Source organism: Helicoverpa zea, chromosome 4 (genome assembly GCF_022581195.2).
Source record: "Helicoverpa zea isolate HzStark_Cry1AcR chromosome 4, ilHelZeax1.1, whole genome shotgun sequence".
Lineage (NCBI taxonomy): Eukaryota > Metazoa > Arthropoda > Insecta > Lepidoptera > Noctuidae > Helicoverpa > Helicoverpa zea.
Window position 1 is genome coordinate 8,848,693 of NC_061455.1, and position 123,272 is coordinate 8,971,964.

The following is a 123,272-nucleotide window of genomic DNA, read 5'->3' on the forward strand; positions in this document are numbered from 1 at the left end:
TTTATTCTCACTCCTCGCCACTCTCTCAAATACATTAATTTCAAGGGAAAATCTCCCAATTCCCCTTAACTTGCTGTTTAATCCGCTATGCATATAAAGTATCGGTGTATAAAATACTAATTATTTGACTATTTTTGAGATTAATTTTAATATTAAAATGGCCATCTTCACGACGCATACTTATTCACATGTGAAAATAATAGCTATGTGTAAGTCCGTTCAACCATTTAATTATAGAATGTTTTTCTTGAAAAAAAAATATGTTTAATTTTGGGGTTGATGACATGTCGCCAATTAAAAGTTTTAGATTTTAAAACAATTCACAGTCACAGACTTAAAATTAATGACTTTATGAAATCTAATTTTTATACCAATTAAACGCTACTTCAAAATTATTCCCTAAAACTTTCATAATACTGCCAGTTATTTTAAAACCTGTCAGTCAACTAAACACGCGATCCTTTACTTAAAATTGTTTATGAATACGAAAATAAAAGCTTGAATGAACTGAATAAAGTAATAAGTTATCAAGACTTAGTTGCGTGCTCGTCTGAGTCCAATCTAATCAGCGCTACGAGGCGTAGGCGCTGTAGACTTTCGTAGCAATAGTACGTGTGGTGTGGTCTATGATCACGTAGTGATTAGTTAGTATTGATAATGTTAAGATAAGTAGACGATAGGAATGCCTCGTACAGAATAAGATATTTAATAAGATAATAATTAGTTAAGATAAGCACGTAGCTTTTCCTTTGTATAAATAGCGTAGTATACTCAATAAAGGTGTGCACTTCTTAGTAGGTATTGGTTGCCTTGACTATAACTAGACATGTAGTTCTGTTGTTTTATTAACACGTCTATCCTCATCAACACCTAAGGACCCTGCCTGTCGGAAGGTTGGCAAGCCCAACATCACATGGCGACCCTGCCATTCGAACGGACCCTGCCATTCGAACGGACCCTGCCATTCGAACGGACCCTGCCATTTGAACGGACCCTGCCATTCGAACGGATCTTGTGATTCGAGCAGACCCTGCGAGACCCTGCGAGAGCGGTTGGACAATATCGAAACGCCATGGGAAGCACGACGTCCAAAGAAGAAGTAATAGTAGCCCAGACGGCAGCAGGAGGATCAAATGTCGCGACGGTGACGAAGGAACAATTAGCAACGACCAACACGGTGCTGTTTTTTATAGCCACTTGTTTTGCGCTTATGATCATTGGCGTGGTATTCTGGTTACGAGAGAAGATGTCACCAGAACTGGATTGAAGAGAAAATACGACAGAGGGAGATGCAAAAAGTAGTGCAGACGGCCTAAGGAGCATACGGAGCGACAGGAAGATCTGAAGTAAGTGTTTAAATATGTACTAAGTGTTGTGACAATGTTGTGGTTTATTGTGAATTAGAGACAATAAGTTTTTGTTCAAATGGAAGTAGAGTTAACAACGTTATTTTTACAGTTAAAATTATTAAGAGAAGCTATTGTTAAATTAGGTCCCAGTAGGCGACAGGGACAAAACTTTGATAAAAAGATAAATGAAGCAAAAGCCCTTTATAGTAAATTTAAATGTATAATTGAAGGAACGAGCAAAGAAAAATGTTCAGAGGAATTAGTGGAATTAGTGAGTAACATAGAAAGTTTGTACAAAAATACTATTAAGTTTGAGAGCGAGGTCAGTAACGAACAGAAAATGGCGGCAGAAAAGTTTTCGTTGAAAACGGCGGTTAGCTTACTACCGAAAATGAATGGAGATGAACAAGTTACTCAAGATTTAATTGATGCTATAGGATTATATAGTTCTATGTTAGAAGGGACCGATAGTGTTCTTTTGATTAAGTTTGTGCTAACTACACGGCTTACCCAGGGTGCTAGGATTCGGTTGTCACCTACTTACGCGTCGGTAGACAGTCTTTTGGCAGATATGAAGAAACATCTTCTTACGGTAAAATCTGACGTTGCAATACAAGCTAAGTTAACACGCACTAGGCAAGATAATAAATCAATTGCAGACTTTGGAGCAGAAATAGAAAGGCTGATGACTGATTTGACTATTTCTCAGGCGGGAGAAGATTCGGAAGCTTATAAAATATTACAACCATTTAACGAAAAATATGCAATTAGGAAGTTTGCAGACGGCCTTCGTAATCAACGTCTTGGTACGATCATTACGGCACGGAATTTAACATCCTTAAAAGATGCTATTAGGGTAGCAGAGGACGAGAATTGTGCTTCATCGTCACAAGTCATGACGTACCAACGCTGGCCCTCAAGGAGTAGTTTTTCTACATTCAATAGAGGTCGTGGAGATAGTGTTAGGAGACATTCTGTAAAAAATTCGTACACGCAGAGTACGCGCAAAAATGTCAACATGGGGCATAACGGTGGAATGCGCGGTCGCAGCAATAATGCTTATCGAGGACGGCAGACTCAGCAAGGTAGAAGGCGTGTAGCATACTTTTCGCACGTGCGGAGCGATAATGATTCATTGTCAATGTCACGAAGTAGCGAAGGTGGACAGTTGAATGAAACGCAGTTTTTTCGAGTCTAAGCATATTTTAGCTTACGATAGTATTAACTGGGTTAATTTAGTGATAAATAGTATACATAGCGAATGGTTAATAGATACGGGTGCGTCGATATCAGCCGTAAAAAATATTTTTTTAAGGGATAACGCTTTGAACTGTAAGATAGTTAAGGATGAGTTAGTGATTAATGGTGTAGGAGGTAGTTTACGAGCTATAGGTTATGTACATTTAAAGTTGGAACACAGACAGTGTTTATTCGTGCATAAGTTTTATATATTTGATGATTTGCCTTGTAAGTCAGTTGGCATATTGGGACAGGATTTCTTGCAGAAGTATGGAGGTATTATAGATTTTTCGACGAACAGATTGACTCTTAAAAATCATGCTAGACAGTTAGTTTCGATGCCGCTAAGGACCTATGATTTCTTATTAACTATACCTCCGCGTTGTGAAGTAGTAAGGTATTTTCCTGTTAATAGAGCAGAAGATTGTGTAGTGATTAGGAAAGAATTACGCAAAGGAGTTTTTTTAGCTAGTGTGATGGCTAGGCCTAGGAATGGGATGATACCCATTAGAATTTTAAATACAACCTCGGAGGAAGTTATGTGTAGCATGTCGAATGTAGAAGTTTTCCCATTAAGTAATTTCGATTGTTGTAATTTTGTAAAACCTGAAAAGGACGTTGAGCGTGTAAAGAAAATATTTTCTTTACTTAAACTTGACTATTTGAGGTCCGAGGAGAGGTTGTCAGTTGAGCAAATATGCGCGAAATATCCAGATATTTTCCATATTCCAGGAGATAAGTTAGCTATCACGAATGTATATAAGCAGTCGATACGATTAAAAGACAATGTTACTCCAGTTTATAGGAAACAGTATAGGATACCGTATATGCAGAAAAAGGAAGTTGATAGACAGGTACAGGAGATGCTAGAGAATGGTATTATTGAAGAATCAGTTAGTGAGTGGTCTAGTCCTGTATTGATAGTTCCTAAAAAAGCGGATCGTAGTGGTGAGAAAAAATGGCGTGTAGTGATAGATTACAGACAGTTGAATGAAAAAATTCAGGACGATAAATTTCCATTACCGAATATAAATGAAATCTTGGATTCAATGTCAGGAGCTGTTTACTTTAGTCATTGTGATTTATCTCAATCGTATTATCAGTGTAGTTTAGATGAAGATAGTCGGAAGTATACGGCTTTTACTACGGATAAAGGTCAGTATCAAATGTGCAGGTTACCTATGGGATTAAAAATAAGTCCAAGTGCGTTTAGCAGGTTAATGACTGTAGCCATGTCTGGATTGAATTATGACAAATGTCTAGTATATTTGGATGACCTTGTAGTGTTCGGAAGGAATTTAGAAGAGCATAATCGGAATCTTATGTCAGTTTTTTCTCGACTAAGAGAAGTAAATCTTAAACTTAATCCAACAAAGTGTGAATTTTTGAAAAAACAAATACTTTATTTAGGGCACGTAATTTCAGCAGAAGGTATTTCACCAGACCCAGAAAAGGTCATAGTAATTAAAAATTATCCGCGTCCAACAAATAGTGAGGAAGTTAAGCGTTTTGTAGCATTTGCAAATTATTATAGGAAATTCATTCCTAACTTTGCTAGAATAGTTATTCCAATGACTAAGTTGTGTAAAAAGAATATGGTGTTTCAGTGGACCGAACAATGTGAGGAATCATTTTTATTATTAAAACAAGCATTGATGAATCCTCCAGTATTAGATTATCCAAATTTTTCTGGTAAAAATACTTTTATATTGCAGACAGACAGTTCAGGTTTTGCTATAGGTAGTGTCTTGTGCAATGGGAATGGAAAACCTGTTGCATATGCTAGTAGATCTTTGAATAAGAGTGAGTTAAACTATCCTATAATAGAGAAAGAATTGCTGGCTATAGTTTGGTCAGTTAAGTATTTTAGACCATATTTATATGGGAGAAAGTTCGTTGTAAAAACTGATCACAAACCACTTTTGTATTTGTTTAACATGACAGATCCTTCCAGTAGGTTGACTAAATTTCGATTGTGTTTAGAAGAATACGACTTTGAGGTCGAATATGTGAAAGGAAAGGAAAATGTATTAGCCGATGCTTTATCCAGAATAGTTATTTCGAGTGAAGAGTTAAAGAGCATGCATGAAAAAACTATATCTGTAATGACCAGAGCACAGTGCAAACAGTTAAAAAACTCGGATATTCGTAAGACAGACTCTGCGGTTGATAGGACTGATCACCCTAGGATCGTAGAAGTTCTTAAAAAACAAGGGAATGATATAGAAGTACTTCAGGTAGGTGTAGATAAGTGGGAAAAGTTGTTACGTAACAAGAAGAATGATTGTAAAACGATATTTGCAAAGTCGCGTAATTTAATGTATATGCCAGAAAACTCGAGTATTTATATAAACTATGAATCTTTATCGGCATCATCGCGAGACGAGTTGTCGAAAGACATAGTCACATTTTGTGTGGAAAATGGAATAAAAGAAGTAGTTATTTTAAAAAATTGTTATAACAAAGAGATGATAGAAAAACTGGCAAAATATTTTAAAGAGAATAGTAAATCGATATGTGGAGATTTTAAAGTTTGTGTAGTAACGGGTGTACGAAGAGTGGAAGATATAGATGAAAGAAAGATCGTTATGAATGATTTTCATATTTTACCCACGAGTGGACATGCTGGAATACGTAGGATGGTGAACAATATAAAAAAGTATTGTTATTGGCCATATATAGAAAAAGATATCGGAGAGTATGTGCGGAAATGTGATAAATGTCAGAAACAGAAGTATCAGAAAAATATTAGGGAACCAATGACCATAACAACCACAGCATCATCAGCTTTTGAAAAGATTTATTTAGATGTAGTAGGACCTTTTGATAGGGACGAATATGGGAATGTGTACATATTGACGTTGCAGTGTGAACTTACTAAGTTCGTTGAAGCCTATCCATTAAAAAACAAGTCGGCAAATGAGGTAGCAAGAGTTTTAGCAGAAAATTTTATTTTAAGATATGGAATACCAGAAGGCATTGCGACAGATAGGGGTTCTGAATTTATTTCAAAAGTTATGGTAGAATTATGTAGTATCTTGGGAATCAGGAAAACAACATCAACAGCGTATCATCACGAAAGTATAGGATCGTTAGAAAACGTTCATAAAACTTTAGGTGCATATTTGAGAATACAAACAAATAACAGTACAACATCATGGAGTTCTTGGATTCCGTATTGGTGTTTTTCATATAATACAACAGTTAATACCGTAACCAAGTATACACCTTATGAATTAGTTTTCGGAAAGATATGCAGATTACCAAGTAATCTACAAGGAGCAAGTGTTGAACCATTGTATAATTTTGATAATTACCCTTTAGAATTTAAGTATCGATTACAAAGAGCTCAAGCTGATGCTAAACAAAATTTAGTAGCTAGTAAAATATTGAGGAAAGAGTGTTATGATAGAAATATAAATCCAATAACTTATAAAGAAGGTGATTTGGTGTTAATTAAAAATGAAACGGGTACCAAATTAGATTGTGTATATGACGGACCGTTTGTGGTTGTCAAGGATGAATCACCAAATGTTGTAATTAAGGATAAGTCGAATGTAGATAAAGTAGTGCATAAAAATAGGACTAAGTTGTATTGTAAAAGGTAAAAAAAAAAAAAAAAAAAAGTATGCATTTATTTTTTTTTTTTTCCTTTGGAAGGGTGATGTGGTGTGGTCTATGATCACGTAGTGATTAGTTAGTATTGATAATGTTAAGATAAGTAGACGATAGGAATGCCTCGTACAGAATAAGATATTTAATAAGATAATAATTAGTTAAGATAAGCACGTAGCTTTTCCTTTGTATAAATAGCGTAGTATACTCAATAAAGGTGTGCACTTCTTAGTAGGTATTGGTTGCCTTGACTATAACTAGACATGTAGTTCTGTTGTTTTATTAACACGTCTATCCTCATCAACACCTAAGGACCCTGCCTGTCGGAAGGTTGGCAAGCCCAACATCACAAGGCACGTAGTCCCATACTATGAATACATTTATGAAACTACTTGAGACGTCCCGCGGTGTTTCCTGCAATTTCAGTCCTTACAGCATTGTGATTTATAATATTATTATGACATTTTTAGAACCAAGAAATGGGCGCGAGTTCTGAGAAAATTTTGGTCGAACAGCGATTCTTTAAAAAATGATGTCATGAATGTGGGGTAGGGGATATTTGGGCCGAATTAAACAGCTGATTCTTGAATAAAAATGTAGTTTTAATTTTATTTTCAACCTCAACGTCTTAGCTTAGCTCGTCTTCCATACGTCCTTCCGTTCTCTCGTCCTTGTTCCCAATCCTTTCATCCTACAATCTTTTACATTACAGTCTTGTCTCTTTCACACCCAATACGTCATCCCTTTCACTCTTACTTTATAAGCTTCACATCTATCATTCATCATTACACATTCCGTTTCACTCATCTTCCTATTACGTTCCTACATGAATATTATATTAATTCTCGTAAAAACCACCGTCGAAATCATTGAAATAACTGGTATCATATTTACAGCTTGTATGGCGGTTACTCAAGTATTTAGTCCAACAATACTGTGGACAAAAATCGGATTTCTGTTTGGTTAGTTATAAAACACAATTGGATTCCATTGAAAAAATCTGCATCGGCTTTAAAAAGTGTTATTCAAATGAAAACGTATTCATATATATCGGTTATATCGGGAACTTCAATTAATACAAAAAAACTGTACGTACTCTTTCTACAAACCTAAAAATATCGGTCACAATTTAAAAAAACCACGACCATTTTCAAAAGAACTTTGTACATATATATTCCGAAATAACAGTTATATTAGTGTTCCGACAGATATGAAGATTGTAATCGAATCACAAGTTTTGCCAATTACACGAATCACTTGCAACGGTACAAACAATATAACTCGATAACTTTTGTTCGAGCACTTACAGCTAACATTGGTTCTTTCTAGGACGTTGATCTTGAGACAATTGTTTACTAGTTCGGTATATTGTTTATGTTTAAAAAAAGATAAATTGTTAACAATATTTAATGTGTTAAAATTGGGTACAAAAAACAACAGCACTAAGATGGAAACAATACCCTGAAAATTACTTTAAAGTAAGAAAAAAATTATCTGCTCCTATAACATTGTTTGCAATTTTTGTTAATTATATTTGATGACGTTAATTAAATTTAATCGCTTGAAAAATTTTGTTCCGTAAACAAAAAGGGATCAGCGTTGTGTGAAATATTAAATTAACGCCATGGAGGGATCAATCCAATGTTGTCGAGTTACACATAGCTTTTGTTACATGCTTACATAAATAAATAAATAAGAGTCACATATAATAACATCTCCTTGTTAGCTTTACGACATATATTTTGCTAGATATGTGACGGTATCAACTCTAGTACTTCTGAAAATATCGGAAAACGTAAAAGTTGCAAAGCTGACGATTTTTCTTGAAACAGATATCGTCTTTCAAAAGTACTAGAGACGACCTTGTGACGTTGTTTTTTTTACATTTTGATTTCTTCTTTTAAATAATAAAAATAGCAGCCAATGCTTTTTTTTTTCATTTTCAGGACTTCAGTTTTTGAAATAGCCAATGCGTTTTTGAAATTCGAAATGCAAAGCCTATTTATTTCTCAGAAAGTCAAAGCCACATTATTTCCTAGTATGTGCGTTAACTTTCTAAAAAGAAAATGTAGATAAGCGTCAAAATCCAATACAGACTTCTCATTTCGCATTTATTATGTAAACAAAGAAGCTAACGATGTTTGTAAATTAACGTGAGAAAAGTTTATTGGTATTAAGATAAGAACTTGATCAATAGATATTTACAACACAAAAAGAAAACTATCCTAGTAGAACAATAAAAAAACTAAAATATATACACTATATCTAAAAGGCGTCAAAAAATTCATCCCCATCGCTGTCAACTGGGAGCGTACCCAAGAGGCTGGCAGCATTACCTCGTTGGATGGCCATGCTGATCCTTTGTCCGAGGTAATAGCCAGCCTTTTGGTCACGAGAAGCGTCAACCAGCCGCCTAGACAGGTCTTTAAATAGGGTATGCGCATTCGGACCCCACGACCCGAGGGTTTCAACCCCAAACGGTTCGAAAATATAGTTGCCGACAAGGCCACTATATTTCCGCCGCTTGAGGTTCTCCGCGGCCGCAGCGGCAGCAGCGGCACAGCACGCAGAACTTGGAAGATGGGATGGCGCAAGAGTATCGACGCAGGTTGCGTCCCATACTAAAGGCCTACCCATCTTCCAAGGGAATAAAGACATGCCGTCTGGTCTCTTACCGTCGTCGCGTGCCAGGCCATTTGGTTCCAGTACAGCTGGCACCCCGACGGTAACAAGAGCCCGACGAATAATGTCGTTGATATTTGCGTGCCGCGCAATACGGCCCGCACTACGGCTGCACGACAGGCCGTGGTGTCCGAGGCTGGTGACAGCCTCACCACAGTGGCAGCGATGAGGGGAGCAGCACGGTGCTCCTATACGTAAACAAGTAGCGAGGCGGAAAGTTGTATCGTCAAACATGGTGCCAATGTTTGACGACGGTAGTGCCTGAAGCCAAAGCCCCGACTCCCATCTACCCACAGCCAGTAGGCGCGCTCGCTCAGCAGGAGTAATTGCCGTTTCTATCAAACTATTCCGGGTTACTCTGCAGAGCGGCTCATCCCACTGTCTTTGGGAAGACGGGTTGCTGGGTAAATTTTCGTTCGGGCAAGTAATTTTCCATGCATCCATAGCCTCGGCTAAATGCGGCACCTCGAAATCAGCCAGTGTTGGAGTAAGAATATTCCTGGTTAATTTCTCAGTGCCGTGAACCGAGGATATGAATGCCGGTAAACTAATACTGGTAATTTTGCGGACGCCGAGACCTCCCATCCGGATGGGCAATGTGGCTTGTTGCCAGGCTCGGTCGTCCAGGGCCACATTGAGAATGGAGCTGAGGGTATGGCGGATAATTTTATCAATTGGGTCTAAAAGGTGGCTATGTTTAAAGAGATGAGAAGAACGGAGGTAATATGTAAATTTAGGACCAAAACAGCAGTGTCGAATAATTGTGATGGCCGAATGCATTGTAATTTTCTGTAGGCGTTCCGAAATATCGTTGAAATTATCAATTTTTTCCGAAATAAATGTAGAAAAAGATTGGTCTAGGATGGGAGCCCCAAGGAGGCGGAGAGACTGTTTATCTATAATTTTAATCTGTGGTGCTAATGATTGAAATTTGGATATTGTCATTTGTCTGTCAGTCGTGTCAGTAATAAATAATTCACATTTTGTACAATTTAGTTCTAAACCAATGGAATGAAATTTATGTTTTAAATGAATGAAATCCTGAAATACGGTCTCTACATCGCCTCCCAGGGTCCCATCATCTAGATACCAAACGTTGAATTTGGAATTTAGCTCTCGAATGATCGGGTGAATGGCTAGGCTGAAAATTACTGGCCCGAGGGGATCACCTTGTTGGCATCCGACTGCAGATTTCAATAGGTTGTCCTTATAAAGTAATTTTGATGGGTGCCTGTAACACTGATAGAGAAAACTATAAATTTTGGGTACTTCTTTTTGTGCTTCAGCCAACAGGGTGTCCCGGTTTACGGAATTGAAAGCATTTTTGATGTCAACCTTCAGGATGACCTCTCCTTTGCCACAATTTAGGTAGGCCGACAAAGCGTGTACGGCAGCCTCGCAGCCCCCTTTGGAACCGTATCCCAACTGTAGGGGCTGGAATTTGTTCAAAAGTTCCTCACTGTAAAATTTGCAACCGATTTTGGCTGCTATACGACGATATGTTGTTCCCACGGCAATGGGACGAATGCCGCCGTCCTTTTTCTTAAGGGCGCACAGATTAGCGCCATATAAGACGTCGAGGACAGCATCGTGCACACTGCCGGAGAGCATCACATTGGTTAGGGCTGTAAGCTCCTTAAGAAGCTCCGCACCGGCGTCCCCGGCGCCCGAGCTCGTTAAATCTTTAAGATGTTGCGGAGTCAGGCCGTCGAGGCCACCGGCGGTTCCGCTTCGAAAAGAATTTACAGCCTCAACCACTTGTCGACCTGTAACTGTGAGGGTGTTTGTATCAGGAAGGGGAGGGTCGGGAAAGGAAAGACCATCAGCGGGGGCCGGGTGTTTGCTCTCCAGGGCTGTAAGAGTATCCGGAGAGCATGACGCCACAACATCACTGCTGAAGAGTATTCTGGCTGCACCTCTGATATCACCTTCGCCTAGCTTTGTTTCAATTAAATTGCTTATACACCTTGGGGAGGTAAAACATTGTGCCGGTAATTTAGAGTCAAAATTTTGAGTCGAAATATTACAATTTTCTTTTACTTTTGATGTCAAAGATTTTTTGCTAGCTAAATTTTTTTGGATGTGGTGAATTCTGTAGGGGAAGGTGAGTAACAGTTCCCAGGCACGTGGCGAGTTCTCCCGTGCTGCAAGGCGCATGCACTGCGCTAAGGATTGCGCTACTAATGGCCTCGCACCACGGGGAACCCGCTTTAAAATGGGAACAGAGTTTTTTAATTTGGAAAGCTTTTGCCAAATGGGAACATCATTGGGTACTGTATGTGGGCCAGGTTGGGGGGTGTTGACATTTGGAGGTAAATAATAAAATATTCGATGAAATTTTCTCCGTAAAGGACTTCGAGTTACACAGACTTACATAAAATTGGAACTGAAAAATGTATCTTATACAAAAGCACTCATATTATTAAGTAAGAGTTGACCTTGAAGCCAATGTTTTCGTTGTTTACTAAAACACATATTATTTGCATACCCCAAAAATTGGTATGTTCGCTATTGTCAGATGATATGGTAATACCTTATATTCTTCCGAAATGTGAGGATTTGTGGAAGCTTCCCAATCTCACTTATACGTAGAAGGCTTCATTTCGTTCGTCGTCAACGTACCCGTAATCCAACAATTTGCTTTGCGTATCTGAACTACCATTTTGTTCCCACAATGCGAGTTTGCGAGAAATTTATTGCTACCATACGAACATTTATTCCGAAGCTAAGTGATTAATTGTCTTCTGGTTGTTTAGTTGAGAAACAAATGGAATATAGTACGTATGTTATCTACTTAATCTGTCTGCCTCGGTATCATGTAGTAATTAGAGGGTATAAATAAAGACTTATTTTATTAGCACTGTTTGTTATCTTCCTGACTAATTTGGGAACGGGGAAAGCTACGCTAAGCAGTGGAATTATTTTGGGTAACTATTAGACTGAGGATCGATAGATAAACAATTTACTGATATAACAACATGTCTGAGTTATTTCCTGCAACATAATTTGACGAGCTTTGTTTACCTACCTTTATGTATAGTTGTATACCTACCTAACAGGACATTCTAATTAAATTGAACCGCTTTTAACTAACCCATTAGAAAATATGCTGAAAACAACCATCCAGATACATAACTAAAAATGTTTTTTTACGTGATATGATAAAATATTTTTTGCAAACTATTAGATTTTAGGATATTTTATTTTTTTAGCGCACGTGCCTAATAACTTTATCAGTCTGGTTTGATAACCGGCTGATAAATATTTTTGTGGAACCCTCGGGCTACGTCAGTAAATTGGAAACATGGTTACTATGCCAGTTAGAGACCAACAAGGTTACTGAAGTTAGGTCCCTATTTAGAAATTTGCGACGTATTTTGCACTAGCTCAGTGAAAGATAGTTAAACTCACCCACGGACTGTCCATTCACTTGAAAGTTATATACGTCTGTAAGTCTGTATGAGAGCAAGTCAGCATGGAAGTTTTAATTCCTTGTCACAGTTTCAACATGAGCTGCAGATTTCTAAAAATATACTTCCAGCTATGTAAGTACATACAAAATACACGTATTTGTTTTTCACAGCTGATTTCATACGCCCACGGTTATCCCAGGAAATGTAATAGTAGATGAAAGGCAAAAAAATACGTTAGTAAACTATTTATATCAAAAAGGAGTTTGTGACTTCTCAGAATTAGTTTTACGGCTCTTTAGGCACAGTGTTGGAAATATTTCGCACTGGTTACTTACTTGGTTACGCGTGTCCCGAAAATTTCCGTTTCCCGTATCTAGCAGAAATAGATCTTAACAGGTCTTATACAATAACATAAATAAATAATAAATAAAAACCAACTTTAAATAAAAGACTTTAAGGATATCCTTCACCTCACTGTAACGTTAACTAGGCTATGCGTCAAATATATTTGTCACAATTGTACTCCAAACCAATAAAAACTCCATACCATCGATCGCTCCATATGTCCTGAGTAAGCCGCAGTCTCAAATGGCCTTCTATGGTAATTTTCAATTCTCCATACATTACGAGATGAAATGGGTTATGATAAATGTTCGTGTATAATAAATATTTTTTTGGAATAACCTAATTTCGATAGAGATGAGTGATTATTTCGTGTGGAGTTAAATATGTTGTCGTCCTAAGATTAAGGAATAAAGTTACTAACAAATTATTTCTACGTCATAGATCTCTGTTTGTTATCATCTGCCTAGCCTTTTTCCAACTAAACTGGCACCAAATTTTTGTCCTATATAATGCTATAAGCACCAAAAACATTCACAATCCATTCACTCTGCATAACCACTACATACCCCCATAACCTTGTTTAGTTATTTAATAGATAAAACCACTAAGTATGCTGAATCTTCTTATTTAAGGCAGATTGTCAGACTTTCAACACTCAAACCGAAAATAGCTATTGTTACAAAATAATATAATATCGACATGTTGATATGATAGAGTTGGGATTACAGCATAAGTTCATTATAAGCTTGCTGGCGTTAATTAGTGGGCGTTCAGCGTGACTGGCCGTATTTCCACTTTGTATGAATATGCAGCAGCATACTGGCTATTCATTTTCACTTCGCGACTGCGTTTGTGTCGGAACGCAACTTCTAATAGTTGGAACTGAGTCTGAGATTTATTATATTTCTGTGAGAACTTGTGGGGAGTTGGTGAAGAGTAATATTAGGTATATATTTTCTTTTATTTATATAAACTCTTTCTGTTACTAAGATTATTATGATGAACTTAAATTCATGTTGAATTACAAAACAAGAACTAGGTACTCAAATTACTTTTGAAATGGGCTGCAACGTTGAAAATACAGAAGATTTGAATGCAGCTTGCATTTAGAACTTTTTTCAATAATAAAACCTGTCTATAGCATAAATACAGGTTTGTTAAACAAACAAAAAGTAAATAAAAACGATATATTTTTCCGCAGAAGTCATTTCGGCGCCTTTGTTAAAATTTCGGTGACCGTACGTGGTCCCCACTGTGGTTGCGTGTCGTAATTACGCGAAACGTATTTTCAGCTACAAAATAATATTTTTGTTGGCACTCACAATTTCTCTTTTAATTTAAATCAGTATTTAATTGGTGTAATGTACCTGCAAATTAATTCATTTGATTAAATTGTCATGTGCATAATTGGCTTTGGTTTGAACATTATTACTCGCATTTTCACCTTAATATCATAATTTTTAAATATGATGCTGTGGTTATGTGGCTCTACGAAAAGTTTTGCTGAAATTCATTTGACAGATTGAACATTTAAATAATAATTTTATGATAGTACTGAAGCAATTTTCACAACGCAACTTGATTGGAACATGACTTCACGAAGTAAATTGATGCTTCTTTGTATAAATGAAAAAAGATCTTGTAGTAGTGTGGTGTTACAAGTATTAAAAATCGACACTTCCACAAACATACTGCAATTTTTAAGAAAACTTCTACGTTATTAATCTTTGACTATACTGCAAAATATACAAAACATTCGTGTAAAATATAAATGAATAAACGAAGCGCTCTTCATCCCAGTAACATGCATGGAATAGGCAGAGATGGACCGACGCCAATAATCTCCTTTGTCCTATGATTAATTTGAAACTGACCCCGATAATCGGCGACCCTATTCCATTAATCGAGAGTAAATCGAATACCAGCTGTATCGGTATAATTGAAGGTTTTATATTCGATATTAATCCAAACCTTTTACCATATCGATTTGCAGTGGACTTGTAGGTATCGAATCGGCTCTGACTTTTTGTTAATAAATAACACTTCATGACTATAATGTCGCGTTGCTTTTAATAAGTTGTGGTGCTCCTTTAGTTGCATAGAGAATACTACCCACTAAGTACATCAAAACTTAATGTTCCTTCATAACATTAGTGTGGGACCACTATAGTTTAATGAAAATCCACCTACACGATAATATGTGCATCCTACGCCAATATTCATTTTATGCATAGCTTTACTCATTTATGCACGCGCCATTTGTTTGTATAGACTAAATTACTATGCACGTCACAAATCAAAGTTGCAAATGGATATTCACGTACACTATAACAATTCACGCGCAATTTTAATAAATGTTAAAATTATCTGGAGCTCTGCACAACAGAGATGGGACCCCCATTTTTCTCACAGCTTACCGAAATACAGCCCTTAGATGACCTCCAATATTTCATCTGTGTAGCCATGGTCCCTAATCTACTCTTGCAGTGAAGATAACCTGGCTTACCCCACCATCTACTGGGAAGCACAGGATAATCTAGTAATATTCTTGAAATAATTATCTTATGTATTACTTTACTTAAACTTCTTCTTACGACTGAGCTTCATATCTGATCACCTAATAAAGCCAAGTGTCAAAGTTTTCTCAAATCTGCATGGCGACTGTTGACATGGAGCTTTGTACTTTTACGTTCTTACTTACCTACAGGATTACGCATTCCTTAGAAAACATCGTTGCCGCTTTGTAATTGCCGCTTCCCGGCGTTCCGCACCCCTATACGAAGTTTTGCAGCTTACATTTAAATTGAATTTGATTTTGCTCGGATATAATGTAGCATTATTCCAATTTCTGCGCTGCGTACCTACAAATTGTCGAACTCATTCTGTTACCAAATGCGTAATTTCGAAATTCACAATTAGGTACCTATAACCACTATGTTATATTGCATTTCCTCCTAATCTATTTTGAACACGGTAAAATTGCGGTGATTGACAACTTACCATTCCATTTTCAGAGCAGTTCGTTCTATTTCGAAAATAGTTGCCACTCGAAGGTCAGTATGAATCAAAGAACAGCAATAAATGCTTGGAGAATCAAAAACAATAAAATTCTCCTTCTTGCAAGCAATCACTCACGATAACAAAAGAAACAAATGTATCTATTCCTATATTCAAACTCATTTGTTTTATCAAAACTACGGCTATTATTTCTTAGTAAGTTATCAAGTAAGTATCGGTAGAACGTGCCATTAAAAGTTGTGCACAGTCACTATTGGAGATGCAAACCAATGAACCGCTCCGAGTGTTTTCAACTACATTTTCTTGCTCAAACTAATATCAGCGAAGAAATATAATAAGGCTTGTTGAGTTGAATATTGTTTGTTTTCTCCGAAGGGAGGAAGTTCACCGGTGTCTGATTCTCGCAGGACCTGTGTTATGGGCTCCTATCATTCCCCCTTGCCGGTCGAATGGTCACGTAGCTCATTTGTACAACTAAGTGATCACCTGGATAAGTATCTAACTTGATAGACAGTAGTTTCATTTCGTGCAACAGTGATTTTGTACCATTTCCTTTGTGTTCCGAAATATTTATGTTCAGAATATATTGGCTGTTAATTTTGTATGTTGAATGATTATTTAGAAATATTTCTTTTTCTTTTTCTTCTTCTACACCAATTTATTTTTTTTATAGAAACACTCGCGTTTTCTTCGACAGTAAATTCCGTTCACCGTTTTGTTATACCTTAACCTATACATAATAACATTCAATTTGTCCTAGTATTTTGTTCAACTTGTAGTTCTTTATAAATGGCACAAATCCCTAGATTATTCCTTGTTCCTTCATAGCAGCGAAGTTTACCGAACTAATCCCACAATGCCGACGCGTATAGAACGCATTATACGTATAAAAGCAGCCGCGACTTCGAAACATCTGTAACAGTGACCTTTGACCTAACGCGTTTTACTTTCAAACAAGCTTTTTGTTTATAAACTCTTTGGAAAACTATGTAGATTGCTTCTGAAAAAGTTGTGAGGCTCAATTAGGAAAAGGATATAGGACCAAAAACATGAGCTTTTTAATGTAAGCAATTCTAAAAGGTAGGATAATTTTGCCACTTTATGAGATTCATACACTACCTACAATAAACACAGTAAATTCAGAATAGTATGGTCGATATCAATACACGGACTCCCAATTACATTCGACTAAAACTCGATCCGTTATATCACAGGATACCTTGCCTCAAACTAAGTTCAATTCCAGGTGAAGTATCATGTTTATTATGTGTATATGCATAGACATTTTACTGAGAAAATGGATAGGTGCGACTCAGATTAATTAAATTTTCTGGGAATCAACTATTTATGGCACGTATACCTACTAATAAGATTGACCAAACTCTATAATTTGTGACAATACAACCCTTCGCCTTTTGATAGTAAACGCTTCTCCGTAATAAAAAGCTTAAAACAGCCTCTAGATTCCTATCTATATCCAAAATCAACTAAATCTGCTCAGATATTACACAGTGAAAACTTAACTATCAAACACATAGAAATCTTTTCGTACCAACAGTACCTACATCACCTTACCGAAAAAAACAAATGTACACAAAATTCAGGTAGCAGGTACCTACCCGTATATTCCAAGCTTTACGTTACTGGCTGTAGTTAACCATACTAGACAACTCAATTGACGAGCCGGTGGAGAATCGTCTGCCTTTTGTGTTCGACTGTATCAAATATTTACATCTTGTATAAAATGCCCGCATTGGGAATATTTTCCTCCCTAACTGGTTTTAAGTGGTTGCTTGAAGGTTTTTATTTTATCAATCATATCTGTATCTTTTCAAAGTTACAAAAGGTAGCAAATTAAATTAACTTTGAAAGGGCAGTTAATTAGTCATAGATGGTATTTCTCACGAAAAAGGGTGAGGCACAGGCCCGCCGTAAGCGGGCGTGCAGCGCGTGCACAGCACGCGGGCGGCACGTCCTAGGGGGCGGCAAATCCAGCGAGTTATCACGTAATATTTAAAAAATACAATATCTTTTTACTTATGATTTGATTTCAATATTTCCGAACACAGCAATAGCGCTAAGAACTTACTTACACTGCCAGTTTCAGTTAGGTACATCTGTTAAAAGGACATTTTCAAAATAAAAGATTCTTAACCAGTGGCGTAGCGCGCGGCAAATGCTATTTAGGGGGCGGCAAAATTAAACCAATAAAATTTCGGAAAAAGCCGCCCTAGCTTTGGTCGTCTCCTATCAATTTTGACTGTTTCACCCTTTGCATCCCCAAAAAAATTCGCGCTCGCTGCGCTCGCGGCTCCATGTCAGATTTCGCATTTTATCTTAGTTTAATTGTTGAGGCATTCAATTCCGAAAAAATATTTTTCGCGCACGTCCGTTATGGCTTTTTATGATATGTTTACTTCAAGAAAACTCTAAGGAAAAAATTGCGCTCGCTTCGCTCGCGGCTTTTGCACTTCACTTCTGTGCATGTCTTACTTTTTGACTTTGCTTTGTTAATTTACAGTGGTTTTTATTTGTTTTGTTCTTAGACTAAAAAATTTTCGTTACATAATTCTTCCTTACATATGGCATGTGTCTTATAAGTTGACTTTTCAACGGGAAACCCACCAAATAGCATATTTTACTGAATTTAAACATTGTTATAGATATTTAAGTGCGTTAGTTTAAGTTAATCACAATCTTTCAATACATAGAGGCCACTTGGGTAATGATTGCACTGCATTGATGCCCTAAGCAATTGCTTAGTTTACTTATGGGCTAACCCAGGACTGCTTAGGTTACCTACTCTGAACATTTCAAGTACTTAAATAAAAAGTTATGTGTAATGTATGTTATGTATTGCAATAGTTATTTATCCAAAAGTAGGTGGGTTTTCTGCAATCAGAGCGGTGCATGTACAAATTTTTTTCTGTTGGACTGTAACATGGATATGAATGGGCGGAGGGGGGGGGGGGGTCCGGACCCCCTGTATCCGCCATATTTTTTGACAAAACGTATGTAGTCGTAGGGCGGCATAATCAGTTTTGCACGCGGGCGAACAAACAGCTAGCGGCGGGCCTGGTGAGGCATACTTGTGTATGTAAACGCATATACATATTGTCTTTGTATGCGTAAGCTCAGGAGCGCTTTGTAGAAACCAACTCGCCGAGTAGCATACTAAGACTATGTGCATGTGCTCGCAAGTAGAGCTGATCAGTTTTTGTGAAATAATACATCTCTAATTATTGAAGCTCGTAGTAAAATCTACACATATATAGATTTTAGCAATAAGTTCCACTTTTTTCTGCTTCAACTACAATTGTCATTTATAGTTATTTCCTAATGTAAAATGAATCTCAAGTATTTATCAATCCTACATAGTTAGTAAGGCAATATATATAAAACATTTAAATGTAAAGACCCAGAACACATTGCCTACACCTGGTAATATCTCGGTAACATATTTCTAAACCAAATGAGGCACACGATTCAACCATTTATCATGAGACCTATCATTTTATGAAGACATTTTTATTTTTTGTGCCCCTTTGAAAGTTTCAAAGTGGAATCTTGTTATAAAGTACTTTTTTCTTCGAACGATGACTGAGATTAGATATAAAATAAGTTTATGCATTAGCATAATATACTTTAAAATAAAAGGGGTACTTGTTATTTACATTTCACTTTGTAATACTGATAAATCGAACACCATCAGGAAGTAGATATCATGGGTACCTATGTTCTAACTAGAGTAATCATAAACAATAGTTGGAACTTAGAAGAAAAGAATCCCAAGAATGTATAGCTCCTCAAATAAATAAACAAATGAACTGAACTGACAGGCTGAATGAATGCTGCTGAAATTAATCCAACTCCTTACAGGTTTTCCATCCATCCTCTTTATCCATCACCGATTTTATATAAAAGCTGAATAAGCCCAAGGATAAACATAGATGAAATTAGTTCTATGGCGAACGGAACTTCTGCGTGGTGGTACACTAGAGCGCCTACACAGAATATAGTAGCAATCTATCAGCGTCCCGTGATTGTGTGTAGTGATAAACGGTGATCGATATGAGCTTAATAAACCGCATGCCGACGTCTGCGCACTAAATCTAGGAACAGCTAACTATCTTAATTCCGAAGACATATATGCCACTATATATTTAGTTTGGGACAGATGCAACTTGCGGAACACTATTTGTAGTGTTCTGTGTAACATTGTTAGCAATAATAGGAGCATTGCTTGAACAAGCTTATATAACGTTCTAATCCCTTTTCGGGTAGAAACCCTAGAAACTACTAGTTCGTCGGGGCATTATCATATTAAAAATACAGCGGAAGAATTTTTACGATATTTAAGGATCGATTCAGTGTTGTACTGAAAGAGTTTTATATCAGTAGTCTTATACAGGTGGGTGGATAATGCCAAGGTGTATTTTCCATTCAACAAGGGTGGGAATCTATCCTATACATATTTCTTTAGGTCTTCCACTGTTTAACAAACAGATTCATTTTGTAAGAATATCGCAGTAATTGCGTTATTTCGGTTTTTATACAAAGTAATATACGACGGACTCCAAAATTCCAACCCGACCTTGCGACTTTGTTTATGTTCAAAAATATACCGGAGACTGGTTTGTGTTCAGACAGCTATCAAATCCTTATTATTTTGTTTTTTCTGGTGAATTATATTATTGAAGTTAATTTTTGGTTTTACCCCTGAGTCAGCGCTTAATTTAAACCTGATATTGCTGTTCTTTTTTGCTTTTGGGTTCACTGATCCCATACACGACCAAAGAGTTTTTAGTACAGAATTCTACCTGAAACAGGTTTTTAGGTATTTTTTTACAATTAAGTATAATCTTAAAACCTATGGACGTGGATCACACCAGACAAACAAACAAGAAACCAAATAGATTATATTATGAGTACCTACCCAAAGCTTTTCCAAAATATAGAAATCTTAAATAACAACACTTTTGCAAGCGATCATCGACTTGTAAGAGCCACAATACAAATTAATATAAAGCAAAAGAAATGCAGAACAAATTTTGGTAGAGCCACATCCTACTTATCAAACCTACAAAACCAAACAAAGTACTTATCAAATCTAACGAATAAAATAGAAAATGTATATTGGGAAGATGTTGACAATATAGAGACATTCTACTCAAAATTAGAAACTTGTATACACCAAAGTTACAACGAAATTACTACAGAAAAACCGAAACAACATATAATATCAAACGAAACGAAAGAACTTATCAAAAAACGCTCAGAACTACTACATGTATCACGTAAGACACAGAAACAAAGAAAGGAACTATCTACACTCTTTAAAACTACAAATAAACAATTGAAACAAGATTACCAGGATTATAAGCTAAAAATAATAGAGAAAAACCTCCTAAAAACAGGAAGTCAGAAGAAAGCACACAAACAGTTAAACCAAGATAAAAAGTGGATATCAAGCCTACAGTCAAATAAAACTACAAAACCTTTACAAACACGTGAGGATCTAGTTAAAATAGCCTCCGATTTCTACAAAAACTTGTACCACGATAAAAACTACAACCACGAACAAGCATTGTTGCAAGAAGAGAGCCAGAGTTATAACTGGGAAATAAATAGTCCTATTCAACTTTTTAACGCTACTGAAATAATAAAAACTATTGACAAATTAAAGAACGAGAAAAGCCCAGGATTCGACAATATTCCTAACGAAGCCTTAAAAATTGGAAAACATATATTAACTCCGCACCTAATCATATTGTTCAATAAAATATTGGAAGCACAAAAGATCCCCCAAAAATGGGCGGAATCAAGAATAACTCTATTATACAAGAAAGGTGATCCAACGGATATTGGCAACTACCGCCCAATAAGTCTACTCCCAACAATGTATAAATTATTCGCAATGTGTCTAGAAAAAAGGATAGAAGTAGATATAGAGAAACACCAAACGAAAGAACAGGCAGGATTCAGACCAGGGTTCTCAACTATTGACCATATCCATACGCTAGAGCAAATAGTGGAAAAATATCAAGAATTTAAGACCCCGCTCTACCTAGCGTATGTAGATTATGCGAAAGCATTTGACTCCATATCACACGAGAGCATTTGGCAGGCACTGAAACATCAAAACATTCCGAATATATACATAAATATAATCAAAAACATATATGCAAAAAGCACAAGTCGTGTGAAGCTCGATAGACTAGGACCAACAATTTATATACGCAGAGGTGTGAAACAAGGAGATCCACTCTCACCCAAACTGTTTATTGCAGTCCTACAAAATATAATGAAGGGTTTACAGTGGGAAGGAAAAGGAATAGATATAAACGGCAAGTTCCTCAGCAACTTAAGATTTGCCGACGATATAGTCCTTTTCTCGACGTCATCAAAACAACTTGAAAAAATGCTTACAGATTTAAGTGACTCTAGCAATACCATTGGTCTACAACTAAACACCTCTAAGACTAAAGTAGCTACAAACAGTATACAAACCCCCATTATAGTAAACCAAACACCAATCGAATATGTCGATAGCTATATATATCTAGGAAAGCTCATTTCATTTAAAAACACACGGCATAAAGATGAACTAGACAGAAGAATTAATATGGCTTGGAAAAAGTTCTGGAGCCTGAAAGAAACATTAAAATCAAAACTTCCATTATATCTTAAGAAAAAAGTCATGGACTCATGTATACTACCATGCCTGACATACGGAGCACAGACCTGGATCTACAATAAATACACGAAAACAAAAATACGCACATGCCAGCGCTCTATGGAGAGAAGCATTCTAGGCCTAAAGCTCAAAGATAAACAAAGAAGCAGCGTTATAAGGCGCAAAACCAAAGTTATAAATGCGGTAACGCATGCAATGCGGTTGAAGTGGAAATGGGCTGGCCACATGATACGAACGAAGGGTGAACGATGGACGAAACTCGTCACAATATGGAAAGGTCCAACAGGCAAGAGAGCTAGAGGCAGACCTATAGACCGTTGGACTGATGATCTACGAAAGGTAGCAGGAGACAACTGGATGGATACAGCAAGAGATAGAGTACATTGGAAACAGTTGGAGGAGGCCTATACCCGAGAGGGGCCATGACTTAATATTAAATTTAGCATTATTACTTTTTTTTAACTTTTTATATTACGCATAAGTCAAACTTTTTTTTTTTTTATATATTTTAAAATACTTATGTAATAGGATTAAGTCAAGGAAACAAATAAAGGCTTATTATTATTATCTTATTGGTATTCTCTTTTTGTCTCCCTTTGAAGGGGTAATGAAAATCTAACCACACGGGCCGTGGCCAAGCGTGATTAGGGGATTAAGTTATTGAATATGTAGATGAAACGGAAGATGTAGTTAAAAATTTTCTTGTTATTCGGCAGGTGTTTAGTAGGACAGCTTTCTGTATGGTTTGGGATACGTGTTGTGGGATCTGTAAAATGTCAAGACTGCGTTTTAGGCTTTTTGGCACAACCCCCGTTGATGAAATGACTATTGGGACAATGTGGATGGTTAGCGCTTGCCATTGGCGTTTTAATTCTATTGCTAGATCTTGGTATTTGGTCAGTTTATCAGATATTGTGGATTGTACGTTATGTGTATTTGGGATGGCTATGTCGATAAGGTAGGCAATTCTATTGATTTTATCATATAATGTGATGTCAGGTCTATTAAAATGTATGGTTTTGTCAGTGATGATGGTTCTGTCCCAATAAAGTCTGTGGTTATTGTTCTCGAATATTGTGTTTGGTTTGTACTTGTAATAGGCTATTTTTTTTTGTCAATGAATTTAAGTTTATGAGCGAGATGCTGGTGGACTATTGATGCTACTTGATCATGACGGTGTTTATAATCTGTTTGCGCCAGAGATCTGCAGGCAGACGTAATGTGTTGAATGGTTTCAGGGGATGAGTGGCAGTGTCGGCATGCATCTGTGGGGAGGTTACGGACTCGCATTATGTGTTTTTGGTAATTGCGGGTATCGATGACCTGGTCTTGAATTGCCATCATGAAGGCTTCCGTCTCAGGGAACAGCTCACCACGCTGCAGCCAGGCGTTCGACGCATTCTTGTCGACATGGGGTTGCTGCAGGTCGTGGTAGTGCCGCCCGTGTAGAGACTTCTGCCTCCATGTGGCGATCTTCTCCTTTGCATCGGTAATTTTCTCATTCTTCTGCGGGTTTCGATCGGCTAGATTCAAGGGAGTTAGGTGGGTATCAGCGAGGGTTACAGTTTCGTGTAGTGTTGAGTGTTCTGAATGATGGTAGAAATATTGTCTAAGATTGGTGATCTGTCTATTGTGTAGATTAACAACGTCTATGATTCCCCTTCCGCCTTCACGTCTTGGGAGAGTCATCCTTTGCACACAAGATCTTGGATGGTGCTTCCGGTGAGCTGTGAGAGTGGTGTTTATGACTCTTTGCAGGTTAAGTAGGTCGCCTTGGGACCAGTTGATTATCCCAAACGAGTAGGTGAGGACGGGGATAGCGAAGCTATTAATGGCTTTAGATGAGTTGCGTGAATTTAATTGAGATCTGCTTATGGTATTTAGGCGGTGCTTAAATTTCTTTTTCAGGTTGTCTTTTGTTTCTTTTTGGTTGATCTGTCTAGCTTGTTGGAAGCCTAAATATTTGTATGTTGTGTGTGGTTCTAACGGTTCGATTATGTTGCCTGAATCTAGAGTGTAACTGTTTTCGGTTATTTTGCCGCTGCTGACAGAGAAGGTCTTGCATTTATCGATTCCGAATTCCATGTGTATATCGTTGGAGAAAGATTGAGTGATGTCTGCAAGGCGATGTAGCGAGTGTGTTGAGTCACTGTATAGTTTTATGTCGTCCATGTACATGAGGTGAGTAAGATTGGTGTGTTTTTGTGGTGTCTTAATGGTGTAACCGATTTGAGATTTATTCAGCATATGGGAGAGCGGATTTAGTGCAAGGCAAAACCACAGGGGGCTCAGGGCATCCCCTTGGAAAATGCCCCTACGTATCGGAATGTCGTTTGTAGCCGTAGTGTTAGGTCCTAATGTTTTTAAGGTCGTGGTCCAATGTTTCATGGAGTTCTCAAGGAAGTTGGTTATTTGTGGGTGTATTTTATAGCGATGAAGGATGTTTAAAAGCCAGCTATGCGGAACGGAATCAAAAGCTTTCTTGTAATCAATATACATTGTGTTTATATTCTTCTTCTTGCTGAAGGCAGTTTTCATGGCAACGGAATCTATTATTAACTGTTCTTTACAACCCTGGCTACTCTTGCGGCAGCCTTTTTGCTCCTCTGCGAGAATGTTATTATCTATAGTGATATGTTGGTGTAAAAGTTCTGCAATGCATCCTGTAAGTATTTTATATATTGTTTGTAGGCAGGTTATGGGACGATATTTTGCTGGATTTTGGTAGTCGCTATCCTTTGGTATCAGGTAAGTTAAGCCTTGCGTGACAAAGTGGGGCATAGAATTTGGAGTCTGAACGAAATTATTTATGTGGTTGTGGAGTAAAGGGTGTAGGATTGTAAGTTTCTTATACCAATAGTTGTGTATTCGATCACTACCAGGTGCTTTCCAGTTATGAGCTTTACAAAGAACTGTCACGAATACATCTATTGGTATATGATCAAATTGCATCGGTGTAATTTTATCAACTATGTCAGCATCTGCGTCTAACCATTCAGCGTCTGCATTATGTTGTACTGGCTCTGCCCAGATCCCTGACCAAAACCTATGAAGTTCCTCTGCGGGTGGTGTTAGTATCTCTTGTGCCTCTGTGCTTGTGTTATTCTGTGTGTTTGATGCGAGTGTTCTATAGAATTGCTTTTCATTATTAACAAATCGGGAGTTTTGTTTCTTTCGTAAAGTACAGGTAACATATCTTTTTAATCTACTACAAGCTGCATTAAGTTTTTGTTTGAGTGTGTCGAGATAATCATCATTGCTTAAGTTGGGTTCTTCATGTTGGGAGTGTATACGATATTTGTTTTTTATTATCTCTATTAGTAAGATTAGTCTATTGCTTCTAGTTCCCCTTGCATATTCAGACAGCCTAGCAATATCTCTTCTCAGAGACTCTATCTTTTTCTCTAGTCTCTTCTGCCACGCGGGTTTTCTTGTTTGTGTGGGCTGGGTAGGTAGAACAGATTCTCTGATTTTAGCTCCGTTACAGATAGCAGCTGTGTAGGCTGCACAATAGGTGATTGTATGTGTTGTTTCGAAATCTTGATCTCTTGCAATGTATTGAGGAAGTATTTTGGTGTTTATTACATCTACAATAACAGCTAGTCTTCGAGAGGTTTTTTGCTTTGGAATATAAGGTCGGTCGGTAGGACTAGTGTTACGAAACCTATCAAAAGTGTTTTTGAATTGATCTTTAATTTTCTCTAAATCATCGGTATCAGGTAATTGATTTTGATGAAGTTCTGGGTTCTGACTATCTGTTGGGAGGGAATGTGACTGCGTGTGTATTGATAGATTCAATTCATGTGAAGGTATATTTTGTAACAAGTGCATTTGTGTTTCTTGGGTGTCTTCTGACTGAGATGTGTGTGTTCCGTTTTGCGTTGTTGGCAGCGTGATATTTTCGTTATTGTAAGAGTTAATTTCCTGGGCAATCTCACTTCGTATTTCGTCGAGCCTCTGGTCGGTTATCATTTTGTTATTCAATATTACCCGTAGTTGGTCTGAGATTCTCTGTTCTGTTACACCACTTAGTTCTGGATGTTCTGTTATGACTGCCTGATGGAGAGGTTGACGATAAGCTGATCTATTTTGTTCCATCGCTGTTATTTTGTAGTAGTGTCTAATAATTGATTCATTTTGTTCAGTAGTCCATCTTCGTCTCTGTCCACCCACTTGCTGAGTGTTTGTGTGTATTTGTGTGTTTGTTTCTGTGTGAGATTGTAGTGTGCTGTTTGTTTGTAGATGAGTTGTGACTTCTTCCCTTATTTGGTCAAGTGTTTCCTGTGGCAGTAATTTATTTCTTACTATGGCCCTACATTGATCACCGAGTCTTTGTCTAGATGCTTGCATATCAGGGAATTTTAACGAGAATTCGGTATGGAGTTGTTGGAGATAAATTTTATTTGTATTCAGTTTTGTAGCTATTAGGTACGTGCGCCAGATGAATTTATTCATTTCTTCTGACCATCGTTTGCGCGCACGACTTGTGCCTGGGGCGGGTGCAAGCTCAGTGGCGAGTGCCTCCTGCACAACATCCTCAGGCGTGGGCGTATCAGATGATACATGTTGATGAAAAACTATACTTTCGGCATTTAAACTAACTGTGGAGGGGGATGATGATAGTGACGGGACATAAGAAGCAGTGCTTGGACTGAATGGTTCTAATGGGCTATTTATCCTATCTACTTCTTCGTCGGCTGTAGCATATTGCATGGTGGGAGCCCGCCTGCTCAACTCCTCACCACTGACGGATCGCATGCTGAGACACCCAGCGTCAGCTCCAGGTGTGCCCCGGCGATCGCCCCCGGGCAGCGGCCCTATACGTTTCTTTCTAGATCTGGTTTCCATATTGGAGGGGTTGGTTTGGGACCGTTAGTTGGAAGGGTGTGTCAAGGTGTTAGTGACTGATTTCGTACCTCCTGGCTATATTCCAGGGTTGGGTCTAGTTGTTAGGACCTCTATATTAATTGCTCATGCCTCCTCTAAGCCCCCCCACCGCGGCAAGGTGGTCCCTTGGGGGGGTTATTATTATTATTATTATAATCTTAAAAATCCACTAAAACGATCAGATGGAGCCTGTCAATTACAAAGTTTATATCTCAATTGTTCCTTATCAGTGAACTTACGAGTTCGCAAATCTTAAAAGATTAGAAGTTGAATTTCTTTCTGTCACCGGTAACCTACGCATTCAACATACAGAAAAAACAAAAGAGCTTCTACTTTGGACGCAAGACGTTCCCGGAATGACTAAATGTCTCGCCGTTCACTGTCGTCCCCTGACGTAGGTAAGAAAATTCGCAGATGACGTCAGATAAGAACAAATAATCCGGTCAACCCTTCCCGCAGTCTACAAGTGGTACTTTAGTGATATAACCATGGTAATGTAGACGAAAGTGGCGCGATACGAAACGAGGAAAAAAAATAATGCCGTTTTGTGTTTTTAGGCGGTCCCCGTAATGAGCTTCCCCCCAACCCTATTTATTTTATGAGTATTACAGACTTGAGGCTGAAAAATAGATCTTCTTGTTCTTTTTTTATTATTTATAGCTTTTTATTCAATTTTTGAAATGGTTACTTAAAAGCCTGACTTATTTAAAAGGTAAATTACATTGCCAGGTCGGTTGGAAGGATACACAGCAACTGTAAAAATCGTAATTTAAATATGTTACTGCATAAACATAGAAAACTCGTGATAGATAGTTATGCAGTAGCTTTAATCCAATTTACTTAATAAGTGTAGGTACTGATGAAATGTTTATTATCCTACATCATTACTAACATAAGTTCTACCCTCTTTAGTTTATTCTCCTCTCTCATTATTGTTAAGAAGTCAAACACGGCATTTTCCTAATGATCGTAGGAGTTTTCCTATCTATCCACCGTCAGAGTTCATCGTCGTGAACTATTGCAATCGTAGGTCGTTCAGCGCCGTTTGAGAATAGACCTCATATTGATATTGATCGTGCAAGTCGGCCGCATAATGAGAAACTTCTGTTGATGAGAACCCTCCCACTCTGGGAATATAATGAAAATGCTTTTCTTCTTTTTAAAGATGATATTGCCTGATGTTTTTCTTTTTTTTTTAATATCTAATACAATGCGTTAGTCTAAGGTAGGACAGTGTATAAAAGTATATATCTATTGAGCAGAGTAAATACCATCTACGAACTAAATTAACATATTCTGCCGTCCGCGGCCCATAGTAACTTTGTGGCATTATAATTTTAGTATAGAAAAGCAAATAAAGTCCATCCTCGAATTTACAATCGAAATCTCAGAGGATACCCGAATTCCTGATTCTAATGAAATCACAGAAATTAACACGACCGTTTGTGTTAGAGTCAGCTTGTGTACCATAAAATGGATATTTATAGGAAACGCACACGTTCTACATCAAAATATAACTATCTAATACAAAACTAATTCGTTCGTAGCTATAGTAGTAAAGGATACAATTACTACGCTATTACTGTACGCCCTTACACGCCCTTACGCTACGCTGTATGCCCTAGCTGCTTTAATACTAAACTACCCTTATATACACGGACGTATATTAAGCTAAAAAAGTTTTCAGTCACACTCTGGTTACAGGAACGAATCGAATATACGTCGCGTAGTGTAAAGTCAGTCAAGTGTTCCTCAGCGGGGTTATCAAGCGGAACGCTCTAGTTTCGATTCCCAAATCGATGCTATATCGATAAATCGAGTGGGTATCCCTGTTAGTTACATTCTCAAATGGTTTGTAAATGTCGCTTCAGTATATAAATAGTGGTGTAATCGTCATCAAAACACTTCGCTCAGCAAGAACTTCTAAAATCTCTCTTCTAAGGCCCAAAGTAGATACCACAATCACTGGTTAGCACTGTTTTCAGTTCAAACTATTTTGTCATTTAACAGCATATCCACTTATCCGTTAGCGTCAGGACCGCCGTCACAATTCTCCGATCCTCTCGAAATACATATAGAGAGTTGCTACCTAATTGCTACCAGCTACCATTAGTTGCTACCAATTGCTACCCTCGTGGTTTTGAAGATATTCAGCATCCAAAGGTGACAGCCATTCTGATATCAGGATGGCTGTCACTTTTCCCAGTGTGAAGAAACGGCGCAAAAGTATTGAGTTTTTTTTTCACCCAGAGTTGCTACCTAATTGCTACCCTCCGGAATTAAATTTTGGGCCACAACGATTCCCTGGATAAAAAGATATTTAAAAAATTAGTTTTTACGCCCTGCCAAATTAAATTAGCAAGCAGTTAGTTAATACAAATGAGTACTTTTGACGTAGGCGCTATCTATTATAATCCGACAGCTGATATAAATGCGGCCGAAAAGTGAACTAAAGCAAGCCGCCATCTTTGAACATCATTTTTGATTAGGTGTATTTATAAATGTTACCTGTTGAATGAAATTTCCCGAAATGCATGAAAAAGTATTTATTATAATTACCTCAGCCTTCGATTGTTAACACGAAATAATTCAAAATTTATTAAATCATGTCAGGGTATGATATACACTCTTTTGCAAAAAAAGCGGGCACCTATGCGATATCTTAGTTTTAAGGACTTTATGTGTGTTTCAAAGGGTTTTAATGATTGTAGTATGTTTCTAGCATCAAAAAGGTTAGCCAAGCATGCGTGAGAGTGTATTCTAAATTTGAATATTTTAAAATTGCTAAAAAATTGGTAAACCTTGTTTTGGACTAATCGCTGGCAGAATGTTCGTCGGTGTTTTGAAAATTTTTTAGTCCTTAAAACTAAGATTTCGCATAGGTGCCCGCTTTTTTTGCAAAAGAGTCTATTTTAAGTCAGTGACTGAAATAAAAATATTTTTTAATAAAATCAATATTGTTTTACTGTGACCAAATCAGTTCATGTTTTACGTAGAGTTGGGTATGATTTTTACACGACTGGCCTTACTGGATGTTTTCGTGTTATAGTTCGGCCATTCAGAGAATGCGTTCCTGACACGTCGCGATTGAACTGACGACGTAACTTTGCAATGGCGTTGCAGTTACGATAAAAATATTTTTGCTGGTTGTTTACCGTTTTAACAATTGAGGAGCATTAAAACAACATTATTATATCAATAATCAATGAATGTAGTTACGTCGTCAGTTCAATCGCGACGTGTCAGGAACGCATTCTCTGAATGGCCGAACTATAACAATCGAAGGCTGAGGTAATTATAATAAATACTTTTTTCATGCATTTCGGGAAATTTCATTTAACAGGTAACATTTAAATGTTCAAAGATGGCGGCTTGCTTTAGTTCACTTTTCGGCCGCATTTATATCAGCTGTCGGATTATAATAGATAGCGCCTACGTCAAAAGTACTCATTTGTATTAACTGACAGCTTGCTAATTTAATTTGGCAGGGCGTAAAAACTCATTTTTTTAATATCTTTTTATCCAGGAAATCTTTGTGGCCCAAAATTTAATTCTGGAGGGTAGCAATTAGGTAGCAACTCTGGGTGAAAAAAAAACTCAATACTTTTGCGCCGTTTCTTCACACTGGGAAAAGTGACAGCCATCCTGATATCAGAATGGCTGTCACCTTTGGATGCTGAATATCTTCAAAACCACGAGGGTAGCAATTGGTAGCAACTAATGGTAGCTGGTAGCAATTAGGTAGCAACTCTCTATATGTATCTCGAGAGGATCGGAGAATTGTGACGGCGCTCCTGACGCTAACACTTATCCGCTATCCAGTTGCATCAACACTATAATATTAAAAAGTATGTTCCTACTAAATTACAGTTAAACTCCGCTTTGGGGCCCCTAACCCCCTGACCAGTCACCATGATAGACGTTCACTACGGACCCGCCAGACATTATACCTACCGTACAAATTGGTCCAGCAATCGGTTCAATTGCATGAACATTGTTACAAGTGTCAAAGTGTCACGGCACTAATTGAAACCGCATTGAACGGAACGCATGCTGTTGTGACATATAATTGAACCAAACTCTGCAAAACGTGAGGTGAGTACCTACAGCTTATGGCTTCACAATGTACCCTTACTTCTAAAATACCCACAATGTTGTAGTTTGTGGTCACCATACCCTTTTCACTTTTATGTCGGTCGCTAGTTACTGCGTTTTCAGTTGGGCAATAAACTGCAGCTACACTTTTAATGGGTCACTTGTTAGTTGCGTTTTAAGTAAAAATATATGCTTAACTTTGAGCTTTGTCTAAGTTAAAACTTCACTCACCGCTGTCGATGTAGTTTTTACGTAAACAGTTATTTCGTTTATATCCGTATTGTACGTCATTCTCGTTTGATTACAGATGTCCTGAAGTTTACTACCCCTATCGCTACTGAAACAGTGCTGTTGCAAGTTGTGAAAATTCTTAAGTTGAATTATTTAACTAACGTCAGAATGGATTTTTACAAATCATAATCTCTATTTATCTGACAAATCAAATAATACTTATTATCGACAATACAAGCTGTTGATCTGCATCCGTGCCATAGTCAAGGAGGTTAAAATTAAATACGTAAATAATCGATTTGAATTACGGTAGGTGGGAAAAAGCTAATATGCGCTGCTTTTTTTGATGTTGTAATTTCATGGTATTTCAGAATTTAGCCCACGGTTAAACACAAATCATAACAGAATTGCCCCGCGGCCACAGTGTGTGCGTGATGGCAGCTATGTGTGCGTAGACAGAGAAAACTAATGTCTACGTGTGTGCGTGAGTGTCGATGTGTGAGTGTCTTATCTACGACATGACAGCGCGAGCGCGCGAGCGAGCGAGACCGAGTGATACGCGATAGCAATCATTTTACCTAAAGTTTCGAAAATCACCTTCATTATTGTCATTAACTTCGATTTACTTTACTTACTAATTTTTGAGCATAAATTTAACACAGATATCTTATTAACTACAGTAATAAGCAATACTAGTGCGCGAAAGAAAGTTCACTAACATGTTAACAGCTGATTGATAAAATGTTCGTTTTGCTTTATCTTTCAGCATAAAGTTTTCGCAGTGATTTAGTTTTTATTTTTGAATTAAATTGGTTAATAATTAGAAATTTTGCTTCCTTCTTAACGGTCTTAGGACCTTGGAACACGGAAATCTTATTAATGACGTAATACTAGTGCGCTAAAGGAAAGTTCACTGACCTGTTAACAGCTGATTGATAACATTTTCGGTTTGCTTTAACATTCAGCGTAAAGATTTCGTAGTAATTTTGTTTTTACTTTTCGATTAAATTACTGAAAGATGTGTTAGTTAAGTGTAGGCACGAGGTGATTCTTTCGGCTCGTAGGTATTATTGGCGTGGTTAAGAAATCAACTTATTTACACTAATAAAATTGATTAAGCTGACTACGTATTTACAAAATGTACAAATAAATAAATTACCTAGTTTAGTTACCCGGAGGTACTGTTCAAAGCTGTCACCTTCACACTCTTGGCACAATCGAGCACGACGAAGTAGCTGGTTGTCCTTCAGCTAACATAACACTATCACATTCGTTTTTAATGTGTCGAAAGCACTAAGTTAACGGTCCTAGCACATAAGTCTGTCACATGACCAGCATGACCCTCCGTGATGAGGGTTCCCGGTCGGTAAACATTTCCCGGAACATAGGTATGTACGGCTGTCATTGCACATCCTTGGCAGTCGTAACGGGTAGTCAGAAGCCAGTAAGTCTGACACCAGTCTAACCAAGGGGTATCGGGTTGCCCGGGTAACTGGGTTGAGGAGGTCAGATAGGCAGTCGCTTCTTGTAAAGCACTGGTACTCAGCTGAATCCGGTTAGACTGGAAGCCGACCCCAACATGATTGGGAAAAGGCTCGGAGGATGGATGGCTGTTAGTACACTGTTGTCACTGATGGCATACAGGCGGACCATCGCCACCAACTCGTGTTCGTGTAGTTTTCCGTCATCTCGCACTTTGTACCTACACGTCGCGGAATTCAAAGCGCACGTACGCAGCAGCGGCGGCGACATCAAACACACTGCTTGCCGTCGGCGCTTGTTTGTTCCGGCTTCAAGGGCACGCGGGGAGCGGCGAGGCGAGTGTGTGGGAGTACTCGCACTGTGATTGGGTGAATTTGGGTAGGCTGGATGATCTACGATTTTTATTGAACGATCGTTGCGTATGCTTTGTGCATGTATCGTTTGCGTTTGTGTGAGTGCGCAGCGCGGTAGTAAGGCTAGTAACACACGCGCCGAATTAAAGTACGGCTGGGTTACACTGACGGATATACGTAAATAAGAAAAAAACATGAAAAAATTACCTACCCATTTTTTCGTTGATTTGGGTCGAGAATCATTAGCATATTTACGTCCTTGACTATGGCACGGATGCAAATCAACAGCTTGTATAAACACCAGACATCCATGTATTTTGGTATTGTTGTTCCATTACGTTAAACAGAAAGCTCTAAAGCTTCTTCAATGTAAGTACCTCAGTAGTTCAAAATGTTCAAGTGCTGTATTTGATACTCGGTATAATAACATTACTGAAACAATATTATAATAGAATACCTACCTCATTATTGTGGAACTACTTAGTAGTCGCTCCAGTTGCTATCTTTTAAGTGGAAAATATCTAGTTGTTAGCACACTTGTTGTTAAAAGCTCTTTAAGTGGCACAATATCAATTTATATTTTGCAGCATGTATTTTTTCAAAAAGAGGGGCTAGCTACTAAGTAGGTACAGCCTTTTAATCCGAACCACTTTAATTAAACAAAATATTAAGATTTCTCCTAATTGTTTATTTTAATGTATTTAGTTTTAACCTCGTGGAAGTCGTGGTGGCCTAGTGGGCAAAGAACCAACCTCTCGAGTAAGAGGGCGCGGGTTCGATTCCAGGTCAGGCAAGTACCAATGCAACTTTTCTAAGTTTGTACGTACTTTCTAAGTATATCTTAGACACCAATGACTGTGTTTCGGATGGCACGTTAAACTGTAGGTCCCGGCTGTCATTGAACATCCTTGGCAGTTGTTACGGGTAGTCAGAAGCCAGTAAGTCTGACACCAGTCTAACCAAGGGGTATTGGGTGGCCTGGGTAACTGGGTTGAGGAGGTCAGATAGGCAGTCGCTTCTTGTAAAGCACTGGTACTCAGCTACATCTGGTTAGACTGGAAGCCAACCCCAACATAGTTGGGAAAAGACTCGGAGGATGATGATTTAGTTTTAAACTAAAATTATCCTTGGTTTTCAATTCCACTATCATAAAATTAAAGTTTCTCAATCGCTTCTGTGCCTGTCATTAGTCATTATTCCAAAACTTCGCAGGTGTTACACAAAGTTTTATTTTTGTTACAATCTCTAATGAGGAAGCTCGTTTTGGTAAAGTTTTGGGTTGAGTTATCCATCACACAAAATTTTGAAGACAGCCTTTCTTAAACTAATTTCTTTGAAATCTATTTATAATGAAACTTGTGGCCCTCCATACTAATTTTATAAAACTATCATTAAAAAGAACAAAAGTTAATGGTAAGGAAGTAGTATAATCTTATGATATTTTTGTGTATTAAGTACTTATTCAGAAATGGAATACTTACCATAAAAGAGTTTGGCGACGCAGACAATTTGTTTGCCCTTTCGCCCAGTATTTATGACGTCCATAAGTATAAATGAACTTACCATATAACCTTCAGTCGGGATATAGGACAACAATGATTTCATACATCTTTATGCAAATACAAAATCTTTTCCAAAAGTTCATTGATGTTTTGTTTATCTTCAGATGCAGGATGTAAAGCGAAGGATCAAACATCTTCTGTAGTTTATAGGCCCCCATGACACTATGGATGTCATCAAACCTAAACATATGACTTTAACCTTGAGCAATAGCCTTGAGCAATATTATATATATAATAATAATATAATATGTTTTGATCTTTACCACTTTATACTTTACGGCCGATATGTAAATAAGTTTGAGATAAACAAATACATGGACACCAGTTCTGCAATTAAATAAAAAATAAGAATTGAATCGGATTCCTATCTAATTCGGTCATTCATTATGATGTTGTGGTTCTAATTAAATCGTCATTTGTTTATTTAGGCTCTGTCTGATAAAGTTACACAGCCGTCTAGTTAACCAAAAATAACAATTTTACTCAGCAAACCCCCCCAAACATCTATTTTTATCATCCGTAACTCGAAAAGCGAGCCTGTTTACAAGCAGAAACTGTTTTATGACTTCTAAAGTTCCTTCCAACTTCACAACTTCATATTGTAATAGAATTAGCATAAAAAAACCCTTATTTTTCCTTCAAAGTTTATGCACACGGATATGAGAAAAGTTTCTTAAGTGGAAAATAGCGTTAGTTCTTTTTAGTACCATTCAAGGACAATCTTACTTGCGTTCGTAGTCTACTTGTATGCAAGAGCCGTACGAGCATGTTGCAAGCAAATGTTTGTTCTCTAAAGCGAATTTCTTTTTGCATAGCGTACCTGTGCAGAAAAAATACAAAGAAATAAAGTTAGATATGTATGTTAATGGAACTTGATAGGGTGGCGTTGTATTTGTGTTTTGCATAAAGCCCACAAGATACGCTAAAGCTACCTGCCTTTTTGGAGTAGAGGGTTATATTGATTAGGACCTGGTACACGTTTTTTCTTTGTTTGTAGACACGCAGCAGCATTTAATTAAATAAAAACAGTCTTACGAAAACTAAGTTTTTTCGTTGTATTTGCTTGGAGAATTTCTTCCGTAACCATTTAAATACATCCTGAATTCTCGCACGTGGGTTCTAGAAATCTAAATGGGAAAAACAGAATTTCTATGTTCTTTGCTTAGGTATTAGTACTATACAGGTACTTCTACTGTTTGTACTTTGTATTATTTGTTCTATGTAGCTCACTATTTGTATTTGTATTACAACAGGAAGAACTTTGTTGTTAGCTTACTAGAAAGGACCTGTTTACAACATGTTCATGTTATACCTACGGATATTATTATCTCTTAACGTTAGCAAACTTCATTCACAAAACAGTATCGTGACCAATTACCAACTTGAACGACAGACAAATGAAACTGCTGAATTCGTCTTACAATAACATGTAACTTCAATCAAGAAACCGACTAAGAGTACCTAACTATAGTTCGGCCGTTCAGAGAATGCGTTCCTGACACTTCGTGATTGAACTGACGACGTAACTTTGTAATGGCGTTGCAGTTACGATAAAAATATTTTTGCTGGTTGTTTACCGTTTTTTCAATTGATGAGCATTAAAACAACATTATTATATCAATAATCAATGAATGTTATAATTTTGTGCCAAACTGAGTGTCAAATAACTTGGTAAACAATATTTTTCTAAATGTATACTGCGCTATTACAAGGTTATGTCAGCGCTTTATATTTTGTAGTGCTGTGCTAAAAATAACAGGCAAGTATCGTAATCTGTTCTTATACAGTTATACTTACTTACTTAATAATACATTTTGTTTTTCTTTTTAAGAATTTGAAAATAAAGGACTATAAATAACTTTCATGAAATATAAAAATAAAACTATGACCAAACCGAACGCGCGAAAGAAAATAGCATTTTTATATTTAGGTTGAAAATGGTAACCCCAATGGCGTTATGGGCCGCCAAATCGATGAACTGGCTCTGGAGTACGGTCATCGCGTTCTAAGAATTCTACCGTATCATTGCCAATATAACGCGATCGGGCTAATCTGGGCTCAAATAAAAGGTTACGCCGCCCGCCACAATACTTCCCTGCCATTCAGGACGAAAAAGATGATGACCCTATTAAAAGAAGCCTGCGGGGAAGTTACAAGAGATGACTGGGCAAAGGTTGTTGGGAAGACTAAAAACCTGATTTTGGAACATTTTGACCGAGATATCAGGATTGATTCTGTTATTGGTAATAATATAATTATACATGTAGGCGAAGATGATGATGAGACACCACCTCCTCAAGCGAATCGGAGTCTGATTAATATTCTGTACGCACATTCAATTCAATGTACTTACTTTATTGCATAGAAATACAGATTGTAACTTTGTAACAGAGAATAATTAAAACAATTTTATTATATGAATATTACCTTTCTTTTGGTTTCCACTTAAATAACTAAAATATAAATTTTATATGATTCCGCCAATTTAAAACGAAAATAATCTTAAAATAATGCGGCGGTTCATTTTGGAGGAACGGTAACGAACTTAGTGTTATGTTGTGCCCATCACTATATAGTCGTGACTAACTGATAGGTGTCAGGAACGCATTCTCTGAACGGCCGAAGTATACCTAGTTTCCTTACTTTATTGTATGTGTACAGTTGTCAACACAAGTCAAGAATTATTATTTTTATTCTCGAATTAAGTTTATTGCTGACTTATTTGGCTAGGTGTACCCAAACACTATCTATAGATAACTGGATGGTGACTGGGTACATCTGGGAGATTTATGAATCTTACCACGAAACTTATAAGTGTGGTCGTATTTATCAAAGTTAGTTCATTTTGAGGGCTTATTGCTGGTGAAATATTTTCATTCAAAGTGTAGTGGGAATAAAATTGAATGTCAATATTTGTACCGAAAATTGCTTTGCTACTTTCGTTAAGAGTTAAATAAAGGAGGTCCTGCGTATTTTAGTGTTGGTTTACAAAGTTTACCATGCTAAGTTTAGTGGAAGAGCTACTTAAACTTGATGTACTTAGTTGAACTTTATAATTTAATAGTAAGTAAAAGTTGTTAGCAGTGTCAGGCGCAATATATCTATATGTCTTCTAAAAGTTTCATTAATTGTGTTTTTCTTATAAGAACCTTCAATAACTCCTGTCGAGCAGCATAAATCCCACCAGTATATTCTTAACAGTTTCAGCCTCATGACTGTTCTTCTCTAATCAAATAAAAAACTGATACTTAGACACTAACCGCCTTACCACAAAAACTTTTAAACGTCAGTTTATGCCTTGTCTAAAAAAATGTCAAATTATGACGTTGACATATGGTTCATTTTGCAGCCAAAATGTTATTAGACAAGTGTAAAACAGGGTTTAAAGTTTTTGTAGTAAGGCCATGATTTATTTACTTAACTCATTTTCGCCACCGGTTTCAACCGCGTCCCGAGGGAACTACTGCCCGTACCCCTATAAGAATAAAATGTTTTTCCCCGTTTCTAAGCTACTTTCCGACCAATTTTCAATCGCTCTTGACAAGTAGTATAGATTACTATCACTACTCTCTTTTATACAAGCTGTTGATTTGCATCTGTGCCATATTCAAGGAGGTAATTATGCTAATGATTCTCGACCCAAATCAATAAAAAAATTGGTACGTAATTTTTATTTTTTCGGAATTCCGTAAATGTCATCTAGCCTTATTTAAACCTGTGCGCGTGTGTTCCTGGCCTTAAAACCGTGCTGCACCCTCACACAAACGCAAACACAAAGCATACGCAACGATTAATCATAAATTTAATTCATAAAATTGGATGACTTCTGAAATACTACGACATTACAATGACAAAAAAAGCAGTGCATATTAGTTATTTCCCATCTACTGTAATTCCAATCGATTATTTACGTATTGTATGTCCTCCTCCTGAACTATGGCACAAATGCAAATCAACACCTTGTATATGTTTACATGTAGGTACCTATATCTGTTGCATAGGTACACAGATAACAATGATGTAACAACACATACGCAATAAACGTATGCGAAGGCGTTGTTTACTATTACTACGAGTATTACGAGCTTTCCGTTGTACTATACATCATATCAGTGTAGCGTAACTCCGGAAATTGTTTCCTTATCGGTCCGTACGACCCGATACAATATCTATTCATCAGACTCAATAACAAATCTTGGATTTCAGGTGTTTTTTTCCTGTTGCATCTTTTATTTATTCGTACTTACTTTACGTATTCAGATGAGATATCGCATGTAGATTTTTGAAATTCATAAAGTTATACCTTCAGTGTCCTTGCCTTGTATTTTGGTAATGATGTTTTTCATGTCTCATGAATGCAGGCGAGATATACTTGCGAGGGTAAATGTAGCAATTGCAGTTACAACTCCATGTGAAAGACCGACAAGTCCGTAAAAACTATATAACTATAAATCTTATTAGGTCAATACAACATCACATAAACTAAAGAAGCCCTCTGGAGATTTTGAAATTACTCCGTGGCAGGCACTAGATAATAATATTTATACCTAGTCTTGGTAAATTAGGTTCGCACTTTCTTACTCTTGACTTCATATATCTAAAACTATGAAATGTGTGCTCTCGCGTAGTGATCATAATATTTTGGTATTTTATTAGACGCTTCATAACATTTGTAGCCAAACGTGTCACATGGCCATGCATCACGTGAAATAAGTCATAAAATGAAATTATTTTCTTAAGAACCTTTTCATGATCCCAACTATAAAAGTGTCTTCATAATGTCTGGTATTAGACAACTTATATTCTGGACAGTTATTTTCCTAGCTACAAAACCATTTATCATCTAAGCACAATCTTTAGGCACAGAGATATAGGGACCTAAACACATTTCATGAGACATAAAACTTTAAAAATAATAAATTATCAAAACTTTATTAGGTACACTTCTGAACAGCTTAATGTTGCATTTATTTACAACAACAGTCAATTACTCAAGTAAATAAACAACAAGTTTGAAATCGACACGTAAGTCACTCAAATTGAAAACCAATTAATTACGTTTTTGATTGAAGGACATCCAATTTATTTACGAAATCAGTCAAGTTCATTAACACATCACAAACAAATGAATAACATTGACACTCAGAAATGTTCATTCAATTTATTATAAATGCCAAAAACGATTCTTATTTGGGACTTAAGCATTTTGTAATTTTAAAAGAAAAGAAATCGAGAATGTTCAAGTACTGTACTTTCTTTTTATTGTAAATATATTCCGGCTTAAACAACTGAATTTATACTATAGTTGGGCTTCGTTCCGAGTTTTATTGAAAAAAAGATTGGTGGTAAAATAAACGTATAATCCGTACACACAAAACACAATATAAACTATTTAATACTAGGGAGCTTAAGCACCGGCACGCGAGCGACGCGGGCGTCCGTCAACAACGGAGCGCATGCGTCGTGCTTCGCGGTTAGTCGTGCTCTGTCGGCTCTCCGCGCGCGCCGCAAAAGCTGCGCGGCTGTTCCACTTTTAATTTCGGTAGCGAGCCGGCGCGCGTCTTAACCTAGAGGGGCGCGGAGGGGCAATAGACAAGGTCCGCGCTACATCCTCCCCCTCCAAGTCAGCGGAAACTTGTGCAGCTGGCTTGGGAACCGACTTTTTTGGTCTACCCCTACTCCTAACTTGAGCTAGATCAGATTCACCTATGTAAGGTGACAGGAGGCTAGCATGGCACTTGCCGCGAGGTTTATTATTCTTGTCCACGATTTCGTACGTGGTTGGAGATACTATTTTCACTATACGAAACGGGCCTTCGCGACGCGGTGCGAACTTACTAGTACAGCCTTTTTCGGCCTGACTAAGGCGATGGCTATCCACGAGGACGAGGTCACCCTCACGATAATCGGGTCCGGGTCTACGGCTTTTATCCGCAGCTTCCTTACGGATGTCCTGCTGTCGCTCGATTCGCCACTTCACTTCTTGCAGGCGACTTGCAAATTCTTTGAGATACGGCGTAATTTGAGGTACATAATTCTCTTGGTCTATGACCGTCCTTAAGTCGTGGGCTACGTCCACCGGGGACCTAAACTGGCGTGCGAATGTCAGAAAGGCAGCTGTATGACCAGTACCCTGATTAGGTGCTGTATTCAACGCGAATCGAACAGCTGGCAATGCCTCAGGCCAACGTCGATGTTCTGGGTCTATTAGGATAGCCAGCATCTCTTTCATTTCCCGATTTTTCCTTTCTGCGGGATTGGCCTGGGGATGGTAAATTGGCGTCAGATTCTGATTCACTCCGAGGACGTACATAGCCTTCTGCATTACGGCCGAGACAAATTGGGTACCATTGTCGGAGATCACCCGACGGGGAAAACCATATCTTAGGAAAACTTCTTCAATTAGTATTTTAGCGCAATTTTCTGCGTTGGCTACGGCTAACGGGAACAACTCCACCCATCTGCTCGCAGTATCCTCGATCAGAAAGATCCATTTCTCGCCCTTACTACCCTCAGGAAGAGGTCCAAACAGATCCATAGCGAGAACTTCAAATCGCTGTTGCGGGACAGGCGTTTGCAGTAGGCCGGCCGGTTTAAAATTGGTTGCCTTAAATTTCTGGCATAGATCACAAGCCTTAAGATACCTTGCTACGTATTGACGCATATTGGGGAAGTAAAACCGTTCCTTAATCTTCTTAAGGGTGCGTTCCAAGCCCAAATGTCCAGCTGTGGGAGCGTCATGGAGTTCTTTCATGATCTCCTCGCGCATCGACTCGGGCACCACCAGCTGGGGCTCTTCGGATTCACCATCCGGATCGAAGCGGAACAAAACACCTTGTGAAAGATAGTACCCACGATCCGTCCATCTGTTGTATGCATCGTTCTCTTCGAAATCCGTGAGTATTTTCTTGATTTCAGGATCTTCGAGTTGAGCTACTCGCAACTCTTCGGAGCTTTTGTGAGGTAAGTCTACTGAGATGGGACACAGATCACAGGTATTGACATCGACCTCTGATGCCTGGCACACCGGACGGCTAAGAGTGTCAGCGACTACGTTGACCTTACCTGGAGTATATTCTATGTCCAGGTTATAAGATTGAATTTTCAGGGCCCATCGAGCTAAGCGGCCACTTGGTGTCTTCAGTGACAGCAACCACTTCAGTGGCTGATGGTCGGTGGCGACGCGAACTTCGGCACCTTCCAGGTAACCCCGAAACTTTTCTAGAGCCCATACCACAGCTAACGCTTCCCGCTCCGTTGTGGAGTAATTTTGCTCTGCTGACGTTAACAGTCTACTGGCATACTCAATAGGCTTCTCAGACTTTGGATCCGGGCCCTGCATTAACACTGCACCTAGTGCATAAGCACTGGCATCTGTGCGTAGAATAAATGGCTGGTCAAAGTCTGGCTGTCGCAGGATGGGACTAGTGGTAAGTCTTCGCTTGAGCTCGTTGTAGGCATAGTCTTCCTCTTCAGTCCATTTCCAAGGTTTATTCTTCTTGGTGAGGTCGGTCAAGGGTTGCGCAATTTCAGAGAACTGACTAATAAATTTGCAAAACCATGAACAAGTTTGTAAAAACGTTTTAAGTTGTATTAAATTAGTCGGTGGGGCCATATCCACCACGGCTTGTACCTTCTTTGGATCGGGTTCGATTCCTTTAGCGGTAATGACGTGTCCAAGGTAGGCTACTCTCTCTCTCGAGCAAATACGCATTTTTCTCTATTTGCCTGGAGATTAAATTGACGTAGACGATCAAATACCTGGTGTAGGTCTTGCAGATGCGCATCCAGGTCTGCTGAGATAACCAGAATATCGTCTAAATAAGCCACGACAGTCACATCCTTCAATCCAGTACGAAAACGATCCATCAATCGCTGAAATGTTGAAGGTGCATTCTTTAATCCGAACGGCATGCGTTTAAATTGAAACGTTCCGAAAGGGGAAACGAACGCCGTCTTATGTCTGTCTTCCGGGGCCACTTCAACCTGCCAGTAGCCTGATTTTAAATCTATGGTGGACATCACACAATTACTCTTTGTGGAAAACAGAATGTCATCGATCAGGGGTAGCGGGTATTTATCTGTACGTGTCACCGCATTTAATTTCCTGTAATCAACGCAAAATCTTATTTCACCATTCTTCTTAGGAACCAGGACAATCGGGGAAGTCCATTCTGACTCGGCTTCCTCAATGACTTCGAGTTCCAACATCTTATCAATTTCGGTCTTAATAATTTCCTTCTTGGCCGGATTCATACGATAAGGCGGTGTAGAAATAGGCGCGGCGTTACCTGTATCGATCCTGTGTAGGGCAAAGGGCGTCGGCCCTCCCCCTGCACTGAAGACATCGCTGTTCTTTTCTAGCAGTGCAGCCAATTTCGACCTATCCGCTGATGACAGGAGAACGCCCTCGGACTCGCGGAGACCCATCGCAGAACTAGTTACTACACGATCCTCGCATTCATATTGTAAATCGCATGAGCCCACATCGCGTAAAGTGAACCGATTCTTAACGAAATCGAGTACCATGCCAGCGTCCTGTATAAAATTCATTCCTAACAATGACTCAGTTGCGCCAGGCAGGACCATGAAGAGTGTTTCAATTGCCACTCCCTGCACCTTTACAATGGTTGAGGCTACTTCTACGATTTGAACGCGCAGCGTTCCATCCGCGAATTTAAGTTCCGTTTCTACACTTTGAAACAATTGGCCATTGGCCCGCATATGTTTAGCTAAACTTTCACTGGCAACGGATTGTTTCGCACCAGTGTCTAATAAAGCGGTACCGTTAGCACCAAACACTTCTATATTTAATAGGGGACGCACACGCGGTTTAAATACAGTATTACACGCCGACAACGACTGAAATGTAGATGTCGACGGCGCAGAACGTCTTTCCTTGCACACGCTGCAGTTTGACCTCGTAACACCGGGCGCACCGCATCCGAAACATGTTAGGGAAGGGCGCAGCTCCGGTTGTGCAACTGCAGCTGGTTCGTTCTTAACTGGCTCCTGCGCGGGTTTCCTTTTTTTTAGTAATTTACGGCACTCTTCCTTTAGGTGGCCGAACATTTTACAAAATGAGCACCTCGGTCTGACCCTGACTTGAGGGGCTTGGTCCACAGTTCTGATCGCAGGAGCATATGAAGACGTCGACGGGTGGACGAGTGGAGGCATCGGGGCGGCTGACGCAGGTTGTGCCCTTCTCGCAGGTGCAGGAGCGCGCACTTCCTCGAGCACATCCTCCACTGACCGGGCGTGCTGTAGTAGCTCGGAAAACGTGGAAAAAGAGTTTCTCGCTACTCGCTCGCGTATCCTTCTATTAAGGAGCCCGTACACCATATCCAGTTGTACTGGGTTTTCAGGTAGGGTGCGCGGCGGTAACTGGGCAATAAGTGCTCTTACTCTGCACACGAAAACGTCCGTGCGCTCCTCAGTTTGCTCTCGACTAAAGATCTCTCTGTAGACTCTGTGAGGCGGAAGTCGTGGACCAAAAGTCTGCTGAAGTAACAGAATGGCTTCCTGCCAAGTCGCGACTGAGTGACGAACTCCTTGCCACCAGGTAGCTGCAAAATCAGTCAGCAGCATTGGCAGGCCTCTTAGTGCAATCTCGTCACTAACACCAACACAGTCCTTGTAAATCTGTACGGCGTCGGTAAAGGCACGTACATCGCCGGACCCATTGTATCTCGCCGAGCAATTTGACAAGTTTGCACTTACAGATGGGAGCGGCGCGCCTTGTGCAGGCTGCGACCGTAACGCTTGTAGCAAGGATAGCAGTTGGTGTTCCGTCATGACCACGGGAGTTGGCATAGGTTGTTGCGGTGAGGCGACGGGCGGAGCATTCCCGTGCTGTGGCATAGCGCAGTAGCCATGCAGCTCACGCCCGTACAGCGGCGGTGGTGATGAGGCCGGGGCGCCGGCGGACGCAGGGCGTCCTGCCAGCGGTGGCGTTGCCGATCGCACGTCGACGAAAAACGCACCTCCCTCCGTATTCATCGCACCGTCCAGCTGCTCACTAGGCGCGGGGTACTGTTCTGCTGGCTGCTGTGTTAGGCGCGAAGCACTATTCGCGCGTGACCGCGTAAGCACCATGGCTAGTATTTTTGTAACAAATTTTACAATAAAAAATCCAGAACTCGTACGAACGTCACTGTCACTGATTTTGTTTTTTTCAGTGAAGTTTGTACTCGAAAACGGCCTCGACGTTGGGCGCCACGTATAGTTGGGCTTCGTTCCGAGTTTTATTGAAAAAAAGATTGGTGGTAAAATAAACGTATAATCCGTACACACAAAACACAATATAAACTATTTAATACTAGGGAGCTTAAGCACCGGCACGCGAGCGACGCGGGCGTCCGTCAACAACGGAGCGCATGCGTCGTGCTTCGCGGTTAGTCGTGCTCTGTCGGCTCTCCGCGCGCGCCGCAAAAGCTGCGCGGCTGTTCCACTTTTAATTTCGGTAGCGAGCCGGCGCGCGTCTTAACCTAGAGGGGCGCGGAGGGGCAATAGACAAGGTCCGCGCTACAATACTTAAATTATCTATCTTACACGTACGAAAACATAATTATGCAATTTAGGCATAGACAAGCATTACTTAAAAACAAAAAAAACATTTGATTACTGTTTTCAAATTATACAAAGGAACTATATCTACGGAGCTAATCGGACTTAGGTACCGAGTGTTTGTCGAAACTTATCCGTGACCAGACAGACTAAACACCAATAAAAAAAAGAAATTTCAGCTTCTCTGCTAGACCAGTTTCAGACTCACTTCAGTAGAATTTCGTTCATGTAACTTAGAATTCAACGAAATGTTATCAAAAATCACTCTTTTTAATTTTAATATCTAATTGGTTTCAGTATTTATTTTAAGTAAATACCTAGCGACTTGTTCGGCTTTCACCAACAATAGAAGCAATGTTTTTTTCCAAAAAATAGGTAATGTTCATTATTCCTGAATTAATTGGCGTCGAATAGGTTTTCAGTACATTATCATTCTACATAGGTCGTTTCGTGTAAACTAAATGACGTCATTACACTCATGCGTAAAATGTACCTAATTTGCATTGTTTTTCAATAGAATTTCGGAAAATTTCATTTCGATTTTGCTTAATGAATAATTTATTGTATAGAGAACATTTACTTTTCCATAATGTAATAAATATAATTTTGAAGTTTCAATATGAGCAGGCCAAAACAAATCGATATCATATTTGAGTGAAATTCGTAATAGAAAACCCAAATGATTCTTCACGATCCTTGAATGAGGGTTTGAACCCTCAATGCGCCCACTAGACCAACCGCAGTGTTGTTATACACAACATCTCCCTACTTTCCTCGAAGGGCTAAGCAGAATGAATATTTACTTATTTAACCGCATTCATGCATTTATCTTCAACAATGTGGCATCTAGAATAATCAAACAGGTGCTATTGAGAAACAGGTGCTCCAGCTGCTTAGAATTTTCTAATGAGAAAGTCTAATAATACTTAAATATCAAATCTAGAATTAGGCGTGTGGTATAAACGGCCCCTCTACCAAAGAACTAATTATCTCTGTTTTATAAAAAAAAAATCCACTTGATAACATTGAGGCATAAATTACACTAAGTGTAACTATAAAACTTCCGTCATGCATTTTAAGTGAATGTCAAAAATAAACATAAACAAATTACTACAGAGAACTGGAATCAATTGAAAGATAAACAACTTGTAACTTATTTGTTCATACGTAGTACGTGCAAGCCCCCTTCGCGCATTCACTTAATAAATGCGCCGCCAAGACAATGTAGCGGACAACAAGTCACTAAAATATGTAGATAGTAAACAACAATTTCACTAGAATTCACTACTTGCGTATAACTTGTTATCTTTCTCGTCACGGTCTGCTAAAAGAATGCAGTACATTTGGATGCGAAACAATTTGTAGATAAGAGACATTTGCAAGTATTTTCTATAGTTCGTAGTTAAATGCCGTAAATTGTTCTTTATATGACTCGTTGTTTGGATGTTTACGTACATAGTTTCTTATAAAAGTTACTTACGTGATTAGATATAAGCTGTGCCGTCCGCGCCCAAGTTATTATGGCGCCCAAGATTGGAGGATTAGGTAGCAATTGAAATATACTTATTGTGCTCGTAGATATTTTTCTCGGACATTGGTACTTACCTTGGTATCCATCGGTTGCACAATGAAAGGACACATTTAGAGATATGAAATTACTCATGAGTATTGACATAATATTTGGGATGTAACTAAGTAAACGCAGCCCAAATAATGTTTGCTGTACCTTAGTTGTTTGATTAATGAATCTCCTGTAATTTTCCACAATGTTATATTATATATAGTTTTGTGTAGTTTATAACTATGTAGAAGTTATGATGGCGCTTCGCAACGTTTCCACAGTTAATCAAGGAGCTGTCGGTTTTACAAGGTGGCATACTGTGCCTCGTTAAACATATATTGAAGCTAAGATTGACGTGTGTATGTACGAGCTGTCAGCTGAGATGAAATGCAACTGGTGCTCATAAAACTGAAAACATATTAGATGCAATGAATCTGATGAAGAAAAAATCCATTTAAAGCAATGTTTTTCTGCCATCTCCACTGATTTGAATAAACCATGTTTATTTAGTAGCACAAAAACTCCATCAATTTGCTTTTATGTTTGACTGGTTGCGAAGAAAAAGGATATTTAAATAAAATTAGGAATATATTAAAGTCTAGAGACAGGAAATAAAATACAAATGTCATGTTGGGGCAAATTCCTTTTAATTCATTGACATTACAATAATCAAAATAGATCACTCGTTATGATATTTTACAACAACAATTTATTTATCTACCTTTAACAATGATAATAATTACTATAACACATTAATGTGACATGCGTACGATGAAACACCTGAAATGGAACTACGAAAAATTAACATTGAACAAAAACATAGAAGAATATAACAAATAAATCATATTACTTTATGCAATTCTTTTGAAGGGGTAATGCAGTCTTTGGAATATAATTTATATAAATATCTTACGAACAAAGAAAAATCTTTTATGAAGTTTACCCCGTAATCGCATTACAGATGTTTCACAATTTCATTCGATAAAAAATCACATTTGACCAAACGTAATGGAATAACATCGTTGCACAATTTACAATCAGTTATACACTCTTTTCACTACCTTTAGTATCTAACGAAATACACAGCCAAAGCCTTTTCTTTTTTTTATTTAATAACTATCGCCACATACTAGTACAAAATCCAATAAAAAATAATTGTATAAAAAGGCAACTCATCGTACACAAAGTCGCTTTTCAAAATATTGTCAAAAATAAAAACATCACTTCGCTTTTCACACTATTTTAGTCTCTACCTAATCCAAGTCACTTAGGCTTTTCTTTTTATTGACATAAGTATACCTTATTTACAGTCTGTTTTTTTTTATACATTTACGGCAAATTATTTTTATGTATACCTACTGTTGTTCCACCCGATTGACAATGTTTAATGCATTTTTATCTCATAAGGAAGTACAGACATAAGATATACAATTATATTTACACAGAATTTATAAAAAATGTTTTCAATATACTCTCCGTCGATTACAGTCTCATCAATATGGACACTAGTGTCCCATTAATTATATGACGGTCGGCTCACACTCGCCGAACTAAATCAGAGACATACATATATCGCAATACAGCTGTCACGAACATGAATAAAGTTGTCCTTGATAGCTCCGTGATGTATAGCTCGACCCTTACAGATTTGGGCGGGAAACAACGGTACATTTAACATTCGGAATTCTCACTTTCCTTAGCTCAACACAAACAAAATTTATTGGAGTACTTTCTCAACTAAACACCGATTTCAATCAACTGCTCACTTCACACTCAACGTTTTTTTAATAGGTATATTAAATTGTGCTTAGCACATACTTTTTACAACCACCGTACCTTAAAACTATCAGTAGAGTATTATAGTCTAAAGTTACTTATTTATACACCTATCTATGCAGACATTTAATTTATAGTCCATACATCACTTTGTTCGAAAAATTAAATAAAAACGCTTTGTATAAATCACTGACAGTTTTGATCGATACTTTACATATACGTGAGTTATTAACAATGATTTTACGTGAAAACAATGTCCAACCTTTGGATATTGACTGTAGATTTATGCGGCTAACTATTATTTAAGGTAAAGTGTCACCCTAACGTAATTAATAGATTCTTGGATGAATAATGGGCAGTGCGTGCCAAAGATTACAGCTTTATGACACAGTGGGCAAGTCTCAGGGATTTTGTAAATCTATAGGTAGGTATTAACCCTTAATCACGGCACATATCCAAGAGTAAGCTTTAACGGCTACTCCATCCATTACATAAATTCTCAAGGACACATATTTTCGTTATTTTCCCATCATCTTTCCACCTAACACAGATTAGCACTTAACATCAAAATGGACGTTCGAGTGCACGTAAACCTTGAAATATTAACAAAGCCGTTACTAACAATGGACAACAATGGATTATATACAATTTTAAAATCGCTTAAAAACGTCTATAAAATAGATCACACTGTTAGGCCGTACTACCTTCACTGTAGTTCTGCTCGGGAGAGCGTAGCGTGGTCACTGTCGCTTACACGGACGTGTCTCAGGTGAGTCCGCCGATGTTACAGTTCACGTGGTACATGTAGGTGGCCAGCTCCTCGCCGGTGAGCTCGTCGTCAACCTCGCGAAGACTGGAGTTGGAGATGCTGCGAGGGGAGTCGACGGAGTCGGAGGGGTCGTGGATGCGTAGCCGCCACGCTCGGCCCCAGTGCCCGTTCCCGCTAGGGGACTCGTTAACGGTTGGTAGATCGCGCCCGTTGTAGCACTGCGCACACAAACGTTACTATGTTAAAATACTACGAAATATCAGCACTCTGGACAAAACTAACGTTGCATGTTACATTTATATTCCTGCATTTAAAAAAAAAACAGACTTAAGTTTTACGAATGATGTGAAAAGGTGAGTATCTAAAGTTCGGTATCTAAAGATCTCCTAATTGAGACATTTCCATTTCATGAATGTATAAGTAATCAGGCGCCAAAATCGCTATTATCATTATATTTTTACATTTTTAGGGTTCCGTACCTCAAAAGGAAAAAACGGAACCCTTATAGGATCACTTTGTTGTCCGTCTGTCTGTCTGTCTGTCTGTCTGTCTGTCTGTCTGTCTGTCTGTCTGTCAAGACCCTTTATCTCAAGAACGCGTGGACGTATCAAGATGAAATTCACATGAAATGCTCAGGTCTGTTGTCCCTTTAAGCTGTGAAAATATCAAGCTTCTAAGCCAAGCCAATCAAAAGATACAACCGATTATGTCGATATTTTCAACAAATTCTCGACACTCGCAAAGGAATCAAAACCTACAGGGTACTTCCCGTAAACTCAGAGTCTTGAAATTTGGCATGAAGTATTGTCATATAATGCAAATATAGGAAAAATTACGAAAATCTCATTTTTTTAGTTATATAATATAAAAAAATATATTTTAATAAAATGAAACTTACTACCTTATTTCTCACGAACGAATAAAGGTATCAAATTGAAATTTATACCAAATACCTAAGTCTATTGTCCCTTTAGGCAGTGAAAAAAACAAACTTCTAAGTTAACGCGATCAAAAGATACAGCAGTTATACCGACACCTTAGACGAATTTCTGTCACACGCTAGGGAATCAAAACCTACAAGGTACTTCCCGTGAACTCAGAATCTTGAAATTCGCCACGAAGCAGCGTTATATAGTACAGATAAAGGAAAAATTGCGAAAATGATAAATTTGAAGTTACATAAAATATTAAAATATTATTTTTGCTTACACGACATAAAATATTTTTTTAATAATTATAAACTTACTAACTACCCTTTTTTACATGAACGCGTAGAGATATTAAAGTTGAAATTCATATCAAACACTTCTTAAATATAATTGCCACTAAACTATGAAAAATTTTAAATCATTCAAAGGTCATTGGGCACCTTAGTATGAAAACCATACCCACGGCGGATACGAACGAAATATAGCACAGTATAATGATAAAGGCTCTGATTTACTATGGCATTAGTCGCATCTATGTGAACCGTGAGAATCTAGAGAAAATCAGGTGTAAACATCAAATATTTTCCTCATTTCAATGGGGAATTTAAACGACCAAATTTGACGGATTTGAGAAATCATTTCTTTGTAGTGAAAGAGTATACTCGCCGTTTATTTCCATTGTCATCAGGTCAGGATCTGATGATGGAAATCCTGAGAAATCGAGGGCAACTATAAAAAATTGTAGGCATGCATAGGATTAAAACTTGATTCTCAGATGTATGTCTGGTGATACTATCAAACAGTGAAAGTTTAGAGCTTACCTGATGATGGAGAAGTGAGAAAGTCGAGAGAACTCTATGCATGTTTAAAAAAATAATAGATCCCATTAGTAGTGAATTCTCATCACCTAAAATAAAATAAGCTCCAACACAAGGTTACGTTATAAATTGTAAAGGAGTTCCCATAACTATATCTGATCTTTGCTATCGATCCCACAATGGCAGTTAAACCTATCTATGTGGAAAGTCTTCGCCAATACGAATAAAATAAGCCCAAACACGTGGTAGTTGCAACATACCGTTCAGGAGTTCCCTCGACTCTCTGTAGTCTCCATAATCAAATCAGCTCCAAACCTTCACTGTTTACAAGTACCCTCAAAAATACACTCACATGTCTGGTTTTGACTCGATGCGTGACTACAATATTCAAGAGTTGCCCTCGATTACTCAGGGTTTCCAGATCCTTTCTTTATGAAAAGTCTTTAACAATAAAAACTAGCATTGCAACCTGTAAAATCCTCTGAAACTGCTTGTCTATTATATTTTTCAAACGATCCTGGACATTCAAAGAAACGTCATACCATTCTCCACGATTTAAAACTACTTTGATTCATGTCCGCCACTTTTTACAAAGCGGGTCAGATATGCCCAATGACCTTTAAGACATAATTAGTTATTTTCAATCAGATTTCTGAATGATGACTATAAAATTTTGTATATAAATAACTTTAATAAAATAACTTTTACAAGGTACTGGCCTACTATTTTAGTTATATTATAAAATAAAAAATATTAGCTATTTTGACTCTCACGAAATTACCATAACTATGATTGTTCTAAACTGAACGGTTGGCGCGAGACTCACTTTTTATCTAACCAGGATTTGTACGGAACCCTCGGTGCGCGAGTCCGACTCGCACTTGGCCGGTTTATTATCTAGGTCGTTTATTTTTAGATGACGAAATCATGCAAATTATCAATTTAATTTACTTATCATAAAAATAAAACGGATACACAAGGATAATAAAAACCGGCCAAGTGCGAGTAGCATTCGCTCATGAAGGCTTCCGTATCATTATCTAATACCAGACAATAAATCATACTTAATTGTTTTATCGGAAAATATTTAATGCATTCTAGTTTTCTTGTTACAGCAGCAAAACCTAACTAAACTATCCTTGTTCATCCTGATGACAGACGAACGAACAAACGGACTGCGAAATAATAAGGCGCCGTTTTTCCCTTTGGCTACGGATCCCTAAAATGGAAGGATTTTTCTCAATATTTTGTTCCTATTGTGATTTAATCAAGCGGAATTGAGTTTTTATTCAGCACAATACGCTATCAGGAAATACAGAAATATGTCATTGTTCAGCCCCATGCACGTCACCTCATATGAAAGTTAAGCTTTACTACAGACAGAAAAAAAAGTCAGATTTAAAATACAGTTCCTTCAAAAGGCACACCGAAGAACTCGAGGCACTTATTTAATATTCTTTAATTATTAAAAAAATGTTGAAAAAATTAACTATGATTTTAATAATCATAGTTTAAATTTTGATGGAAATGTCTTTGGAAGAAAATTACAATAAAACATGAAAACCTCGCTTTAGTTGTGAAGTATTCTCATTTTGTTAACATAAATTCAAAATACAAAGTAACTTCACTTCTGTATGATATAAACTTCGAGTTTAATAATTTTCAAATCTTAACTTTTAGTTTTACAACGCCCACCTATGTATGTTGTAGAAATAAAGAAGCAGTAACAGAATTAACAGAGTCCAAACTTAAACTAACAAACAATGTTTTTATTTCTGCTCAGAAAACAAAAACAAATAATACAAAAGTGATCACGTTTTCTTTGTGAATTAAAAAGTCAACTCAAAATCGATTTCATACCTATATCTCACTTGCAAAACCTCTTTAAGTTACCTTCAAAAATACCTTTAGATAATAGTCAATCTTGCAATATCTCCTTTGAAATCAGAATCCTATTTCTTCACTACAAAGAAGAAGAATGAAGGTAATAAAAATACTTTGACACGCTTTTCAACGAAAGATTTAAAGCGCCAATTCAGTTGATCCGTTTAGATTAAATGCCTTCCTTGATAATAAATTCTTTTACGGATATAAACATTGAAGCTAGGCTTTAAATCGAGAGCAGACTTGGGTGTTCTAAGTAGCCGATAAGGTTTTGTTGGACCACTACAAAGTAACGATAAACTGCAAAACTAATTCTGCACTAACAGTCAGCTTAACTCCCGGTACCAGGAAATCGATTCACAATGTGATGATTACTTTGTACTAAGTATTACATTATAATGGTATTTTCTGTGAGCTAGTTTAAGGCATTTCTTTACAGATTCTATATTATCTCCAAGTTCAGTAGAACAGAATTGTTATATTACCATAAACATCACTTCAGCCATTATGTTCACAAAACTGACATCACTATAAGAAGGCCAGAACACATTTGCACTTAATTGAATGTCATTGCTCGCATTTCACATGGTATTTTCATGATTATTAAGAGACAACCCCTGCACGTTTTGGCATATAAAATGGCCTTGCTTTAGAGACCTTTTTCGGAGAACCCATTAACAGGTTGTTACATTAAGAATGACATAAACAGGATGTTTATGATAGTGTCCCCGGAATGGCATGACACAGAATGTTAGCCTCGGGAAACAGGTATAGGACTATAGGACCTACATTATTAAGCCTTAATGAGACTTATGATTATGAGATTAAATCATCGACTCAAGCAGTCGACGTAAACTGCGCCGGCCAATTACGAAAAAATATAATCAAATTGACATCATTCTCTATGCAGCACTGATATTATTTGCATCAGTGAGTCTCATCACCTATGCAATGCAGTCAAAGAAATAGAATATGTTGATATCAAAATTTTGGAAATTCATCCGTTGTATAAATGGGCACATTCTTGCTGTTGTTTTCTTAAAAACAGTACGTTCCGCTAATGATTTAAGTTCACGACCATTTATGAATTAAGCGTACGAAAACGAAAATCTAAGCAGTGTTGGGAAAATTTGGATGAAAAACGGCTTGCCATAAGCAATCCAGAGCTAAGCTATATTTCGGAGGTACCCGCAATAAATTCAGGAGCATTATTATCACGTTAACCCAAGGAATGTTTAAGATGCTGGCGTAAAATATTAAAAGAGGTTATATTTAGAAAATTGCTCTCGAAGATTCCTCAATAAAATCGGTATTAAATGTAATAAAATGGACATTATAGCCGGTCAAGGGCGGGTCGGCCCTAATACGAGTTTTTTTAGATACATACCAATAAACTTAACCTTGTTTTTACTCTTGGTCGTAACTGAGTTTATATCTGATAACATATAAAAATACAAACAAAACTATACGATTCAATCGGCTTTGTTAGGACAATATTAGATATACCTCGGTAAATTGAGGATTTCATTGAATATCAACAGTAATAAAGGAGTTAGACAATTTATCTTTTTAAAATTATTAATTACTTATAACAATTATTAATTTTAAAAATTTGCAAGTTTTACGTATACTTTATTATATTATTTCAATTTTGTGCGACTATTTGTTTCGTATTTGCCTATCCCATTGCGACAACATAACACACAAAATACGGTTTCTTAAGGGATAACACTTATTTTGTCTATTTTAGCTGTATTCGCAGAACGATGAAATTAATCCAACGATTTAAACAACTGCCATGGTAACACTACTAGGATTATATAACTTCCGAACTAACCAATTAATTGATGTGCACATAAATTATTTTCTTGTGGGAGACGCTTTCATCGAATTGGACTATAGTTTGAGGTTATATTATACGTTTCGATGTGTTCCTCATCCTCTTAGTTAAAATGTGATATTTTAATAATTGGCCAATTTTCAAATCAGAGATATCCTCTTTTTTTTTATTGCCCTTCTTTTAAGTGCATTTGTGGCAGTGTCTTGTAACCTAATAATAATCGTTGGTAAACGTATGTAGACATAGTAGATTTTGGCAGTTTCTAATTAACTTCAAAGCCGACTCAATAGTATTTTAACTGTCACAGTATATCGCTAAACCAAATATTAAAATTGCATAATCTCTTTAGGCATTTTAATTTGAATCACTGTGTAGGTATTATTTAAATCGTATGTAGGTGATATTGGCAATCGTTATCAACTTCCTTGCAATAAATTCTAATTAGTATCGCTAAATTCCGTTTTATTAGCGAAATCAATACGAAACAGATATTGGTGTTTTTAAAACTATGACATAAGATATAAACAAACACACGACAGGTCAACTTACACGTGCCACTGTTGGTTATAATCAATTTATATGTATAATAATATGATAAAGGATAACACTCGAAATATTGATATCAATATAAATAACTCTTATGACATTAACGACATAATGTCATTTAGAAACATGATTTTATTCTGTGACGAGATTTTAACATTCTAGTGCACATTTAACCAAGAGAAAATATTTATACCTACTTATAATAAATCTGTAGAGAGGTAAATTCTGTACATTGAATATATTTCCAAAATAACTATTAGGGCGTGATTAGTGATCGATACTGATGCCAAAAATGCAATCAGTAAAATTTTTGTCTGTCTGTCTGTATGTTCGTTATGGAAACGAAAACTACTTGACGGATTTCAACGAAACTTGGTACAATGATTCTTCGTACTCCTGGGCAGGTTATACTTTTCATCACGCTACGATCAATAGGAGCAGAGCAGTGAAGGTAAATGTTGGGAAAACGTGAGAAGTTACTCCATTTTTTATGCTTCCGTCGCGTATGCAGCCTTAATGGTTAAAGCTACACTGAAACAATGTATGACGGAAATGTTCTCCTTAAAATTATGTAAAAAATATACCTTGACAGCCTCTCTTTCCACAAAGTCCAAATCTAACGCGGACGAAGTCGCTGGCAGAAGCTAGTATTAAATAAAAATACAGACAGAATCGATCTAGTACTGACCGATCGTCAGTAAATCAAATGACTAACAAGGAACATAATTTAACTAAATGATTCCTTTCTAGACAAATGGTGCATTAATTAGCAATTACTATTATTGCAGTCTAGAGATTCTTATCAGATGACTTTTATAACTTATCTAATACGGTTACAAACTCAACCAATTAACATAATCAATGCAATTTTGAAGAAAAAAAATATTAATCTGAACCCATGATCACCAATTGACGTCAGTAGGTACTTGGGTAATTGGTCTAGTTTCGTAATATTCATTTCTTTTGAAATCAAACTTCCTGCACCCAATGCCAAAATGGATTTATTTGAAAAAAAAAAAGAATTTAACCACCTTCGTTTGATATTGGTTACAAATCGTGATAAATAGCCACCTATCTATTAACAAATAGATAATGTATCTTCAAAATCACAAATCAAATAGAAATACCTAATAATTAATGCATGCAAATTTCAATCCAATTATAATAAATTCATATATTATATTCTCTTTTGCATATGAATACTGACTTCTACATAGAATGCATGTCCTCATTTATGTGATAAAAAATATGAAGAACTTTTCCGTAGAAATCTTTCAATCAACACATCATTTTTCAAATATCTTGTATGGTGACCCCATATGTTTTCCACACTCTTTTGAATGAGCAAAAATAAATTCTTAAAATAAAAATGTATCAAAGATGGCGGAAATGTTGATTGGCCATCAATCAACGTGAGCTGTTTTTAATATTGCATGAAAATGGAAGTTGAATCAACAACGAAATTAATTTTGCTGTGTGATGCTATAAGTATTTTGCCATGACAACGCGCATATTTAAAAAAAATGCATCCTATCATACATGGAACGTGCCGAAGCTGATTTTTAAAGTGACTGTAGCGTATAGTGTTGATACTTAGATGACAACAAGACGTCGCGACTAATTGATTTATTATAAATTATTTTTAATACGACCTCTAAAGTTCAAGGACCTCGTTTGGCGAGGTAACCCCAATACGAGATTGAATCATATTGAATTGTAGATACGAATGTGACATGTGGGTTTAATATATCTAACATTCTAGTTTATAATGAGTGCATTATTTAAGCACCAGCAACTGTAATTAAAACTCTGACATTGAAGAGTTGACCCATGATTTGAATTAATTCAAGGTGATCTTCAATTCTTTTATTTATTTATAATACCATTAAGGTTGTTTATGTTTTCTCATTATCAGTATAAAGGTAGATGTTACCTACTGATGATTACCGGCTACTGACATTTCAAGATCTTTATTTAATAACAAAAACCCAAATATCCCAAGATCCGTTAAGATAATCATCAGTTAAAATAAATATGAATATTTTGTCAAATGAAATAAATAAATTATGACTTATGTCAGTTGCAATAAAATTCTATCTTTTTATTATTTCAACTGCACATCCTGAACATTGGTTGAAGTTTTCTGTTATTCCAATTGGCGACAGCAACATATCTATCGTGAACAGTTAAATAGTCAAAAGTGAAGTTAATGCAACTGACAGAAAAGTCAACTTAATAACAAGTGTTAATGAAGCGTTAGTTACCGTAGCCCATTGTTCCCATTTAGTATTTGATTGTGGGCCTGACCTCACCTGCGCTCGGGGCGGCGCATCATATAATTGTGTGGTGGCAGTGGAGAGCCTGCGCAGACGCCGTGGGCCCCGCACACTGGCGCACGCACCCGGGCCGCCGGCCCTCAGCCGCTGCGACGCTAGCAAAGCACTGTAAGTACGGCCCATTCGGGGCCCGCCTCGACCGCACCATGTCGCCAGCGTCACCTGCAACAACAACCATCATTGTAGTCCAAGAAAATCTCTAAAAAGTAAAAAACAAATGTTACGCCATAGCCTTATCTAAAATCACAACATTTGAAGTCACCTTCAAGTCTAGCCGAATGTAAATGAATGGCTAACAGTGTTGAAGTAAACGTTTATCTCACGTCTACCACCCAGTCTAGGTACAGTAACACGATACTACTGGTGAACCAACTTTCGGCCTGAAGCGAATAGTCACATTAATCATCATGCACTTCGATGCTTTCATTATAAAGCAATAACGATTTATTTCACTTGGCCACATACATTCAATTACATAATTTAATTCCTATGTTTGGAGCAAGTCTTATTGATAGACGTGTTATTATACTACGAAAGCAATGTTTATTTTAAAACGGGCAATTATGAAAGATTTGAAGAAAAGGTATGTAACTTTGCTCCGTAATTATGCAGCTGGACTTACTTATTATGAACGGTACTATTTAATATACGTACTTCCCCACTATTATCATACTTACCAAATAAACTTTAAATATTTAATTTGTTTTGAATTTCTTTTTACTTGCGGCGTAATAGATACAATTTCAGGTAAACATATTTTAAAACTAATTAATTAGTATTTAGTAGTCAAATTATTTAGACAGTGGTCGCACAAGCTGACCAAATACTAATTAGACATAAATTATAATTAATTAACGACTGAATGGCTACACACGATTAAGTTGACAAAATATGGACGAATTAATTTTGGAAACTCATGCTGATGTCTATCTAGTGAATTTTAAACTATCAACTATGCATAATTGTGTTATTTTGGTACGTATTGAAATGGTGACAGCCATCGCGAAAATAAACGACGCACAAAAATTGTAAAGGAAGCAAAGTGCGCTGTAAGAAGTCAAAAATTATACCTAAAAAAAAACTAAGTAGCAGGAATGAATGTGTTTTTAAAATCCGGTTTCAGAGTTGCCAAAATTTAATTGACAAAATACACAATCATTACACTTACCTACAGTAATTTATTAAAAGTTGGAGCATCTTGAATCGATCCCAAACCGTCAGATCACCTTTTACCCACAGATTTATAATTAATAGTCAGCGTGATCTTTCAAAGTTTCAGTCAAATTAACTTACGCAATCCATAACCTTCTATGTCATATTCATAGCTCACTAAACTTAGCAACATGAACACAGGACATAACACTTAAATATTTAAAAGATTAGAAACAAGGACAAGACCATCCACGAAGTTGGATAGGAACTTAGGAACATAATTATTAAAACGCTAGCGGTTTGTTTACTAAGATTATCATCTTGAAATATAAGTCATACTTGATTGTTAGATATCTAAAGCACAATAAAATTGAAATAAATATCGGTGATGTAAAACAGTTTTGTTACTATAAGCACTAGCAAAACATTAATACTTATTAACCAACCATGTAATTACTCAATTCAGAAACTTGAAAATAGCTTCGATATCATATCTATCAATAATATCAATAGCATGTTCCTGTTTCCAAGATAAAATGAACCTATTTGTCTATTTCTGTTTACAAACAACCTCCGACATTATATAACTTTAAATCTTCGTGAACTACTGACCCAATGCTCCAATCCTTATTGGGAATCGAAACAAAGCCCCATAAAGTTCAGCCGCAAGTATCGTACCATCCCTTTCTGAAAGGGAAGTGTGAGAGAAGTTTGTTTATCCTTCTTGTAAGTACTCATAGTGTGTCGAAAGTAAGTGACAACGTTATCTGCATCTACATACCTACGTAGCCTTTTCCCGTAGGGGTCGGCTTCCAGTCTAGATTACAAAATAATGTTTTATAACGAGGAATAGGCCCTAATCCGGACTACTCGATACCTGTAAGGCTGGTTGTCCGAATTCCTAGCTTCTAACTACTCATAACGACTGCAAAAGATAGTCGGGATTAATTAATTTAACGTGCCTTCCGAAACACGGAGTAACTTGTCATGATGGTCACCCATCCACGGCCCGACCGCTCCAAGGAAAGTTAGAGAGAACATTTATATAAAATATTGTGGGTCTGGGTACTAAGCAACCTCTGACCAACGCTCGACGTCTCGAAAGGTCTTTATAACCCACACATTTTCAGTCTACGAAATCCAAAGAATTAATTCGATCAAGATAAGGATACCAACTTGGCGAGAAATTTTTAATATCACTTTTCTAACTAAAAGAATAATTTAATTAAAGTTTTTTTTATTTCGTAACATTGAGACGCCACTGATTTCATTTACCAACTATTTGCGAACTAGAAATATATTTTAATATGCATTTGTTTCTTCAGGGCCATTCGCTTTTAGTTCATGAATATCTTGCCAATCTTATTTAATCATTTGGAATAGTTCACTGAAAATATTGATGTAAAGCTTTATGTTAAAGCTACGACGGAAACAATTATTGTAACTCATTTATGTCGGCTACTGTTACGAATACTTAGCACACAAGTCATATTTTATAATCTTCTAAACCGGTTCCGAGTAATCTGAATATTTAATATTTCATACAAATCTGCTCAGCTGTTTTTAATGGTGACAATAAAACACCTGATATTTAGATACATTTATGACGGTTTATGGCCACATAAAGTGTATATGTTACCTTCTCTTTATGACACGTATATGTGTATCACTATAAGAAGTAATTATAAATATACCTACTGAATTCCTATCTATGAGACGTTTATGGGGCAGTAAATAATAATACCCACGTCGCGTGACAGTAGTAACCATAAAGTCTTCAAAGACAAATTTCACTTGTTTGTTTACACTAAATTACAGAACAATTGTGTGCCAAAATAAATTATGTACTAACATAAAATCACTGTCAACTTGGTCTACAAGTGGATTTAATTTGCTAATTTATTGTTTGTCGACAAAAGATATATAAATATACGCCTCAAACTAAGAACTCAAGAATTTTACGATAGAAAAATAGATAGACTAGGAATTAACGTAGACAGGCGTCAAAATGTTGCGGAGACGACATTTGTAACTCAATTTACACGCTTTGATAGCTCAGTGAAAATTCCACGGCCGAATAAAATCACGACGCTTGAAAAAAAACATAAATTACATAACATCGTCTTACGTCTCAGTTTATTTCAAAATTGTTCTTGATGTAAATAAATGTGTGAATGGATTCCTCGAGTCATGTAAAATAAATATCACAATTCACTGAAAAACAAAAGCGCTTTTATGATTGGTTTCTATTTTAAAATCTCATTTCGAGATTCTATATCCTAATAGAAATAATACCGTTCAAAAATATATTTGCCTAGCTGAGTTTTTGCAATAACTCCAAAAGGTAATTTTGCATCATTGATTTGGCATCAATTTTAATGCTTGTTTCGGGAACTAAAACCTCAAACATAATCTACTGTGTTATTAGAAACCATGGTTTAACTAATATTCACAGTCAATCTTCATATAAAAAGTGGTAAAACTGGTCTATGATGGTAAAAAACTTCGAGGTTATTCTAACTGTACTTCAAATTAAACTACAAACTTTAAAACAAGGATTTTTTCGAACCATAGATTTCGTTGCGGACTATTATTATAGCATGTTTTAGTCGATGGTTCGACGGTTAATCGACTCTGTTCTGCGTTTAAGGTTGGATTATTGTGATTCCAGTTTACAAGTATCGCATGAATGAAATATGATAGCCAGATATAATTGCTTTTATTAAATGTACTGATTTGTTAGTCTATAAATTGAGGAAAAATCTTCCTTACAATACTTGTATTTTGCTCCAAGCTTTTTGATAATTGGTGCAAGTGTTGTGTTTAACAAGCGTTTTTCTCATGTTTTGTGGGATAATTTCATGCATGCTTCGTTATTTGGAACTAAACAATTTGGAGGAATATTACTCGTACACATGTGAACTATTTGATCGAGCTCTGAACTCGTGTTAGGGGTCCCATTCAAATGTTCAAGTATTCCGTAGAACTCAACAACGTTCTCAACTTTCTTGCACACCCAGCTCTAGAGCTTCTAATATAATAATAATAATAAATGTATTTATTACCACAAGAATTTAGGTACATTGCACATGTTTACAAATAAAGTTCTTAATAATAATTAGTTCTTAATAATAATAATATCTTAGGGGGCAGTATCCGGCTATACAGGTACGTTTATAAAATAAATGTATTGCTGTAGGAGTGCAAGTGGACTGTGTCAAAAGAGTGAAGTTTCAAGTTCTAATAGGAGCTGTCTAATTCTTTTTCTAATTTTAAAATCTGTAAATATAAGTTTATTACGAAATTTTGTATAAAAGTATGACGTTTTGAAAGTTTTGCGTTTCAATATTGACATTATCTAATTGTAGTCGACCCCACCAAGACCTTTGCACATGCATTAGACTGACAGCCAAGCTTGTCACATTTGTTTACACGAGCCGTATGTCTGAAGGTGACCTGCAAAGGTAGTGCCAGACTAACATCTGAACTGTTTGGCTTTCAGTTAAATTTAGTAACTCGAGCCCCGTCTTTTGACGTCAAAATATAACTCGCCCAGTTAAATTTACTAATCTGTATTATTCCATTGTCATTTCTAATGAGAACAGATTCAGTTACAGCGTTACACTTTTGTTAAATGACGGTTGACGTTAGCCAAAATATTACAGTTAATTTAAATAACAAATGATTGATTGTAATTTAAATCATATTTTTTTTTACTTCGCTTATTTATTAACATTCTAAGTAATCAAAACAGATTATGTAAAATATATGTCAGATTATAAAATAATAAAAAAGTTAATTTAAGAAATTAACTATTGGTGATGTAATCAATATTAAAACAGGACATGATTTACTAGCTTATACCTGTTTGATCTACAGAGCTAGGCTCATGCATAATAATAGGTATGTATGTTACATGTTTACTAAGAGATGTCCTAAATATTAAAATGCGTTCAGTGCTTACGTCATCAGCATAGCAACTTTCACAATTGCAGTAAAACAAATTATATGTTATATTTAGATCTAAGAAAAAAAGCAGTAATTTCCTTTGCCTAGCTTTTTCCAAACTATGTTGGGGTCGCCTTCCAGTCTAACCGGATGCAGCCTGAGTACTAGTGTTTTACAAGGAGCGACTGCCTATCTGACCTTCTCAACCCAGTTAGTTGCCCGGGCAACCCAATACCCCTAGATAAGATTGGTTGTCTTTAAAAAAAGTTTAGTACTAGCTTTTTCTCTCGACTTCACCAGCAAAAAATGGAGAAGAATCGTAGGTTAAGTTTTTTCGATGGCATTTTTAATTAACAGCTCCAAACATCCTAACTTACGAGCTTTCATATTTAACACTATTTTCAATAACATTCTTCTTTAGATCACCGCTTGACTTACGTCATCAAAACATATTTAGTCCGTTGTCGGCGTCACAACAAAATACCAAAATACGCATCAATTGAACCACTCATTGACGGTACTATTTCATTTTTGCAAAGAAACCGGTTTTAACGTCCGCATCACGTAAATAACGATCTAAATCGTTTAATAAAATTAATCGTTTCTAAGATATCATTATCTAGTACAAGTTTTTTTCAATAGACGAATACCTGCTAATAACAATTTATCATAATCCATGTCTATACCTCATATTTTTGTAGACAAATTGACACGACATTGGTAAAAACTGTTCTCACTCATCAAATGATTGTGATTAACGTAATCGTTTCAATTGTATCTTTTTATAAGATATTTATGCATACATTTTACAAGAAAAAACATGATCATCATATTTTTAGTGTATGAGTAAGATGAGTAGGTATCTTGCTTGTCTTGTATGTCCAAGTAGGACTGTATTTCGAAGATCCAAATTCCACAAAACATCCTCGTTTAGATCGACACTCTGGGTAAATCTTCATTCCTTCTCCTAAATCTACCTAAATCCCTCTCCCATACGGGTATTCCTTGAATATTTATGCCTATTACTACCAATGTGGAAATGTGACTCCAATCGGGTATATATCGAAGACCATCGAGTAATACCACGTGCAGAGCCTAGTCAAGTATATAAGCTTTAAGAGTTATTGGAAAATCTATTTTCGTGTCACGAAAGCTGTTCTAACGTCATAAACGCGTAGTATTTACTGACCTACGTCAGCTGAGCTAAAACGAAGTCATTGTGTAACTCCAACTACTGGGTCGTTACGATACAAACCGTTTCAGCTGCTAACAGCATATAGAATTACAAAACACACAACGGGATCATGTGTCTCGAAGATGTCTACTAAAATTGTAATGTGTAATATTCTTTTTATAGTTTTATATCTGGAACTGCAATTTCTTGAAAGACTAGACGTGAAATGGAGGAACGGAATAAGTGTGTGTGGGAATCACTTTGGGTATACAATTTTCATAATAATAATTTATTACTGTAAATTATTCAAAACAGGAGTAATTGAGCATTGGTAAAAAAACCTCTCAACAGGAAAATATACCGATACGTGGATCCTTTACAACTGCGGTTTGATCATAAAATCATAATTAAGTATAACTCATAGAGAAAATTAGAGGTATTCAAATAGCGATGATTGGTTAACTGCACGTCAATTTTGGTTTTGCCATATCATCCGTATTGATGTGCTTTATTGTGTTAATTTGCATGCTATCCATCAAAGAATTCAGTAAGTATGAAAGAGAATTCTGAGCATCCGCGCCATGTCTTTGGGGAGAGATAGTCGTTTGATGCTACTTGGAAACTAGCGTCGAGGGAACGTCAGTTTCAAAGACACGGGAGGTAATTTGAATGTCATTTTCTTTGCATACTGAGATTTACAGTTTATGCACTTTGTACTGATAGAAACCTATTTCCTATGCTTATATAGGTAATGGGGAAATATTCTTTCATTTACTTGTTTGTTAGAATCCTAAAGGCTGCGTAACTACAGAACATTTGAAGACATATTACACTGTTGTGGCAGCTACACCACCTTCAAGTAACACAAAGAAATTTTCTGGAAACGCGGGCGAAACTGCGGGAAACATCTAGTCTTCAATTGAAGTTTCTTTTAACGACTCAACTGATATGATATTTTATACTAAGTAACGTAGATAAGCCTGGTGTTTTATACTAAGATACGAAGGTAATTGATAGCTTCTAGCTCTTAATGAGCAATTTCCGACTGAAGTCGACCGGAAAGTTAATACATGCTCTTGTAAAAGAAAAGCTTTTGTTTTAACTCACCTATATAGTACATAATATACGTAAATAAATATTGATAGGCATCAACTATGGGACATTTATAACATTATATTCTGTAGTATTTAAAATTATTTTCTGAAGATTGACAGTTTGATTCTAAGCATAAAACTAAAATGATCTAAGTCTGAAGTAAAATAATAATTCAATGAATAAATAATTATTGTTATTATGGTATTGCCATTTATTTTAGACTCATTTTATTTTTAATTTGACTTTTAAATAAAAAGTCAAATTAAGATTGTTTACCTTGGTTTTAATGCCTACTCAAATGCAATATATACCTATGTGGAACGATTTTGCTTGAATTCTATAGGTATCTATTTAAAAGGCGTATATACGTGGGTACACTAAACTTAATTTTATAGCGCTTTGTCCTCCTCTGAAACACAGTATTTCACCCCCGAGGCTAATAAACAACGCGAATAGTCTTTGAATAAGTATTGAGCTATCCAGCCTTCCATTTTTAATTATAAACTTGTTATGGTACTCTTCTTTAATACACACATTATTCAAATATTATTTAAAGCGTGTAAAATAGGGTAAAATTCGAGTTACTATACTAACAACAAGCTAAGTAGAATTTAAACAAGTTTCTACTCAATTATACGGAATGTTACAGTTTCACAATATGCTAAGACGCATAAAGTTTCCGAGTCTTTAGTTTGAATGAGCAATTTGTCAGTTATTATTGCAGTAGAATAATTCAAAGTAATATGGCAGCTCTGATGTGCAATGTTAGACACATTTACACACAAAGTGCTAGACAGTCGTTGCGTTGGACACTACGATTATTTTTATTTCAAGTGCAGTCGTTTGAAGTCAAGTACCCAACTAGTACTAGCATTCATAGCAACAAAAACAAATGGCCATTTTAAGATTCTCCTCACAAGTTTTCTCGCGGCGGCATGACCCTGCCCGATACGATTAAAAGCCATAAATCTCTCGCACACTTCTATTATACTGGGAAAACAACAAGTGTTCGCTCAGAAAGAAAAGTACGAACAAATAAAAAACACAACGATGTTTATAACTTAAAGACAGATCAGACAGATAACAGAGTCTAATGTTTAATTAAAGTTCAAAGTCAAAAGGAAAAGACGATGGCCTCTAACCGCAAAGCTACGTCTAAACTCAAGGACTACAGGCGATATTTTCCCATTCATCTTCAATTCCTAAACCGATAAACTTTTAATCCGTTTGTAACTAACCTGGGGAGCTATAAAGCCGCTTATTGGAATACAAAACAGGTCTATTTGTTTCAATCTAACGCTCGATAATAAAACCTAAAAGATAATTGAAAGACATCAAATCATAAAGCGAGTCATTTATGCAAAGTTGTACGAGCTAACAGATTAACGTCCTCTATGAAGTTATCGGTTATTTGTCAGGTTTTTTTAAACTAATATTAATTGACTTGCGAAAAAAGAACCAACTACCTACACTAAAGCTTGATTAGTGGAATGTTACTTGATTTTATGCATAACTCTCAAGATCAGAATAACTTATATCCTTTAAGATTGCCTAACATAATAATTACAAAGTAAATATCGATTACACTCAAATTAAATAGAAATGACATTAAATTATTAACAATGTTAATGTAGAAGTCTACGTATCAAAACAAAGAACAAAAACAATGTAAACAGTCTCTTCAATTATATTCGGTTCTGTGTTTCGTGTGATTGTCACAAACAAAGGAATTATATGAAAAGCGGGTAGTTGTTTATTTACGCTCTATCTTTGATTCCCTGAATTCGGTAACTACTATATTTACCCATTGGATCCCGAATACGAGGATAATCGGCGATTGACCGATAGCCCGATTATCTATATATCTATCTCCGATCACTCTGATTAAACTAATATAAGACTCTAGCTTTAGCCAGCGGTTTCACCCGTATCCCGAGGGAACTACTCAGCTCCGTCAGATAAAAAATAGCTCTATAAATTGGCTATCTAACACAGATTTTTCTTTTCGAATCGTATAGTCGTTTCTGAGATTTGAGCGTAATACTGTTATAGAATCGCTTAGGTCGGCTTCGTCACTCACAGTCTAAGAGATTTCACGCATCTAGTCAGCTATTTCGCATCAATTCTTCACAATCAATTTAGGTCGGTTGTTGAAAGTGCAACTAAATCAGTGTATGACACAATTTTTAAACTTTTACTAACCGTAGCAAACATTTCACAAAAAAAATATTCAACGTAATAAATAAATCTGCTATTCCTGGAATGCGTTTGCGAACAGATTGATTTTTAACTGAAAAAACTTTTTTTCTGATTGTATATTACAATTAACATTCAAACATAAAACCAACCCCCGTTATTTTGCTGAATTTTAATTAAGTTTTCCTAGATTGATTGATCTCATTCATTGTAAAAATTGCCTTCAACGGTTAAACAAATTAAAGCGGAGCATTTATTGCTTTATTATTGTTTTCTTGTCCCAATTTGAGTTGTGGCATTAATTTAAGTTCCAACAAAATTTGTTACGGGAAATTGACTGACTTGTTTGAGGAAAAAACAATTGGAAAAACTAATAAAAACAAATGAGGTGACACTCTTCTAGTTTTTTGTTTATGTGGCTGTTGACTATTGAAACAAAGGATTGCGCTTTTATGCTAATTTTGTTAATATTTTCCGACATGGTTATTTATCCTATCCGATAAATACTGTGACAAGTTGTAAAGTGGCCTCACTGACTGCTACTTCTGTTTTTTACCTTGATTTACGTACATATTTACAACAGCAATAAAAAGTCATTATGAGCTGATAATTAATTTGCATGTTTTTGTGCAAATTCTTGGAATTTACTATTATTGAAAGTTCAAAGTCAATCCGTACATACGCGAACCATCATGATCCCTATGTGGAATTATCTACTTTACGCATTAAGTAACATTGTAAGCACTCATGGTTTTTTGACACAAAAATCAACGTGAGTCGCATACTTAAATAAATTATGTTTTGAATATAAAAGGGTCTCGCTGTGCCTATCCAACTATGTAGAATACATAATAAAGATATGCGAGACCTAGCATAAGGGTCGACTGTCACTCTATTAACTCCACTAAATGAGAAGGGACAGGCTTGGGATTTCAGGATAGAGTAATTTGGTATAATTCTCTTTCCAGTGCTCGAATGACTAACCTAGACACACTTTCTTTGAGTCTTCAGTTTAGTTAACAGTGCTAGTGATAAAAATACTAAAATATTTTTGTCATTTTCTAATTTTTCGTTAGGGTTGTGGTTAGGGACGTCTAGGGATATCTCATATTTTCAGAAGACAACTACTGACCATTCGAAACACACATTATCAAAGCCACAGTCTAAATTAATATCATTTACAGACTCCTTAGAGCAAGATATCTCATGCTCCATTAACTACTAGGAGTGCATGGATGCGCCAGAGCTTCATGGAATAAGACATCATTACCGTAAACTGTGGTGGTTGCACAACGCCTAACTGAAGCTCACAGCACTGGCTAACTATGTGAGGTCTTTGTTCAGAGCTAATTTACGGACAGTAGGGGTAAACAAAGCCTACAAGAGTGACGATAGTGGCCGATGTGGGCAGCCTCCGGCCGTACAATGCGCTTTGGTGACTGCACATGGAGTAAATTGTACTAGTAATTTGCTAGCTGCAGTTGCGATAAATAGTGAAGAAAATTATGTCAAACATATTTTAAAAACCTTGGCCACAATTTTCGTCTATGGAAGTTGTAACACCAAAATAAACGATCAGACTAGAATTGTACATACGATAGTAAATATTTATCATGAAATGTTTGCATTGTGTTAGCAATATAAACATTTCCAGTTCAATTAGCAAAACAATCAGTAAAGTATACAATCTGTGGCTCTCTTGTCAAAATTTAAGACAGATCAGCTCGATCTTCACCCAACTAGTTTTAGTTCCTGGACGCGACTGAAACCAAAATAAATAAGTATGATGTTGTAAATATACACTGCACTATAATTAAATTCTGAAGTTTCTAATTTACCTTCATCACTATTCCTGAACATTTCCTTCTAAAACCACAGCATCATGAACGAATGAACATTTAACTGTCAAAGTGACATCTCGACGGTGAATAATGTCTGGTTTACGTGTTAGAGGGCATTGACACCCGGCTTAGTGAACACTTAACGATGAGGAATTACTGCAGACCTGAATATAATGATGATATAATTGATCACATACATGGAACTGGTCAGTTAGTTACAGTTAATATGAGTAGGTACAGTATTTGCAACAAAGCATACTAGGTTTTCATACTGTCACAAAAGCGTCAGGTATGACCTGTTAGGAAACAATAGAATGTGCAAAATTAATCGAATTGTTTGACGTAATGACAGAGCGTCAGTATGCCAGCTTATAGCGTATATGCAGCTAAATCCTTTCCTTTGTTACATCGTCACAATGAATTCCAATCATTGATTTTGATTTCCCGGAATATTTTCTGTGTATGATCGATTCTTTTTGAGAGTGATTTCAGTTTAATTACAATACAACATTTTAGATATTTTGCAACATTAGGGTTGCAAATATCTAAAAACAACGCAACATTCCCAGAATAATAAGCCGATTTTTTGCACACTATTCTATTACCTTCGTATATCAACTATTCGTGATTGCTAGACTTTCTTGCGAAGAGAAACCTGAAAACCGTCCCCAAAAATACTCCTGAGCTAATTAAACTACGACTATTACAGAAGCACAGCCACCACCATTATTTCTAACTCTTGCCCACCAACTATCATAAACTACATGAAACGGAACAAGACATTAAAACATCATACTTAAAACAGTAATAAAAATTATATTGCTGGTCCCTAATGAGAAATCGAACAGAGCTGCATTTTGTGACGTCATACATTTAATATGAAATACGCAGTTGGTTCCAGGTCCCATCCCTACCTCCCACTGGCCTCGACAGACAACGGCCGACCTTAATTATAACCCTCTCCTTCAAATGGTACTGAATAATAACTAGCTAATACATTTTGCTTTCATTCCAGTTCTATACGGAAAGCGTCTAAAATCAGGATAAATTATGCTTCAGCTTCAGCCTTTTAGGAACTTATTTAGATATCAAAATATTAAGGTTACTTTATCAGGGATGTCTTTATGTATTTATTTTCCCTGTAAGTTTGGTACGTTGTTTCCTTAATCAACATAATTTTCCAGAAAATCAGTGGTAATTAGAAAATAATCATAGCTTATTAACGCGAACTAATCCAAGCCTAACAAGTTATAATTGTTTAATTTTCCGTAACAGTTATTACTGTATACAAATTGCTATTGTCTGGTTGTTACTGCCCCATTAAATTTACACTTTCTTAAGCCCAACCAAGAACTGTTATGTTTATTTAGCGAGTTAATTTCCCAAAGCTGCTTATCGCCCCGCGCAAGTTGTAGGGTCAACTTGCGAAATGGGTCAATGTGGGAAATATAAGCACAGGAGTGTTCGTTATCTTCAGATCTGTAGCCTATTGGTAAGGCTTTCATACTGAACGATCATCTGCCAGACCCTTGAAAGCTATGTAAGAAATAGCTAATCTCTTAGGATCCTAATATGATCACAGACATAATTTTCAAAGGGTTAAAAGGTTCGTACACAGAATCCCTCCTATCCAAATAAATCCGGACATTCCACTTGATTTTATATTGCTATAATTTCACGGATGAACGAACTAGTCAAACAAGGACAACTCTGATTCTTTTCAGCCATATGCATCTTCAATTTAACGTATCGTTGTTATGGTTTTTGTTAACAATAATTAATGCCACTAGCTCGTGAAAATATTATTTCTAATACAAATAAAAGACACTGACAATGATGACACATCCAATTATCGGCAATGTTTACGTACTGTCAACTCCCTGTTATTTCATAATACGAGCAAGCCGTGGTCCGAAGGGACCCGATATCGAAACCCACCAAATTACCACGCGAACCGAAAACACGAACCAAAAATAAAACGGATTCAGTTGATTTGTTTACGCTTGACACCGGGTATGTAATATCGTACGCACCTAAGACGTACAATAAAAACAGCGAAATCATGTACCGGATTTTATTACTTTGGAAAGAAATAGGAATGAATGCGATTATATTAGTGTTGTGGTATGCGTGCTCTACGCTATACGTTGCTACCGTTTTTTTTTGTTTGTGCTCGACCAGCCGGCTGCTGGTCTGAATACTGCAGATAAAACCATAAAATGCTGTAAATTTTCGACTTTTATGCAACGGCCTTTAAATTACGGAGCTTTTTCGAATTTTACGTGATCAAGCTGTTGTTTTAAACTGCGAACAAGTGTAAAAAGGTCGGTTCACTTCATCATTATGATGTAATATTAAACCCTTGACAATACTTTTAAAACAAAATACAATGAACTTATAAATAACAAAGGCTGTTGTTTAAAATAAAAAATGGGGTCGTGAGATGTAAGACAACAAGGAGATTAATCATAGACTCTTACCTTAAAGGCGTTTCTGAACTTGTTCGACATAATGTTGTATAGGAAGGGGTTGATGGCGGTCGACAGGAAATATAGTACCCCCGATAAAAACGTCAGTACGATGTAGACCTGCATGCAAAACAAACAATCTATAAATATCAATATCATAAACAAGTCAGCGTGAGACAAATCGAAAACAAATGCTCTCGACAGCTTATTTACATACACACTTTTTTACGAACGTTAAAAACACGAAAACTACGAGCAAGTGAGCTTTTTCGGCAGAAACAGTAACATAAGTCCAGTGTATATTAATAAGAAGTTAAAGTTTGGTTCCATAATAGTTAGGTACAACAGACTGGGAGTGTATTTCCGTGTTGGTAGTTATATTTTATGGTCTTGTATTAGTACTTCACACTTCGTAGTTTGTGAGTATACAACATCCTTAAAATTATTCATTTACTACCTTCTGACAGCGGTTTTATTCACGTCCTATGGGATTTTTTAATTAAACTCGCATAAAAGATTTTTTATCAGTTCAGTAGTTTCTGCCATTAACTCGTTCAAGCAAACCGACAAACAAACTCTTTAGCTTTATAATATCGGTATCTATGGATTCACAAGAAAAAAAATCAAAACCAAATAAATGATTAATTTATATATTAAAATAACATTAATTTACCAAGTAGAAGGTATCTGATGGGTGCTCCAAGCTTTTCCCGTAGATAGCCAGCAGTCTCTGTACGTGGAAAGGCGCCCAGCAAATGAAGAATGATAGCGCCACTGCAACTGTTGGAAAAACGTATATAAGTAATTCATATTCAAATGCTTTTAAACTTTCGCCACTTCACACACACATTTACCTCTATACACAATTGGGACTTATAAATATAAGTTGGTAATGCCAGTCTTCAAACTCTCTGCCAGTGATCCAAATACAATGAACATTATGATAAAATTGCAATAATTTTTATCTACATAACATAATATCCATATTAAAGCGTCATTAGGACTTATAGGTACCTACTATGTTTATTCTGCGTTTGGTTCCAGGTACAAGGAAGAGTAATTGCTTATTGCCAGGTCAGACATCTACAGAACTTTGGGAAAGCACAATGGTCTCCTATTATTTGGTTTAGTTATAATCTAGTTAATGTACTGCGTTATCGATAAACAAACATACAAAACATTCCCCCTTCTACAAAGTAGGAGTAGAATAATATTGTTCTAAGAATCTCGATGCACTAATTCAAGGCCTGGGTCAAGACGAGAGAGATTAAAAAAATGATGAGATTGCGTCCGACGGCGAAGTTATTTTCTCAATATTCTTCGTATCGAGAAAATAAATGCAGCATGAAAATTCATGATCATCGCCCTACGCCTTACTACGTTTTATTGTTTACCAAGCGATCTTTTGAAATGTCTCTAGAAAATTAATATCGACTGACTGATGAAACTAGATAAGGATTAACGGTAAAATATGAAATTATTAATGTACCGTTTTCTCAAGCTAAATACCGTTTTGTTATATTATTGGTTTCGAAACTGTTTCTTTATATTCTTCTCCCGTTTGAAATTCACAGATTCATTCAGGAGAAAATTGTTCTTTTACATATAAATTAAACTTTACAGACGAGACAACGGAAACACGCAGATAAAACGAAGAGCTGCAATAGGTAGTATTAATCCATACAAGCATAATAGACGTTATAAAAACTTATACAACTTTTATAAACGAATGAGCTCTTACAAATGTTCATGGTTCTTAAAAAAACCTTCTTGAAAAAATCACATTAACAATCACTGAGTAATTGGCACATAATTATAAAATATTTAGTATTCAACAATTTCGAGAAAAAAGGTTAGGTTCGCACTTGTCTGAATGAACATGTCGGCATCGATTAATATAAAGCTGTTATTTATCGATAGAGCTTTTATAAATGGTGGAGTGGTAATATTGTATTTTTTTTAATACCTAAATAATTGTGTTTCTGTTGGTCCAGTGTTTAGTGTCTATAAGTGCAAATTAGTTAAAGATTTATACCACATACTGTGCGAATAGCAGAGTTTTTTGAATATTTTCACTATAAATAAAATCTTTAATATTCTGCAAATAGTTCAGAATTTCTATTACATACCTACATACAGGATGTGTCGTTCACAATCACATTAAATCCTATCGCATATACTTTATGATATTCTATGGCGAATTGTAGAAAAAATAACTTAATCCATTCAGTGGTTTAACCACAGGAGTCATTTTTAGTTTTTATAATTTACAACATCATGTGTAAAGCAGAGATAAAGTTAGGACTATCGAATGATTTGAACAGTTGACAGCTGTCAGTTTTCAAGGGTGAATTTCAGTTGTTTGTGATGACTGACTTTTATATGGTGTTCTAATTTTCGCACATTTTTATTCTATTTACTTTGTTTGAAAATTTTTTATTTTTTATTTTTACGTATTTTTCTTCTTTGTTTGTGTTAATCGACATATATTAACTAGTATTTAAACGCATTTCATTTAATGTGATTATGAACGACACACCCGATATAATCACAAAAATCTATGTTTATTTATTTCAGGAAATATGGGTAATTTGAGGCATAAAGCCTCGCACTCTCGTATTTTCATGTGAAAACGGAATCATTCTTAAAAATAGATAAAAACACGAATAACATAATACTTGATCTTGTTATTGGACTTTTATCTACATACTTAGACACGAGCCAAAGAAAAAAAATATGTTTGCAGCTATTTATAAATGCAGCAAAAAATCCCTATGATAATTTTACAATTTTTTTATTGTTGCCTGCTTCACGTGTCTATAATCATGAAAACTAAAAGTCATTGTAAGTCATCAAAATTAGCTGCCAAGTGCGAGTTGAGCTGTGGTGGGTTCAAAACTGTGAAAATTATTTATTTTTTTGCAATTTTTCAATCGTGTTCATATTTCAAAATCAAACAGTGGTCTATAACATGTCTCCTTCATTCATAAATCGCCACTCTACTTTTCTGCCTAAGAAGTCGTTCCATTTTATTCCACTTGCTTTATATGACAACGAAATTCAATTATCTTTTCTGACAGATTTAATAGACTACATGAGTATGTATTGTGTATTTACACTGCATGTGTCGGAACTCTAAAAACAAAAATACCATGACTACGTGTCTCGGATAGCTTAAATATTAAATTATATCTAACATAAAATCTAAACCAGTACCTACAGGAAATTATGGGCTCTTAAAACTAGTTTTCTAGAATTGTTTTGTAACAAAAAACTTGATGTAAATCCAATCATTTAAAAGATACATAGATGAACTGTTGATTAGACCTGTTCTTATTACTTTTCAAATAAACTGTTTGTGACTGATAATGCACAGTCTAATGAGCACAAAACAAGTTTAGGAATTAAAGGTGTTTATCTAATATACTTATAGAACTTTGTACTTTGGACATTTGATCTGTTTATACGTACTGCTGTTGAGTAGAATCTACTATAGTACGCGCCAAATAAACTTGCAATAAATGTCATTCAACCGCCCTGCCGTCAGGGGCGCATCACCTGTCCGCCATTTTGTAATAATGTCCTTCCGTCATTTCGAATTTGGAATGCGCTTGGGATAGACTACTCAACTTGTGTAGGTACTCTACTCGGAAAGTTTTACCGACTGATCATACTTTTGACCAAAGGTTTGTAATCCTTTGCGACAAGGACGCCTCTTACAACGATACACTTGTTTTGATCGTGTTACCGACACTGCCCATACATTTTTTTCGTATCGTTTTGGAATATTGGGATACATTAGTAGAAGGAGGTGAACAAACTTTATTGCACGTTTATTTGGCGCGGACTATAACAATGTAGCGGTCAAGCTTATTTTGTCAACATTATTCTACATGTGAATATTGCGATATTTTATCGTCTGTCTTTAAATTTCAGGTAGTATAAAAGGAAAACTCTATTAATTTTTAAATTCAAGTACATGTAATGCAATGGTTTTGTTAGTATATCAAGGACGTTGACATACTCGTACCTAAGAAATGTGGCCGTACGAATATGTTAAAGCCAGTCTTCTGGTCATTTAGCCAGATAGTGGCAAAATAGAAGAGCTCCCTAGAAGTTACCAGCATTCTAGAAATACATATATACGACTGTTTTTAATTTATGAGGTATATATGAGTGATATTATTAAACCCAAGAACAAAAGGCATGTAAATCACATTATGTAAATTAAAAATTAAGTTCAGTTACATAATTACGATCATAATGTTCCGCTTCACGCTACGTGCACGAGCATCTTATTTTCGTGTTATTTTAAACATAAATCATTCATAATGTTGCTTGAAACAGTAAATATGATCGTTTCGACTGTCTCGACAATATGAGTCGACCTCATGACCCTGAGTTCAGGCACGTCTGCCACCAATTAAGCCCAAATAAAGATGAAAATCGAAACTGGTTGCAACCGTTGGTGAATAAAATGAATATGGAAATTGACATAAATATTAATTACAGTCGTATAATCAGCAATTATAATTACCATTATTGTTGGTTGTTGTTATTAGCTTAATCTGTTCCGACCTCGATTCTCTTGTACGTAAAGTTAAATTAGTTGTCTGTTTATCCACGGTTTTATTATTGTTTATTTTGGACACAGCTCCACCATACTCCTGTAATGAGTTTCTTCCGAAAAGTTCTGAATAATGGACATTGTTCCTAAGTCCACTAAAGTAAATAAATGGAGAATAAGATTACCTAGACCTACTAACTTAACTTTGCTAGACCACAATTACATAAACAGTTGTAAACAAAACTGTCCTTGTCTTTCATAGGAAGTAGGATAAATGAAATAGTATTACTACACCACTGTTATTAAAATAGTACTTTTTTAAACAGTTAATTGTCGTAGACAAAGCCGATGCAGCCTGTAAAATGGCAATTTAAGCCATTACTTTACGACATAAAAGCTCTTAACGCTCAGTGCCACTTGTTTATTACACGTATAGCAGTAATTACACAGTGATTTATGAATATTTATAACATTTGGCGAGACGTTTTATTCATGCACTTCCTAAATGACAAAAAACATGTGCAGGAAAATAGTTTCGTTTTCTCAGGAGGTTTATTTGCGAAATGTTTATTTATTGTAGAAGGTTATTTACATAAGATAAGATTAGATAATGTATATTACTTTGTAGAGGGAACTGTGAATTCTCTAAATAATGTGGATGAATGGACGAAGATTTTTTGGAATGTCAGATGTACTGTGCGAGATTTACGAATGCTAAAGTTTTCTGTTATATTCTGTTGCAAACATGTTTGGTTTTCTGTTTTAGATTATAATTTATAATTTTGACTGTTATCTTAATTTATGATGCACTTGTTATCAAACTGAGGTTAACGTTATCGATAAATAAATAACAAGCACTTATCGCAGATGCGATAGTAGATTGTTATCTAGCTTCCTTGTTTACAAAAATCCGGAACTAAAATGACCGTGGTCACAAAAAAGTGTCTATTTGTGACACATTATTGATTTAATATAATCCATTTACAATGGTAAAATTAAACAAAAACATGTCATGTCTTTTTATTTTAGCATAAAGTCAATGTTCTGAATGAATTACGGTGTCCCGTTTAAATGTCACGTATTTACATAAAAATGCCTAATTTGCATTGCATAGGAGATAAGAGTGGTGAACCAATTTCCTAAATAGTTGCGATGCGGTAACTATGACACAATTCACTTTTACAATTTTGTTGCCAGCTAGAATTTGTTCGGTTGTGTCCATAAAAATTGTGCAGAGAACGTTATTTTATTTGAAACATAGTATCATTGTTTTCAGCGAGTTCAAAAAGCACTACAAACAAACGCGAATAATCAAGACTTTATTGAAAACTAAAAAAAGAGTGTAACATAAAATTTTATTCGATTCTGTGTTCCGATTTCATTTTTCCGATATTGGATGCAAGGAGCGCTGGTTGGATGGGAAAGCCGATATTGAAGTTATCAAAGTGAAACTCGAGTGTGCTTCGAAGGGATGTCCTAGTATATTCCGACGTTATTGTAAGATGGATTAGACACTAGTAAGTGTATATTTCATTCCTTACAATAAGTTACCAAGTGTTTATTTTATAAACTTACAAAGCGATCGTGGGACGAGTCATTTCAGCTTAAACGGGCTACCTACGAATTTTGCGTAAATATTTTCAGAGCCGTTGAGAGTCTTCAATATTTGATCTTTATAAAAGTAACTGGAATTTAAGTACGGCTTGAAACTCTTTTTTTTTACAACCCTGTTCCCTTTCTACGGTCTATTAAAAAGCAATAATCACGCTTCGGTTGTAGTAAAGAGTCTCTCTTAGCCATAACCTAATCTAATGCACCACTGACCTCTCTCCAAACAAAAGTGTACACAATGCTTACCTACGTAGTTAATTTATTATACACACTTATTTTCTCCCTATTCCTTGATGAATCAGTTCACGCATCCTTATAGATATGCCTAATAACCGCGGTTAGAGGTTTTATTTCTCCCCAAATCCACCAAAATTGTAAATATTGGTACCAAAATACAAAAACTAAAGGTTTAGGGTCATTAAACCTAAGATTGGTATATTATATAATAATAAAGTCCAAAATAAATAAATCGTTATGTTTTTGAACTGTAACGGTGGCATTCGCGTGTCAGTCACAAGATTTGATTGATATGTTTGCGCGCGTGCTTCTCGCTTCAAGTGTGATCGACATTTATATTTATATTTATTTTATTTATTAGCGAAAAATTCGACATCTGCACACATTAGGTTTTTATTATGAACACACATACATATTATAATCATATTTCCTTTACTAATATTATAAACGTGAAAGTTGGTATGTGGACGTACGGATGTTAGTTCCTCTTTCACGCGAAAACTACTGGGTGGAGTTTGATGAAACTTGGTAGTAATATAGCAGATTTATCAGAATAATATAGTAGGCTACTCTTTATCTATGTGCGTGAAATAATTCCTTCGGGATGCAGTTGAAACCGCAGACAAAAGCCAGTATAACTCACAATTTTATTCAAATAAGTAATAGGCACTATGTCCCTACATTCATGTATCTACAGAAACATTCACACTCCGCAAATAAACGCAATTCCGGAATAGAGCTTGCTTCTAACAACTTTCTTTTTATAGAAACTAGGAATCGGACCTGTGCATCGTGTTTTGTGAATTGCACCCAATCACTGCGAATGGTAATGAAATAAAGAAAAACATACTTTAAGAACGGTTTCATTAAAAAAATTGAAAAAGCATTTTTTCACTTTTAGCGCTTTATCCCTAACATTTATTAAATAGTTATGAAAATACCTGATGCACACGTCTAAGTTTTTAGATAAAAAAATAACATTTTGATTGAAATCAGCGTAATCTAAGCATCAAACCACACCTACCACAATACAAAAAGCGCAATAGAGAAACGTTACTAATAAAAAGTGAACTGCCGAAAATCGAATTCATACATTTCGAGTCACGTCCAATTCGATGGCTTTGCACGCTAGCCCACTGTTGGTACAGTCGCGGATGTTAGTAGTGGAGCTTACCAATGCTCGTATTTTATCGGTAAAAAAAACACGTATTAGCCTAGTTCAAGTTTACTTGTACGACTGTTTTCATTAAGATTTTTTTCTATATGCCAACTCGGCCGTTTTATACATTCATTGCTATTTTTGTTTTAAATAGAATTTATTTTATTTATATAAAGGTCAGCATCAAAAATATTGAATTTACGTATTTTTTAGGATCGAACCTCTATGGCTTAAAAGCATCCGAAGGATTCTTTACAGTTCGTAATAATTTCTGTAATAAATGAAACTACAATATTACGATGGTATGAAAGTGGTGAAAGTGGTTAAGGTCCGTGACTGTACATCAAAGTATCGTGTTTTATAGCTGTAATTCACTATTGTAACGGCTTAAACCATCAAAATTAATGGCTGCAAATTGACCAATCAAGCTCCCCAATTTTAGCTTATAATATTTTTATTATTTAACCAACTTCGAAAAAACAGGTTTTAATTCACTTTATTTTAAAATATGTATTGTTTGTAACCATATTTATAAACCATTCAATAAATTTTATCAAAGACCTTTGGGTATTCTTTTCAATGTGATAAAACCATTTAAATACACAGAGAATGGCGAGTGGTTTTAATTGTAGACGGTGAACCAGCCGCGTGTAACAATAACGCTAGACGGTGCCAAAAAATCTCCGACCATAAAACTATCATACTTTTATATACTACACGGAAACGGTTTTAAACCTTGCGAAAGTTTCTTCATGAAATGCCGTTATCGGATCTTATTATAAAAGTAGGTTAGAACCCATTTCATACAATGATATCAAAATAAAAATTGACAGAATATACTTTTCTAAAGTAGAAGAAGAAATAAGACATTTGTTTTAAGAGTTGAAGCAAGATAAACTAATTTAATTAAAAGTTGAATATTAAAGCTTCGTTATTATAAAACTTTTGTGCAGCATTGTATTTATTAGATAATCGTACCTACGTAATATTTCGTAACGTGAGTATTTGGCACTATCCTCTGAAATGTTGAATGTAGCTTTGAATAAAAACATTATAAATATTAGTGTATCAACTAGTACATAAATAACGTAATTTGTGATGTGATGACTAGCAGGCGTCATGATTTTCTCCCACGGTGCGGGAAACTTCAATCATCACAATAGTAGTTGCAAGCTTGTTTGTCTCACTGCCCCACTTTAGTACGTAATTATAGGGTGATATCATCTCAAAATATAATAATATCATTTTACGCACGCGCTTTTAATAAGTAGACAACTTCCGTGTTGATAAGTTCATTATAACAATAGCGTTTGAATAATTTAGAACAATCAAATAGAATTCTTTTTCAAAAAACAAACGCTAAAAAAACATTGAATGCTTATGAAAACTAAATAAAAATAACAAAAACATTCAGAAGAAGAACACGCGTAAACTACTTAGCAATATGATGCTCAGTAAAAAAGCACAAATAAGTTGTTTCCTGTTTCCTCCTCCGCAGAAAATCTAATCGCTATAAATTACATCCGTCGACTTTCCTTGTCAGAAACAACAGCAATACATATGATAATACCGTACAGTCACGGATACTAAAATAGAAAGGTATGGCCCTAATTCTATTAGGCCTACTGGGACCCTTTATCGCGGCCCTGACAGTGACCCTGACTGCCACAGTCCACTAAATATATTGGCCCAACATTGTCACAGCTAAACCCTCTTTTATTTCAATAAAAACTTTTTATTCTCTCAAGACTTTATAAAAGAAATAAAAAACTATTCGCTTTTTATTTTTCCCGACTGAATATTCATAAACCAAGGGATAAAGTTTATTTCGCTTTGAATATTTTACTAGCATTGTAATATTTAAAGTGTATGAATATATAAGCCTCGAAGGTCTTATGTAGGTATGTCGAAATCATCCGGACATTAATTTGCTAATCTAAAGCAGAATCACAATGAAATGAAGCTTTAAAAATTTATTAAATGAATATTCAGCTTTTGTTATACTGCAAGCCAAACCAGAGAATAGGATTTAGAACGGATTACATTTTGATTATTTCAAATTAGAAGGAACATACAATGGGTAATTTTAGCGGATGCTTTTATTTCAAACGTAATACGAATTAATTTATGTTTACTAAAAATTAATTTCATTTCACCCGTAGGTTCGTCGTACAACCAATTACATTTTATATAAAAGAAAACGTAAACGGTTAACCAAAACTAATAGTTATTAGAACAGTTAAGTAGTTTTCCGTAAAAGGGTAGACGAGCAAATAATCGGACAGTCGTCGGAAGTCAAACAAACCGCAACTAATACAATTTATCGACAATTTGGCTCCAATCATTTTACTTGAGTTCGTATTAATGTACGTTTTTTATTTCACTACCCTGGGGAAAATATAAAACCACGGAAGAGGATTGTATGTGATATAATTAATATGTTACAGGACGGCTCCAATGGGAGCCCGTTGGAGTTGTCTAACCCGGGGTACCCTTGTGCCAACCCTCCCCGATCTGTTACTGCGATACCCTTGTAAATGTACATTTGAAATGAAATACTGGATTATGTTCAGACCATAAGTTAGATAATGTTTAGTTTAACGTAATTGTTCGCAGATGTGGCTGGCACATTAAACAAATCTTTACGTCTGAAAGTAATGGCTGTAGGCATTACACGAATTTTACTTGTCTAAAATCCTTAGGCACGGTTAATTTTTCAGTTAGAACAATTACATTGAAGCGTACAAATACAAAATTAGATATTTTAATTTTTCCTCGTGCGGTCACTACACTGGCACTCATAAATTATTCATAACTGTCGGAATATAAATGTTTAGACATCTGTAATTAATAAAATTAAAAACAATATTGAGTGGAGGAATATATGTATAACCTATTCAAGAAGTTTATTGATTAAGTATGTTTCAGCTTTAGTTTCTTCTGTAACGTTCTAGAACTTTTAGGTAAAATTATAAAGACCTTGTGACAGGCCTGGCAATGATTCTCCTTTTGTTCTTTTTCCTTTCGAACTATGTACTAAAATAACTCAAGGTATTTGCCAGTCAGCAAATTGGCAGAGCTGACAGTTCACATACATACAGATTCTTTATTTAACCTCGTATTTTCCTTTTTTTTACGCACATCTACAGCTTGTAGCGTGTAGCAAGTACCACTCTATGTAGTACAATGTAATTAGTCAGATTTTATGATACGAATTTTTACCATTAAATATTTAAATTATATTATCATTATGTAAAGCGATAGGTACGCAAAAGTGTACAATTTATGTCTTGTGGTTGTTTTAAGCACTTATTTTGCGAAATAGGCCTACGAGGCTGAACACCAACTTAAGAAATATTTCTAGTCAAGGTTTCATCATAAAGTATCTATATTATAACGTTATTTATATTATAACATTAAATAACCTATTTCATAAATTTTAATATCTGTAGACATCAAGGTCAATTTTATACCAATTTGACAGATCATGGCAGGAGATATCTTAATAACAATTTAATTGCAATTTGATTATTAAAAAACTTCGTCTGCATAAATAGACTGTTAGAAAAATTTTCGCGCTTTATCTTCTAGTTTGTCATATCCTACCTAGAGGTTTAATCTGCATTCAAAACGAAAAACTTTCCAAATAAGACTCGACATCTAAAAACGTTTACATTGTCTTCGTCTGCTCATCCCTACATACTTAGAGGTAGAATATTTTAAAAGAAAATGTTTGCTCTACTTCTGTAATAACTCTCACATAGAAGAATCTACCTTACTGTCTTAGTTGTGTAACTTACCGAGCATTCTGATGACTCTTCTTTGTGACGCACCATTTCTGTACTGCATCTGACCAGGTCTCTCATTGCTCTCCACTGACAGCTTCTTAACGGGATGCAACACTCGAGAGGTCCGTAACTTAATGCCTATCAACGCGTACAACACTGATATCATCGACATAGGCACTACGAAGAACACGAAACTAGATATAACAAACACTTGATGGACCCCCACACCCTTCACTGTACACGCGCTCACGTTCTGCCCATGATCCACATACGACACTATACCGAACTGCATCGCCTGGGGCACGGCGGTACACAACGCAAACACCCATATAGCTATGATGAAGCGCACCGCTCTTGACAGCTTGGACATGGTGTGCGACATGAAGGGCCGACATATCGCTATGTACCGCTCCACCGTGAACGCTGTTATTGTCAATACTGTCGCGTTGGCTGACGTCTCTGACGCCAGCCCGATGGCGATGCAGTGCGCCTCGCCTAACGGATACGTGTCCGGATTCCATAATCTGTGCACTTCAAATGGTAAGCCACATACTAATAATATGAGATCTGATATTGCTAGACTGAACAGGTAAAAGTTGGTGGCGGTGTGCATGGAGCGGTTCCTGGCTATGACCACACACGTGCTGGTGTTTCCCAGGATGCCGGCCACGAAGATGATGACATAGGTGACGGTGAGCGGCACGACCAGGTCGAGCGCGTACTGCTCGTCGTAGGCGGCGGGGTGGCTCGTCACGTTCGTCGTGTTCATCACGAACGGATCTTCATAGTCGTCGATGCTCGGGGGCGCTGACAATGTCATTTTACCTGGAAACAAGACAAACTTGTTTTAACAAACTTCAAGAAAAAACTCATAAAATAAAGCGGTAGGGTAAAGTCCGATGCGTACCCGGTTCGGCTGTTTATTTATATTTATTAACACAATCAAAATCAGTACTGGCATAAATTAATTAACCCTATGATTAAAAACCATAAATACGAGTAAGTTGGTTTGTTCACACCACTGTAATAATATTATATTGTATTTTAGTCATTGTGGCTTAGCTGCACGTAAACATCTTGAAGGCCACGTACTAATTGGCCGTTAACGCGACCAAATTAATGATTAAAACGCGATTAAGTTTGTTGGTGGGGTGGTTACACACGTGACGTAATCGATTTTCTAATTGAACTGCCTCCAAGATAAACTATTAGCCCTAAATGTTGTAGGCAAACTAAGTTAGCAATAACATTCTAAAGGTACCTGCAACACTACAATATGTTTGTAGTATATAGCAGTATGGAGTATTCTAAAATGTTAATCTGACAGATCTAGGGGTCACCTCAATTAGGTAAATATTTTTTTCTTTTCTATATATTATTATTCACAACATTGATAAATCCGTTATGAAAAAGAAAAAGAAAATCAAGGCTGTATTTCTAAAAGTTGCAAGTCATTCCAAATATTTTTCGTTTTATTTTTTTACTGTGTTTACTTTTTGTGTCTTAGCTAATTAATAAAATACGACTAGAAACTCAAATTCAACAGGTATACTAAATTATAAGCCTATGTAACTTTTTAAATACGCACTTGAACTAGATTTTGGTTATGCAAACTACTTAATGTATTGCCTAGACCGCGTGAGTCCGTTGCGGATGTAGTTAGTAGATATTAATTAGATATGCCTACTTATCACACATGTAATAATACTTTCGATAGTATAATGCGTCCTGTGTCTATGGCCATATAGAGGATTCCAAGGGGCACCTTTCATCTAATCTAGTTCAAGCATCTAACAAACACAGAACAGTGAACACTGGTCACATTCGCATTTATAGTTAAGAAACATTAGAAATTGCGCTCAAATACTCTAATAATACTTATTTATTTATCGTCTAACTTTGTAGGTGATCTCGTTTCGCCTTAGGGAAATCAAATAACCTGAGGTTACTCTTAAGGCAATCAGCTAATAACGAAAACGAAAACCAATCGTATTTCCATTGGGTAGAACGCGTACGTCCAATCCTATCAACGGACTGCGTCTCAATATTCTAATTAGTGACCACAACGACCTTGCCCTACTGTAGTAAAATACTTTAATCTAGCATTTTTGAAAATCAGTGACGTATCATTCCCCGACATAAATAAGTTATATGCATTACAATTGATACCATAAATCATAATAGGGAATTTTAATATTATGTATTGACGTATATAAAATCTCAATATAATAAATAATGATGCAAATTAGCTCGATTTTTAAATATACTTCTGAATAAAATAAGTCTTTTTTGACATCTTTCCTTCAAACAATTTAAAATTAATGTCGATTGTAAATTTGACCCTCTTCAGGACACAATGGAAAGTTTTAGAGCAAACAAACTAAAGCCTACCTAGGTCGACTATATCATAAAATATTAGCATGTCTACCAGTAATTTATGTAAGTCCTTCTAAATAATTTAGATGTTGAATCTGTTGTCATCATTTAAATTAAATACTGCAACATCTCGTAATGTCTCAGCTTTATAAATAAACATCGGTGGTACATTTGAACTTGAAAATCACTCTAAAATCACTCTCGATCTCTGTGATGTGATATTCATTTTTATTAAGCTGACACGTTGAAAGGTGTTGTTTTATAGATTTTATCTACACACAAGTACAAATTCTTTAAACTAAATTATTTTGTGTAGGTACCTATTTAGTGAAATATAGTCAACCATTCGGAAATGCCAGCTCAATGTGTCAATAATCTGTTTATTTATTTCAAATCTTTTAATTTATTATATTCAAAATATAACACGAATATAATATTTGCATTTATTTTTTGTTTGCCTCTTGCTTTACTTCCTTTTACAGTGTTTAATCTCAAGAACAAAATTACAACAACCGATAATCGAAATCCCTTTAAGAGTAATTAGCATCAATATTACGACTTCATTGTGTTAGAAATAACTCTTATTATAATATCCCTTTGTAACCGCGAACAATAGAGTTCTGATCATAAAATGTTGGTAATATCGTAATCTGAATCCCATAATTAAAAATATCCTACGTCATTGTAATCAACACGTGTCTTTACACACGATTTAGACAAATCGGTAAGTAAACCTACTCGGTTTTTACCCGTTCTCAATTGTAAACAATCTTGGCTTGTCTCATACACGAGAATTTATAAAAAAGAAAAGTAAATTACTTTACATTAATCATTGTTTTTGTGTTTTTTGACTAATAACTTTAAAATAAACTCATTTACGTGAAATACCAAAATAAGCGGCGTCACGATGATCAGCTAAATAGGGATAACAAATCAAAAACAGTGTTCTTAAAATTATGCACCTCAATTAAAAAATACTAAGACGTAATTAAACCAAAAATATCTTTGTATATTAAAGAAACACCGAAAAATATAAAACTTGAGTACAAAATGTATTGAAATGATTAAAAACTGGTAAGTTTTAAAGTTTTTCTTCTCTGTACGAGATATTTTTCGCAAAGTTATTTATCAGTTTGACCAAAACATGATCATCGATCGCTATCTTACAATGTTGTAGTTCGATGTCCGATGTCATTAAATGAATGATTGCTTTACGCATACACCAAAATAACAATCGATTCCTCAATGTCTTTAAATTAATGGAACCGAGAGGAATTATTTTTGGATCATCTCTATTTATGTGTTTTCTTATATGTTATGCTGCTTATTAAGCTATATGAAGCTAATAATAGTATAAAAATTTATTGCATTGTACTTTGCACGGCGTTTTTTCATTAAAATTTTAGAAAGGAGTACAAGAAACAGGATGCATGTCTGGCATATCTTGTGAATTTTTCCACTGATATATTTTAAAATAAATAAATACTAGTCGCTGGCTGATAAAATCAAAAATAAAGGAGTGCTCAGTGCGGCCACTCCGTAAACAGTCGTAACCCGTCAGTTTATTAACACACACTATAATTATCACAAAGTGCACGAACTGGTTTCTTGGGTAAATCCAGGGCGGTTCTGGAATTAGCTGGGCGTCGTATAAAAATGTCATTTATACGAGACTTGATACATCGAAGTCGACAAGACGATACAAAAAAATACACAAGATTCAAGATACCTACAGCAAACAAAAACTTTTAAAAATAAAGTAAACTTTGTGCACCGAAATAAATGCGAGTTTACCCTGGCTTGCCACATGCATACTAATTAAGAACTTAAATTTTGAAATAACCTGTTTTTAATCTGGCAACATTTTTTTCGCATCATTTTAAATTTTATAACGTAAACACGCTGTCTCCAAAAGTATCGGTTCAACTTTTTACCAGGGATTGCTTTTACCGTAAAAGTTAGTAGCAGGCGTCCTTACTATGTTAACTTACAACATATTGATTAAAACATATGCTGATTTATTCGTTTTCTGCAAACATGCTGTGTAAAGCTTAAGCTTTTTGTCCACATCGACGTCACTAGTAGTAGTAGTGGCTACGTGAATGTAGTACGCAAGGCATGGTCCTCAAATGTATATGTATAAAGTAACACAGTATGGTGTAGCGATCCTTCCTACTTTACACTTGGCAACCGATACCTCGAATATTTCTTTATCCATAAAATATTTTATCATGTAAGTACCTAACCTAAATGTGTTTCGGGAATCCCTTAACCCCTTATTTATCGACGATGGCTCTTTGGGGACTTAAGGTGCAAAGAGATACTAAAATTATGACCATCCGTATCTTATTCTATCGGTTGGCAAGTAAAACTATGGCCAAGTATAAGTTGATATTTTCTCGCGAGAAGTTATACCTAGGAGTGTAGAACACTTTGTACAAGTACGGGCTTCCTCGAAGCGAGGTTTTTTTTGTTTTTGCTAAAATTAACATTGTAGTATTTGTTATCTATGTTCGAATATTTTTTCTCCTTATATGAAATGCGGAAAATGTTGTTTTTATACCTATTTATTTTTATTTAAATCTGTTATCATTTTTAACACAATTATTTCGAGTTTTGATAAATCGGAAATCAAAGGCATTAGAAAACAAAATAAAACATTACAATCTGAACGGGTTAATACTTCTTTCTCCGTAAGTGAACTGTCAAAATAAATCAGTACTTTTTGCAACACGGAATTAAAGTCATAAAATTTTATGATCAAGTTGAAATAATCATTTAATGCTATACCTGTTCTGGCTGCTTATTAAAGATAAAGAATTCGAGGTTATGCCTGTTTAAAATTAAATTATACCTACTTGTATGCAAAAGTAGATCAATCTGAATGATGAAAAAAAATACCCATATCCTTGACTTTGTAAAGGGTTTTTTTATTAAACAAGGAAAATAATGTTGTTTGATTTATTTTGTATGCTTTTATATTTCCCCTTAATGCTATAGGATCTTGGCAAGATATTTCATAAAAATATAACCCTTCTTGACAGTTGGGTAAAAATAATGGCTATATCGGCCATATACTTCATCTAACCGAAGTGTAAGAATGTGTAATATTTACATCCATTTAAATGGCCTACATGTTAAAGATCAATCTATATAAAAATAACTTTACTATATGATCATCAAGTAGACACTTGACCAACAATCATTCATATTGTAAATCACCCAAATCCATAATTCGAAGATGACACAAAAATACTCGTATATAGCGGGGTTGTGCAGTAAAATAATAAAGCTGATCAAACTATTCTATAAAGTAAGAAAGCGAAGAGTTTGGCGGAATATCTTTCAAAGTGTGTAAGATTTGATGGCTCCGCAGAAACCAGGGCACGGTGTTCCGACATCCGACAAGGTTATTCGGCTACTTTATTTAAACTTGTTTCAAAATAATACTGGTTATGTTTTAACCCTTCGGTAAGATTTAACTGCTCTAGTAATAACTAGAGCAGTTAAGTGTTGCAAAGTTGACAGTGATTGAGTCTAAACTAAATTAATTAATCATACATTACACATTCGATTTCCTCATAAATATTTAATTCTTAAAAATATAATAGCTCAATGTTTCCATAAAGGTATTAAGGAATTTTATAAAGAAATAATCTTTCAGGTAGAATATCAAAGTATTTAGAATTTTCCTAGTTTATTTTTAAATCTTTTATTTATAAAACATACCCCGAAACGTTCTTTGGATTTTGCAGATTCATGTTCTATAATTAATTTTACGAACACAGCGAGTCTGCGACTGAACATGAGATGGGTGTAAATAATACGAATTTCTTTGTAATCATATATTCGAGTAATTGTTTAAAACCGTTCCCTTGATATGGGTAAACAGAATCCTCAGGACCGTATCGACATTAGAAGCCATATTTCCTATAAAAGTAAGAGTTACAAGTTAACTTGATCTACATAGATCCACGCTTATGTATGACAAATGGTGATATGCTAAAACAGTTGTAATCACAATCATCTGTGACATTAACTAGCCGATAACACGATTTATTACTACACATGTTCCGAAAGCACGATTAAAATTTTAAGTAAACTGGTTTTATAACTGAAAACTTGATGTTTTGGAGATAAAAGATTACAATCTGACTGTCGTAACGGTCACTATTTTCGTATAATATGTAACCTAGCAACATAACTATGAATAAATTTCCTAAATACCATCAAACCTAATGAGCAATGCCATTCGTTAATTTATTCTACATTGATAAAGGAAACTGACTTCACTCCGAAAGAATTCAAAAAAATGTGTGTCAGCTAATTTTATGTGATTAATTCTCGCTTTTAATTCTCATTTTTACACAAAAAATGATAGAGTGAACTCATCAGAGAATGAGCTTGTGATAAATAATTTGTATTTAGCTTTTTTCTTGCCAATGAGACATACTTATTTTCAGAAGTTCTGGAAAATTGCAAGCTTATAATCGTCATTCTTGATTCAAGGGATCTCGTAGGTATATTTAATCTACGTTTTCATTACTTTTACCTATCGGATTCGAGTCACCGAAATTGCCGCACTTAATGAGAGTAACATAAAGTAATGTTTGGAATCGAAATCGAATCCAATTAAAGTAGGGGGTAAAGGTGATCTCGTTCACACATCTAGCCGATCACCAAAACCACTGCCAGACATAATAATAAGGTCAATATACTTTGCAAATTACGAGATAAAGTTAGCGTGGGTTTATAACCGCGAGCAATAGATTTGGGTCAGTTACAAAACTTAATGTAACTAAAATTGTGAATGCTGTCTTCATTTAAAACAGACAAATCACATCAGTTAGTCATTTAAGCAATTTAATTCACAAAACACCAAACTGGATCTCGGTCAAGCGAATATTCGATAAAAACAAAATATAAACTAAGTGACTAATATTTGGCCAGTAGTCAATACTAAAAGACACGACACGAGAGATGATTTCTGCTTGAATATTCATTCAAGCAATGTTCACAGCATCCTAATAAAAGCTTTAAATAGAAAGTGGGAAGGAAATAAGGAAAAAACGGGAGACAACGGGCTCGTAATAAGGGAAATAAATAAAGCAAATATGAACAGAAATCTAAGGAAATTATATAGCAGAAAAGAAAAAAACATGACCCTTGTTTATCAATACGCTACTATCATAGTATCCTGTTAGACGTAAAAACGATTAGAGAGTTTTATCGTCTATGTTGATAGCCTTTTGTCCCTAATAACATCTTATTGGCAACACTAATCCAGGGATTGGGCTATAGGAGTGGCTATATCAGCCTAAGCTTAGTGTGAATAATCTATCCCTATTGAGGGGACCTCGCATGAATGTACCGTTAATTTCAGTAAAACGCGTACGAAAATGTAGAAAATAGTCTTTATTTGTAAACATAGGTTTTAGAAGGTGGTTCAAAATAATATAGTTAGTCCCATCTATGTCTTGCATTGAAACGTACAAATATTGGCAATACATGATCCATATAGTTAACAGTATAGTTACCTGCAAAAAATATGAATTCGTGCATTCGGTAGTTGTATTTAAACAAAGAATGTGATGCCATGGTAGACCCATGTCCAATCACCGACAGCTGATTGATTGATTGATGAGGTACATAGCATTTTATTTTATAACCGTGTAGTACGAATTGATGTTTTTGTTTGTAGACAATATCTGAAACGCTTAACATCTTGTTTACGAAGTCTTACTTTGGAAGCAAGATATTAAAGCAGGATGAAAGATGATTTTGATGTAATCTGCTGTCAAAAACAATAAATTAGTGTTGCACGTGGAAATTAATGCTTAAAATTTACGAATATTATTAAAATATCGTTCCGCTTTTTAATTTACTTGATTTGCCGGTTATGATTTTGGCACATTTTAATCAACAATTTTCCTTTCAATTAGATACGTAATTTAAAATTTCTATTAAGTCACTAACACTTTTACATTATCCGACGGTCAATAAAAAACCCAATATTATGTTTAAAAACAAAGTATCTTACGTAAGTTCCAACCGTTTACTCACCAAGAGAAAATATTTATCCAAACCAACAAATAAGTATAGGGAACTGAATAATTTATGCTGAAGTTTTCTCTATCAATATTCTGGGACTCGCAGCCATGAGTTCGGTTTCTTACGGCGCCTGAAACCATGTAGGTTGTAACTCTAATATATTGATAATGGAAAAATTCGGATCACGTTACAGCACTATGTGTCTGTTCTATTTTTTCCGAAGAGATTTATAGTTTTCCCTTTAAATAAATTATTGAGTAACGAAGATTCGTTACATTTTTACGAGTACTAGGGATAAGTATACCGTACAAATAATATTGTTGACGTACGTAATATTGATGACGCATATCTTGCTGAGACTATAAAACGGTTTATTTTCAAATATGGGGACGGCGCTTGACCTCGTATATTTTGTTTCATAATCGCATAAAAAAATTGTTTTAGACATTATACCTGGCTAAAAATCAAACTATAATTCTTGACTAAGTAGACTGCCAAAATAATAATCATATAATTTTTAAGCAAAAAATCATATGATTTCTAAACATGCCAATCAAATTATTTATGAGTACAAGCATTTTTTAGATAAACTTAAACACATACATACAGTTTCCTGATACGAGAACTGTTGGCCAATAAAAGTAGACAGAACAAAATGAAATCAAACCGGCTTTTGTGGTTAACTAATAAATTACTTATTAATATCCATTTAATTATTAGGCCTGTCATTAGGTTCGCGTAGAACACCGCTATTACATGTAGAACTAATCGCGTTTACCGTGTCCAACTAGACAAAGTATATGTGTACTCTTGATTTTAAATATTCACGTATGAGTTATTATGTACAAGATTTAGGAGATAACAGCATTGGAAGTGTTCCATTCACTGGCTAAGCACAAGCATAAGTTTTTGTGGAAGCATACGATTTTCAAAATAACGATGACATGCACAAAATTGAAACGTTTCCCATCTAAGAAGGTGTGATTGATCGATTGGAATTTCATAAAAGGCGACAGATTTCATACCTACCGAATAATTTAAATGGTGGATATGATATATGTCAGTATCTAATTATATCGCGTGCCTAATTTGAATATTAGACGCGTTTTACCGATACATGATCATTTTAGCAGACCCTTGTAATTTAATCAGCATTTTAATGATTAAAATTGTAATCCTGTTATATTCTAAGAATTCCTAAGGTTTAAACTTATGTCCTGTAAATAGGTACTGTTTGGTTTAAATCTTTGTTTTGGAAAGTTGTAATCCAGAAGTTCCATAGTTATTGCCTTTAGAATGTTACTTAGCGAGACGTCAACAACAGCTGGGAACCGAACCTGCATCGGGGAGAATAAACCGATAATAGCCGCGCAGTTTATTTTGTAAAGCGCACTCTGGTGTTGCCAGTTCAGAAAACATTTCCGGACGGACGCAGCTTCTGAACGCCGAGGAAAAGGAAGCTGTTAGATGTTTATCGCTTTTTAAGGGTGCTGAAAGTAGCGGCTGAATTATTTTATGTCAATATTTACTGTATTGACTTCCCCTCTGAGCGATAAAGTGACTATGACCATTTAGGAAGGACAAAATATCGTTAAAAATTATGACGAAAACAAACGTGGAGAGACGTAAAGTCTGTCACATGAAACATTAGAACATCACTAACAGACGCCGATCCCAAGGTCACATAACATTCTTGGAGAGCGGAAAAACTGTAAGAAAAACTCCCGTTAAGCCGCGTCGCTGCCCTCCACTCAACAAATCACTTGAAGCCTCAGATTTTGTAAAAGCAGTCGAGATAAAAATATAAGTTGGGTGCACATTTTATCTGAGTAAACCCCAAAGATTTTAAAAATATTTTTTGTCTAGCAGTAATTAGACTGAAATGTGGCATCATCGTGAGTAAAGAAATGTTTAAAGAGGCTATTTAGAAACTTGAAGCACTTACGTTAACAGTTCTCGATATAATAACTAGTAAAATATATATCTACGAATATGATGCACAAACAAGGAAGTAAACACTGAAATAAAAGCCGATTGAGATTGATGGGACAAGCTGACATATTGTGTTAAAATGAAACTATTTGGGTCAGCAAAGTAAAAGGACCAATAATTTTTTATATAGCTCCTACATTTTAGTAAATTAGCTGAGAGAAAAACAGACCATTTATTTCAAAACTCCGTGTTCAAAACACATAAAGAGGCGTCACACAAGGCTTTAGTTACCGCGAGTGGCTTTTTGACAGCTGAAAAATAACCCTCCTTTAAAATGAGTGCCAACGCGCAATTTTAGAAGACTGGCGTTTATGCGACACACAACTTCGGATCTTGTTGCTCAATTTCATTTCTCTAACGCATACCAAAAAACACATTAATCTTAATGATAACTTAGAAAATAAATAAAATTTTATGAAGGCTATAATTTACAATTATCATTACATAACATTAAAACTGGGTAATCATAAGGTATCGTGCGTCAATCAAAATAAGCCTAGGGCACTTGGGCCTGCTGACCTTAAAGTCTAGATTTGATGCTAGGGTAACGCCCATTCTGAAATTAAAAAATGCGATTTATGGTCATTATGATTTAATAGCTTGTAAGCTGTTATTAAAGAAATGTATTTTGGTTTAAGGATGACGAAAGTTAATCAACTCAATTCCACAATCTGTCAAATATGATACATATCTGATTAGCAAATGCGAAATATTTTGTTTTTTATCAAGAACCACCAGCTGCATTACTTAATATTCGATAGATACTTATTACACACAATGTTTAAAGTAAACATTAAAATGCGTCAGTGCAAAATACATAAAACCTGTATCATGCATAGTTTACTGGTCGTAAAGTTACTTGCATTGCTATAAATACTATGTATGATAAGAGCATTAAAAGTTTAACATCTGAGTACCTGCACTCGAGCTCTATGAATCCGGGACGTGTATGAAAATGAATTTTTATTCTAAATATGAACACTAAATTAGCAAATTATACAGTGTAATGAGTGTAATAATTTTATTTTTAATTAACATCAAAATGTTCTTAGTGTACTTTTTGGGTAATTTATTTCATAATTTTATTCCCTGTTTTTGTGTGAGAAAAACGAGTAGTTGTAACGGTTGTCAAAGTAATTTGGTTGAGATGTTCAGAATACGCGAGGCAGATTATGAATAAAAGTCCATCCAAAATCAATTATCTTAAAAACACTACACTTAATGATTACTTGCTGACAACCCTTTACCCAAAAATGCAAAATTAATTTTATACAAAAAAAAAACGCTGAGCGTTATTGAAATTCGCGCACGATATAAAACAAGATGGATCAAGTAATAGGCAGTTTGTGAGCAGACCTTTGCCATAAAATATAACACCATGGCACAACACCCTTAGATACGCCTATAAAAAATATTATGTAAGTACTAACTTCTTGGTATATGTACCTCGTATGAGCACTGACGTCCGTCTTATGGATGCAGGCTAAGAATAGAAGGGTGCTCTATGGAATGTGACTGCCGGCAATAACGCTGGAAGTCAATAGTGTCAACCTTTCCTGTTTTGTTGTGTTTAAAGAACTTTGAAAATTGGATGAATAACGTAGAGGGGCCTGGACTATCATTGCTAAAAATCGTTTCATTGAATGACATTAAGAAACAAATGTCAGTCGATCATTATTTGGTTTTAATTTTTGTATTTCTAAAAAACAAAAGTCTGCCCTAAGAAACAATAGTTCACGTTACCAACACATAATTACTATATGCTTGGAACTGATCGCTTTTAATGGTGCAGAGACAAAAGCTTTATCCATCGGAGAAACGTTAAAAAGTGTCGCTCGAATAGAGCCGCGGGCACATCTATTAGGATTGCCAGACCGACGAGACGCGTGTTAGACGACAAGGAAAGCTTCTGTACATAACATTTTTTGTCTACTTTCCATGACGAGGGTAGGATTTTTTCGTCGTTAATAGCTATACGGTTTGTTACATATATTTTTGAAACGATTTATGATATTTATCTGTGTTTAGGCAGACAGTGTAATACGCTACACGTGTTTACTCATGTCAGCTCAAAATTATAGAGCTTTTTATGTTTGCGTTTAAAAAACACAGCCGCAACATTATCATTAAGGACATTATTTTGTCGAAAAATTGGTAAACAAACACACAAATAATAACAAACCCAATACTTTAATATTATACTCTTAAGTAAAGTTTGTTGGAAAAACAACTTTTTGTAATATTTCTAAAAATATGAGGTAGAGGAAAAAATGCTGCTACCTGTGTACTAAAGGTACTGACTGTAGGTACGTCAGTATAAAATGTTATTACATTAGCAGTTCACACGAGCCAATTAAGCAGAAGGGTTCTCGGCCAATACACTCATAACCATTAAGTGTATTGCAGGTAGACAATAGTTCGAACCTAAGGTCCACTTCAGTCTAAGGAATAGGTATTAATACAAATTAATTCTGCAGACACCGAACCTGCCAGACTGTCTGGTATGCCTGAAAAATTACTTCAATAAGACGAACCTTCGACTGGACAAATAAACAGTCTACTTTTCTATTGTTTAGACAGCAAATACTTATACCTTTATCTACAATGTTTATGATACTCAAATACTGAGTACCGAAACATTTATTCCTTGTTACAAAAATAATAATTAAAATTAACAACATCAACTTATGAAAATTATAAATTCAATGCTTTCATTTAATTGGATAAATCTTTCCAAATTAACACTTCGAAGACCAATTACAATGCGTGATATGAATAAGCTTCATTTGTGGCTATCGTATTCGCAGCATCATAATTAATTTTAATAAATTCATGAATATTTTTCACGAAAATGTAGTTCAATTTTCACCAGTGCGTAACAAAAGAACATCGCAAATAAAAATGGTGAATACCAGTTTTCTTCTTCAAAACCGTTCTGAGATGATCCCAGACATATGGAGGTGCGAATCCTTACTGCAAGCAATATTTCTGTTTACCCCACGAATCAATAAACAGGCGGCACACTGCTATCGTACTTGTTTACATAGTGAGAAGCTGTGCAACTGCTCAATAGGAAATGTTATTCATACTCAACGCATATTTATTCCGACTAGAAACACGTAAATGGTAAAAAAAAGTTATTTGTCTTCAATTCTGTCGCCATTATGCGGTTCATACTTCTGTATTCCTATATTTTCTTTTGTTTTTGTTCTTGTTACACTTCGTTAGACGTATCATGTACATATTGATTTCGTATTTATGTTTGACGTTTTTCAGGCTTTGAGTCCGTTGAATCTAGCGTTGATTTGCCATTCAGAAAACTAACTAACTGATCTGATATGAAAATAAACAACTTTTAAAAACATCAAAACGTGGAATTCGTGGCACTAAAGCAATGTATTTTTGTAGTTAAAACGTTTTTATATATAAATATTTACAATACATATTTACAATAAATATCAAAAACTATCCTAGTAAAACAAACAACTAAAAAGCGTCAAAAAATTCGTCCCCATCGCTGTCAACTGGGAGCGTGCCCAAGAGGCTGGCAGCATTACCTCGTTGGATGGCCATGCTGATTCTTTATCAAATGTATTGTAGTAACGTTACGCTGCGGTAAATTAGCAAATTATTAAAAGACAGATGTCTGTCTCTTTATAATTTGATTAACGAAACACCAAATAACGGTCGGCTGACGATCAGCCCTACTATTTACAAAGTATGTATCTATGATACTTAAATTGTATGGAGCATTCGATTTCGATCATCTTTGATCTCCAAATGACTAGGCATCATACTAAATATTCGTGGGTACTAATAATGTATGAAATCATCATAATCAGAGTACAGTGAAACATTGTAGCTGCATGGGACTCTAAATTGCACTGAATGATTTGATTCCAGCTCAAACCACTATTCAATAAATCTCAATGTGAAATATGCTCGTGTAACTAATCTACCACTGCGGCTGTGACTTTGATGGACGGTATAATCAACACTGTATTTTTATTGGGCTTAAGGATTTTATTGGTGTCCTGTTTTTACAATACGATATGTGTTGTGCAACAATTATCTTGTGATGAATATGACATTGTCTAACTGCCGTCCCCAATATTCTATCTATCTGTGGATTTCCTTACTAGAGATATCATTTTGATATTAGCCCTATAAAAGTCAGACTCTTATGTTGAATAAGGCCGTAAATCTGCAAAAACTATTATTTTTTGCAACTGTGTCAGAGATCAATCTCAACCATTCAGAACTGAAAGGAAAATCATTAATTCCTGGATGGATAGCCAAAGTGTAACTGTTTTCAGTACCTTTATACTGTAAGTACGACTAAGTACATGCACATGCTTATGACGCCTTAACCTCTATCTATAACTGTACTACAGTGATAAAGATCTTCTTCCTCTATATAAGATTTGACATTGTGACATGTATTAGTAACACCAATACTATCACCATTGAATGTTCGGCAATAATAAAAGTAAAAATAATTTCCTGTAGGTATTTTTGAGTAACGAAAAATAAGGCAAGGGTAAAACTACAAGACAAGGGAAATATAAAAACAATTATGCTTTACATCATCTTGGAACATGACAAACACACTCGTTACAAAAAGTACAAAAAGTATCTACTTTATACAATACTCGATTCTTTATTAGCATTCCGTATGTTATGCAGGTTACATTATGATTAGAAACAATGTGGGCCCTATAGGGCACAGCTTAAAGAATAAAGGTATCTACTTAATATGGCCTTACAGAACGCAGCCTGCAAATAAATTACCAATCAGCCAGTATTTTCAAAAGTATTCGTTCGGAAACGCATCAAACCACAGACAACTTGTTTACGAAGTTCTGTTCAAAGTCCCGTCTTGTTATACCAAGAAATAACAGATTTTATTACAAGGAAAATTTACGCGCCGTGTTCTAGGTAATACAGTATTGATACCAATTTTATTATGTAGGGGATTGGTTATAACGGGTAAAATATTTCATAACATACGAATTAAATTTAATGAGATCATGAGATCGTGGCATCATACAGATGTTTTATGATCGAGTCCGATTTTAGATATTAGTTTAGTCACTCATATATGTAGAGGTAAATTCTCTTTGATTTTATTGAAGCGTCATTACGTTATAAAATCAAGTTATTTATTAAGTATATTTAATTAGTACCTAAAGATATCACATTAAATATAATAAAGAGGCAGGAGGATGATGGAAGAACTGGCATTCACGAGTATCATTTATAACAGTAACCGGTATGAAATAAATACTAGAATCTACATGCTATCATAAAAATATTTACTTATTTTTTTTTTATAAAAACATATTTATTTATCTCCCACCAAGTCATAAAATACTGTCATTCTGTCAGAATAAAAAAAACAGTGTATGTTTTCCAAATATTCAAAAAGCAATACTTTAGCTTTACTTTTTTTAAGTTGCGTCTACAAAAATAGTTCCATAAGTCACATATGTCGGAATGTGGTTTTTATTAAAACAAGGCGTTTTTAATTAACCATGTACCTATATCTTTTTAAGTTATTGTTCATAGTTATTGTTCCGTATAATATGAAAAATACAAAAATATTAACCATAGCTTCACATAATATAAGCATACATTATTCTTTAGTTCCATTAAGGTTTTAATAACTTCTGCTTAATTTTTCTGGTGAAGATGAAAATTCATTGTCAAATTATTGTTTTCGATGAAATTCTTGATGGAATTCCTAAGGATCCCTAATATTATTCACGAATTTGATTATTATTCTGCCAAATAACTTATTTGTTATGTAATTATGAAATAACTTATACATTATTATTATACATACTATATCATTAATTTTGATTAATATGGAAATAAAGGTATGGTCAGCAACAAAACATTTACATACAAAAAAGTGGTGATTAAAAATTACCACTTTTTGAGTGGTAATTTTTAATTTTTGGGAATAAAGTAGGTATATATCTTATATGCAACACATAAAAAATACAATTTACGAAGAAAACTTGCTTAAACAACACGGACTAACAAAAAAGCTTATTAAGTACAAAGTCAACAAAAAATTAGGCCACAATCCACTCAGTCACCACAATTAAAAAACACATAGTTAATCGAATTATGGACCTCCCTTTATTGGAAATTGGTTAAAATCTTACAAATAATCTCACAATTTATTAAGTAACTCAAACAAACAAAGCAATAATATTAAGAAACGAAACAACAAAAACTAACTCTCGTTGCTGACAGTATCAATAACGTAGTAGAATTATACAATTTAATAATTTTAGCTGCCAAAGTACCACAAACTACGTACCTTACAAACTTGCGTATCTCAAACGTACACGAATTAGAGCCATCAAAATCGTATGAAACAGCTTTTGTCTTCCAACGCTTTATGGATAAAAGGCGATTTCAATTTATAATAACATAAATCTTTCAACTAAAATAATTTGAAACGCATTGTTATCGCACGTTTGGATACCCTAGCCTTCGCGAAGTTTATTGAAGTGATGTTTATTTTAGTAACGTGCGAGTACTCCGGCCAAAACGGTAGCGGTGGCGTTCGTGAATTTGCTCCAAATCCTAATTTAATGAACGCGAACATTTCCGATGTCTGATTGCTGTTCGGACTGATTTCAACTATGCCGCGAAATTCACATGAATTCTCTTCCTATAAAATGAACTATCTAAATAAAATATATTTTCTTTGTTCTCTAAAGGTGTGAGCAAAAAATTATACCCACTGCACCTTAGTAAATTTTCTTACCGTTAGTAATGAATGTCAGAATTGAAATCATTAGCAAAAAATTGCAAATTCGAAATGGCTAAACGATTGACATTTATGCATGTAACGAATTGTTGCTGGTAGGTATTTCTTATTCCTATTAAATCAGATACACAGATATTGAATACCTTTTAGTTTATAGTTCTGCCCGCGACATCGTCTCCAGGAACGATGAATTTGGAAAATGACTCGCATGTCTATTATACACTAAACATAACATGTCTATAACACAGAAAATCCTACCTAATCCTCCTTTCCACTGATATTATAAACGCTGTAATAATCTATGGACGCTATTGCTACTTTTTGCCTGAAAAAACTAAGGAATAGATTTTCCGGTTTGGCAATGACTGTTTATCGATTTGTAGGCGTTAGAACGTGGGTGAATGTGGTCTCGGACGTGGGTGAAACCGCGGCCTGAAGCTAGTTAATTACACAAATGCCGTTATAAACACATTTCTCATAAGTACTTGCGTGTCTAATGAAAGCTATTAATTGTGTTAACTGAACATGAGAACACAATGTAGGCATAATGCGAATGAGATTTACTTAAGTAGCGTATCTACTGCAGGCGAGCAGAAAGTCTCAACAATAAAGTACAATGCTGCTCATATTTGCATGTGTGTAAATAGGCAATTACATACGTTTTACGCATTATTGCAAGCCCACTATAAATATAAAAGGCAATTATCAGCCAGAAACAGAATGCTCAAGACTTATGTCGCACGTTTTACTCTACATTAATTCGATATAATATTATTACTGGAACTTTATATCTTACTAAAGACAGTCTTTTAACTTTAAGATGCACCAACTGAATTTCTCTTTTGACGTCAATGTCTGTCAGGTTATACCAGGATATCGGTCGGGTCGAGCATCAACTATGATATTATATCTAAATCAGGTGATTATCAAAACTATAATTTGATGATAGAGTTTTACCGGTTTATCAAAGGTAGGTTGAAACATCAATCAATTTGTTAATGGCTTATTCGAAAATAAACTTAATAGATTTTATAATCCCTGCTCGTGAAGCTTATTAAATAATCCGGTATCATATCGAACATAAAACTACATACGGATTCTCATCAAGTTTTATACTTTATATTGGTAACAGTCTATTTTGGGATATATATTTTTATTAAAATCTTGATTCTTTGTTTTAATTATACTCAGTGAGAAAACATGGCTTTATTAACTAGAACTTGATTTAAATCTTTTTATTTTGTATCGAAGGTTGTTTCCCTTATAGTAAGATCAAATGACCCATCAAATACCATTCAATAAATTATATTAGGTATACTTTTCGAATATCTTATGTTGTTGGCCTCATATAGAAATTCTGCAGTTATTTTTATTTTATATTGATATTTCTTATTTTTAAATTACTTTAGGCTGTCTTCTTTGGATATTGTTTAAATAAGAACTCGTATCTATGATACTACAATTATGTTTTAATTTTCACGTTTTGAATAAACCACTTATTCATTTATCAAACTAGAGTAACTATCCTTTTACTACTGACTTTTACTGACAACTTCATCTTGTTAGAGAGCTTCCACTTTCATTTCATTTATAAGCGTAGAATAACACTTTTATAAAACCAACTGAATGAGGTGATTAAAATTAATAAGATTGTACTGAACTAGCGCTGGTACTTCAAGCAAGCAATTCATAGTTTAAGTCTTTTGATTCCAACAGCGTTGAGTGCCCTCAGAAACATCGTTGATCTGAATTCGATCAGCCAGTATAATTATAGCACAGACTATAAAATCCGTAATGGGTACAACCAGGAATGGCGAAGTTATCTTCATAAGAACTTTTTCAGTCTTCCGACTTCAGTCCATAATTAAGTTTCTATCTCCACGCAAGTTGTGTATACAAGAACTTAAGCTCAGACCAAAGCATCTGTTTGCAAAGTTATTCACCACAAAACGAGAAACACATCATTTAAATTACATCTCTCGAACAAGATAAGTACGGAAGTACCGTAATATGAATCGTTGAAAGAATCATAGAGATATAATTGAATACCAACGTTTACAATCTACGAACTGGTTTGAGAAATATCTATGGGTGAAAGAACAAAAAAGGCGCGATGTGAAAAAACACGTCAGTGTGTCAATAATATTTACTATTACATCATTGGCAATATCATTTGATACACTAGAATTGTCTTTAGTGCCTAATGGACTTGGTGGTCTGCTATTTTAGTCTAGAACGTGTTCTGACCACAAGCACTAACGGGTGCCTTCGAACCTTGGTATCAACTGACATACCTGATTTAATTCAGTTGTTACGAGTTTAACTTAATTTATATTTCTGACTGATTACATTTTTATAAAACTTAGCTTTTTTTATCTTATTGCAAAAAAATTAATGAAACAGACACATTTCTACCGTATTCTTTGAGAAAGTATGCATTATGAATACAATTATTTAAAAACACATTTGCACAAGGAACGGAACTACAGTTTCCACCAGTACACGGCGGAGATATAAACGCCACAGCTGAACCATTAAGCTAACCAATCACCATTTATTTTAACAGACTTGTATCTATTTCTACGGTTCAATTAACGTGAGCTGCCTCGCGTGTATGTAGAAAAAAAAGCAATTACTACAATCTCTAGAGAGAGAGACGGATACAAATAAAATAAATACAAAAATATTGCGAAAATATTGTATCTACCTGGAGATGGGTGAACTATTGGAGTAGCGGTTTCGAGGAACATCGATGTTTGTTAGAGCAGCATGCAACACTAACGGTCAGAGGTTGGCTAACAATGGAGGATAAAACTATTTGATTTATGGCCAGTATTAGTGGCTGTGGCATGCCCCATTGTTCACCTTTGACGGCGGGTTTAGTATCTGTTACGTGAATTAAACGGCAAATTGACGTGTTTGTTTCTTGAACACATCTTGCTCCTGTATTTCAAAGATAAATACACCTATTTACACAGGTCGCTAAATCCACAACATTAACCAACGTACAGTCGAAAAAACTTGAGAAACATACTGTGCCTAATTTTGGGATTTCTCACCGTCAAATTAACGTACATTCAGAATAAAAACATCAGCTTTTATCCTGAATTCGAAGGCTGCTAATGTTACAAACGTAATTTATAGTAACACCCGAGACGACTCTCGTTAGGCGGGTTAGGCAATCTAATCAGGCTCCATACAGATAAAGGTGTCTTCCTGAAGAAATCACGAGAAATTATTGTGATTGTCCGGGACTTAAAGAGATTTAAAGCCCTCCTACGATTCGTCGTACAGTTTTAAAACGTAAAATCCACTTTTCCATTCATTTTGTTGATTTGTGCGAACACATGTGTCTGGAACAGCTGACTTTTTTACCGTTTTTTGGTTTTTCAACCAAAGTAAAAGTTGTTGACGAGTGTAGGCATAAGTTCAATGTTTTTAAAGTAACTCAAAAATGTTCTACTTACAAACTGCATGATGCAAAGATAAAACTTATAAGGAATGGTAGATTTTTTTTTACTTTTTATAAACAATCAAATTACATTACCCACTCAAATTAATGGTCTTGACACAAAGCATTGAGCACAGGATGTCCCCACCCACGTACATACAATAAAGGATTGAAAATACAATTGTTAAGGACTTCCCGTCCTTAAAAATCAAAACAAAAAATCTTTACGAAAACCTTTCATTAATTAAATTGAAATTTTTGATTGTGTATTGCTGGTGGAGTCGATATTTTTAGTTACATCCTCAATTAATAAAGAGTCATTATTTAAAAAAGTTACGATATTAAACTGACCCAACCACGGTTATTTTTTTTTTTCAATTATCCTACTAAGTGACTTCACTTTAGTTGATGTTTTGACGCAACGAAACTTGAACATCGTTGCGTCACTTTAAAAAAAACAATAATTATTTGATGACGCCATAACTTATTTTAAAGTAAATAGAACGATTCATAATTGTGATTTTGGTGGGAACTGTTAATTTTTAAATTGTTTTGTAACCCCTGTCCTTCATGTTTACTTCACCAGTCATCCGATTGTGATGAAATTTTGGAAAGTTGTTCTTTCTAGGCCTTAGACTGTCAATGTTGCTAGGCCTAGGCTAAAAATAACTGGCATTGCAATGAATGACAGATCAAGTAGTTAGGATTGCATAAAAAGATTAATTACTAGATAAAAGTTATGTGAAATAAGATATATTGTTCCTAGCAAAATTAAAAGGCTATATTAATTTTTATAACCTTCATTTTTTTATTTTAAATTAAACATTACATATTAAAAAACAAAACTTTAATAATCTCAACAACTAAACGAAAAAATAGGACTACGACTTCAAATACTCCATTTCAATTAATACGATTCCTATTGTTGTCGTATTGACTTTAGCAATACACACAAAACAATAACCGTCTTACCACAAAAACTTTTAAACGTCAGTTTATGCCTTGTCTAAAAAAATGCCAAATTATGACGTTGACATATGGTTCATTTTGCAGCCAAAATTTTATTAGACAAGTGTAAAACAGGGTTTAAAGTTTTTGTAGTAAGGCCATAAGTTATTAATCGTCTCTGCTAACATAGGAAAGCAAATACACCCTCCTACAAAGGATACATCCTACAAAGTTCAATGTCCTCTACATACACAGGCACTTACTAACAATTGTAACCATAGATTTGACGACGTTAAAATTTGAAACGGATATTACAGCGATAAATAAAATTAGGCTCCTGTTATAAAGGAATCTCTGTGAATGCAGAGACCTTTGACTACGGAATTCAAAGGAAACAAATTATTGTTCGTACTTGTATTTATTATGTGGGAATGGCGACTGTGGCTTGTTAATGGGGTTGTGTTGCTGAGTTTCCAGGATAATTATACTTGCTGCTTTTCATTTTGGCCTCGTTGTCAACACGTTTACAATTTAAATACCTAACAAAATATTTAACTCGTAAATCGTTTGGGATTACTATCTATTTTTCAAAAAATAATAAAATCATTAAGGTATTTATTTTAGTTTTCGGCTCAATAAATTAATCTTTGCTAATCAAGCCGCCTTAAATCAAGTTTGTAAAAAGCTAATCGGATTTTTGATAGATAATCCGAATTTGCAAACTAAGGTAATCGGCAGCACAATCCTGAAAGTCTGGCAGGCACTACCAGTGAGCATCAATAAAGCTTGCAGTCTCAAATCCAATTTCAGTCGGTCCGTGCAAAAATGAAATCAATCCGTCCACATTTGTTTTAATTTAAAGCCAAACCCGCCAGACCATTTTGATTAATTCCTGTCCTATAATATTATTTTAAATTTAAATTTTATAATGGTCATATCGCCTTCATTTTGACAAGCGAAACATTTGCAAATTAGCAACAGCGTTCATATATTTAGAAATAACATTTCTTAATTTCAACTTCAATCAATTACTTTTGTATTACAAACAAAAAATACTCCAATTATAATTTTCTAATATCTTACTGCACTCCAGTAGGTAATAATGGCTCCTTAAATTAATTTCTGTAGTCATAAATCTTACAGGCCAAGAGTAGAAATGAGGCGTGCAAGTGTTACCGCAGGTGCACTCCCGCCCTATTCATCTTTACCTACTCTCCAGTTCAGACAAGACTACCTATACGAAAATGTATTGGTACCAGCTTCCAATGTATGTAACACAATAAGTGCTCTTTGGGGCTCTAGAGAAGTATTGAAAATAAGGTTTATTCCACATGCACTAGATGCTTTTGACTAGTTCAGCTTCACACCTATTGATCCACGAGGTTGTTACTCAACTTCAAGTCTCCTGATGCAAAATTCCCTCAATACGCACAATAGAGTGCATTGAAACCGTGTAATATATTCAAGCATTACGAGTGCAGGGCGATTCGTATGCATTATGAATTATAATTGTCGGAATCAGAATATTGCCATTGACATTTCCAGCAGGCTGTTATGTCAGCATAATTTCATATTCATTATTACGTAGTCATTAAAGGCGTCATCGGTCCGTTATCTTAGAGATAAAATACTAATAACCGTTAAAAAAGTCATTGACGATAATTTACTATGTTCCGATTACATATGCAAGTCTAGTCTGTGAAAAAAACACAGTTAAGAAACTAACAAGTTTTAAAACTAATGATATAATTATAAAATAATTCCAGTTTATCGTAAATTAAGAGATGTACGTCAAACTGCTCTAACAGGTATGAAGGCGTTACACAATCTTTGTTGTGAACAATTTGCTGAACATTAAATAAATCGATAAAAATATTTGCGAGTCGCAACAGCATCACTATAATATTCAACATTGTGACAACTTATTCATTAATACATTTTTTTTATTCTCATTCCATATGATTCATTTCAAGATAACATAAATGACCAATTCTGATCCAATATTGATGACGCCTGTGCCAAGACTTTCAGGTGCATAAGTAAGGTAACAAGCCAGATCAAAAGTTTTAGTTTGTTAAGTAACTATGATAATTAATGCAAGCATTTTAACTTAACCATAAATAAATTATCAGAATTTACGAAAGCTTTCTTTTTTTAAGAACAAGTTTAAGTTTATATAATTAACATAAAGTTACTTTCTAACGTTTACTTAATAGGTAATGAATTAACTGAACTACATAAATCGGATATAGATTTAAAAGGAAAAAATAAAGAATGAAATATATTTTGATGCGGAAACCATATTCCGTTTCCGAAAAGATATATACCTATCTTTCGTCATCTAATACATATATTATGCTACATACATATTGGTAGCATATATAAACACCTAAGATGATATTGTAATTTATAATCTATTTCCTTTTTATCATGGTCATGATAAGATTTCAAAAGACGTTCTCAAGAACTACAAAATTGATTCTACATGGCGACAAACAGAGTTTCACATGATCATATGTAACAATAAACCATGATTTATGACCAGTTAATGCCCCACAATTTTCCTATTCCCTCTGACGACTAGTGGTTACCGACGGGAAACAAACTGTCAGGAAAATAAATGAAGTTTGATCCGAAACTTAATTCAAAAATTCAGTCAAAGAAAAATCTATTAAAAAAGTTAATTAACATAAAACAGTAAAAGGGAAGCCATCAAAATTAAGGGTGTAAAAGAAAAAAGTTAATGACCAGCGATCACTTCTGGGAAAGGAAGGCCGTTTCTATAAATTCATAACATTTACGTGGCTTTTTCACAAAATTTACATTCTTTCAGATTTTTCTCGGTGTCTTATCTTTTACATATTTCTTTGCGATGACGATTATTCACGTCGCGACGTTCATTTATCTTGTGCCAGGTCAGTAGAGTTTCCGCAACTCAAAAACGTCTTAAACGAATGACAAATACCTATTTAATTCGGTTTTTTACACCTTTTCGAGATAAACATGCTAATTAGCGCATAATAACTTGATAGAACCTTACTCAACTACTTTATACTTTTCCATTATAAACTACATGCACTACGTTATTATCTATATGGGGCTTAAGCACACTGAAATGTTTTTGTTTATAAGTAAGTTATTACGAAGATATTTGGAATCTAATTCGGCTTTTAAATAACAGGCTTACAATCCGCATTAATATGCAAGAACTGTGTATTAAATTAAATATTCTTATAGCTTAGAGTCTTCCTTTATCTAATGACTTATTTAATATTGACTTACAAAACAAATAGGCGGTTTATTAAAATTTGGCCAAAGGGCTTAAATCGACTAATGAAATTCGAAGTCAAAGACAAGAACAGATGTCTTCGAATTAGAATTAAAATAGTCAATTTTAGTTATTACCTAACTCTTTTCATTCCTTATTGGCATAGTCTTATTTTATTGTACAAACATTATAAACATAAAATCCTTTCAAGAATATATAAATAATCAATTTAATAGGTAGATTTGCTTATTTCTATCTGTATTTTCTATAAATTTTAATGTGGACCTAATAACATAATAACTTCTATTGAAGATGCAATCAGTTCGTCTTACAAAAAGAAAATAAACATATACATAGTTTCATTAATAAAGAGGTTATTTTAACCTATTTTAAGAACATCCGTGAAGGTAACAGTTGGTAGCAACTAGGTAGCTACTGTTTATACGTACATATTTCGATGGATAATATGGGGAGTGACCGGTAGTTCTGATGGACACAAAGAAAGGCCAAGCCTGTTGCTAAGACGACTTAGCAAACAATAAACCAAACCGTGATTCAGCTAATAAATACGAACAACACGTAAAACATCCTTTGAACTATTTGAAAGGCAATTAAAACCAAAACACAAAGGATTACTGAGAAATCTTATAAGTGGTTAAGTTAGTACAATATTGCGCTATTATTAACTTAACCCGGGGATCTCTTAAGTGTATTTACAGACCCTTTATAACACACATAATGGTAGGTAACTTAAAGTCTATTTATGGTAATCTTTGTTACTTATGAGTTGTTATAAAATCTTGTTGATTTACTTACAACACTAAATACGTCAATAACAGTTATGTTTATGCGTATGAAAGTGATCTTTTACGAAAGACCTTTAGGGGTATATTGTTTCCTTGTTAGCCGTGAAACTTTATAAGCGCGTTCATGGGACTTTCCAAGAACAAGAGTTTGGTGGGTCACTTCGGGTTTCTTTCAATGAAAGACCCAACACTTCGATAGAGCAGAGTTCTTACCTAAAGACTTTTCTAAGAGTGACCACTAAAAAACTAAAATTTCGAATAAGATATGCAAGACAGAATACTGCGGTGTGTAGATGGCTACATTCTTACCTACATGCGCGTCTCCAAAAACATTCTATCAAAGAAATACGTAAATAAATCAAACAAATAACGACATAGACTAGCAAAGCTTGAACATCTTTTCACGGCATTTCATTAACTAGAACAAAGGCGCACAAAGGGTAAATAAATAAGACAAAATTCCTAAAATATCGTCTTCTTTTGTATGAGACTATGTTTTGTAGGTACCAACCTAAATACAATCTGAATTCATCCATGAAGACTTATGAAGTCCTAAGTAGAAGTCCTTAGAATTGTCAGGATGTAATTTTAAAACATAAATGTTTTCCCAAGTAAGGGTCCAACTTCGAACAAGACCCAATTAGGCACGCAGATTGCGTCCCAGCATAAATTGAGAATATTGTTCGCAATGTAGGCACATCCAGTAAAGTACCTATACTATTAAAAAATACCGCTACATTATAATGTACTTATTCCTCAAAATCTTCATATCTGAGCTGTAAAAACAAAATATAATTAGTCCCATTAAACTTGTAAAACAAAGTCGTAACTCTATTGTAAAGTCATTACAATTATTTTTTGGATTCCCGCGAGATACAGAATAAAATGTAAGCGGTATCCCAAAATGTTAATATTCAGTATTATTTGAATAATGCATACTGACCGGTTTAGTCTAGTTTCACTTAGGCACTAGAAAGTATCCTAATAGGTATGCGTTAAAAAAATTAAAGCGGCTATGACATAAAATAACCCGGACTAAAAGCAGACATATTTGTCTTAAAAAGTAACACACAAGAAGAAATCAAGATATTTTTGAAGAAATCAGGCAGTCATAATTAACATCTTAACTTATTCAGAGTGAAAACGTTTGACTAACCATAATTGGTATTGGTATTGTTATTACCCTGAATGGTAACACTAGAGACATGGATGGACAGAAAATAAATACAGAAAGCACGCACGGATGAACACGAAAATATACAAGAGCAATGAGTTTTTACTCAGCGGCTCGAGTGCCCCAATAACTGACCACATAATGTTTCAGAATGTACAGAACCTGCAATTTAAGTCAATTCGTGTGAGTTATAAATAGACACAGGTGAGTTTTTACACTGCCTATCATTACCTAATCAACACAGCCCGTGCTGTTCTCATCGTTAATACTACTTTGATGAAGTTTAATGACCTTGCATCTCATGTTTGGCGTTACGAGATTTTTTGCCTAGTAATCATAATCTTTTTTTGTTTTACTCAAAATTCATATTCTAGCTAAAATTCTTTGTTTATGATCCGTTCTTGTTAGTAGTCAAACGGGTGTTTTATACTCCTCTTTGATATGGGCCGAGTAACCTTCGTTTTTAATTATTTGATCCATGCCACTGAATGCGGACATTTATTATGTTTGAATTATTAAGGCAATAGCTCGTCGGCTTGAGGTGAATACACATGTTACTTAATGAAGCCCTCTATTCAAAGTAGTTGGCACGCAACAAGGGATTTGTCCGGCAATTCGTAAAAAATAATATTTATACTAACTATCAGGATAATATACGTCCTATTGTTTGAGGGCCCGGGTTCAGCAACCCTTGCTGAGGCCTTATAAAGAACCAAGCGTCACTCCCTAAGAGAGGTCAACTCCATTGGGGACATTATAGGCTGATTGTATGTTGTTTGTGGATCTCCCGCTGTTTCATGAAGGTAATAAAGTCTATGTGTCTCAAAAATACAAAAAATAGCAACTAGATTTCTAGCCAAAATTCAATAGTTCTCATCATCACTTTCTAAACTCTATTTTACGTATGTCAAGAAGCAACCCAAAATGTGTACCTACTCTCGAATCAGAAAATGTTAATTCAGATATAAAATGTGTATCACACATGTTTCAGAATAATTTATGTTATATTTATTCATCTGCCTAGCCTTTTCCCAACTACATGGGATTCCGCTTTCACTCTAACTGGATGCAGATGAGTACCAGTGATGCAAATTAGTAATTAGTAATTAGTTGATTAACGAAACAATGGCAATGTCATTATTTTTTATTATATGGATTTACAAATTAAAGCTGTTTTATTTTCATTTTGCAGCCTGTACCATGAACCCATCCAACGAAATCATCAGATTGTTATATCGAATATCGAATGATAACGAAAAGGCTGATATCGAAGTTTTTCTAAAATTTATTGCTATTTAGAAAGACTAGTACCTATTTTATGACAATCAATCAAATAATTTATGTTATTTCCAAAATTACATATTAAAAAAGGAAACCCTAATTCCCAGGCATTCGATAATAGTCGAATTCTAGTTATCGAGCAAACACGACCCTCAAAGCCGAAAAACTAAAATTGTAGGCACAGATCCTCTGGAAAAGCCCCAGCAAGCAATAAACCAGCCCTATGTCTCGGAAACGTGATCACTTGTCATCGATTATTCTAAAATATTGGAATCTGTAAATACTGAGACTACACCGCAATCACGTGTCATGAAAACCCCTATTGTTAAATAAAGGCTACAAGTAATTTATGTCTTACTAGCCGTTTTCCCGCGGTTTCACCCGCGTCCCGTGGTAACTACTGCCCGTACCGGGATAAAATATAGCCTATGTTACTCGTGAATAATGTAGCTTTCGAATGGTGAAAGAATTTTTAAAAACGGTCCAGTAGTTTTTGAGCCTATTCATTACAACCAAACAAACAAAGTTTTCCTCTTTATAATATTAGTATAGATTAAACCAATAATTACTTACAAACAGTGCGTAAACACCTATAAAACTAATAAACAACTGATACATTGTTTTCAAATTACATTGTTTTCAAATCCTTAACAGAGGGCAATATAAATTTTACGAGCGGAATAAATAAAATCAATCGGTGATTACAATTGAATCTCTATCTTGTACCGACACTCGTTCTCTCGAGTCTTTGTAGACTTAATTTCAATTAATGTAATTGTTTCTCTGATTATACACTACTGTTCATTAAGGGTATACACTGCTTTCTTAGTTCTAATTCCTTTTTTGTCCTTCGTAATGTTAACTGCGAAATATCACCTGGGACTGAGTTATAAGGTCAAAGCGGACATTCTACAGATATAGATAGTCCTAGATAACGCAAGCTTATTGAAAACAAAGCGTAGTTGTATTCGGACTGTCACTGTGACGTCAGTCATAATCACTATGAATCGAGTGTACGATAAATGCCGTTGCTCAGTTATTGCGTATTCGATCTGGGTGTGGATCAAGTGTTAGGATGTTTACGCATCATTTGGTGTAATCAACTTTCAGATATGAGAATTTACTGGCATTAGGTAAATGATTTATTTAAGCAGTTTTGTGAAACAACTTTTAAACACACAAAGCGTACCTATATAAAATTCTATATGGACGACTAGAATGGAATACTACAGACGCAGATTTATAGCACATTAGCGGTCGTATGCGCGTTGTAGGATATTCATGCCGAGGCACGTGCAATAAATGTACTTGCACCATCCAGCTCCCGATTCTAGAGCCATGTATATTATCTGTGAAATCTACATTTGATGGTCAAATTGATGAAACTATTAAATAGTAAACACGTGATCACTGTTGGCAAGGTGTTTCATTTAAACGTCCCGTTATTAGTTTTGTCCATAAAATCGATGTAAACAAAACCTGCTTCAATTTCTCAGACTTTGATCGAATTACATAAATAAATCAGCGGCGTATTTCTCGCCCAATTTGTATTAGTCAAATCTGGATAATGGTATTTTTGGCAGAAGTGAAACTTCCGAGTTTTGTTAGGTCACGTGCCGAAACATTTAGGCGTTCGGGTTAACACTTGAAGCTTAGTGCAATGTATGTTGTTTTAGGTAATATAAAATGGTTTATAAACGATTAAAGCTCATTCTCATCGACAGCATAAACTCCAGCTATTTCAAAACAGCTGCTTACTATGAATTTTCTCGTTCAATTGTCGGTGAATTCGTCTTTCGTTCGTTTGTCCGGCCTTAATCCTACAAAGCTATAGAAAAAGTTCTTAATATTCTTACCCATAACGTTTCCTTACAGACACCTTAATTCCCTGACATAAATAAAACTGATAAAGAATTCACAGAGCCCCATTTATAACAGACCTTTTCTAAATTAAGAAGCCGGACAATCAAGGTACGACTTCCATGACAAAATTCATTTGGTAACTTCGAAGTAGGTACAACATACCCAGAACTAAAGTAAGTTAAGGCTAAAGGACAATCTAGCTAGATATAGGACTAATTTATATATTCCCCGGGCTATTATTTTTAATCTCCATACTACAGAGCTATTTTCAAAAAGATAATCATGTAGGTATTTAACAAACCTAATTAGAACAATCATCATCTCCCGAGTCTTTTCCAAACTATGTTGGGTTCGGCTTCCAGTCTTACCGGATGCAGCTGAGTACCAGTGTTGAGAACCTAGTTTTAAACCTATTTAGAACAATAAGCCTACTTAATTAAAATAATTAATAAATAACCAACAAACGTTCATAAGGTATGAAACGACGTGCTTATCTCGAGCAAGGCAAATCGCAATATCAACTGTTGCAAATAGGTTATAGTGACGCAGAGAACTATGGCATATTGTTAGTTCAAAGCAATAAAGTTCTAACTCATATAACGCACATACAGTCGGAATTATTGGTATTAGTTTTGTGAGCTCAACTGAGAAATGCGAGTAATTGCACGAAAATATTAGAAGACTCGCGTTTTCCCGCGATTTTACTCGTTAATCGAGTAACACAAAGGTTTTTAGATATTGTTTCGGAATATTATCGTCTTCTGTTGAACTCTTAAGTTTGACCAAAGTCAGTTACATCTGAAAGCTAATATATTTTTGAGTGTAGAAAATACTTAATCTTCAAGTCATTTAAAAGTTGGAACATAAACAGTTTGTATAAAGTGACACCTTACTTTATTTTTATACATGATACAAGTACATAATGTTATGGTGATAAATCTTATTGGTTTGTTTCTGTTCAAAGCCAGAAAAAACCGCAAACATCTAGGTACGTACACATGTAAAACGAAAAAAGCCACAGGTTCAATAATCGTAATCACGGCACTGTAAAACATTTTGAGTAAGTAGGTTAACACCTCTACATCATCCAAAATTAAATACAAGTACGCACTGAGGTCATTGCACCCACACACATTAAGAACAACTTTTACTATTGGGCCAACCGTGAAATCATTAAAAAAATATATTACTTAGTTCCCTTAATATAAACATTCATTTAATTCATGTTACTTAGTTGTCTTAATGAAACACCGGTTTCTCCTTTTCTAGGATATCCAAGATCAACCTAAAATAAATCTAATATTAACCTCTATTAACATTCAACAAAATGTATAATGCTCCGGAATATAACCAGACTCGCATAATATGCAGATATTGTGTTTGCAGTTTGTTAATACCAGTCCCAATAAAGTTTAATATATTTTGAACTAGCTTTCCGCCCGCGGCTTCGCCCGCGTGGAATTCGGTTCACCCCTCCCGCTGTGGGTTAGCAGCGGTGAGGGAGTGTCAGACTCTTACTGACTAAAATCGTCGTGTTCCGTCCTAGGCCTTTTATATACCAGGGCCGCGGTACCTCTTTCGAACAACCCGCAGCCGCGGCTGGCCCTGGCGCTACTGGGCCCCACTGATTTCAAAACAGACTAATTCGCGGCGAACCTTAACACCACGATACAGAAAAGCACAACGCCATCTATCGAGCTATCGGGAAGCTCGCGATTGAACAATGAGCTACAGGTTAAAGCGCGAGATATCATTGCACTTCTTACGTATCTTAAAAAAAACAACGTCACCACGTTTTAAAAAGCTATCATTCCACTTCTTATGTATTTTAAAAACACATCGTTACCACGTTTTAAAAACACCCAGCGCCATCTATCGCATACCTCAAGAACGAAATAACTTAACTAATACTTATACCAATTATATAGTAATTCGTTGAATTATAGTTAATTCAGGATAAGTAGATGTAAAAAAAACAGTTAAGACGATAAAACAAATCGTACATCATCCCTCGGGAATTCCTCATTTTCGAGGATTCATTATCGTATCATTTAGCTTCTAAATTTATATGTTCATATTCGTTTGCAATATATAAGTAGATGTAAAAAAAAACAGTTTAGACGATTAAACAAATTGTACATCATCCCTCGGGAATTCCTCATTTTCGGGGATTCATTATCGTATCATTTAGCTTCTAAATTTACATGTTTATATTCGTTTGCAATATATTACCTTGTTTTAAACGACACACAGCGCCATCTACAATCCATCCATCAAGCAAACAATATTTTTGTTTTCCCTCGGGAATATCTATTTTTTTCGGGATAAAAAGTACCCTATTATTTAATCCGGACTTCTAACTTTACGTCTGCAAAATTTCAAAGCAATCGGTTCAGTAGTTACGGCGTGAAAGCGGAACAAACAAACAAACAAACAAACAAACTCACTTTCCGATTTATAATATTAGTAAGGATATTTTATCAAAAGGTTCTGAATGAAATCACAATCAATTGCATTTGTATTTAATAAACAAAGCCATTTATCCAAGCCAAGAATCCACTTAAATAAAAAACAAGAAGCGTATAAAAGGCTTGGACATCAAAAACAATTATTATCTGCAATATTCTTAGATGCTCATAAAGATACCTTCAGACTTAAACTGCCATTATCGCTGGATATCGGCGCCGAATAAAAAATTGGACGGCAGGGCAAAGACCTCACCACACTTCCTCAATGCTCGAAGGCAAACCTGAGAAGAAATTTTAACTACCCAAACATTCCGAACCCTTGCTGAAAAATCACACACAATTTACACTCTGAAAATCCTCTAGGTATATCAGTTGAAACTTATACTTTAAATCAACGTTTACCTAAGAGTAGGTACCGAAGTTTAGTTTCGGCATCACTGTACCCAAAAAACAAATGAAAAGCAAAACTTTTTCATAACTCGGTCACAAGTTACTACGGTTCATAATATGCACCACACATACAGAACCATGTTATCAGCGATTCAATAATACGTGCTACATAACTATCGATTGCTTTGTAGATATGTTCATTCAATGAATTCGATCTGCCGCGTGCCGGTCCTTTGACTATCAGCATACGTAGGACGAATTAATACTGTTTTTGATACAAATGCACGGACATCCCGTTTGAAATTGAAAGCACTGGGGAAATCGGATTAATGATACCTAATTCCTATAATGACGACGATAATCTCATTGTAGAAGTGAAATTGTTTTGAGCAATATAGCAAACCTACCTATAAACCCACATATTACCTCTACATTCTTTTAAGTATGAAATTCTTTGTTGTCTAATTAAGTAGTCTCAAATTATTCAAGGTTTTTATTGGCTGAGTTTTCAGAAGATCACCAATACTAGGTAGCGACTTAATGTTATAATAATAATGTACTTACAAAGAACATACACACACAAACACGTGTAACATTATAATCCTTTGACAACTTCTTGTTAAACTGAAAGAAGAAAAGGGTATTAATAAAACGTGTAAACCGTTTGAACGGCGCGTGGCAGAAAATGAGTGAAAAATACTCAGCAATATGCACATCGTGTAGTACCTACGTACCATGTGTCTCACGTACGACAAATGAACAGTCGATGGCTTACGAGGTAATTTATACGGCAATTGTGACTTGAAAATATAGAACGGCTTAGAAATGCATGTTACTACGAAACTATGCAATTTGTAGCTATGCCAGATCTAGGCATTCATCACCCTATGTACAGGTTTCTATAGCTTATGTAAAGCTCAAGTATATGAGAAGAAAAAAAAAACAGAAATATTTAAGTTCGAAAACATCAGCAAATCAATGTTAGCTTGTGGAGTTATTAAAATGCTAATTTATATGTCGACTTTATGGCTTTAAAACGATTATAAATCAAGTTGCATTAAATGAACAATTAAAATTCGGAAAACCCTGATCGAATCAACAAAATGTTGGGTATACTCAAGTTATGTATATTCTTTTTGTAAATAGTTGGCAAATAAAATGTAAATCTTCCTCATATTTTTAGTTATTCAAGAGCCCGGAAATCTACTGCATGTATCGTGTAACCAACCCGAACTGCGGAAACCAGATGGATAGAAAAGTTCTTGGTATTTGGGTTTATTCAGATAAACTAGAAGCTGACCCCAACATTTTTGCGATACTTTTACGTCTTTGAAGTTATAAATTATGTGATGTACCCCAAATTGCACATTCGTTTCCAAAATACATATAAGAGGCATAACAAATGTAACGCATAGATAAATATAAATTGTTTTATTAAGGACGGGACAGTGAAAATTCTTCGAATCCTTGACAAAATGAAAATATATTTCAAAGTTCTTGAGATGTATTTCTTGTCGAGAAATACAAACCGTTTCTTAATAAACTGTTCGGTTTTGAAGAATTTAATGTACTTGGACTAAGTTTAGGTAAATAAAAGGTGACAAGTGTTTATCTTATGTCTCTTAAACCCAGCTTAACTTTTAATAATTATTACTACAAAGAAATTATTCTAAAGAAATTAATAACCTTTTCAGACAAATAAATTATTCGTTCGTTCGTATTGTTTGGAATATTTCACGGGTTTCGAAAATTATACGAAAAATTCGAATATGTATCATAACTATCACGAATTCAAGAATAAAAATATGAGGCAATTTCTTTGATCCCTTGCTCCTCAAAGTCATTTATTAAATTCTTTTGTAGGCACGTCGGTAGAGCTCTGGAGGTCCTGGCGTAAAACAGTTCTGTTAGACTTCTTAGCTCTTTGTTTTTAATGAATTAAGATATTGAGAACTCGGAAACAAAACATTAGCCAGAGTAATTAAGTAGAATAGAGCAAGTGTTTTGTCGATCAATTTATTTTCTTCCTTATTTGATAATTTTGAAAAGATAAAGAATTCACTGGGTAAACGCTTGATCATCCTTCCACGAAATACCTTTTCAAATGAGCTTTTAATAAAGCTGTATATAAAAACTTTAAAACAAACTCATTTTTCATGGAATTGATTAAAAACAGCGGAAACAACGTTACAATTTTTTTAAATATAATTATTTTGAATTCCTCAAATAATTTAATCGAGGTATTCATCGAATTTTATCCTTCGAACATATTTATTTCTTTTTAAAAAAGTATAGAAATATATTCAACTCTGCCTAATTTTGTTACGTAATTTCCAATGACATTTGTTATGTAAAACAGGCACTCTGAATTGTCGCCCTGAAATCCGCACAACTTTTTGATTGCCGCACGCAGCAGCGAAGTATGTGAAAACAACAATTATATGGAGCCACTCGAAACAACAATACGTTTCAGAAATACGCCTCAATCACATTCCACTGAAGACATTTCATTTATGGAAGATTGCCTTCATATATTACCCTCTGAAATTCCATGTACAATACATTATTATACTTACACCAATATAATACGTTTTCATTAACAACAGTTTTTTTTAATGCGTGCCATTTTATATTTAAATTACTTATTTAGGTAACTTTCGATTATTGAAATGACCGGATTGTCTTTATATTCACCTTATTAAGTCGAAATTCTAACCAATTGGATCCGATAATTTTAAGTTAAAATATTTATTAGAAACAAAGTGAAACGCTCAAAGTTCAGCGTGTGAATAAATTTATAACGTTGGTCAAAATAACTGACAACTTTTTCGGAATTGTTAACTAAATTATAAAATTAAATAATATCAAGGTAGATGAAAAACATAAATGTTAAATTAGTTACCATTTGGTATAAAATTAATATAAAAAAATAAAATATAGTCACGGCAAATAATAAATCCGTAACTATATACATTCAATACAAATTAATAGCGGTTAAACAATGAACTTCAGTTCAAAATTAACCATAACAAAGGCAAAATAAAAATCAAATTACATACTTAATTTTTTCACAGCATCAGCATGAATAAAATCTTATCAACAATCCGATCTTGACGTATATAAAGCGTAACTTGAACACTAGCACTTTTACGTTAAACACGCACTTGAACCGTAGGACGCGGAAACTGGGCGCTTGTGCGTCGCCCGAACGACAAAGTTGCGGCGCGGACAACTCGCGACTGAAAACATCCGCGCGTCGGCAGCGGCCGTGCTCTCACCTTTATGCTTCTAAGGTCAATGTCAGCACTGAACCTGCATCAACCAGCATCCTGAATGCATGCTTCATTACCCTCATGTTGATTGTAGTGTATAAACAAACTGTTCATAGAAAATAACATTTCCCATAGCTGTCTATGGGATCTACACTCTAGCTAGAGCATTGGAAGGTTACCTTGTCGATAATATATTTTCAAAATAAATTCGTACTATTCATGCTGAAATTGTTATTTGGAAAACATTTTTTATATTTTTAATTTATTTATTAAAAAATAGAGAACGTGGTGTTAAAAGAAAAAAAGGGGTTAGAAGGACAAGTTTCGTCTTCGCTCGACTTAATAATTTCACAGATGTTAAAATTTTTTATTACCAATCCGCTTTATTATCCCGTGTTGTAAATCAATGGATGCGTTGATTAATTTCGATCGTATTGGTGTTATAGCTAAGGGCAATCAACGATTTCGGTTCGTAAAACTAGTTGAGCGACTACCGATCAACCTTGTGCTAGTATATCGATCAATCAAGTAAAACTGTATGTTTTCATCGATTGTGACCGATCAATGTTCGATCGCACGAAGGACGCGGCATATTGCCTTGGTGTCCACAAACATCAACTTTGTACTCTCTATAGTCGACGTCTACATATATATAAAGATGGTTGGTTAGGACATATAGATAAATAAACCAACCCTTTATATATATAAAAAAACTGCAGGTACAACACAGTAAAACTCAATGCTTCTGGATATACTTATAGAAAATGTTGTACATCGCTTGATCAATATTTTTCCAAGATCGTCCTCTGAAAATATACACTCAAGGATGTGTGAATGAACTTAGATCAGTATTTTGATTCCTTCTCTAATAATAGGCGTAACTTTTCAAAGAAGGTTGTTAAAGTTAGGACGCGTGATACAGTTTGAAAAGTTAGTTTTGTAAATACATATCTTCCTAAAGGTAAGTATATAGGTATGTAAGTAAATAAATTAAAATTGCCGTGTAATATTAAGGATTTAAGACAAATAAAAACCCGTTGTATAACGGAGAGCGCAAATCTTCGCTCGTTTATGAATTCATTTTGTAAATATTAAAATAATAATTAATTGCGGTGAATGACAATATAATGTCTATTTTATTACTGAATGCTCGGGTAGTGAGTCGGAGTATCAGTTATATCAAATCCTTTATTTTGTAAAAAAAAACACTTGGCATTCTGTAATAACTTTACAAACCTTTTCTTAAATATATGTAGCATACGTACCTTTTTGTTTGGTATGTAGGTTTTTAAATAAAACATATTTTTTGTTTTAATTTCAAAGAGAAAAGTTTAATGAATCCTAATTTGATGATAAGCATAAATAACATTTTCTCTGCTAATGTATCAGATTTAAAACTTTCCATATATATAACAAAGCAAAAACTGAGAAGGGTTTTCTTTAATTGTATTTAGAATTACGTTTATTTTTATGTTGACCCATCCTTCGTTCGAGGATTTACAGTAACCGCAACTAAATAATGTGTACGGAATAATACCTCGTCGAATGTCTCTGTCCTCTCTACAGGGTGAGCTGTTTTGATGATGAGACTTTTAGATATTGATTTAATTTAGGTATTAAATGTAGAAATAACGCCTTCCAAAATGGTACCAGTTTATAATTGGAGACTTTCATTTAATATTGTGAAGACAATATCTTGTCAAGTGTTTAAGTTTCAAGAAAATGCTGACTTAAGTACTTACCTAATGGTATATTTTGCTCATGTCATTGCGCATATTTGTATCAGAATGTCAACCACTTTTGATGCATGACTGGCAATGATTTCAGAAAAAAATAAACAAAATTCGCCAAACTTGTTTAATAATTTAAAAAACGTATATAACTTGCCATTATATAAAGTCATATTTTTGCCTGAACGATGTTTTTTGTCTAAGCAGTTATCGTCTTCAAGTTCCAAATAGCAACCTGTATATACCAACCTACATATAACGTTCAGCTCATAAAGGTAACCGACTGTGAAGATATTAAAGCTCAAATCAATGATCCCAGCTATTAACAATACTATACTTACTCTAGATATACGGTAATGGTGATAGCACGCCATTATCGTCCTTACGGAAATATTTTCTCTTATAAAACGCAAGTTTTTAGGATTCTGTGCCAATATTGGTAAATAAACACTTAAGATAATTTGCACAATAGTTAGTTGACTGTCAGTAGGTACGTTTATTCAGTTTTCATTAAAAAAATTACATCATAAATAAGTTACATTTTGTCCACCGAAACTACGTACTTAGCGGATTAGAAAAATAATTTCTCTGTTGGGAAGCTACACTCCCGAGTATCATAAGCTATAATTTATCCGGGTATGGGACGAATTACCCTAGGGACGCGTGTGAAACCGCGGGAAAGCAACTAGTCTAAGTATGATATGTACGTTTAGATGACATTTTGCTGTCTAGTCTTATGGAAAAATTATTCTGACATTGCAATGGACGACGGTTCAGTGCAAGCTAGTCATTTACAGGTTTTTATAAAACATGAAAAAATATCTGACTCGAAGCAACTTATACAGGAATTGTTTTTTTTTTCTTAAATAAGAGATAAGAGTTGTATCGATTGATCGAATGCTGTTTTAATGGATTTATATGCAGTAATTTATTTTTTAGGACAATCATGTGTCTCTTGACCTTTATAGTTTTTGTTTAATAGCGTTTCCTAGAAACAATTAGCCGGTGTAACCCCAAGTTAGTGTTTATCTTAATTATACTTTGTTTATGATACGAAAGATTTTATTTTCCGTAGTTAATGATTCCTCGTAAACCATGCTTATCAGTGATAATTTATTTCTAATCCTGCTTGGAGTTAAGCATTTATTTATCCATCTATCCATCTATCCATTTATCCATCCAATGACTTTAAACGCTTAGGTATGATAAAATGTACTTATGAGCCTGTAATGAGAAAGTTTTCAAGCGAATCTAACTAAGAATATACTCGTACTTGCTGTGCTAGTAAATAACAAACATACGTTTTAGATAGAATCTCATATCATGTTCAACATTTTTCACGCGAAGTTCAACGCACATTATTTTTTCTATTAATTAAATGCTTTGTTCCACGTGTATCTTGTGTACATGTTTTTTTATGACTTCCTCTTTTTTTATAACATTCATGGGTTCAAGTTTTGAACACTTTTTATATGTAGTTTAATAAACTTTTTGATAATTAGGATAGTACACGCGAAAGGCAGACCATCGGTGCCATATCTATAATATAAAAATGAATCGCAAAATGTGTTGGTAAGCGCATAACTCAACAACGCCTGGACCAATTTGGCTAATTCTTTTTTTGTTGTGTTTGTTATTGTCAGGAGAAGGTTCTTATGAAAAAAAAATAGGGTAAAGTAGAGAAGTCAGTTGACGGGAGCGAAGCCGCGGGCAAAAGCTAGTGTATTATAATTGCAACATAAACTGTGTTTTTATTATCTGTAATTTAGGAATTTGCATCGAATATACGTATTTGTAGTTGAGACTTATGTCTGTTCGGTATTTATGGTAAGGTTTTTTTCATAACTGGTAAAGTGCGAAGTTAGTGTTTTTATAACCTGTTGTAACCTTTCAACTGAGTCCTTTTTATTAGAACACTTGTCGATATAATTTATGCAGATTATATGTTTTTTCATTCGGTTGCCCACAAATCACATATGTATACTTTTTGCTTCAACTAATAAATTAATTATTAAAATTAGTACTTATAAGCGTCAGTGTTTCTGGTTATGCTAATTGTTATAATTGTGTTGATGAAAACTTTGTACTTACCATTTAGTAGGTAACTTAGGCAGATTACATAAATCAATTTAAATTACAGTACTGGGAAACTTTTTGAATCAGTTCAATTCAAATGCCTATGAACA

General features: G+C 35.3%; 2 protein-coding genes across 3 annotated transcripts; both read right to left on the reverse strand.

Annotated features, from left to right (window-relative positions):
* Positions 1–23,518: 23,518 nt before the first annotated feature.
* On the reverse strand, positions 23,519–27,206 carry LOC124629687. Its single transcript, XM_047163199.1, has 2 exons — positions 23,682–27,206; positions 23,519–23,623 (listed from the first exon to the last, which is right to left on the reverse strand). Exons 1-2 carry the CDS (start codon positions 27,204–27,206, stop codon positions 23,519–23,521), a joined length of 3,630 nt encoding a protein of 1,209 aa, XP_047019155.1.
* A 21,677-nt stretch (positions 27,207–48,883) lies between these two features.
* Positions 48,884–119,379, reverse strand: LOC124630048 (pyrokinin-1 receptor-like). 2 transcript variants are annotated; one of them, XM_047163758.1, is made up of 6 exons: positions 119,144–119,379; positions 83,242–84,054; positions 72,541–72,647; positions 71,880–71,987; positions 57,970–58,155; positions 48,884–49,858 (listed from the first exon to the last, which is right to left on the reverse strand). In XM_047163758.1, the coding sequence occupies exons 2-6, from the start codon at positions 84,047–84,049 to the stop codon at positions 49,637–49,639; spliced, it is 1,431 nt and encodes a 476-aa protein (XP_047019714.1). In that variant the 5' UTR covers positions 84,050–84,054; positions 119,144–119,379; the 3' UTR covers positions 48,884–49,636. The 2 variants fall into 2 exon arrangements, with proteins under 2 accessions (XP_047019714.1, XP_047019716.1); XM_047163760.1 differs by having other exon boundaries at positions 57,965–58,155.
* Positions 119,380–123,272: the final 3,893 nt, after the last annotated feature.

Bases quoted from the DNA above. Each gene is read 5' to 3' on its own strand.
- LOC124629687 (XM_047163199.1), bottom strand. From the start codon at position 27,206: ATGGAAACCAGATCTAGAAAGAAACGTATAGGGCCGCTGCCCGGGGGC. The intron at 23,624-23,681 runs GTCATCGATACC...ACCTCCCCACAG, and splicing joins TGATGGCAATTCAAGACCAG to ATGCATGCCGACACTGCCAC.
- LOC124630048 (XM_047163758.1), bottom strand. From the start codon at position 84,049: ATGACATTGTCAGCGCCCCCGAGCATCGACGACTATGAAGATCCGTTC. The intron at 72,648-83,241 runs GTAAGTTACACA...TTTTTCCAACAG, and splicing joins AAGAGTCATCAGAATGCTCG to TTGCAGTGGCGCTATCATTC. The intron at 49,859-57,969 runs GTGAGGTCAGGC...TTGTGTGCGCAG, and splicing joins ATGCGCCGCCCCGAGCGCAG to TGCTACAACGGGCGCGATCT.